Source organism: Lonchura striata, chromosome 12, assembly GCF_050655825.1.
Source record: "Lonchura striata isolate lonStrDom1 chromosome 12, ASM5065582v1, whole genome shotgun sequence".
Lineage (NCBI taxonomy): Eukaryota > Metazoa > Chordata > Aves > Passeriformes > Estrildidae > Lonchura > Lonchura striata.
Genome location: NC_140714.1, coordinates 5,509,884 through 5,626,604, shown reverse-complemented (window position 1 = coordinate 5,626,604; position 116,721 = coordinate 5,509,884). Strand labels below are relative to the sequence as shown.

The window sequence follows — 116,721 nt, the reverse complement described above, 5'->3', positions numbered from 1 at the left end:
TCCATCCTTCTGCCCTGAGGCAAAAATCAACTCTCCTTAAGCCATCCCTGACAGATGCTCACCTAACTCTAAAAAGCATGATTTCACAGCCCATCTTTGGCTTACCTCAACTTCCCTTGCCACAGCCAAAGCTCCTCGGTGCTTGTCCTGTCCCTGCTGAACTTGGGGAGATTTTTTCTCCTTGCAGAGGAAAACTTTCACTTTGAAACAGACCTCAAGATTGGTGCCAAGCTTTCCCAGGTTTTTCACTCCTCTCATTTATTCCAAATATGTCTGTCTGCAGTCTTGAAAGCTCAGCCCTGTTCCAGAGCCCAGCACCTCAGACAAGTCAAACACTCCCCAGTCCATTTCTGCTCCTGCTTTAATTCCTGCCCCACAGGAGTGAGTGGAGTTTTAAGGAATTTAGAGATTGTAGAGGAGCTAAGATTTTAGTTAGAAATAAGCCTTACTAGAGTTAATTAAAATAAGTGAATAGGCCTTGATGAAGTTAAGAGTTAGTAGTTAACTAATAATTGATTGCTTGTCAGCACAATGTTTAGTTAGATGGGTTTATAATGAAGAATACACAAACTGACAAATAGCTTTTAGGAACATAAGACCACTGTGGGCCTCCTCTGTTCTGAAACCAATTGAAGACAAGGAATGGGAGTTCTACCAAGAGTTCATTTGTCATATTTGCATTGAAAAGGTCAGAAGAAGAGGTCAGAAGGAGGAAGATTTCATTTACTTCCTCATTTTGGGACCCCTCCCCATGAAAGGGAACACCGACCCATTTTGAGGAACAAACCAAACACACTGAATAGCTTTTGAAATGATCAGCATACGAAGTGAGGGGTGGGATGTACCAAAATGATGAATATGTATTTGTATTTTGTGTATTCAATACTTGTACACATAAAAGGGCTCTGCAATCACTTGGAAGACACGGCGTGGATTTGGGAGCTATCCCACACACAATAAACACACACTTTCTAACTTTAAACTGCTAGAGAGTTTTTGTCTGTCACAGCAGTTCTGTGCCCATCCCAGCAGTTCTGCCCCATGCAGGCAGGCACAGCTCTGACAATCAGGACAGCAAGTGCTCCTTAAGGACACCACTGCACAACTTCCAGCTGTTCCACTTTCACTAGCAGAATTTAAAGGTATCTTGTTAAAGATGGAACACAATGTCAGCGTTAACAGGTTCCTCCTGTTTTGCCTTCCAAAGTGCCCCGTCCTACAGAGTTTTGTTAATACAGGTTGAAATTTTTAGATTTAAAGGCTAATTAAAAACCACTTAAAGCTTTCACAGAAGGGATTAGCTGGAACTTACCCACTGCTTATGCTGCTGTTTGGTTTGTGTGGGGAAAATACAACTAAAAACACTTTCCCAGGGAGACCAAACCCAAATTTGCATGATTCCACACAGAGAGAAATGAGCCATACAAATAAAACAAACCAGTCCACAGCACCACAGTGAAGCTCTGGTTACAGCCAGTGCACAGTGCCTGTGAAATACCAAACCTTCAAATTTACCAAACCAGAACTTAGGGAAATTTCCATTTTACATCTGAAAAATTAAAATGATACTGTTCCATTCTGTATGTGGCTTAAGAGGAATAAAACTTGTATGTACTGTCATTGGCCTACATACAAGAAAATATATATAAAGCCAAAATGATAAAAACATTTTATAAAGACATTTTTAGATAAAAGGCAAATATGTTGGAGTATAAGAGTATCACCCAATTGAAACTAAATTTCAATGCATTTGATTTCACCCACTGTCACAAAATGCTGAATGGAAGAGTACAGGCAAATTAAACATTTTTCTATTTTATAGAAAAGACAAAGTCAATAAACATGTTCATTTTTACATTTATTTGACAAAATGGTATACACAGTATTAATCTTTGCACAGTGGATGGTTTTGAGACCAGAATTAGGGACACAGTGTGTGTGACAACATTGCACAAACAGTTCTTCCACAGAATCTTCACTTTCCAGTATTAAAATATACAAAATAGAGTCTGACTCTTATTTATTGTGGTGAGGTAAACATTTCTTCCTTCAGATCAGTGTGGCTTTTATGCACCTTCAAGAAAGCTGCTAAGGATACCCTTCTCCTTCATTCTGTCAATAGCTACAGACCTAGAGGCATATTTATTGCTGTTCTAATGGTCACACATTTTTATCATGAGCAATATGTAGAGAAAGGAATGGAGAAGAAAAAACCTGCAGGAATTGATGATAGCAACCCATCTGCACTATTTGTGTCAGGAGCCAAAGATTGGTGCAGATTATTCATTTTGAATGTAACAGTTTTAATGGAAATGTCAAGAAAAATTTATTTACATTTTTCTAAGCAGAACATGGTATTGATTAGAGCTGCTCAAAAAAAAAAAAAATCACAATTAGGAATTTATTTCACAAATTTTTATATTTCTGCCCATTTACAAGTCCAGATCATAATATCCCCTCATTTGTTCACTGTTCAAATTTATTGATGATTTTCAGCACATAATTCCTGGGCAGAGTGAAATTTGCACAAAGTTCTTTAGTTACACAAGATCTTCACTATTGCCTTCTGTTCCCTGAATGAATGATTTGTGTAACTAACAGCTTGAATTTTGACTGCTAAAAAGAGTATATAATCAAAATTAATCTTGGTCAATATCTGAGTACTGAAACTTAGGGTTTTTTTTCTTATACATACTTTTATTGATGCCTGAGAAGTCAAATACTTTCAAAATGGAGAAGTTAATTTGTGTTTTATTCCAAATAAATTAGAAATGGTTGTTGGAAGTTAAATCAGCTGAAGAATTCTCCATGCTCCTGAGAGAAAACTGCTTCAGCTTCTCATCTTTAAAACCTCACAGCAGTGACATTCTCACAGAAGAGGATATTTTTAAAAGTTAGCAGCCATTTCCTTAGTGGCAGAAACCTCCTCCTGGAGCCCCCTGGATGGCATTGCTACACCTGGAAGTACAGAAGGGTGTTTCCAAAAACTAGAAAATAAATGAATCACATTTCAATGGTTTATAGGCATGGCAAGAGTGGGAGTTCCTTTCATTACCAACTACTCAGTCCCTTTTCCTATTGTGAGGTATCCATTGGCATCAGCAAAAGAGAATCATCTTAAGGCAAAACCAGTGACGTCCAAAAAAAAGAAAATAAACATCATTCATTTGAATAAAAATAGGATTGTAAGCACAGCTTTTTACATTATTGCAAAAGTCCGTAAAAAATATAAACCCACTGTTAGTTTGCTGACTCTTTACAATATAAAAACACAAATGAAAATATTGTGAAATAGGTGACCTAAAAGTGTTTACTAAAAGAACAATTCTCTTGACAGAAGTCAATTTTTGAGACAGAATTTCTCACTGTGAGTTTAACAGTGACAATTTTGAAAGGAGAGACCAAATTACAGTTGTGACTAACAAAATCACCAAAATTAGACAAAGACATACAAACTTTTGAAGATTTTAGCTGCAAAATTTCTGAAGCCCAACTTGCAAACTATGGCCTGGGTTGGTCAGGTATCTCCAGTTAATTCCCCCAAGCCTGATCTCTGCTTAGGAGAACTCCATTCATCCTCTGGAACAACAGCAGGAATGATGCAGAAGTACTTTCCATGAGAATGACATTCAAGGAGTTATTTTTTGGCCACACTTGCCACTGCCTTCTTTGCTGCATCCTCAAGGTCATTGGCAGATGTGATGGGGAGTCCACTTTCACTCAGAATCCGCTGAGCTTCGTGGACATTGGTTCCTAAAAAAACACAAAACACTGACTAGAATTAGTAATTAATACTAATGAATAAAAGAACATCTCCTAGCATGTCTCTGAAAAATCAGGTAATGCCTCAAACTGCACATCATTTCAGTTCAGCAACAGCTGAAATGAGTGCCTGAGACTGAGCTGAGCAAAAGGAGCTCTTAATTCCAGTGACAATTGTGGCAGACAATGCAATCTGATGGTGGCACTTGTGTGCACAACAGGGGCTGGGTGAAGATTCCAGGGTCAGTGCAGCATCCCCTGGTCAGAGCCAGCAGGCACATCCAGCAGGATGGGTAATGGGATCATGTGCCAGGCTCTTTTTAAGGCATTTATTAGCCACAGTCAGCTACAGCTAACCAGCGAGTCAACAAGAACTAAAATTCACCTGTGATAACTGAAGGCTGGCAAATGAGCTGTTGAAAGGCAAAGATTCGGATAATCCTGAATATTTAACCAGGTTTAAGCTGCTCATGAATATGTTTTTGCATTTTTACTAAAAACAGGGAATACAAAGGTCTCTGAAGTAATTCAGCATGACACCAATTCCTCCTCTGCTGCTGTGCTAAATTATTATAATCACAGAAACATTTAGGTTGGAAAAGACCCTTAAGATCTTCAAGTATGACTGGAAACCCAGCACTGCCAAGTCCACCAATAAACCATGTCCCTGAGTGCTATGTCTACCCTACCTCAAGTAGAAAATATGATTACACAGCACAAGGGCTCCAGTTTGTATGGAAAAAGCTCAATTTCAGTCAATAGACTAATGCAAAGGAAAGGAAAAAAATCTGAAGCTGCAAAAGATATTTCAGGAAAATACATTTTCCCCACTTTCCTTGTCTAAAAGGCAAGAGCATCACCTTCCCATTTACTCTGTCTCATTCTTTTTGGAAAACTAACAGAAAATCTGAATTCTCCAGAGCTTTCTGCAGCAAATCCAAGTGACACTTTTGGTCACTGCTATGCTCTGCACCACAGAACCTGGAGTCAGATATCCTGCTGAGGAAGCAGAATCCACACTTTGGGGTCACACACCAGTCACAAGCACAAGAACCCTGAGCTGATCTCTTTAGAAGCATTTCTATCCTCCTCCTCCTCCTCCATGTCATGTTCCTTGATCATTTGCCATGCCAAAATGCTTAATTACTTTGTAATTCCTAGACCCAGCAAAATGAATTTTAATTATATTTGGAGCTATACACTAATTATACCCTTAATTATTAACCAAGCAAGAAGCATACTATTTACTGTGCAACTTCCAGAATGCTCATTTTAGAGGATGACTTTTCAATTTTTTTTTTTTTTTTAATCAGACTTCATAAACCATCTGAAATGGTACCACAGAAGCAGAGCATTTCAAAAGCCTGTTTCATCAGCGTGCTCGAGTCAGGATTGCCACTCTTGGAGTTGAAAGGGGACCAAAGGCATCCTTGTCACAGCACTTTGTGATGGGAGAGGCAGGAGCAGGAAGAGGAATGTGGGACCCATCTGCTCCCTCTGCAGAACAGGTCGTGCTTCCCATCCCCGTGCAGGGGACACGCTGCAGGGTTTGTGTGGCAAGGTCAAAGGCATCTGAAATCTTTGACAGAAGGGGGATTTGGTTGCTTAGTAACACCCAGAACTGTACAGAACTTTTTCTACAGAAAAAAAAACCAAAAACAAACCAATATTGTGGGCAAAAAAAGGAGCATATTTGATTTTTGTGCAAGTATCCTATATAATATAATGTGGAGGCTGCTACTTGTCAGCCCAGCACTGCACAGGGGAGGCAGGAGCCATTCCCAAGGTTCTGTTTTCTTTGGAGTCCCTCACATTTGTACAATGATACCCAACATGCCTTAAAGGTTTTGTCTTTTATTTAGATATAAGTGTGACACACATTTTAAATAGTCAAGAATGTACTAATCTCTCTAATAGGATTCTACAGGACAAAGTGTTATGAGGAGAAAAAAATGGGAAGAGGGAAATTTTCCTGGAAATTTTCCCACACGGAAAAGAATATTGTGGTGTTTGTGATAGCCATGTATTTAAAAGTAACTTTTGCTCTTCACTAAGTGGCCAATATTAATTCACTAACGGGTCAGAGAGGGAACAATGCATTGGATCTGTTCTGCACTGCATTGATTGCTCTCCACACCACTTGTCTAACATGCATTACAAAATCAATACAAAACACAGGTCCCTGAGAAGGGAGGGGGAGTTTATGCAGGGAAATGAAATGATGAAAGCTGAAAAAAAAGCCTCACTGCAGTCAAAAGTGTACAAATACATTTTCTATTTCATATATAAAACACTTTTATAGGCAGGCCATACAAATAAACACAATTTTCAGCAAGCACTTCCTTTGCTGTAATTCTCTTTTTTTTTTTTTTTTTTTTTTTTTTGTGATAGCCTTTTATCTCATTGTGATTAAGTATTTTAGCTATGTGGAGAATATGGAAATTATAATGATCCCTGCTAAAAGCAGAGGTAAAAGATTTAAAATTAAACATTCCAAAAGCACTGGAAACATTTAGGAATCTACAAAGAATACCATCTTGTTGCAACAGATGTTAAAATAAACAAATAAAGAATCCCACTATGCCAGCATTAACCTCCTGCCACTGGATGGTGTCAGAGAACTGTAAACAGAATCCCAGGCTATCAGAATAACCTGCCCTTCACCTACCCTGCAGCCAACTTAGAAAAGGTGAAAATTCACAGGGCTGGAGGCTGTGGGGCTTTTGTTGTTGCTAGGTTTTATTGTTTGGGGGTTTTGGTGTGGTTTTTTTTTTTTTTTTTTGGTTTTGTTTTTTGTTTTTTTTAACTGGATTCTATGAAGAGAATGGCTTTCTAATTAGAAGCTTTTGTCTTCTGACATATATTACTGTCAACAACACTCCATAAAAAACCTGGAAAGATGCAATTTTATGGGCATGTACCTTCAGGCTTTGTAATCTAAACATCCTCCTGTGAAAACCTGGCTGCTGGAACAGCCTCTCAGTCTGTGTAAATGCAACCTCACATTTACACTTCTGTGGACTTGAAATCTCTGCTACCAGTAGCAAAGCAAACGTATTTAACTCATTACCGAAAGAATCCTAATAATAAATATTCTGCCTAAGCATGTCTCTACCAGTGGTAAGGCCACACCAGCACACCCTGTGAGAGGCTGAATGAAGATCAAACAAATAAAAACACACCCAGTCACACTCCACATGCAGGATTTGGATGAAGTTCCCTTTTCACCTGGCCTGCCATAAACCCATCAGGAGCAGGATAAATGGTCACTGCTTAATGCTGATGCTTAGAGAGGATGCAGGATTCTGCATTTCATAATGCCATTGCTGACTTTTCAGGTAAATAAGCTATAAGGGGATAAGACACAGTTATATACATTTGCTATGTGCTAACAAAGAGATGAATAATATAAAAATACTCTGATTGACCCAAAACATTTTGCTATGACAAAAAAAAGTCACCAAATGCAGAATGTCAGTTATTATTAGTGACATGAGCAGGTTGTGCCTGTGTTAGAATCCCTGGCAAGGTCCAGCTTTGCCTGCTGCACTGCTGAGTGCACTGAGCCAAATCTGCCCCAGCAGGGATCCAGCAATGCTCTCCTGTCTTCCCACAGCCTGGAAACTCGTGGCCTCTCATGTCCCAGAGACAGCTCTTGGAGAATCAGGTCTGAAGTTCATCCCTAGTTAACCTTCAACATTGGATTTGAGGTTTGGCCGGTGCCAAGCTCTAATTAGTGACCTTTAGGTACAGGTCACTAATTAGAGTTTTGGTGGCTTGCACATCTCACACCTGTTGGCTCTGCAGTCAAGAATAAACCAACTTCTACTACCTACCTGTAAAAGACAATTAAAGTATTCTGCCCACTCCATTTTCCCTTTCCTAACTTAAACTTTCCCCAAAGAATATTTTAATCTCTCCCTCTGCCTCATGTTTACATCCTAACAGGGAAGGGCACATTTGAATTTGTGCTGAATGTTTAAACCCAAGATGTCTGAATAGGCTGATCTGAATGAAGTTGTGTGACTTTGCAACATCCCATTCTTCTCTCTTGACAGGCAATTTGGGATACTAAAAATCAAAAAATCAGGCACACATACTAAACTATACCTGCAAACAAGATACACAAGCTGGAGCAAAATTTCAATTGTGTGTAAAAGATTTCTGAAGATACTAGAATGTTTCAGATCTGAAGAACACACAAGATCACTGATCACATGAATGAAAAATATAAAAAAATTGCATTCAGACATGTGAATAAAAAGCAACTTGTTTCTATCTGAATTTTCACATATTAAGTAGTTATGATTCCTCCCAGTCCTTCTTGCCCTATGACGAGAGAAGGAGAGAATTCATTTTTTGAAAGAGAGAGGATGTAAAATTTCCAGCATAGGAAGCAGATATCTAACTCACAATTCTGTTTTATTCTTCCCTCTTTTCATCTAACTATGAGCTACATAAATGAGAAGTGAAGCTTGGCTTCCCTTCAGCACTCCTAGTCAGTTTTCACAAAACTTAAGTGAAGTGTATTATATTTTAAAAGGGAAAAAATCCTGCATAAACCCAGCAGCAGTTACTTTTCTATCTGTAGAAGATGAAATCTGGAATATGTGGTTTCTCCATTTGTCCATGAGCTTTTTAAACAATAATCCTGTGTCTCAGCTGGTGAGTTCTTTACTGATAAGGCAAGCAAACATATGTAATTATAAAGTTACCATTTTCAAAGAGCAGAGTAATCCTTTCTTTATCCACTGGTAAAACGGCTTGTAATTATTATACAACTGAGAACAAAGATTTGTCCACAGAATCCTACTAAATCAAGACAGATTTGACTGATTAAAACTCTAGTCATCAAGACACTTGTAGCACAGTGCATGTGGGCAAAGAGTCTTTTAAGTGCAGGTCACAAATCTGTTAGATTTATGGGAATAATCACAAACCTTATGCTGGGAAAATGTTAAAAATGGAAACCCAAAAGAGTGCTTGCTCCTTTTCCTCCTTTTGAACTGTAAAATGTAATCAGTGATGTTTTAAAAAGTCTTGGGTAGTCTTATTACTTCCACAGTATTCATAATTAATTCAAAATCCTTATAAGTTTAAATAACCTGGTGTGAGTTCAAAGAACAATGAAGATGATTAAGGATCCAGAGGGACTGATTTCTGAGGAAAGATTAAAAGGACCAAACACACATGTATTGCTTGGTTACGTGATTAAGGAGGCAGAGAAAACAGCAGTGACTTGCTAACAGTTCCAAAATACAACATCTGAAGGTTATAAACATCATAGCTCTTTGTTTAGGATGAACATGATGAATGAGAGGAGGAATTAAAAAAACTTTTGAGGTAAAGATAAAAGTGGGAGTTGGCTGTATTATACTGGGAGAGAGCTTCCTAAAGAAAATGTGGTGCTGCCATTTCCAGAGTCAGCAAGCAGTCTAGGAGAAACATTATCACAGCTGTAATAAAGAGGGAGTAGTGCTGGGAAGATGGTAACCCAATGATGTTTGCATCTCAGCCTGTATTTGACACTCTGAAAATTCAGCTTTGATCCCTGTGGGTCGAGCAGTAAATGACTCAAAGGCCACAGGCACAAGAGGAACTGGCACCTCTGCAGGGCTTTCACTCTTACTTCTGTACAGTCATGGAATTACCAAAATTACAGGAGAAAGGCCAAGCAAACACAGTGGCAGACCCAGCAGACTGCAGTTTAAAATGACCAAGTTGCTCTTCTCGTTTCTTTTATAACAGTTTCAAATATCACAACAGAAACATCTTGCTCATAGGAAAAACTAATGGTTTTTGCAATATCTTCATTTAAAAAGCAGCACTTAAAACAGTTGAGAAGTCTCACAGATCTGACAGATAAACTTTTTCCCAGCTGTGGAAGACAGGAAAAGTTTTTTTGCTATGACAAAAAGTGAAACAACATTGCCTAGAGCTGATAAACAATGAGATTTTATATAATGAAACTTTCCTGCTTCTAAGCAACATCCATCAGTCTCTCCTTCATCCATATTAAACTTTTTACTCAGTCTCTTAAGGTGTTGACTGGTGCTGCGCCATGCAAAGAAAATTTTCACCATTTATTTCTAAAATCCATCTTAGGGTATTTAAACTTCCCTGCACTCACCACAGCAGAATCCCTGCCAGCACGTGCAGTGCAGCATGAGGATGAGGGAGGGGAAGGCTCTGCTTTCTCCTGAAACTCAAAAGGAGCATCCCTCTGCCCAAAGGGCTCCATGGGCACTCTGCACCCTCAGGAATCCTGGTGAGGGTAATTTTTGAGAAGTAAAAAGCCTGATGTACTCAGAACATGCTTTCCTCTCCCTTCTAGCACAGTGTGAAAACCACCTCAGTATTGCATCTCAGGTGCATAAGGGGATGCATTTCCTCCTTTCATCACCAATGCAGAGTGACAGGACATTTTATGCTCTTTACACACACACAAACATGAATATGGAGGGTTTGGAGTACGAGCCCTTAAAACTCACCCAAAAATCCCTTTGTTTTCCAAACCTACTAGGCCAGGAAGAAATATTTTCAGCTTACCAGGGTTGTGTGCTGATTGCAATCAAGGCACTTCTCACTCAGTGGCAGAAGGTTCTCCCTCCTCCAGGCACTTCTCAGAAATTACAGACAGAACTCCACACTCACTGCTATTAAAGTCTGTAACTACCAAAGAGTGCTTGTCCTCCCCTCTCTATAGCTTTTTTGTTTCTTGTGAAACAATGCTGGATGCACTAAAGAAAAAAATAATCCTTACCATTACCAAATCTTCTGGTTTTTATTGGATTTTAGCTGAACTGAGGAACATGTTACAGTACTTTCTGTCTCAAAAATACTGTTTCTAACATCTTTTAATTGACACAGGTGTAAATTTAAAACAACTATATTTTGCTGCAGGTTTAGCAATAATGGAATTGCTTTCAGTAAAAAAAAGTGAAAAAGAAGTACATTCCAGTAAACACAAACTTGCATCAAAATAATTCCTATTTGCATTGCAAATCTTACAAGCAAACTCATAATGCTTCCATTGCAAACTTTCATTGCTTCCAGTATCATCAGAGTCCATAAATGCAGAAATATGAGATTATTGGCTTCAGGTTGTGCTATGGCTGAAGAATTGGACATGTTCTTATTGTGCAATATGTTCAGGAGAAGAAGAAATTCTGAGTGAATTACTGAGAACCTGGGGGATGATTTTGTCTGAATCCAGCAGAACTCACCTTCCAGTCTGACCACCAGAGGTACTTTCAGCTCGAGCTCTTGGCAGGCTTTGGTGATACCATTGGCTATGATGGCACAGTTCACAATCCCACCAAATATGTTTACAAGGATTGCTTCAACCTGTAGGAAAGAAACCAAGGAGGAATTGAGTGGGGGAATGGTTATGTTTTGACTTTGTTTTTAAAATAAAGATCCAAACCAGGATACCAATTCCTCTCTGTCAGGCAGATTCTGATTTATGGAAGGTACAAGCTTCACCTCTGCACTCACAGAACTTGAGCCTCAGTCTATTGCTGCTCCAGTGCACAGCAGTGATTAATTGTCTTGGTCTAAACTGGCATAGTAATTAATGTCATAATTAAAGTATTTCCAAAAAAAAAAAAAAACGGGGGGGGAATTTCTACCTATAAAAATACCTTATACAACCTATAGTTTGATTGTTTTAAAAGTGTATTGAGTAATCATCAGAGGTTGGAGCTCAGAACACACAGGGCATGAATGGGTGATGTACATGCAATGAAATATTCATGTGGACACTTCACAAAACAATCTGGATCTTCACTTTATCACAAACACGACAGAGGAAAAGGTAATAAACTTGCCCTGACTTGATAAAGAGGAGTAAAAATCCCTTCTAATTAACAAGGAGAGGCATGTAATGAAGAGCATTCATTACAACAGGTTAACTGATAACCTCAAAAAACTGCAATTCATCAGTTTCTGGAAAGTGCAATTTCTCCACCCGATTCACAATTAAATTTCCCTTCACAACATACAAGACATCAATACATAAAATACATTAATATGGTTTCTTTCCACTTGGTAAGGCAGCAGAATATCAACCCAAGCCCATACTGCAGTCTCCCAACCATGCTGGGGACACCATAGGGGTGCAACCCTGCTGCTCCTCATCCCACCCTGGGGAATTCCACCCCACAACATTTGGGGTGCTGTACAAGAAGCTTCACTGGGTGTCACAAACGAGCTTTTCCAGAATTGTGTTGACTCAGAACCCGAGAGGCTAAAGAAGGGATTAGGTGTGAAGGAATGAAATATCACTGCATTGCACTGGTGCAGGATGTCAGCTGCAATTATGCTCAACTCACTGCACCCCAGGAAGGGATTCACTGCCCTGCTCCAGGTAGCCAGGCTCATACCAGCACCAGGAAAACTCCCTGAGGCCACCCACGTTTATAGCTCTGCACAATCAGGTTTTACATCTCTCCACTGACAGAATGTGACAATTCACTCCTGTGATGTGCACTCACACAGCTCAGCACTGGCAGTAACACTGCCACCCACAGTGCAAAAGGAAAACAAAACACCTCAACAAATGCTTTACTTCCCATAAGACAGGGACACCTTTCACCAGACCAGGTTGCTCAAAAGATGATCCAGTGCATTTTGAGTTCATGGAGCCTCTGTGTGGCTCATGGCATGGCTTCCTCATCCCAGGCAGAGCACAGGCACCAGAAGGAAATTTATAACCCAGTCAAACAAGAACACACAATTTAGTTGATTTTATAACTCTTCCTTATATTCACATTAAATGCATGCATTTAGCAGTTAAGGGTTTTCTGGATTTTCAGTTGGTGATGCCATTGCAGTTTTTTATTTCACCTTTGTGTTACAAAATCCTTAACTCTGTAGAAGCTACCAAGACTAAAACCATAGAAGACCCCTTCTCTGCCTTGTACCATTGCTTGTGCACACACAAACATTCCTGGTGTTAGGAGATAAAACCTAAGAGGGAAAACAGAGCCCTTTCCACTCTTATCCCATTAACCCTTGTGGCAGAGACCTCTCAATGCCAAACACTTTGGTGTTAAAACATCCTGGTGATGGATTCTAGCAGTGGCACACACCACAAAAAGCTCTCCACCCTTTCTAGTACATCCTCCTAATTCAGGGACATTGCAGCAGACATGTGACAGATCAACTTAACCAAGTGTGTTTACATTATTAGAGATAAGGAGGAGGATTTTATGCCCGCTACAGATATTTTAATTCCTAGCACAGACTTTTTCATTTAGGGATCTGCTTTTCAGCTTTCAAGCTGAATTCTAATCATGTCTTCTAATCCATTGGCAGCAAAAGGGAAAAAAAAAAATGAAGGAGGAAATTAGATGCAGCTTGGATAATTGATGTTTGTGTGCTTGGCTTTAATAAAAATACACTGTTAAATTAGAGAGGAGTCTAAAAGGATTCAATCAATAAGAAACTGAATCAGGTAGGGAATTCGATCTTGGGTTTTATTGTAATCTTCCAAATAAGCCAGAAGATCAGTTCAAATGATGCTGAGATTCACTTCAACTCTGCTGAAATCTGTGAACATTGTTTATACATGCTTCTGTAGCCTGATAGATCCTGCATTTCCAGCTGAAAGAACTTTAGCATTCAGACACGGTGGATGGATGAAGAGGTTTTCAGTGTTTCATGTGCACAGAGAATGCACTGTCTCTGTATTACTTAAATCTGTGAGAAAAATAAACCTCCTGTAGCATATCAGAGCCATTATATATCCACATGCTCAGCATCTAATGCCTATGGACTATCAGACATATCAAGGAGAGGGCAAACTGCCTGCATACAAGACAGGTCACTAAACAGCATTATTATTCTAATAACCATTTTTACCTACCAGAATGCCTTATAAATTTTTTTTTTGCATTTCAGCAACATTGCTAAGGAAACAAAAGATAGTAGCATATCCATGGGTCAAGCCTTTTTAATGCAGCAAAACAACTGACAGATGTGAAATCCCCAAAAAAATGTACTTACAACTGATTATGGATTCCTCTGGAGAAATAAGGGAATCCACAATGGCACGGAAATATCACCACCAGTGTTGGTAAAACCCCACAGTCTCCCAGGCCTCAGCACCAATGCTGGGAAGCCAAAGGAATGGAAACTGTCTTCATGTTAGATTTGGTGTTAAATCTTTGCAAATATTGGAATAGGCAGTAATCCCACAGCTCCTAAGTGCTGTATGAACAGCTATGCAGACTCAGAGAGTATTTTCTCTATATATGAAAATACATATATTTATAGATAGTTATATCTATGTAAAATCCATGCCACTTTATTACTAAAACTAATAGTTTTAATTTTCAGCCACTTTTTGGTAGAGTCAGCCTTGACAAAGCCTGCAATTCTGCTTTGAAGGTTTGGCACCAACAAAAGCCCTACACAGCAAATAAATATAATTGTGTACTAACCAAAGTAATGGTGTTAGGAGATTACAGCTAGAATTGTATTGGATCACCAACACCATCCACAAGGCTACCAGGTTCCACAAAACTAAGAGCATTTGAGGTAGGGCAGAAGCAGCTTCAGCATAGCTGGCTGCTTTCTAAAATCAGATGGAGTGTGTGTGCATTTACTTTATTCTCTTCGCATTATGATTTTCTCTAAAAATGCTCCCAGCCTTAACATAATGCAGGCTGAGATGTGATCATCACACACTTAGTGGAGGCAGCACCATAAAGGATTCCACCTTTCCACAGCCCATCTATAAATCCATACTGGGGACCTCTGGCTGTGTGCTGACCTTCTGAGCCTCACCAACCACTCCAGCCCTGCATGCAAGAACAGAGAGGACAAAAGCTTCACACTTGGCTGTTGTTCCTATTTCCCACTCCTGCTGTCACCACAGAACAACTACACCAGGTGTAGGATTACAGAGTGCTGCAGCACCAACAGGTCCTTCCTACAAGGCAAACTGAGTCTCACATAAAGCAGACATCCAGTCACGGATGCAGTTTGACTTCAATGAGGTTTCATCAGCACAGGGAGATGACCCAAATATAGGCAGCCCCATAAAGAAGCTGTCCTGCTTTCCCTCTCCCACCCAGCTCATAAACATCCTGTGCCTAATTTCTGCTCATGTATTTGAGAACCTTTCTCACAATCCTCCCCACATTATCTCATCTGATGACATCAAAGACCTGCACAGTTTCCAGGTATTCACAGTGTCCAATGCATGCACTGAGACGTTGTACACATCTCTTCACACAGATGCATGAACATTCAGAGAGTGAACTACAAATATTATAAAATATTATATTTATCAATATAATCTCTGACCTTGCTGGAAATTGTGACTTTGAAGTTCAATCCATGTATTTTAGATGAAAACAAGCTATTCAGGAACTGTCAGTAAAACTGTCAGTAAAATTACATCTGCAGCACATTAAAAACTGCACTAGCAAAGAATGTGCTCATGGTTTGTCTGTTGAAGTCCATAAAAAACCACCTTTAATTTCAAACAAACTCAATTAATTTATTGACCCCCCCCTAACTCTTTCATCAGCTGGAAGTGTACTCAGTATGAAGCAGATTGTATTAGTCAAGTTTCCTTCTCCAGGATGCCACAGGACACATCTTGTGGGACACAGCAGGCTTGCATGGTACAGCTGGCAAACATAGTCCTGCTTTGGAGGCTCCCAGCATTTTCTGAGGTTAAAACATGCATCATGTATCCCAGTCCTTCTGGTCAGCAGAGTCATGTTTTGTGTCTACAAAAGCACATTCTTTTACCATATGAAGTCATGAAATTTTCAGGAAATGAGTAAGAAAAGCAAGCTGGCAGCTCACTGCCAGGCATCTGTTCCTTCCCTCACCCCTTCAACAGAACGAACAGCAGTGGAAGGATGATAGATCACTCAAACATGGCCCAGGCTGGGGGATGCTCACATTGCTGGATGCTGGGACATGAGCAATGAAGATCCAGATGTATTCCCAGCCCAGGGAGGGAGAGTAAAGGTGCTGTCACCTACAGCTGCACCCAGACACCCAAACATCCAGAAACCTGACAATCACCATCACATAAAACTTTTCTGTTCAATCCATTCTGATTTTCAGAGATGTTTTACACCTCAAATCCCAGGGAATCCCAGTTAAAAGAAGGGTATTCCCTTTTAAGATGTAAATAGCAATATTAAGAAAAAAAAAACAAACCACTGGGTAAAATGGGATACATAGTTCTTCACTCTGAGTCTAATGTAGTGCATTTAATCCTTTCTACTAGTCCACTGGCATTTAATATTCATTCATTCATTGTTTACCAAATTTGTTTCAATGTGAAAGAAGCAGATTATATCCAATTCTCAATACAAAGTAATAAAATGCCCATACTTGCGTCTTCACTCTTTATCCTTCTGCTCCAACAGATAAGTCAGATGCAAACATTTTTATATATCTCTGTATTATTACAGCTTGGACCACAGGTCAAATGTAACTTTTTCTTATTTGGTTTTGAAATATTACTCTAATCCTCTATCTTTTTTATATCAGAGAACATTTATAGTTCATTTGAAAATAAAGATTAAGCTTTCTGTATCTGAGCAGTATGAAAGATTCACAAACACAGAAACATTTGCTTAAAACACCCACTAGAGGACAGTGCAATTCAATGTGGAAAAGGGATATAAAAATCTCTTTGGAGAGGAGAACAGGGTTATTTTTTCTACTTAAAGCCAAACGATACAATTTAACTTTATAAAAATTATGCAGAATATCATTCTGCCTCACTGGGATGGAACTTTGAAAGTCTGAAAGTGAGAAGTTTTGAGAGGTTGAATCAACAAACAACAAAGTAGGAAAGCTTGCAGTCAGGTGAAGAAATACTGATACAATCCAATTTTGAATGTCTTGCACTATTCTAAAACAGGTCAAGGTTTAAAATTCACTGGCAATGCAACCTCTTTCCCTGAAAGAAAGGAACTCTGATGAACCTTCAAAACACAGTTCAGATTTTTCTGCCTAGGTCACCCCAACTGCTAGGTAGGAAAAGCAGATTAAGGATTTTCCCCAAAGCTAATTTTTGGTCTGTATTCAAGAAGTTCCTGAGCAATGCAGATCTCACTGAGAACAAATACCTGGTTCTGGCAGGTGAGAGGACAGGCACTGGAGGGAAGCCTTTTTGAAATGCATCTCCTTAAGTGCCATGCTAAGAGTCCCGAAAACCACATTTTTGCAAAGTCAAAGCTTTGTAGGTCCAGTTTCTGGTGTGCTGAACAGCCACCTACAATTTTGAGTCCTTCCTGCTTATAGCAAGCTCAGGACCTAGAACAGGACAGGAATTTATTGGCATTTGCTGGTTTGAAAACAATTCAGGAACAATCCTCTGCTAACGGAGCAGATGCCAGGGTGTGCCCCTTCCTTGGGGTATGAAAACCAGGCAGGCCAGGAGGGGTCTGCAGCAGGGAGAGCTCTGGTGCTCTCAAATACCAAAGATACCCCTCAGAATGGACCACCAGGAACATCCCTGCTGTGGGATTTTGTCTTAATTCTCTGTAGCACTGGAACAAAAATAAAAATTAAGGGATCAGAGCTCATTAATGGAATGAGATGAAACGATGACTGGCAAATTACATATCAGAATATCACAGTGGAAACAGTCCCCAGAGACTCTCCTTCATTCCTTTGCCCAGCTCCAAGTAGTGCATTTTTGGGAACAGAAATATTCCAATTCCATACACACAGCCTCCTTCAAAATCTCATGGCAGGCAGCAATGTGATCTCAGGAACCTCCATTTCAATGCATTTCAGTGAGAAGTCTCATGCCAAGCCTGTTTTGGGAAGGTCTCCTCCTCTGCAGGACACACACTCTGCCCCCCCTGAGCCCTGGCACAAACACATCCAGCACAATAATCCACCATTCCTTTGCTCTGGGATCAACCTGAGATGTATTTGGGAAGCTGTGAACCATCCCCTGCTCCTGTGCCTGTGTCCCACCTGGCCAGGCCTCAGCCAGGTCCTGCCAGAAGCCACATCTTCCCCAAATTAACACAGAGCAGAGTTAATTAATCCCACTTCATGGTCCAGGCAGAGCAGGAGAGTGCCTGCAGCCATACAGGCATGTTCTTTCACTGATAGGAAGCACAACCAACTCCTAATATAATCCTTATTTAGGATAATAAGGGAAAAGAAAAAAGAGAAGGCAAATAAAAGGTTGAGACCACAAAGTACCATTCTGAAGTGTACTTGAAAATAAGAGCCTTTAGTACTGTTTTGGGTACATAATGCAGCAGGTAGTTGATAGAAAAATTGTAATTTTGGTGCAAATATGGCAGGACAACTTTTCTACCAGATCATGAGTATTTGAAATAAATTTGCTCTGACTCTCTTTTAAATATCTGAGCTTCAATATGAAGAACTGTGGCAGGCACGTTCTTCTCTCTCTCAGGATTTTTTATAGAGGAGCACAGAGGAAAGACAGAGAAAACAATTTCTATTTCTGCTCCTTGTTTTTCCCATGTGGAATGTGTTTGGAGGATTGTTTACCTGGGGTGAGTGCTTGGTTGGATTCTGGTGAGGATTGTTTGAGCTGGTGGCCAATCCAACCCACCTGGGGCTGGACTCTGGAGAGAGGGTCTCGAGTTGAGTTAGAGAAAGTAATATGTAGTTTTAGTATCTTCCTTTATATAGTATATTAATGTATTTTAGCATAGTTACAATAAAGAAGTCATTCAGCCTTCTGAATTGAGTCAGACACCAGCATTTCCTCCCATGGGGTTCACCTGCATTTACAACAATGAACCCCTGGAAGAGCAGAGCAGACTTCAGAACAATCCAGGGAAGACAACTGGTATTGTTGTCCTCTATGTATTTTAAGACTGAAAAACAACACATCATCAGTTCTTCTGTGTCAGATGAGAGCACAGTATTTCAGATTGCCTTTAAATTCCATTTTGTGCACCCAGAACTAAGGGCAGTTGCATGTTTGGGCCTGGTTTGGGGCATATTAATCCAGCAGAGCCAAGAAGCACCCACAGCACCCCTCTTCAGGCACCAGCAGTGCACACTGGTCATTAAATACCCAGGGAATTCCTATTGACTGCTCCATATTAGCATGGTGAGTTACACACACCCTCCAAACCCACTCATCCAAGGCACTTTATACAGCAGCATGACTGCAAGCAGCTCCTCCACAACAGCAAAGTCTATAAAAATTGATCCAATATTTGCTGAATTTTGCCTCTGCACTTCAGATTAATTTCTCAGAGGCGCATCATACACTTTCTCTAATGTTTTTACTGTCTGAAGTTTCAATTAGATTTTTGCTAAGCAATAATCAGCTTTCTGAAAAATAATGCAGCAGTGGCATCATTCTTGAATAGCAACGTGTCCCTGTTACTCCAACAAAATGTTCTGGAGTGTTTCTGTGCACAGTTTCATCATCCTTTGTGGTGTGTTGAAAGGCAAAAAGGTCAGACAAGTTTAAATCATTTGAAGTAACTGCAATCTTCCTCAAAAGAGGCAGAACCTGCAGAGTGGATATATGGATATATATGATGGATATATGGATATCATGGATATATGATGAAATGGAGCTGGTGCAGGATCCACAGTGTGGGCTGCTGCCAAATGAGCTGTTCCAAGAGTAAGTCACACTGGATGGTGTGTTGTGGTGTGTGGCAGCACCTGGAAATTACCAAAGCCAATGCTGTTAAATGGCACAATCACAAATATCCACAACAAGGCCTGACTAAACAGAAATGCTAATTTGATGACTTTCTGTACAGGACTTTCTGTTTAATTTGACAGCCAGTTAAAAATGTATGTATTATCAAGGTATGCCTTGTCTCCTCCTTCTGGCTTGACTTTTTCCTAAGTTGTGCTGGAATGTTCCTTGCTCCAAACAGAGAGATACTTCATAATTCAGGCAAGGAAAAAATCAAAACCAAACCACCAAAAACCAAAGCCCCACTAAGATCTGAAATCTTGATGTGAGTAATATTTGAGGTCCACTAGTGAAATTTATTTCCTGAAACAGAAAGTCACCAGAACCTATCTTTATTTCCTCTTTAGAAATAGCCTCAGAAATCAAAATACTATGTTTATTTAGAATACCAAAGTACTAAATAAAAGTGCCCATCACAAGGGAAAAGAGAGATGAAGAACAGTTATCCTTGTGCTCTAGAAAGACTTGGGATCTTTCTTTTTGTCACCTGAGAAACATCCCTGACTTCTACTCCCCATGCAGAAGAGAATGAAATTCTACAGAAGCTACTATCTAGGTCAGGCTGTATTTCTTAGTGAGACAATGGAAACTTTTAAAAAGGAATTCTGTACTTCAAGAAGCTTAATTAAAGTACAAAAATGCACTGTCATGGGTAATGAACTGCATATATGCATCTGAAATCTCCAAATAATTAAAACACGTTCTTTTACGGTAGCATTGTAGTCATCAAAAATGTGAATTGCTGTCCTCATTAGGTTCCAAATTACTACCACATTAAAATCAGCTCACTTTTAACATGTAGTAAACCAAAACAGAACTAGTAAAATGCAGAAAGGTACTTGGAAGAATGATAAAGACACTGGACAAGCTTTGTATTCAGAATATTCTAAAAAAACCCCACAACTTTCCATCTTAGCAAAGGAAACAGAAGGAGGATTCAGAGCCAGGCCTGAAACTAGCAAGGGAAAAAGTGAACCAGGCTCAAACATTTGGTACCTGCCTCCAGGTAGTTTTATTTCTTAGTCCTTAATTCTTGAAATGAGACAGTGAAAATACAAAAGGGGTCCTTTCACTGTTATTTTCAGATACAGCATACAGCCATAGTTAGAAATGCTGCCACAGGATATTGCTTATGTCAAAAGCTTATATGAGTTGAGAATATATAGCACAAATTCCTGGAAAGAAAACAACCAAAGACTTGTAAATACAAGAGTATCAAAGATCATTAGGAAGCATCCTCAGACACTTGTCCCCTTCTTGTGCTCCTCTTTACCTGCCTCTGGCTGCTGCTGGAGAAAAGAGATCAGATGAAGACAGGTACAAATCTTACTCAATGCAGTTGCATTCTTTCAGTAAAGCAGAGCTTACATTTCTTTAATATATCTATGCAACCCTTTTCTAAATTAAATCACAAAATAGTTGGTGTCTGAGTCATATGTTCCTTTATCAGCATCACTGATTACAAAACTGTCTGATCTCGGCAGTTACCACATAGCATCAATCAGGAACGTGGCACTGGACAAGTGATTTGTGATTTTGATTACCTCTCCTTTTATTTTACTACAATTAACTCCTTGCTCTTTCCTATCCTTTTGAGGATCAGATCCCAATCAGAAAATGGGAACAGAAATTAATGCCTATGATCTTGTCCACATGTAGAAGCTTAAGAAGAGCTTATGTGTCGTCTTCCTCTTGCTTCATCCAGCCTCTGGTGCCTCTGGTGCTCAATCAGAGGGGGAAGAGCTTGTTCCTGGGACATATACCAAGTTCCAGATTGAACAAAGCCCAAGCAGAATTAGGAAATTCTCCTTCCACCTTGCTAAACTCAGCCTGCAGCATGCCCTGACCACCCAGCAGCTCGTGCTTTTCCCAGAGGTCACCAGCAGGACTTGCTGCCACCTCAACATCAGTGAGAATTTTTGTTCCAGAAATGCCTCTTCCAAAGGCTGGCATTATATATTAAAGACATTCAGCTCTGGACAGGACTGCTGAAAGACAGAGAATGATCTTTATCTTCCACAAGGTTTATATAAAGGAATTTAAACAAAACAAAACAAAAAAAGTGCCAGTTTAAAAATTAATGATCAGTATTAACATCCCCACTAAGATGCTAAAGATGCTAAGCTAAGAACTATATTATTGCAAAATGGGATGACTCAGGAGTTGGCAAAGGGGTTATACATAGTTTTTTTGACTGTCTTTCAATTTGCAAAATCATAAAATGCAACTTAACATTTTTTTCCTGATAGCAAAGGGGGAAAGATTGGCCTGAATCGTTGACAAGTAAAAATCAGTGATGTCACTTCAGTCTTCCTAATAATTTAACCTACCATCTTCATCTTTACTAAACTTCTTTCACCTATTTTCTATATTAAGAGGGGAATCACCTTCAGAGAATTAATTATTCGATAATAATCTCCCAACCATTTTCACAAGTTTATCAAAGCATCTTGTAATAAAACCAGAACTGAATGTTTTAGCCACAAACCCAAAGTGATATAATCAGCAAATCAGAACTGTGAAAGAAGTTATAGAGCTACATTAAGAAACAGATGGAGTGAGCCTAAAACAATCACAGATAAGCCAGCATAAAAAAACTTAACTTTAGATTAATCAAGGTTGAGATGCTCAAGGCAACCATGGGGAGTCAAGCACATTAAAATTAACAGGAGATGCATGTAAATCACAGGCTGCTTCTTATATCTCACCCCAGTTCTGTACAGAACAACACATGGAATTGTAGGTGTCCCTGTTAACAACATTCCCTTGCTTTACAAGTGATTTTACAGCATGGTCAAGGAAAATATCTATCTCAAAAAATGGCTCTCCCAGACTTGTTAAGAGCTTATGAGGATTTAAAACTCCCACATTAAATTGCAAAAAAATGTCAGAACAAGCCTCAAATGTACACTCTCATAACACTTGAAACTAAGCATGATGAAAACAAACAAATAGCCAGCACATACTCAGTTATACAACCAACCACATTTCACACAGCCAAAAGCTGTCACTTGGCTTCAGCAGCACTTCTTCTAAATTCAGATTTTCTGCTGGGTATTGGCATCTTCAACACAGTTCCTTGGTGTAGGATTCCAAAGGTATAAAGAGGCAACTCACAAATAAAAATTAATTCAGAACCTTAATACAGTGCAAAATTCAATGGCAATATTTAATGCTAAGCACACAAGTCCAGCAGTGTCTCATACCTTTTAATCTCAAAATCAGATGAGCAAGTACATCCAAAGCAGCTTACTTATTCAACAATTTGAGGGCATAAAAGTAAAGTTGCACATTTATATCTTCACATGGTGACTTTTTTTTTTTTTAATTTCCTCCTCAACTAAGAAACAGACCTTGTTTTCCAATACACACAGTAGCAAGACAAACTCATGATCTGGGCTAAACTGTATAAAAGTAGAAGTGAATTAAAAGTCCATATTTCAAAATAAAACAATGGAAATGGTTATAAGCAAGGAAATTATTGCAGACAGAAACAGTTTAATGCATGCATTGCATGCACTTTTTGTTAATTACTTTTTAAGTACTTACGCACAGTAGTGGCTAAAGAGGAATTATATAAAAGGGAGATTACATAAAAACATTTCCAAGTGGGTGTTTCATGCTGAGCCAGAGTCTGTAATAACAGTGTTGATTAACCAGGACAGCCTTGGCTTCCCTTCCAAGGCCTTTAATGACCCACCATAATCTCATTCGTAGAATGGCTTGGGTTGGAAGGGAACTTGGAGGGCATCTCATTCCAACCCCTCTGCCATGGGCAGGGACACCTGCCACTGTCCCAGGGTGCTCCAAGCCCTGTCCAGCCCAGCCTTGGACACTTCCAAGGATCCAGGAGCAGCCACAGCTCTGGGCACCTGTGCCAGGGTCTTGCCACCCTCCTGGGAACAAGTTATTTCTTATATCTGATCTCAAAGCACCATCTCTCAGTTTAAAGCCATTCCCCTGTGTCCTGTCCCTCCACCCCTTGTCCCCAGGCCCTCTCCAGCCCTCCTGGAGCCCCTTTGGGCACTGGAAGGTGCTCTAAGATCTCCCTGAAGCCTCCTCCTCTCCAGGTTGAACAACCCCAGCTCTCTCAGTGTGTGTTCATAGCAGGGGTGCTCCAGCTCTCAGATCCTCTTTGTGGACCTCCTCTGGACTTTCCCACCTTTTCTTTTTTCAAGCACCAACAGCATAAATTCCTGCCTAGATTCTGTCTGGCCAGGTGATGACTGAACTGCTTCGCTACAAGTCCCTGTTCAGATGTCTTTTTTTGCATGGAACACAACACAAATGCATTTGTGTGAGACATCAGCCCAAAGAGTTCTACCATACTTTGGGGAACCAACACATAGTCAAGGAACTTGAACTGAAAAAGCATTTCCTGAATTTGTTATTTGATTTGATAAAGCCATCTCCCAATGAAGTGTGGACACACTACAAACCTCAAGCTGAGCACTCTTCAAAGCCAAGATACCCTGCAGCACTCTCACAGCTCTCACCTCAGTGACACCTTTGAGTGTTTACACAGAGCAAACAAAAGGACTCTGGTTTACTTCTGCCTAATTAAAATGTTTTAAAAGAATTTAATTATAAAATGCCAAACTACACAAATGCAAAGATCTTTCCTACAGAGAATTAGTGATGAATTGAATGATTTTTTTTTTTAATCAAACTGTTGGCAAGCGATGTGGGTTTCCTGTTTGTAAACAACCATATGAATGCTAAACATATTTATTCACAACTTGACACGAAATGCAGCTCTGTAATTAATCATTTCCCCATCTAATTCAGAAAAAATAAATGCCCAAACTTGTACCCCTCTTATTATGAAATAGTCAGCTACACACAAATGAATAATTATCAGAATTATCAACTATCTACAGATGTGCAGCTCTTTTCAGCCCAGACAATGGCATTCCCCTGATGCAAACTGCTAATCCCATACACATTCTCTTATTCTTTGTTTAAAGTGAGAAAATCTCCTTAGTTATTAAATTCGCTCAATCATGGGCTATTAAAGCTATTGTTTCAGGTTATCTATTAATTGCAGGCTCCCCTGTCTATATTCACTGCTAAGATGCCACCCTCCTTATAAATTGAAAAATGCCTGCCTGAGTGGGTAAAATGTTAAAGGCCATGGGTTAAGGCTAATTCTGAAAAACAAGGTAAGTCTTAAGCTGTGAAAAGTTGTCACTGGAATTAACTGCTTGAAATCCTGTCTTATTTTGAGAGGCTGATTTTCAGATATTAAAAAAACACTCAGTAGAACTTATTTAATTTCAGGCTTAAATAATTTGCAAAAATATTTTTTTTCTATAGCAACATGATGTTTAGATCTGAAAGGCTGTATGACCTGACTTTATTCTTCTCAAATGCCAACAATTAGCAGTCAATATGAAGACAGAGGAAACCATCTTGCTCATGGGAAAAGACTAAATTCTTTATGGGAATATTATATAAATCCAAAAGAGATCAGAAATAGATCATAAATGCTGCTTGAATACGGTTCTGAATGTAATGGCAGCATTTGTATGCTTTTCTCTCCACTTAATAGGAAAAATAAATGTACAAGACCCTTACAAGTTTGATACATTTAAATAGAATAAAAGTAATATGCAGTTCTAGTGACCAAGTGACATCTTTGACAGACAGAAAAAGTTCTGGTAAAATAAACAAACAAAAATCTACAACACACACAGTGCAGGACATGGAAGATGTGCCAAGACCCAGACTAGAACAGCATGATGCCACCTACTTCTAAAAGATCTTCTGCATCATAGTGAGCCTTGAACTAACACACCACATTTCTTACAGACTGAATGTGAGATTGCTCCAGAAATTTTAAACAGTAACTTAAGAATCAATTATTTTGTTTAGATACCTGTAAGTCATGGACAGTGTTGCCTTGGTGTGATGGGAAGAGAAGTGGGAAAGGCAGGGAAACAATTTAACTTTATAATCCATGAAGTCAACAAGAATGATTCTTGAATAACAACAGATAATGAAACATTCATTATCAAAGTTTCACTTTGTTGTTTGTCTTCAGTGCCTGCAGCTGACAGATACACTCATTTATAATCCTCTGCCAGTTGCAAACTGGCAAACGCTTTTGAATTAGTCCCTTGACTTGAGCCTCCAAATTTAATTGTTTCCACAAACAACTGGGCAATGTTTCAAGACTTTGCTTCAAGACACCCAAAAAAGTCCTATATTGTACCTAACAGGAAAACCAACGAGCTGTTCCTTGGCATTTCCTGGCTGGTTCTGTTCAGAATTAAACACCACCTGGATGAAAAATTTAAGAGGTAGCAAAAATAATGTATCAAGAAAATCTCTTTTCTCTAAAAATTTCTGACTAGTTCCAATTTTGATCCAAATTAGAAGCATATCTAAACCTCTAAGGACTTTCATTAAGTGATCCAAAAAAAAAATTTGTGCGTGTTTAAATCTGCTCTACTGTATGTACTTCACCAGAAACACTTTAAACAGAGTGAAAACTGCTGTTCATATCAATGAAGAAAAATGCTGTCCTCAGTTTTGGTACAAAACTAAGAGTGAAACACTACTGAAACTGCATAAAGAAAAATTTATACCTAAACAGAAAAAAAAAAAAAATCAATGAATTAAAGCCAAGGTAGATGGTACAGTGATTACTGCATTGCTCCTTTCATTTGGGACTATCCTGATCATATGGGATTAAATAGATTGTTCACAAAATCCTCTATGAGGACATGATCAAAGCTATCTCAGAAACACAATGATTACCAGTCACAACTCCAGGCAACACACTGCTGCAGACAAAATTGATGTAAATCAGAAATGAGAAGCACTGGAAAAATATGACATTTCCTTGTTGAAGCAGTCAGTACACCTCTCATAAATACTCAAATACTTTATAGTCATTATTTCTTGGTTTTTTTTCAACCAGGTTACAAACCCCAAATATTTGATTAACAATATGTCAAAGAGGCCTCGGAATTCAGAATTAAAGAATGAACTGTGTCAGCAAATTATGGCCACTCCTGCATTATGACTGAAATGCAGACGCATTTGTAAAGGTGCCTTTGCTGGAGGTTGCCAAAGGAGTAACTCAATGTGGAAGAAAGATCTTTGCCAGAGATTAAGGACAAGACAAGCTGGATTTGTAAAGCAAAGTGCAAAATTAAAAGAGTCAGCTTTCACTTTGGCAGATAGAGTCCAGTGAATATCTAAAAGTTTAATTTAAAAAATGTCAAAGTTCTCTAGAAAGGTGAGGGGTGATACAACCAGTGGTCTGAAGAAAGCAAATTAACTGATTATAGTTGCTGGAAAACAGAAGGAACAACAATAGAGCAATATTGAAATTATCTGATTTACCAGTTCCTGCACTTTCACCTCTGAATTAATTCCTCTGCTCAACGAGAGCAGTGCGATTAATGTACATGGGAGTGGTTTACTTATCCTGCCAAAAAACAAAAACCTGCTCAAAGCTCAGATGATCAAGTTTGGATAACAAAGCACCAAAATACACATGCAAAATTCTTCATTTTTCTGTAGGTTTACAAATATTCAGTTCAGCAGAGATTAGAACAGATCTCATGCAGAACCTCATTGCAATGGATTGAAAGGTAAGCAGGTGTGGTACTTGACAGAGCCAACAACATAAATATAATTGTATTTGAATAATCCTTATCCAATGAATATATTCACTCATTCACATAAAGAGAACATGCTTTTATAGTCACCAGTATCAAAAGTACAGAAATACATTAAACAATTTAAAATAAGCCATTGCTATTAAATTATAATCTTACATCCATCTTTACAAACATATTTAACCACTCCAAGCATATGGGTTTTATAATTGAAAAGTCAACACAACATTTTAGTAAATTTAAAAAAAAAATCAAGAAATCTGAATAAGGTGTTTTATTTTTGGTTTGTAATTGCCTCTTCAGGGGTTTCTTTAACCCTTCCCTTGTAATTAGCCATCTGTTAAAGGTTATCATCAGAGATGGAATAACAAGTTGAGATGACAATTCTGATCCAAACTGGCCATATTTTTGCTCATTTCCTCTGTTTATTGATTCTGCATTCTTTTCCTTCACGGATGGGCACTTGAAGTACAGCAAACTCATGGCATTGGTGTTTCAAAGGAGGCTTAGCCAGCATCACCCTTTAATGCAAATTGCCAAGGCAAGCCCAAGGACATGGATATGTGGATTCTTGGTCTAAATACTTCCACCTCAAGCTGGCCATTGGTTTGTGCACTAACTCACAAAGAGCCCTCATTCAATGCCATGACCTCAGTTATTTTCTGGCCTGGACTTCAAGTTTCCATAGGATCTCCCTTCCTGCAAAACAACTATGGTTCAGTGAATCACCATCATAGCCAGCCTCTGTTATTACCTGCTAGGCTTTGATTACCAGAACTTCAGCAAATCCAATATCCCTGATTTTCTCTTATGGCTGCAGCTGTGAAAATGACTTCTGGAGAACACTAGAACTAGCAGAAAATGCCAAAGTGGTTCTACACTGAGAGCTTGCTGCTCTCCCTCTCACATAAAATTCACACACAAGTTACTAAGCTACTTCTGAAATAATTGTCCACTCTTTAGGCTTTGAAATCAAAACCCAGCAAGTCCTTCTTGTGTCTGCCCAAAGCCTTCCACCCCACCCAGCACTGAGGAATTACAACCCTACCTTATGCCCCACATTTTTTATTTGACAAATTAACTCCACACCCATGTAATGGCACAGCTGTGAATGCTCACAGTTAATAATGCTTCATGTGAGAAACCAACTGGAATTCTTTCAAACATTTTACAGCCAAACAAACAAGATTTACTTATTGTTCAATCACAAACCATACAACTCCTCAGTCAGGATCTACATTTAGCTACAGCCATTGATAGGCAGGACAAACTGTTTTAAAGCACAGAATAATGCAATAGCTCAGCCTGTAAATTGCTGAATGTGGATGTCACCAGGATATTTGGGTTTTTACTTCACTCACTGGTTATTTTCAGGCTTTCCCATATATGGCAAGCATTTTTAAGCATTCCTCTAAAAGCATGTTGGTCCATTCAAAATAAAAGCAAAAAAACCTTGCATGGACACTGTTCAACACTGCACACAGCTGCAAATGGTAAAGACTTAAATGTGTACAAACCCTCAAAGAAACAAAACTCATTGTATTGATTCCTGGATAGCTATTTTGGTTTCCCAATTATGAAAAAGCTACAGGTAGCAGTTTTCAGTGTAATGTGATGCTGCAGTTGTCGCCTGTTTCTCATTAATTTTTCATTCCTACAAGAAAAAGTCTTTCCTGGGAGCACTAAGTGTCAGTGCAAGTCTGTTTCATTCACTTTTCAACACCAGACACGTATTTATTCCTAAGTTTTCAATTCCATTGCATAGCTTGCTATGCAACTTGCACACATCAACCCCAGCAGCAGACAGCTTTTCACCAAAAACTTGTAACTTGACATATACCTTGTCTTGCCTTAGGCTTAAATTGATTAATTCATCTTTCACTTGAGGTAAAGTCTCCCATTTAAAATGTTTTAGTAGGAAAAGGCAGATTTTACAAACTGAACCAGAAAAAGGGACTTTCAGCATCTTTGTCACACTTCCAAATTTGATGTTATGCACAGCTGTTAAGGAAGCCTTTACCTTAATTTTGCTGTTGCTATCTACAAGAAGTTTCTGCTTTCCAGATTCTCCTTCCTGTGCAAAATATGAGGACTACAAAGCCATAGTTTCAGTCTTTTCTCCTCTTAGAATTCAAATTAAGTCTCACATTTTCAGATTTTTGGCAAGAAAATGGAGTCAGAGGAACTACTCAGAATATCAAAAACTCACTTAAGAAACTCATTCTATTACACCACTGAGTGGAACACCACAGAATAACTTTTGACAGGAGACAGCTAATACTTCAGAAGGGAACAACATACTACAGTAGGTTAACTATGGAAAAGCTTCCAGGAATACATGTGCTATCTGCCTGAACTAATAATGAAAATTGAGAATTTCTTCTAAAAAAAGACGTGTTAATTCAATCACAGAACTCTGACCTCAAGGCAGGAATTTTTGTTTGTTTGTGGGAAGTTAGACTAGATGATCTTAAAGGTCTTTCTTAATCTTCCAATCTGTCTCAAGGAGCATATAGGAGATTTGGGGTTGTATAACTTCCATGTACAACATTTTTGCATATTACTGACATGAATTTGTTTTAACTCTAGAGTAACAGGGCAGTTAATCATCAAAATATCCATCAGCTGTTGCCTTTACAGCTCATTTTGATGGCAGGACACAAAATAAGAGCAGGGGAGTTCAACCTGGACATGAAATTAAGGATATATTGAAAGCTGTGCTGAATGGAGCAAAGAGAGGAAGAAATGCCCAAATGTTTTGCTCATGAATTTGCTCAGTTTTGCAACTCTAGCAAAAATAAAGATGAGCTGATTTTCATCTGAAATTTCCCCTTTAATAGCAGAAACTCTCCTCATGTGCAGGATTTGGGACAAAATCAGTGCACTTGGGAGGTTGCTGGAAAGAGCCACTTCCAGGTTAGACTGCAAATGTGCATCCACTCTTCCAGGTGTCACTGTTCTCTGTCCTGCAGCTGAAGGCAAGGAACTGTGAACAGCAGCCAGCTTGATTTTCACTTCTATTTGAGGCACACAGGCCACTTTGAGCCCTTTTCATCCACAGAGAAAAACTGACTTGCAGCAAATGAAATGCTACATCAAGTTATTCTGTTATTCACTGCTGAGAATAACACTGCTGAGCACTTAAATCAAGGAAAGATCCATCCTTTGGCAGGGAAACAAGACACAGGCATGCACCTACCATGTACCTGAGCAGGGGAAGGGGCTTCAGAACAAAGGGTTTTAATGGAAGCCACAACACCTCCTTTAAACAGGAGAACAATGGTAGAAGCTCCATTACATGGCCAGTTCCCTGACCACGCAGCTGTACACACCTTACAGCCACATTTCTACAACTGTATTTATCCTGATGTTATGAATTTGGCAGTTGAATTAGTGAATAAAAGCAACCTCAGCAGTGAAAATTCAAAACTGTTATCAATCCTGTAGACTAATAATATTAGTGACTGTCCACCTACAATGACACACGATAGGAGAGCTACTAAACCATCCAAAACATATATTTTAGAAGTCTGTATAATCCTTTCTCTCTCCCCCTCCTCAAATATTTATTTTCCTAGCAATAATGACCTCAGTATTCAAGGCAGCCTTTGAAGATTAATGACAAGTGGAGGTTAATGGTCCTCAGCTATTCTTCAAACCATCAACTCCTCCCAGCCAGTCATTAATCCACAAGAAATGCCTTAATGCTTCACTTATTACTGCTTAAGCATCAAGCCTGTAAATTTCCAGGGCATTAAATCTCCAAAAGTAACCTTTTTCTCTTCACAGACTTCTATTTCAACAAAGCAGGCAGATGAGATGAAAGTGACTTCATTTTACAGGGATTCTCCTCAACTTTACCAAAGAATAGCATTTATTTGTGTTTATTTGCACCTATTTGTTTTGGGCACTAATAAATAACATCTCCTATCCTGTCAAAATATGGGTACCAAACCTTCTTCAGCCAGCATGTCTTTGCCACCTCTATAAACAGGAATTCTCCCTCAGCCCAGCCCAGCAGGAGACCACAATGAAGGATGTGGCATTGCACAACTCAGGTCATACAATTTGGTTACTAACACAAAAAAACCCCACTTTTTCCCTGCCTCTGGCTGTTGGGTAATTTGGGAGAGTATTGCCACCTCCAGAGAAATTTTCCTTTCCATTCTTTACGCATTTAACTGCATAAGGAAAGGGAGAGTTCTACTGTAGGATGAGGATGGAGAGACCTTGATTCAGCCCAGGTTTCTATTCTATATTTCAACATAACCAATCACAACAAAAGCCTTCCAAGAGCCTGTTAAACTCAACATTCCCCTGTATATTATTTTGTACACTGAAGTGGTACAGCATGTAAAAATCAAGGAATCACAGAATGCTTTGGGTTGGGGGAACTTGAAAGCTCAGCTAGTGCCACCTCCTGCCATGGCAGGGACACCTTCCACTATCCCAGGCTGCTCCAAGCCCTGTCCAACCCAGCCTTGGACACTTCCAGGGATCCAGGGACAGCCACAGCTTCTCTGGGCACCCTCACAACCATCACAACTCATCATCTTTCCTCCACACCATTTATTAGTCTTTTAAAATGTCAGGACAAATTATTTGCTTTATTGTTCCTGGATGCCAACAGAATAAGCCATCAAAAATGGAAAAAAAAAATCAAGTCTTTCTTTAAACAGTGATATCATCAATCACACAATCTATATCCATTCAGAGTCAATTATACAAAAGTATCTAATGTAGACACATTTGATCTAAGCAGCCCATCAATCATCTAAAGGATAGCCTTTCTTCACCCTTTCTTTTATTCTTTTAAATGGACATCAATTCTTTCCTCATTGTAATGCTCTAGCTAATAAGATGTGTTTTACAAAGTGTTCACAACTCTGATGTTCACAAGAAAATGAAAACTCTTCGTAGGATTCAGTGTCATATGACAAACACAGCAAGATTTCATTATTCCTCAATCATTTTCTTTGAGGAAAACACCACAACACAACAGTCAGAAAAATGTTGACACTAAATTTAGAAAAAGACTAGACATCATATCAGACTATTATCATGCTCATTTATATTGGCACTCAACAAGCATTAGTTGTTAAGGCAGCAGGGCTGGCTGTCAAATGTGAGCAAATTGACAAGCTATTAGAATGCCAACTGGAGGGATTCAATTAGAATATTTACTCCAGCACCAGCAAAGCCTTGCTTTTAAGATAAGGCAGAAATGTGGTGTGTGTTGACCAGGAAATAAAGGTAGAAAATTAATAGGCGTAGACAGAAATGTATCACTTTCTTTCTGCTATAAAAGCTACAAAAAAGAGATCAACTTGAAAATATTAACTCTAGAAAAGGTAATATCCAACACAAATCAAAGCAAAACAGTGGACAAGCCTTTGTCATGGCTCTGTCCCAGGGACTGACAAGCTCTGATCTCCTCCAAGCCACTTTGGGATCCCAAACTTGGGATCAGCCTTGGACACTGATGCTTTGACACTGACTTTTCCCCCAAGTACTGAATACATTTCAAGAAGAGCTGGGGAGTTTTTAACAATCTTTTAAGACAAAACAACTCAAAATCCACAAACTCAACCTGACAAAACCTCACCCAGATACAACTTCCCAGAATATTCTGAGTTGTAAGGGACCCACGTGGATCATCGAGTCCAACTCAAGTGAATGGATTGAACCCCTGAAATGGGCACTACATAACCCCATTTCCATTTCCTTACTAATCTTTGCAGGGGTTGGACAGATGTGCTTGGCTGCTATTTCCTACCAGGGAGGTGGATTTGTGTCCATGTTCAGAAGGACCACTGCAAACCAGGGCACAGGGGCTGAAAGGATAATCCATAAATGAGGACTGGAAAGATGTTGGGAATACAAATTCCCACATGGGAAAGGATGAAGACTCAGAAGAAGAGGGAGGAACCATTCAAGTGACTCCTGCAGAAGTTTGGGTGTACCGAGAGAAGACATTTGAAGCCAGATCCTGTTTCCAGATGCACATCTGGAATTATACCACAGCCTATGGAAACAGCATTTACCACCTGCCATCTTCTGTGCATCACTAATTCAACTCCAAAAAATACCTGCAAGCAGTTCCAAGTTACTCACTTGACAGACCATTAAATATCTTTCCTTTTTCTGCCTACTTATTTTAAACCTTTCCAGAGAGATGGCTTGTACTTTATTTCAACTATGAAGTGATTTTTGGCAGGACTCTGCAAACAGAAACTCAGACTGAGTCAGGGAAGAACCTACTCAGCAGACTCCTTGCCTCATCAGGAAGGGCACACACTGAGCTAATTTCAGGATCAAAGTCTCACACTATAGCTCCTGCTGATAGGATTTTTTTTTTTTTTTTTTTTGGATGATCTTCACTTCTCTTTGTTTTTAAAAATGATTAGCTCCATTCCTACTAAGATTAAATAATTATAGTTCCTCCTTCATGTTTACACCTTTTATACACTTCAAAATGCTCAGCATGTCCCTCCTCCCAGGGAGTATAATTTTTTTACCACTTCCCTATAACCCTTTCACCTCCTGCCTCCAGTATTTTTGATATTTTCTTTGATTTATTCAGACACAGAAGTTTGACAGAGGAACAAAATGAAGAAATTTATGCCAGGTCCAATTTATCAAAATCTACACAAGAATGATTTCAAAAGACAGGAAATAAAAGTTTTCCCTTTTCACATATTTACAAGATGCAATTAAAATTTAAGAAATCCTTTAAAAAATATTAAAAAGGAAAATAAGAGAGAACACTTTTATTGTAGCTCAGGATCAGAAAGGTACACTAGAGCTTTAAAAACTCTGGACTACCAGCAAGATAAGAGAAGTTTCCTTGAAACTGTTATGATAAAAATGTGTATGAAGCATGCATGGAAAACTGGTATGTGTGATAGGGAAAAAAAAGGGAATAAAAATTAATAGATGGTGTGGGAGCCTCTAAAGGTTGCTGTGAGCTTGAAGTGACAACATCTCTAATGGGTGCCAGAGACAGGAATGTCCTACATGGATTTTTCCCCCATGAGTGACAATAATCATAAAGATAGAGCATCTGCACCAGCACATTCTATTTCCTGCCATTTATTTGATTTTGGCTTTTTGATGTTGGTCTTTGGAGGAAATCAGTTTCTGTGGAAACAACTCTGTCACTGATGCAGGAGGTGAAAAGTCGTGTCAGTGAAAAGTTAACCAACTGATGCACCATTTTGAAATCTGAAGGGTGGCTGGGTAAAAAAAAAACCAACCTAAACTGTGCTGAAATGTGTGTTCCATCTGTGGCTGCAGCAACTCCCCAGTGGACAATCAGTGCTCAATCACTGCATTGCACCAACAGTGGAGAAACCTGCTCCCTTCACTCTGCAGGCAGCCAGCAGCTGAGGAAGAGCAGTAACTCAAACATGTCCAACTCCAGCAGAATTCAGACATTTCATAGACAGTCCCAAGGGAAGGATTCTGTCTCAGCATCCCACCTTATGCAAGAGAGGAATCCTGCCTTCAGCAAGTTCTTTGCCTTGATCCTAATTCTCAAAACACAGATCATCCCCATCTCACCTATTCCTGATGGTTTTTCTGAACTGAATGAAACCACTCCAGTTTGTCTTGAAAGCTGACACAGCTCCTCCTGTCTCCCTAGAATGATTTTCCAAGAAGTGCTGCTACAGAGCTGTTGTGACCGTAGGAACTGTGTTGTGTGAGAATGAATTACAGAATGGGCTGGAAGGAACCTTAAAACTCATCTCATTCCACCTCCTGACACAGGCAGAGGCACCTTCCACTATCCCAGGTCACTCCAAGACCCATCCAAACTGGCCTTGGACACTTGGCTTTAGTGTGCACCCATGAACACTGCTTCAGGCTTTGTGCATGTGCATAACTGCATTAGGTGCATTACCCAGGAAAAAAACCCAGTTCAATTCACACTGCACAGAAAAGAACTAAATAGGTATTAAGGATCTAATATGATTTTAGTAGATTAATGCAAACCAGCACTAACACTCCAGTAGCTGGATATTTATAAATAATAGAAATATTTCGCCGAGGAGAGAATCAGACCTCGACTGCTCGTGGAAATAGAACTTTTTCTCTCCCTATGGCAGTTTTGAAATTTCACCTCCAACTCTGAAAATAGGAATTTCAAAATTATTCTCAGTTAAATCCATAGAAGAACTGACCTTCAATATCTGTAATGTTCAAAAGGAAAGACACTTGCAATTCTGATTGACAGATCCATTGCAAACACAGTCTCAGCAGCTCCAGTGTGAGTGTTGAGAAATGCAACCTGGGCATCTACAGCTTGCTCATTCCAACTTATTGAAGCAGCTTTTCCTTGTCAGGGGAATTGCACAATTCAAGACTCAGCCCTACAGATAACAGCAATCAGGAAACCACACTCATGTATGAAGTGATCTTAAGCATTGGAGTGACAAAATAAATCAAATCTTCCTATAAAACTCAACCTCAATAAGAAAGTGCCAGCTTTCAATTAAAATCTTGAATTATCCTTTGTATTTACTACCTGGAGAATCCGTAAGCAATTTAAATAAAATACTTATACTGCAAAAGCCCCTTACACTTCAAAATAAACTTCAAGCTGCAAGTTAGGGAAACCTCAACTCAATGGCTATTCAAATGTTGTTGCAAAAGACAAATTTATTTTGTTCATTCTGGAGAACAGCTTTCTACCACAGAAACTTTTCCTGGGACAGACATTCCTTGGATCTTTCCAGCCTGAGATTCCACAGCTGGAATCCTTGACATCCCAGCCCCCTCACAGACCATGCAGCACTAACACAAACCAAAGCACACAAATGTCACAGCCCCAGTCCTGTGCCCCTCAGAGAACAGAAATGAACCCAAATCAGAAAAAAAATCCAAGTTTCCTTAAGAGCTAGGGATTAAGAAAGAAATTTGATATTATTGATATTGCCTGCATTTATTTTAAGAAGTACTCAGAAATACTTAGAAAGTTGTCTTAAAACTTTTCCAGAAGTAGAAAATACTGCTACAACTTTAAGTGCTTTTGCCTCCAATCCTTCCAAACCCTCTGCTAAAATGTGAGATAATGCCTCAGTGGGTTACCAAGTTAAACCCCCTCATTCAGGGCTGAAAAGCCTTTGAATACATGAGCAAGATCAAAGCAGGTAAGCTCAATAAACTGTGTAGTCCCTGTTTAGGGACTCGAGGAGCATCACTTCCCCAGCATGTTGGAAGTAATTTTCTCTGGTGACATGCTATGTTTTGTCTTACTGAACATTTAACCTCTAGCTCTGGACAGCACACATTTGGCACCAGCACATTTCCTTAGGGAACACCAGAGTGGTTACTTCAAGTGACAGTTTTCTAATTATTCTGTCAAGCATCAATCTGTGAAGTTCCCAGTTCCTCAGTGCCCTGATTGACAGGGCAATCAGCACTTTACTTAAAGCCTCTAGAGCTGCTCTGGCCTGCCAAATGCTTTAAAAAAACCCACAAAAAACAACCCAAACAACCCCTCCTTCCCAGTGTGAAAATGGAGTGGGATATTTGACTTCCAAAACAAATCCCCACTTTCTACAAATACAATTCCCCAAAGTAACCAAAAATTTGCATTAGCATAAAAAATGCACTTCCAGAGAAGGAAGAGCTGACCAAAATAGTATTTTCTTTTCTATTACAATAATTCATTTGTGGCATTTTATTGTGGACCAAATCAGCTGATGAAAGTACATCAAAAACAGAGAAGGAAGTGAGACAGCACAATCATTTTCACTGAAGTTTTTATTCTCTTAAGAAAGGGAAAAGAGTCCCACCCCTGAACACTTTCAGCTTGATTCCAAGTTCCCCTGATTTCTGATAAACATCATTTTCCTCTGCTGAGGGTGGAATTGTGACTCTGGGGCCTTACAGCACTTCTGACTGAAGAATAAGTGACAAAATGAGGGACTTGGTGAGTGATCAACAATTATCCCTGTACCAAGTTCAGGGCATAGTAAAAGCTTTTTAATAGCCATGACCATATTTTCCTAAATAACACAAAAGTACTTCATGTTCTTTATCCAGTGTGTAATTAATTCAACACCAGGGCTGAGATTTTGACCAAGAATTTGGCATTAGAATTACACAAGGTTTGATTTATATGCCAGGATGCTGCACCTGAGAATTCAATAGTGGAGTTGCTCTTGGCTTGCTGGGACAGTCTTGTGTTGGTGTTGCTCAACTTCACACAAAGAGAAGCTCTCTCTCTGTACAGAACTGCAGCACCAATACCAATAATAATAATAATAGTTTCTCCTGAAATCCAGCCTGTGCCAGATTTTCTCATTTGGTTTGAAATGGTAAATTATGAATAATGGAAGTTTTGTGGCCAGCTTTTCATGGTGTGTGCTCTGAAGTGCTGTGTGGTAAAATACACTGAAGTCAGAAAGACAGAAAAATAAATGAAATACCAAATCAGGCTTCAAACAGAGGGTAGAAGAGGGCAGCACATTTATCCCTAATAAAAGTGAGCTGCAGAAAATTTCTTTTTAGATTTAATCTTTTTTTTAAGGACCTTAAATTTGAAAACATATTCACACAAATTTATTGTTTTTATTTCCTTGGATTTGAAAGAAAAATTCCAATAGATCTTGAGAGAAGGGAATGACAGAGCTGAGCTGAGCAAGTGGCAGAAGGAAGTTCTTTGATGAAAAGCCTCACGCTGCAGTGGTCAGTAAGGTGGAAGCTCTCCCACTGATCAGGGGCAAGGCTGAACCCATCTGCTTTTCTTGTGGAAGTTCAACAGATGTTCAGCATTATTAAGAGAGTTAAAGGAATGTTGCTGATATGTAGACACCATCCTTGCTCTAATTGTTTTTATATTTCAGTACAATTACTTCCACAGTTTGTATGACTAAGTGAAAACAAAAATGTATTTGAGATTCCCTCAAAGTAATACACACAAAATTCCCAGAACAACTGTGCAGACACCCATGGAAGTTTGGATTAAAGGCAAATCCTTCACAATTCAGAGAGCACATACTCAATCAATGGTTGAAGAGGAAAACCTCCAGGGAGCAGCAGGAACTAAACAATTCTGATGAGGTTTCTGTGACTTTTCAGCAAACAGTAATTTGCTCCTTTATATTTCTTCAATGAGAAGTCGAACGTTGCAGTCGCAAACCTTTAAATCAAATGATTTGCTGGGCATCAGGCATTCAACTTTCAACACCTCCTATAAAATATTGATCTGCACATTCATTCATTTCTATTCAATAACTAATTCTTCTTTTTTTGCCTGTTACAGGCCCATAAGAGTACTCTGGGAGGTTGACTTAATCAAGATTTAGTTAAGAAAAAAGAAATCCTCAGCGTTTTCAAGTTTTAATCTTATCTAGATTAAAACTTGCACCACATAACCATGTATATAATCTATTTTCTTAATGAGATGTTTTTCCTCTTTTCCCGTGTTATCACTATTAATTCCAAGTAAGTGCCATTTACAGTTTATACAAAAGTTCCTGCTTTAATCACAGGATTGGCATCACTGTCACAGGACAGAGTTTTATGCACTCCTTTGCTGAACAACCTTCTCTGCCTGAAGGTGCAGATGTCATTCCCTTTTCTGGTGAAGAGAATACTGACTTCCATGGTCAGCTCACCGGTCAGGCACCCAGAAATCCAATTTTCTGGCACTGATAGTAGCATTGTTTCCTGCACTGAGGCACTGCAGAGTTATTTGGGGGAGGATGGCAGAGGATGGAGGGAGCCAGAACAGCTCCAGCTCCTCTGCCCTGAGCAGATTTTTTGCAGCAAGGGAGGCTCCTTCTCCCCCACATTCCCAGGGAATGAACATCTGGTGCTCTGCAGCTCTTTGGTTACTCAGGCTTACCCTTAAATAATTAGAAATGGTATCTAAAGTAGAGCAACAGCCAGTACTGCATACAAAATAGGCTGTGGAAATGTGCACACAAGTTGTGTCAGAGCAACAGTTGGGTAGAGATCTGCAGATTTATTCACTTTCACCATAGCAGGCTGCGTGTAAAAATTCAAATGGAAGCTCTTTTTCCTCTACTTATTTGATGAGTAAAATATGTATGCAAATGAAAAAGAATACGACAGCCATAGCAGAAGATTCAAGGCGAAAATGGTTTTGTAAAAGTGGTCAAATGTCTTCTAAATTCATTTGGAATAGCTGCAGTGGTACAATAGCTGCTCTATCCCAGCCAGAAAGAAGAAATTATATGGCTATTTGAAACAAGTAAGGCTACCTTATTCCTAATCAGCTCTAATTGCTTGGGAGAAAAAAACCTTTAAAATGTTTGGCACTTTTCTGCTGAAAAATAAATCCCTACTTTATTCTTTAACTCTGTTTAGCCTCTGTTGTAGCTCACCCTTCACAAGGCATCACCTACACACACCCCAGACGCAAACATCAACAAATTGGCCACTGGCAGGTGGAAATGGAAGAACTTCTGCTTCTTGCAGATTGCTATCAGAAGGAGGAGCACCAAAAGAAATAAAATTTCACTTTTCACACCACTCTAAAGAGAACACCTGACTTTAGAGACTGCTGAGTGTGACACATACAAAAAATGCAACACCTTTTGAGAAACAGGACTAAGTTTATCTTCCTGTGACTGGGTAGCTTTTTATTAGAAGATGAAACTAAACCTGGAGTAGAAGGACTAAGAGCTACTCATTTGTGGTAGACGTGGACTTGATTTGCCAACTACTTAAGCACATGTTAAGCTTTAAAAGTGAATAGACTCATTTATTTCAGCTTTATCAATCCACTCGGAATAATAGATAATAAAATATTAAGACTTGAAACAGGTTTGAATTCTTGTTGAATTTGAGCATGACTGTGAAGCTGTGAAATAATTCAATCCTACCTGAAGCAAAATAGAGATTCAAGAGAACTAGCTCTAGTCCTCTTTAATTAAGCTGTATTTCAAACAATTTTTGTTTTTTCCAAAACTTTTCCATCACCCTATGATACCCTTTAAAAAAAAAAGAAAATTATCTTTACTCTAAAAATCTTACCAATATCAGGCCCTTCTGTCATTAAAAGATAATTTTATGATGAGAAAATGCTTTTTAATTTTGTCACGGTTACCATTTTTTCCTCAAACTGAGTCTTATCAATAAGAAAAATATGAAGTCCTATCTACCAGTGCTCCATCCATCCAGGGTGCTTCTACAATGATAAGTAAAACCAGTTGTTATTTATTTCACTCTCACAAGAGTGTGCCTAACCCAGCCAAATGGCTGAAAGCACCTACCTGAGATACACATTTCATCATCTGGGCCAGTTTGTCAGGAACAGATGGAGGCAAGGTGATTAAATTTCTTCATTTTGATTGAAAGAACAAACACATTCCTAGACTGCCATAACACCCACTTAAAAATAATGAGAATTAAAATGCGATTTTCTCTACAGAAGAGTTTAAGTAAGGACACTTACAACTTTACTTTTAATATACTATTTCCTACCCGTATTATCAGATTATTTTCTTTCATTCTCCTGTATGTGTGCTAGATGGATGATCTAAAAGTAGATTCATAATAAATTACTCATCTCACCAAGATTAATTACCAAATTGACTTTCCCAAAATATCTTCCCTTTTTATCCTCGCTAATTGTGAAATGAGTCGTATAAATTTCCAAAATTTAATCAATTTGGAAATCCCAGTGAAGGATTAAACCCTTTTCTGATGCATTTCACATGGCATTTCCTTTTACTGGGCAATGCCAGGAGGTGCAGGTTCTATTGCACACCCTGGATGTGCCATCAGGCCCTGGGCAGTCAGAGGTGCTGGGCAGGGGCTCAGGATGGAGATTTACTGCAGGATGCATCCCTCCCATCTGGGGCCCTGCTTTGGAGTCAGATGGTGACACCAGGCTGTGACACCACAAGAAACAGGTCCCATAACCATCACCATGCCCTTCCCAAACACCTCCCACCACAGGCTCAGCCATCCCAGCTCAGCAGTGGAGAGCTCACAAAAGTCCACATTCTCCAATCTCCAGCCCTAAAAGCAAAGCCAATAACAAAATCCTCTCTCACTTTGATCACTAATCCAGCACACCTCCAACCAAGCAGGAAAATGCAAGAAGCCTTGCCCACAGAGCAGCTCAGGAGGGCAATACCATTTCTGCTCCAAGAAAAATGGGAATGCCTGCTCTTCTTTCCCTGCTTTAGAAGGGACAACACTAACACAACACACAAACACTTCAAGTTCCATCCAAACCTACCAGCTCACTTTGTGTCATGGTTCTTCCACTAATCTGCCAGCATTTACCATCTATGAAAACATTCCTGCCACAAAGAAAGCAATTACAAAATCACTGCAAGTCTTCCCCTTGCTTAGGAATTTTATTTTCATATCCAGTTTTTAGGATTCATTATAGCCTACTATAAAATGCCAAAAGGCATTCAACTTGTCAGTGCCCATGAATAATGACAGATTCATGTTAAAGTATATTTACATATCAATTACTTAAGACTCAATACTACACATGCTCTTGAAAAATATTTTACTTTTGGTTATAAATCAAGACAATTCAATTATGCATTTTAAATGCATAATTGTCCTCTCATTTTCATAAATATTGTTAATATGCTATCAGTCTGTAAAAGTGTCTTAGTGAAATGAAAGAATGACTTTTCAATATTTTAAGTGTTTTAAAAGACGAATAGTCATTTCATATTAATTCTGCAAAACTGCAAAGGCACATTAGAAAATAGTCCTTTCTGTAGTTCTATTAGTCTGTATTTTCTCACCAATGCAGAGCTAAGTAAAAATGCAGAGAAATTCCTAAATTGCTCTTATAAACTCAAAACCTACCGTACCTTTAAAAGAACCATGACCTGCTCCATTTTCTGAAGACAAAATGCTTTACAAATTTCTGAGACAAAAAAACACAATATGCCTTTGTGAACTTTACCCAGCCTTTCAAGATATTTCTGTGCCCTATTTTCTACCTCCACAAACTGTCATTTTATGAGAATAATCTTAAACTTCCAGAGTCAAGACATTATTGCTCTTGCAAAATTACCAATCAGAGCTTTATGTTTATGTTTCCTCTCTGAAACACAGAAAAGAAGCTCCAGTCCTTTCACTGGCTCCAAGGTAGGATCAACTCCCCCTGAATTTTCCTGGATAATTGCTTGTTTAGCTAGTCTTTAAAACCTTGTGGTGCTGGATAGTGTATAAATTCCTAAAATAAACTGCTGTAGGACTCAGCTACCTTTTTTGGCTGCAGTATTTTCAGAACAGCTTCCCCATACAGCCACATATCTTTGCTGCTCTTAACCCTTATTTCCTGCCTGAGGCAGCCACTGACCTGCAGCACCAGACAGATTGCTCAGGTCAGCTGAAGGCTCCTTCACATTTCTGTGTCTGATTCCTCCTCCAACCCTTGAATCATTTGTATATTTGAAATCAGAGAAAAAGTTATCTCTAGCTATCTGTTTACTCCCCCTCAAGACAGAAAGGCCCCTGTATTGTGCTAATAGGAGGTAATACTAAGATTATGTAGCAAGATCCAGGTTCCAAAAACTATGTGGAATTTTTCAGTTATTGATTAGACAACATCCTACAGAAATGTCAAAATTTCTAGCAAAAAATACAACAGGTTTGTTTATTACTATTTTCTTTTTAAAACTTTAATCTTGCAGTTCTACAGAACCAGTGCTGAGCACTAAACTGCCAGGAGGAGAGGGCTCTGTAATAAGCAGTGAGGAACAGTGATAACTTTTATGATTTTCATAGCACTTAACTCCTTTAACAAATTATTGAATTTTTGATCAGTGTTTGTAGGTGGCAAATGAGTATTATAACCCACAGTTCACATCAAGGGGAAAACCTATCAATCAGAGCCATGACTTCCAAAAGTGTTCACTCAATTCAGGTGTGAGCATTTTGCTGGAGCAGCGAGGGCCATGCAGAGTGCAAACACTGCACTGGTGTCAGAGCTCAAAATGTCCCTCAGACATTTTTGGATGTTCCAGGCCCAGGTCAGAAGCATTTGAGACCCTGGCAGGCAGCTGGAAGCAGCTGTGATTTTGGATTTGAACCATGGAACGATTTAGCAACCTTGCAGGAAGAACAAGAAGTCACAAAAGTTTAGATATTAGAGTAGAAGTAGTCACAAAGTAGAGGGAAGAATTTTTGAGTGCTGTACAGGAGGGTTTTGGTTTTGTACATGGGAGTCAGAGGTTTTAAGATGGATTTGGGATCTGGGCCTGTCCTGTCCTCCCTCTTTCTTCTTCCTTACCTCCATGTTCTTGGTGATGTTGGCACTCACATATTGGTTTAGAGTAGAAAAGCACCATTTAATATAGGTAATAGGTATTGGGGAAAAACTGTAAACATGTAACACATAATGTACCATATAAAAGATAGAAAAGCACCATTTAATATAGGTAACAGGCATTGGGGAAAACTGTAACCATGTAACACGTAATGTACCATATAAAAGACAGCAGCAGCCCTGGGTGGGAGAGAAGAAGCAGTCGGGGTCAGAGAGGATGTCAGGGTGTGTGTGTGCCTCTGCCTGAGCTGTGAGCAAACCACAGCAGCCCAAGGAGAAAATCTTTTAGATTACTTGCAATAAACTACCTTGAGACTGACTTTTCCACCACATGGGCCACCCCTGACCTAGGGGTGAGCTCTGGCACACTGGCAGTCAGCACCTGTGCAGCAATGCAGCAGTGCAGCAGTGCAGTGCAGTGCAGCACACAGGTATTGTGCACTCAATACTCAAGCCAGAGTATGATGCTTCAGCCTCTTGTGTGAATTACAGAAACACACAATGTGTAAAGAATTTCCAGGCTGTGTAAAGAAGAACTGGCTAATGAAGTGTGTAAAGGGTGCATGAGAAAGAAAAGGATTCCTAATGAGTCTGTAAGAACAGGGTTCCTCTGCATTATCTGAAATGACACCAAATCTGACAATTTAAACAAATTAAGTGCTAACACTCTATTTTATGTCTGCAACTGAATCTTATTTACATTTCCCTTTTTACTCCAAAATTATATGCACAGACATAGGCTGCATGTGTGATAGCCAAGGTTAGCTCTTCCTACTGATTTATTGGTTTGCAGTATTGTAACACTGAGAAATCCCCTGCTGACAATCACTTAAATGCAGTGGACTGTCCACAGCCATCCCATGCTCTAATAATGAGGAAGTTCCCTATTCCTATTCCCAAAAATGTGGCATTTGGAATTCTTGTATTTTTAAAGCTTTTCCCCTTGAGCAGGTCATTGTTCAAAGCTGCAGAGTGAGAGCAAACAGTCCAGAACCACACAAATATAGTTACTACACCCCATTCTGCCTGAATGATTTGAGATGTTTTGAATGGTCTGAACTGAACCAGCTCACTCAATTTTAAATTAATTACCCAAAATAAAGATCATATGCATTATACATGGCAACTTTATTTTTATTTCTGAAATCTAAGAAAAGATTATCCCAAATTTTTCCTTTTAGTATAATGTTACCCCTTCTATTGCCACATAACAGACTGCAAATGTTTAAGAAAGCTAATACTAAAAATCCCTGAAGCCAAAAGGATAAGCTGGCGATAAAAATATCTTGTATAATAAGGATGTTTAAACTGCATTATTTTCATACCAAACACAGCTGGAAAAGAAGTGAATTGCTAAGTTATGCTTTAGTGATACCCTCTTTTAGAGTTCTGGTCACTCTCTCAGATGCCTGGAAAACAAAAGCCCCAAAACCTTTGCTTGACACACAACAGTGAAACACATCAGCGCCAGTTATGTGGTGGGCACAGAGATGCATCTGAACATGAACAGGCAGGAAGGTGACAGGAATGATTGTCCATTCCATGTAATTATGACAACAATCTGAATTTGGACTAGATAATTGCTTAAGAAAAAAAAAATAAAGTCTTGTGTAGGTTTGATATTAATTATTCCCTGGATATGAGCTAACAGATGTCAATATGGAATATTTTTTCATGAGAAAAGTTTGTCTTTCTGTCAATAGTATTTTGCCTAAATAACAAGCCAACAGTTGTTAACATCAATTGATTTGGTGAGTCTTTTGTCGTATCATCAATGACAGGCTTCAAAAGAGATTTTCAAAGGAACTTTAGTGGCAAAAGGAGAAAAATAACAACAAACCATGTTAGCCTTTAACTGTCTGTGTTTCAGTGACACTTTATAATAGAAGTCCACTGCTAAGATCAGGGCTAGAGTGTGCTGATGGTAAAACAAACCTGCTTATAGCTAAGTTGGTTTTTGGATGAGTTTGTGAGGCCAGGTTCTGGTAGGAGGGGATAAAAGGTGGCTTCTGTGAGCAGCTGCCAGGAGCTTCCTCTGTTCTTGATGGAGCCACCAGCTCTGAGATGGAGCCTGAGCCCTTCAGGGACAGTGGCATCACCTCTGGGACAACAAGTTGAGAAGGGCACAGAAAACTGCAAAACAGCAGCTGGAGAGAGGAGTGAGAACAGGAGAGGAGCAGCCTTGCAGACAGCAGGGTCAGTGAAGCAGGAGGGGCAGAACTGCCCCAGGTGCCAGGGCCAAAATTCCCCTGCAGCCCATGGAGATCCATGAAGGAGCAGGTATTTTTTCAGCTTTAGCCTTTCCAAAAAGCTTTGTTGAATCCTACAAACAGTCATCATATGGTAAGCAGGTCTTCAGCATGAACAAAAACAAGCACCTGTGGAGCTTGGAAAGAATGTGAGTGTGCTCATGGATGAGGACTGTGGGGGTGCCTGAAGCAGGAATTCACACCCAGAACCTCAGAAATACCAAAGGCAACAACCACTTCTGTGTCACTGTGGGACAAAGGGGGATAAATGAAGCTCCTGCAGCGTCTCCCAGCAGCTTGAACTGCCAGAACTGAGCCACCTTTCCCTTTCCTGCTAATATCTAAAAACAGGGAAGACTGTACATTTCCTGCCAGAGCAGATGCACAGCACAAACTTATAGAAACAAGAAGGCAGGAAGAAGGGAAAGAAAAGAATAAAGAAAGAAAAAAACAATTGGAATTTAGACAGTGAATAGAAAGGAATTCAGAGCCATTGCAATGATCTGTCTAACCCAGGAAGTATTAGATATGGCAGACAGCAAACAAAACCAGCAGAGTGTAAAAAGGGTCGCTGGCTCCAGGGACAGCATTTCCATCCAAAAGCCAGTGGATCACCTTTTGCAACAAAAACCCTCACTTCTTTTTTTTCCTCCAAGAATTATAGACACTGACAGCTGACAGGTTAAACCATCAGCAAACCAGCCCAGATCTTCAATTTTTCGTAAAAACAATATCCTTAGCTTCATTGAATCAAATCATGGCATACCTTGATTTGTTTATTTTCTTTGTCATGGGGAGAGGAGGGGTTGTGTGTTTTTTTGGTTTGTTTGGGGTTGTTTTTGGTTTTGTGTTTTTTTTTTTTTTTTTTTTTTGCTTTAATACAAATAGACATTTTAAAGACAACTAAAGAGGGAGAAAGAGATCTTTTTCAGAGTGCAGTTGAACCTTTCCTTCTGGAAGATTTAATCTTCTGCAATATCGTAACTCTGCCAGCACAACTAAAAAACAGCAATTCTCCATATTACAACCCTGAAAACATTTTTTTTTTTGTTTATTTCTTTAGTCTCCAGATATTTGGATATTTACAAAAATTAACTGAATCTCAAGTTCCCAAGAACAAATTTTTATCTTATCAAACCAGGTGGGAATCAAGTTAAAGGCCACAGGGAAATGACTGACCAGATACAACCTGTGAGTGCTGCATTAGCCACAAAGACTCTTGGGACTGAAACCTTACCATTAGTTAAGAAAAGAGAGAATTCATTCAATATTCTGATTATATATTAGTGAGCTAATGGACATGGTGTATCAGGAGAGGAAATAACAGACATTTGCTATGTTTTCTGAACAGAATGAAATAAAGCATGAAATGTTTTGCCTTCTGCATTTTCAGCCAGTCAATGCCAGGACTGGCACAGCCCCAGCATAAATGCCTAATCCAGGTCCTTTCCATGCTCCCTTTTGCTTTCTCTCAGTAGCAGAGCTTCTGCTGTATGCAGTTGGAAATAAGCAGTAACATATAAGCAGAATGTGGAATAGAAGGATAGAACTACACGTCAAATGTTGGGCACGCAGATGTTCTATAGCTGAGAGCTACTAGAATGCCTTTTTGTTTTAAAATTGTTTAAACTCAGTAAGCTTCATCACCAAAATGAATACCTGCTGTTTGTGCTGCAGCAGACAGTACAAACTCCTCAGCACAGTGATAATCACCAGCTAAGTTGTGTATCTGAGACCTTTCTGCACCTGCTTCTCTACCACTAACACGAGTTTCAAAACTAAATTACATCTCAGGCACACCCAGACCATCACACACTGCAGAGCAACTCAAACAACTCAAACAACAAACACTAGAGGCATCAAGGTACCAGGTACTTAAAAAATATGCAGGGAAAGTTGCAACTGCAAAGAGCTTATGGTATGAAGTTGGCCTGTGCTTATTTTGTACTGTAAATTTTCTTCCTAATTTTGCCTTGGAATTTTGCTGCCAACAACAATTTGAAAAGCCACAGCATTTTGTCACTTGCTGCTGCTGCACAGAGCACACAATTAGAGCACTGTAATTGTCACAGGAAGGTGGCATTTAGGAGCCAGTATCACATCACAATGAACATGAGGAAAATGACTGGAATCACAGCAAACATGAGATAAAGGGGATGAAGCCAGATCCACAAAAAGAAGCGAAATGTTGAAATAGGGACTGTGATGCTTAGGTGCAGGAGATGGGAAAGATGATCAAAGCCCTCTGACAGATTTCCATTAGTAAAAATATCAACAGCAAGGAAGCTCTGGCTGCACACAAAAGCAGAGCTCCATGTTGGCAGGATGGGCAGCTGGCACTGCTCCAAAGCCCACGCCTGATCAATATTCTCTCAGCAGATTCTCCAGTTCTGCCTGCAGAGGGGACCAGTGACCTCAACACACATCTCCAGAAATAACTTCTACTCAGTACACACAGACTAATGTCTTCTCTTGTTGAAAAAATAAAAGAGCAACTGCAGCTCCATCTGCAAAAGGAAGTGTCAGAATGTTCTAGGCTATGATTCCAGCCTGGGAATGTTAATTAAATACACCTTATGCTGCAGTACAGAGTCAGATATTTTAGAAACCTTGAGTTTAAAAGAGTACAAATCACCCCTTCAAATTAGCTATTTGCTTAATTTTCCCATTTTTCCCTCAGTCTACTGTGGTACTACACTATTAGGAATGATATTTTAAGCATCTAAGTCTCACAAATTCCTTTTTAGAGTGAGATGCTCTGAGTTCAGCACTGCATTGGCACACCTGCACTTCTGTGTCGAACTGCCTGGAGAAAGTTCCCACTCACAACTCACCAGCAAACCTGAGCATGGATCAGGAGCTGAAAAGTCTGTCCAGTGGTTGATATTGAATTAATTTTCCTCCCAGATCAGCCCTTTAGGAGCTCCCCCTCAGTGTTCTCCCCATGATCTGGGTTTTTCTGTGCACTGTTCATGGTCCCACTCAGCCCTATTACTGCACAGGGAAGCTCCCAGTCCAAACCCAACATTTTTACCTTTGGATCAGCAGTCAGCAGTTTGAATGCTTGATAGACTTGTGCTTCTTTCACACCTCCACCCAGATCCAAGAAGTTGGCTGGCTTTCCACCATTCAGGGATATTATATCACATGTTGCCATTGCAAGCCCAGCTCCATTGACTGCAATTGCAAACATCAAAGTGCTTATAATTCACATAGATAAGATTTGTGAAAAGGCTTCAAATGTATCAGCACAACCCCAGAACGTGGCTCAAAATGTTATACAACTATTTCTAAATATTAGTGGCTATTCAAGGATATCCAGTGCAACAAAGAATTCAAAATCTGCTGCAAACACACCAACATTTAGGGTTTTTTTTTAGATGTGCACCTTCCTTTAAGCATGTATGAGCACTGGAACAGTAATTGTGGCAATGAAGAACCTTCTGATTGTATTAAAAATAAAGAGATGTAAAGACTTCTGGGAATAGTGATGTGAGGGACAAATTGACTCTTTAAGCTCCCCTCCCATCACTCTGATAGCAGTGGATGCTTTGTATTACTGCACCACAGGCAACTCAGTTTTGGGGACAGACCTCAGATGTTCCTGAAATATCTTATTTCAGATTTGCACTAGTCTAGAAACATTTCCATAGATAGGAAGATCTAAACTGGGAAAAGTGATGAGAATTATGTGTCCTCTTTATGTTGCTCCTATTGAACAAATGCTCTTGTGTCACCCAGAATAAAGACCACTAAAAAATAACATAATGTTGGCAATTATTATCTGGGTTTTGTGATCTTTTGGCTGTTTTTTTAAAATTGAGATTGAAGTCTCACTGTCACTTACTGAATCAACTGCAACACATTATCAGAATCTTCTAGATTTGTGTTTGGAACACTCATCTCAGACAATATAGATGCTGGACATTTTCTCACCAAGCCAAAAAAAAAAACCAAAAACCTAATTCAATTAGATTAATAATAAAATGTTGTATTGGCTAAAAGAATTTGTACAAAATGAAAATTATTTAGAGCACAGCTGACTTTTCTACTTATCTCTTTTAAACAGCTGAGTAATTTCTGTTCTACAGAAACTTCAGGAAGATAAAAAACCTGCCATTTCTGAGCAGATTCTTTAGCAGCTTTCCTTAATATTCAGTTGTAACTAGGAATGTCACATTTACACAAACATACTTTTCAAGTGCCTTTTAAGTAACACACTTATTTTTTAAAATTAATGATTATGTTCTGATTACTTTTCTTGTTTTGTTTTAATTACTGGAAAGACAAATTACATGAGGTTAAAAACTCAGAAATTGAAACCTCTTAGCCTTCTCTGACACCACTGCTTGTGTGCTGTAACCATCAGCACAGTTTCCACACAATTTTAGTTTCATTCCTGCAAGAACTTGTGGAAGAACAGACAAAACTGCAGAAATACTCAGTAAAACAGACTGAAATTCTGTGAAGGGTGACCTGAATGTCAGATGTAAACAATGTCTATACACTGAACAAGCATAAATTTGTTTTCAAATGTCTTTTGGATGTATTTGTTCTTACCAAAGCAAGCAATGTTTCCATCCAGTCCTATATATTTTAAATCATATTTGGCAGCTTCATTCTCTATGGGCTCATTTTCAGACTTGTCATCCATGGCAAATATTTCTTTTTGCCTGAATTCTGCGTTGTCATCGAAGTTTATCTTGGCATCAAAGCAAACGACTGGAGGAGAAAATAAAAAAACATCCAGGCATTGAGAGTTTAGTCTGCCAGAGCTTCTGGAATATTGCAGCTCCTCCAGCAGCAAGGGGTAGGCTGCTTTGGGAATTTAGAAATTACAGGAGCAGCTGAAGTTCTAGCATTGAGTCCAGCAGAAAAAGAACAGGATTTCCATAAATCCTCTACTGAGAAAAGCACAGCAAGATCTCCACAGCACACAGGAAAATCTTCTGTGCTTGCCACAAATAAAGTTCCTGTATGTCATTGTTAGAATCTGAAATGTTAGGAAGCCCCAGCACTTTGGGCCTTAGAATTAAACACAAGATTTGCCCTGAGACTTTGGAAAAAAATTTCTAAATTTAGGTGATAGAAGTGAGAATGTGGATTTATCGTTTAAAGTAAAAACACATTAAGAAGAAGAAAGTTTAGAGTTTTAGAGTTTAACATGCAGAAAAAATAGTAGTTACAAAAGGAAACAAGAAGTTTAGAATACAGTACTATAATTTTGTTTATCATAACATGATTAACTAAGAAAACTTACACTGCAACATGACTTCATAAAATGAAATATTTAAGGATTAGGTCAAAAATATAAATATCTTTGTTGACGGCATTTTATTAGTTAATAAGTTCTTAAAAGTAAGTAGAAGTCTTGTAGCCTTCTGAACTATACTGTAAAGATGTGAAATGAACTTACCCTTCCTACCTATATAAAAGATACGAAAAATAAATTACATAATTTAAAAAAGTTCAGAAGTCCTGTCTTGAATTCCATCAAAATTCCTCACATGTTATAAGGGTAGTTTATGTGATTTGGACAGCTGGGCTGCAGCAATGACACAGGAGAATTTACCTTCCATATTTTGAAAGAATAACATATGTAACAGGTAACACCAACCCAAAGCCATGTGTGGTAACATGTAGTCATTCAGAGTTGAGCAACACAAAATGATTTCCTTAGCCATATTTTGAATTTCTGATGTTATTAACTATACACACATTATTTCATTAAAGAGCTTAAAAAACCAGAAACCAAATATGTTAAATATGACCAAAATATCACCTTTAAATAAAGAAAATTAGGAAAGTAAATACAAATCTTTTCATCAATATCAACATCCACTATGGTTATAAAAACAAATCAAGAAGTTGCTAAATCTGACTACATTAAATAAAAGATACAAAGCATTGGCTAGCAGCTCCAATATTCACATAAACACAGCAGCAACAGAAATCCTGTAGAGTGTTATTTGCCTATTTTCTGACTCATTATTTCTATGGGTTTGCATAGGCAAATGCCTCATTAGATTAAAATGTTCTAAGTAAATGTAAGACTATATATTTAATATATTACTATGCAAGTAATTTCCCTTGTACTATGTTCAGATTATAATTACTGACTTAAGCATAATTGATTTCTCAAGGCAAACCAATCAAATTTAAGTGCCTTTAAATGCTGTGTCCACAAAAATCTAATAGTTTTTCTATCTGCTGGTGTTTTTTTATTCACATTGCCACTGGGACATGTCCATGGTACCTGTGCATGTGTTCATGAGCATTGCAATGACAATGAAAAGGACAATTTTAGTCTGGTAGAAATGTAACTCTGTTCAATATACAGTTTCTCAACTTAGGAAAAAATAGCTAAAGAAACAGCAAATAAAGCATTTACACAAGTAGGACAGTCTCAACTGTATATCTTGATTTGCATTGGGTTTTCTTGGTTTGGGTTTTTGATGTCGATTTAAAAAAAAATTAATATTTAACTAGTAACTGATAACAGATTAAATTAAAGCTATCAACTTTCACTTCAGTGACTGCAGTTTCAGAAAATTGTTCATGAGTGTGTATAAAAAAATTTCTTGGAAGAGTCCAGATCTTACCTGGTCAATCATCATGTGGGAATGTGCCAAAAAGTAGAAATATCTGCAGCTCCTAACATGCTTCTAAGGCACTAGATCTGCTTCAATTTTTTTTTTTTTTAAACAATGAAATAAGACAATTTTTCTTCTTCAAGCTTTCAGGTGCTTAAATTGCTAAACCCAGTCAAAGCTAGAGTACAACTGCAGTTTCAGACCTCTGTTTACCTTACACACAAACATCCTCCATGTCACTTGAATAGAAACTCATTTGTACAGAACATTCATCTTTAACAAAGGCCATGCTGTACAAAGTAGAAGCAAAATAATTTATTAATATTTATCAAACCGTTTTCACTATCAAAAGCACATTGTTAAATGTATAGATTATACAAATGGCTTTTTCTCCCAAACAAATATCAAAGAATGCTCCAACACTTATATTAATGAAGTACTTTTGTTGTTTTTGTTAGTGGTGTAGGATTTTTGTCATCTGCCAATTCAACAGTTTACACAGAGAGCAAACAAAACAAAAACAAACAACCAAAAAAAAAGGAAAGTTTCATGCTTCTGACCCATTAGTGCTAACAAATAATTTGCTAGGATATTAAACAAACAAATACATACAACCTGATGGAAATCCACACAAGTGATAAACACAAAACACAGCAAGAAGTAAATCCATCTTATCCATTACTTTGACAAGAATCATGGGCTTCATACAGAGACTTATATTTTATCATTAGGAAGAACTGCATTAAGCTACTCAAATGTTCTTCCATTTGTTTTATCTTTATTCTTCTTTAAAGACATTTCAGATGGAGAAACTGCTAGCAAAAAAGGAATAAGCACAGGAAGTCTCCTGTGCATTCCTGTGAGCAAGAAGACTTTCACAGCTTGAAACCCACTCTGTTTCTGCTCCTCAGCTTCCTGGATGCAAACCACATGGGGAAAAACCTTGGAGAAAACAGCACAAAATCTCCTACCATCCCTCAGATTAAGCCCTTCTCACTAAACATGCACAGCCATTCCAGGAGAGCTAACTTGGTAACTTATCCAAATCTTCATTTCCACAGAGCCTGTTGCTATAGGACATGTGAAAGCACGATGTGAGTCGCTGTTATTGCAAGGTGGAAAAGAGGAAGTTTATTTTCTGACTCCAGCATTTATACTTTTCCAAAGGTGACAGTGGATTGGAGGGTGAATGTGCCACCTCTCCAATGACATTGGACAAACTACTAGTACATCAAGTTTCTCTGCCTCTATGGAGGAATGCAAAACAATAGATTGTTTACAGAAAGTTGTGTGAGAAAGTCTCGACAAGAATGTAAACTCAAAAGGTTTTAGAAAATCCTAAGAATCAGGGCAACAAGAGCCACCTCGCAGAACTCCAGCAAGGATGGAAGGTGAGTCCCACCATGGCGCTTTCCGATCTTTAAGGGCCACATTTTATTTCCGCTCATTAATTTTTGTCCTTTCCCTCATGTGTCTCCTCTTGCACACCAGTTTCTCCTCTTGTAGCCACCAAATGAGCCTTCAGCACCTCAGTGAAATGGAACAATGAGGAGGTAACTGTGATTCCCCCTGGTCAGCCCTACCATATTTCAATATCCCACAGGCACTTTTAATTCCTCCCCTCTTCACCTTTGTCCAAGTTATTTGGACAAAAATGGCAAAAGGAAGGAAAGGTTTCAGCTGGAATACCAGCTGTTATAATGAGGTGAAAGCTAATTCAGCTCCTCAGTTTTACCCTACACCCCCTCAGCTCTGTAGTCATGGTGCAGGAAGATCAATGACCCTTTTTCTTCCCAAGTGTCTGCTGGAGCTGAAATTTTCCTGTGCTCTAGTAGACTGCAGAGTCATGCACTTCAAAATTGAAATTACCCATATGAATGCAAACATTAAAAAAAAAGTTTCTTTCCACACAATCTCAGTAATTCTATCAGCATTAACACACACATACAAACAAACAACAACAACAACAACAACAACAAAAAACCCACAAAACAAAATCAAGAAAACCCCAACTTTGTCCATGAGCAGAAGAGCAGAAAATGTTGCTGTCTCTCACCAAGCAGAACATGTAGAAGCCAATACTTCCAGTATTTGGATGAAACAACAAGATATTGAAATATAAAATCTGCCAAGGGAATATTTATGAATATTGTTTAAATTACATTACAAAATGAAATTAAGGCAAAGCTGCCGCTAGATCCTTCTATGCAATTTAATTTATAGTTTGCATAAATAAAGAATTATAATGCATGTTTCCTTCATTTTCTTACCTTGCCCTTCTGGAGTTTCACCAAAAGGATTGACTTCAACCTGGGTGGCATCAATTTTCAAGAAAAGATTATATAGCTTCTTAATTTGATCTGCTGCCTAAATGTGATCAAATGATTTACAATTACCACACAGAAAAATAAAAGTTCATGTTTTCAAGGCAAAGTTTGACCATTATCGATTATTTTTAAAGTATTACATTGCTCAGTAATTCTAGATAATTACTGCTTTTATTTCTGTTTTCTTAACCATAGTCATATAGTCTCTTACACTGTTGTAATGAAGCATTATGATACTGTGTGAGATGTAGTAAATGTGCATTTCAAGACTACACAAACTGGAGGTTTTCTATAAAATAGGCAGAGCAATCACTATGACAAGTTTAATTTGGGAAGTGACTGAAGGCACGAGCATAATGAAGTGTTCTCTGGTACACCAAGATCTGAGTTGCATTCACATTAATCAGTCTAAAGTCAGAAACCACAAAGTCATTTGTGCACTCTGGTAACTTCAGCAAAAAAATCTATTTCTCCTTCCTACATCAGTCTGAATTTTTTTTTTTAAGAACTTACATCTGAAGCATGCTTGTTTACTCATTCCAAGATACTCCTGCCTTTTCCCTTTTACTCCTCACCATCTATCTCCATGCCTGATTCCGTGGCTGAAAATATCACCACTGACTACTAATTTCCAAGTCTTTTGTTCTTTTAATATTTTTCCACTAATAGAACTACTTAAAAATGGCAACATGAACATGTATTTAAAAATCCCTTTGGTTCATTACACACTGTGAACCTATTAGCTGAAATAAGTTTGCAGATGAAGTGCACTAATAAAGAACCACTCATTTTTTTCCCTCTCATTACTGATCAGCTAACTGAAGTACACAACCCAAAAATACTTCTGACCTCTCCTAATAAGTGAAATGAATTAGAATAAAGAAGTATAAGTCAGCTTTCTCCTATAAGATCAGTCATGCAAAAGAAAACATTACAAGTGGAAAGACTCAACCCCAATCCCAATTTTGCCCAGAGAGGTTGTGGAGTCCTCATTCCTAGAAGTGTTCAAGGCTAGGCTGGATGGGGCTTTGAGTGACCTGACCTAGTGGAAGATCAGGGCAGGGTGCTTGAAACTGGATGTTCTTTAAGGTCCCATCCAACCTAAACTGCTCTGTGATTCTGTGATAAGATCCTTTAAAGAGTCATAGTTGGGAGGCAGCACAAATTCCTTAGGAAGCCTGCCCTCCTCAAGAGTTATCAGTTAAAGCATTCTCAGTGGGTTTGACTTTAAAAAAAACCCCATAAATTATAAATGTGCAGCAGCTTCCTTGGCACAAACCCTCAGGCTGCCAACCCACCCCAAAAGAGCACAGGAGGAGGCAGCCCCACCACGAGCCCCCCATTGACTCTGGGCCACCTGGAAAGCTGCTGTTGGCACAGTCCTCTGCTGGAACTGCACCAGAACACCAGAATCACTTCACTTTTATTAAGGGCTGCTCCATCTTTCAGCACCTCTCTGAATCAGGCAGCTTAATGTCAACGCTTCCCTTTCTCAGGGTCTGGAAGAACTGAGCCTCTTCAAGCAGAAAATCCCAGCCTAGAACTAAAGAATGTATAAGTAAATGCCAGGATTTGTCTGGATAAAAACTATGTCCCTGTGCTTCAGTAAATTCCTTTTAGTTGATTGCATGAGGGAAGAAATGCACTCCTGCAGCATTATTAAAATGTGTTGTTTAAAAGTCCATACATATTTGCTGTTAATTATTAAGTACCAGAACTCTTCAAGGGTTGAAAGGTTCTACATAATCATTCCTCCTCATTATATATACAGCTAAATCTTCAAATGTGTGTTAATCAACTTAATCATTATGCATTTGTTAATTGCATGTTAGGATAGAAAAGAATTACAATTGCTGAATTAAAAATAAAGGAGTTCTACAAAAATGAGTTTCATACTACAGAAAAAAAAAACAGGCCAGCTTAAATGAGCTCTCTTCTGTCCAAAATTATACACATGGGCAAATATATATATTCAAAATATATATGTACAGAAAAGAGATACTGAAAATACAACATGCTGGCAGCCTTTTGTTTTTGAATTGAAGAATAAAAATTTTTTTTAAAGTTTCAATCACAAAGCCAGATACACTTTTATTTCTTATCTCTTATCCTAAGAGCCAATTTTCAAAACCAGTTCTACCCATGCCATTCACAGAGCTTCAGTAGAATTCCAGTGAACACAAAGGAATCCCACATGGTGGAACAGCATGTTGCCATCAATTGCTTCAAAGAAAAGGAACTCTCACTTTAAAACTAGAAGGAGCTTATTCAAAGTGCTAAATCCTAATGACAATTACATAGTGCAATTTAGTATTTAGAATGTCAAAATGATCCCGATTTAATGGACACTTGGCCTTTCCAAGTGGCCTTTCCTCTTGGAAAACATTTAACACAGAGCTGGGCTAAAAAGTCAGGGAGTGGAGTCAAGTTACCTGCTGCTGCAAAGGTCCTTGGAATCCCAAATTTTTTGCCATCTGCAATGCCTGATGATCCTTTATGCCTTCAAAAATATCTATTTCCTCCTGCAACAGTAACATGTGTAAATATAACTAAATATTCCATCAGAATGGAGGTTTATAGCTTCAAAAGGAGAACACTTAGTGTACATGTGCAAATTAGTAATTAAAGCCTGGCTGTTTGCCAAGGCTCCCCGAGACTGAGGCCACAGCAGCTGCCTATAGGGGATGTTATAATTACCACACTGCCTATGAAACAGTCCTTCCAAAAAATACGTAATTCTTCAGGGTGGCACACTGACAAGACAATGTGACACCAGTTTTCACTTTTAATTACTGTACAGATGGCATTGACGAATATTTAGTCTGTAAATTTTTATGACATATTCTGGAATATTTTCAAGGCAATGAGTGTCACTGCCCAGTGACACTGTGAAGTTTATATGATTTTTAAGTGCACATTAAATATTTTTACAATTTTTTGAATAATTATACTTGATTGTATCAATTATTTTCTCAGCTGAATAGCTTGTCTACTCATTATCTTGCCACAGTAACTTAAAAAATACTTCAGTGTAGTCATCATTAAGAAAGTAATTACAACAGTTGCATTTCAGATGCAAAAGTCTTGCAGGTACAAAAAAATAATTAACAACTCTGCCAATTAGAGAAAACAGCCACAGAAACAATAAGTATATTGGCACCAGTCCACCTGTGAAAAAGCGGTGTACCTTCCTGAAAGTGAAACTCACTCATAAAACATTTCAGATATGAAGTTTAACATATCACATAACAGTCAGATTTAAGATCTTTTTCTAATTGAAAAATTCTAGTAAAATCGGATGTTAAATATGCTTCATTTACTAGATGATAGGTATGATCCTGTATTTGATGAAACACTATTTTTATGGTTCTTCCTGTCTCCTTTTTACATGGAAGAAGAAAAAATTGAAGGAGATAGGGGGAAAATATTATTTTGGATAACTGACAAGGAAAATTGTTATTGTAGAACATTTTTCCAATACCTTAAAGATAAGTTCTGGGCTAGTTACTGCAACTTCTTCTATGTCCACACCACCCTGTGGACTGCCAACCATGACGGGTCCATTGCAGGCTCTGTCCATCAGAATTGCAAAGTATGTTTCTCTGGAAATATCCAGTGCTTCTGCAACCATCACCTAAAAATGGATAGAGGCAAGGAAAGAAAGCATCAGTTGTTCTGACCAGTCCTGCTTTGCCTTAAAAAGGAGCAGTTTGATACTTGCTATCCTGAAAAGAAACATTGGTTTCACTGCTTTCACCAAACTACTAGAACCCTGTGACCTTTTTCCCAAGGAATGCTCTCTCCTTAAGTAAGAGCCTCCTCTAATGCTGCTCTTCTCACCAGGGCCTGCAGTGAGCAATGTAAGCCAGGAACACCTCAGTGCTGGGGTTTTTCCTGCTGCAGACCTCTATATTGCCTTTTTATCCCAATATTTTGGGATAATTCTTGATTATTAGGACAGTAATTCTTGTTCCCAGAAAGACTTGAGCCCCAAAGGACACAGACAGAAGGACTGGCACGTTGGTTTTTGGATGCATCTCACCAGCACTGCTGCTCCTCAGGCTTAATTTCTCTCCCTTATTCTGACCAAAGGCCACCCAACCCTTATAATCTCTGCACTGAATTCCTGTCCTGCCCAAGTATCTCCTAAAAAATGGGTTTGCAGGTAATTCTGCCATCCAGCTTTTTAGTTTCAATTTAGAGAGTCGAGCAGATGTGTGTCCTTCAAATACTGGCACAATCTAGAAACACAGATATGTGCTTTTCAATTTATTACTATAAGTTACAGAGCTGTTTTGTACCAGTATCTGACAGACACCACAGCACAAAACAGAAAGATGATTCAAATCCCACGTTTGGAATGTACAAGCACCACATTAAAAGTGTCAGAAATTGGCCCATATAAAGTCTTTGCTACAATTTTTCCCTCTTCCAAAACAAGACAAGGTCCTTTCCACTTTAGTATTACAATAGCTGTACCTTCCTCCTCACTTAAACTGTCTCTTTTTGCAGTAGTTTAACAGCAGCTATCAAAGCAAATTCAGAGACTGAGTAGTTTGACATTTGCAAAGGACTCACAAAATTGTTTTGTTATAAGAATAGTAAATTTTCTAAAGCATTCTTAATTTTTGGAAAAAATTCTGCACATGATCATTAATAATTGTTGCCTCTGATCATAACAGATGTCATAATCAAAGTTGCAAAGACTGTGGTTCTGCTCTGCACTGCAGTTTTGCTTTTCAATCTGAAAGTGAAGCAGCCACCTCTGTAATTTAACAAGCATTACATTCTTCCTTAGGAGAGCTACTATTTCCCATCTTTCAAGGGAAGTAGTAGAAATCAGGAATATCACTTCCAAAATATCAATATAATTAAGCAGGATTAAGTGGCAACATCTTTCTAACACAGTCTTTTTCTGAAGTGACATTTTTGAACAATGACTGCAGACAATGATCATCACTGAATATACCACAAGGAGAAATTCATTCTCTCATTCAGCAGATCCAAGAGGCATTTTTTACCTGCAGCCTTGAAACTCTGCCTACCTGGCACAAGGTGCTCCATCCTACGAATATTCCTGGGGTTTTCATAGTTCAAGGACTATAAACAAGAAAGATGCACTATACTTTCACCCAAGTCACATTTTTGACAGTCTATTCCAGAGTACATAAAGAAGGATGTAGGGACTTCCAGCCAGGCAGTAGGTATTAGAGAAGAGGGGGGAAAAATATAAGAAACAAGGAATAAAATAAAGCCATCAGTGCTCAGAATTGAAGGAAAGATGAAATTTCTTTAGGGTCTTTTTGACTTGGAAGGAATTTGCTTTATAGTAATTTTGTTTCCTTCTACTTTTACCTCACTTTATTCACACAACATAGGGGGATGTAAAGGAATAGTTCAAATAAGAGACTGCTCAAGAGGAAATTAAAGGAAGCAGGGTGAAGGAGAGAACCAGGAATGCAGAAAACTACTGTACTACTTAAAAGCATCTGCCTATTTTAGTCTACTACAGAGGGATCTAAAAGACAACTCCAGAGACATAGCTTGGCTACCTGACAAGATTTGTCAAATTAACAAGCAAGGGTAGGGAAAGCATCCTGAATTCGCTACTATTTTTACCTGCATCCATGTTTTCACCTTCTTCATCAATGTATCTGAAAAATGTGAGTCAGTTGCTTTAGACATAATTCAGATAAAACCAACTGGTCCTACTGGATCTGGTCAGGGCTGTTCAGACAGCTTCCCTAGAGATCAGGGTCAGGGCCAGACTTAGGATGGGAATACACTCAACAGGTTTTGAGGAATACATTTGCAGGCACAGCAGGTGGAACTAACATTATTAAATCAGGTATCTTTAACTGAGACTTCCAGCTGGAGTGATTGTCCTCACTATTGCTAATTAACAATGTCAACATCATCAGATACTTCTCTGTCTTAATTCACAAAACTACTTAGAGTTTACTTTGCAGTTGGCAACCTCAGAGCAAAAATTGACAGATTGTGAAATATCTCTAATTTCTCCCTACAAAATAACTTTCCTTCACCACCCTCCCCGTTTGATACAGAGCAAAGCCAGGGAAATTGGTGTTCCAGGCCTTTAAATATCATTTAAGTCTACCTATCACTCACATGACAGAACTAATGCAAACACACTGATGAACAGTTAAGAATAGTGAAATTGAATCTACAGACTGTTGACTCTTCTCACATTTCTGTTTTGCTTTTGATAAAGAATATGACATATTATCTGTTTACCATATCATATTTATATTTAAAATGTCCTGGGGAAAAATCAGTTTTCATTAAAACTTCTTGACAACTTCAAGCTTTCTTTTTCTGTAACAAATTGTTACCTAAAAGTTTAAGTCACACATCGAATGTCATGAGGGTAACTGTAACAGCTTTTCTTAAACAGAATCAAATATGCAAAATGTTCATTCTTTTATTGCTTGGAGAGAAAAAAACATAGGTAGTGATTTCTCAGGTTGTCATGATAAGAGAAGTCTGTCATCACAGATAGCCAGGCTCTCCAAATTCCAAATGCCATGAGAGGATTTTATGTAAACTCACAAAACAGGTTCCAAGTTATGAGGGAACTGAAGAGAATGCTATTAATTTGAGAAGCACCAATCTGAACAGGCACAAGCACACTTTAAATTCTATAGCAGGTGCACAAGCTGAGAAAGAAAGCTGAAACTATAATTTTCTGTTTCATAATTATTCTAATTGTAGAAAATTTCTACCTTTTATACCTTCCTTACAAATAGATGGAAGGTGACTTCCACTCCCTGACTTGACATTAGCTCATTGATTGCCTCACAGAAAGTGACATAATAAATACTTTCCTTCTGAAGAATGCTTATTACTTTTTTTTTAAATAGGAGTATTTTAAACCACTCAAATTTTCCAGAACACTGAAAAGTTTAAAAAGCACAAATCCTTTTTTTTTTCTTCCTAAAATGCAATCTTCCTTAAGTACATGTAGAACACAAACTCTCCCATACATGCAGAGAGAAAGCATGTGCCTTGAAATAGAAAAAAAAATGCCAGTGATTTGTTCTCACTTTCCCCATTGCCCTTAGCAAGCCCAGAGATTCTGCCTGGCATTTTCAGTGCATTAAATTCCCACTGCATTAAATGATATCTCATACTTAGCTAAATTTATACATTTAATAATATCACTGTAGTTTGCCCCTTGATTAAAATGTCAGTATTTGATTTTTTTTCAGTCCTGACACCACAAGCCTGAGTGCCTCAGCTCCTCTAACTACCTTTAAAATTCCAACGTGAGTTAACTTTGTAAATGAGAAATTCTTTAAAAACAGCCATAATTCTGCTGGGAAATAGTTTTTTGATGAAGTAGTGCATAATTTTAAACATGCTTCCTTCACTTTCTAATAAGCATAACATTGGGCAAACTGCTACAAAATGAATTAATTTAAGGAGGGTATATGCTCTCACCATTAATTACTAAGAATCAAGAACTTAATATCAAAAAATATAAAACATACTAATTAAAAGCCAACATACTTTTAAAAGCCAACTCTGTAATCAGGATGAAAGTTTATGATTTCCTATAATTTTGCAAATTATCAGTTTCTCCCAGTGAAAAGCATCACGGCGGTTTATCATGGATCAGCATTAAAATATCAGTTTCCCTGTAACTCTATAGCAAAGGAAAAATACCCAGCCAGTTTCGAGGCTGTGCACAATCCTGTACCACCAAAATAAATATCTGAAGTTCATTAGTGCAAACTTCACCTTAAACTTCACCTCTTCCCCAGCTGCTTAGTCCTGCCCACTGTTCATTCACACAAACAACATGTGGAAGGGGAGAAAGGAGCCACAAGTTAAATATTCTATGGCTATATGGCACAAAAGTCATCCTAATATGAATCCACGTCAAAAAAACCCCAACACCCATACTCTTCTTTCACTTCTATAAATTTCAAAGAAAATTAGAAGTTTCTGTTTCAGAACTGAATCTGTCTAAGATGAACAGGCTTGCACTCTGACAAAAAAGTAGAATTTCTGTATGGATGTATTCGAGGCAGGCCAACTAGGGCAAAAGAATAAAAACAAAGAACTTATGAAGGAAAGCTGCTTTTACAATACTAATTTTCCCAAGCAGAGTGCTTCAGAAAATGGAATATTATGCTTAATATGGAAAAGGTATATCCTGTCTTATATCCTTAGTATTATCAGGATCTCTGACAGACATGCCTTAATGGTAACACTGAGTCTCCTATTTTAATATATAGTATTTCCTCTTAAGAACAGCTCTGAGGAGTGATGGTAATCTGCTCTCCTTGCTCCCCAAGAGAAGAACTGCCTGAACACCTTCCTCCACCCTCATTAGACAGGATCTTTCCAGACAGGTGTTCCTTCCCCTTCTATGCTAATACACCAAGCTGTTCACAGGATATTAAATGTGAACTGCAGCTCCTTCAGCTGATGCCAAATTATTTCCTGGCATCACAAAGAGTGTGGCTCTTGACTACTTACCTGTATGAGGATTCTTGCTCAGTAAAACAAAGAAAGAGATAAAAGCAGATACAGCAGATAGGCAATTGCCAGGATTTCCTGACTCGCAGAATTTTACTAAATTGAAGGAGAATCTTGCTGAATCTTTGCTTCTTTCATTTGTTCACAGAGCAAATAATTGATGCTGAAATAAATCTTGATGCCTTGCAGAAAGCACCATCATTGGAAAATGAACTCCCATGTTCATCTGGTACCTCAACCACTACCATGAACACGTATTTTAGGCTGTATCTGCCACAAGTAGAAAGAATCTTCTGTTGAGACACTTTTTTTCAATTGAGAAAAAAATCTCATGCAAACCTTTCAATACTTAAAGGGGGCATACAATAAAGATGGGGACAAACTTTTCAATAGGCCTGTTGCAATAAGTCAAGGTGGTTCTAAACTAAAGAAGACAGATTTTAATTACATATAAGAAAGAATTTTTTTTACAATGAGGGTGGTGAGGCACTGGCACACCTTGGCCAGAGCAGTGGTGGATGCCCCATCCCTGGAAAGATTCAAGGCCAGGTTGGATGGAGCTCTGAACAGCCTGGTGTGGTTGAAGATGCCCCTGCTCATTGCAGGGGGTTGGACTGAAGGAATTTTAAAGACTCCTTTCAACTCAAAGCATTCTGTGATTCATCTGTCACTCTGTTAAGACTTGTCCAAACCTGAGGGTGACTGAAGTACAGATAATATTATTACTAGAGGGAACCATTCTGTAAGCAGAATGTCAATAAGCATGTACAGCTAATGCTAGAGTGCAGTTGTATCACTATTTAGTACGTGTTTGATGGAAGAAAAGCCTATGACAAAGGATTCCTTTCAATATATATTGAGGAATCAATTTATTTTTTCATCGGCTGGTATGCCAAAATTGATGAACAAAATATATACACAAACTGAAGAAGTAACATTTTCTTTTTTTTTTTTTAATCAATTTGATGTACTCAATCGGGAATTGGAGAAGGATTGAAAAAAAATCTATGTTGTACATCCCAGCTTATTAATGCAAAATTGCAGCTGAACATTGTTTTCAACTTTCAAGAAGGCAAATTCTTACCTTTTTAACTGTCACACCATCCTTTGGAGTTTGCTTGGTTGACAGATTGTACCCAATCATCTGTTTAGCAAGCTGTTCAACAGTCTTAGGGCTACAAACAAGAGAAAAATGTTAGTTTACTGAAAAATACTAAAAGAAACAGTCCATAGCTATTGTAAACAGCCTAAATATTACACAAGGAACAATTTATTTCTAGTTTTTTCAATCAGAAGTACTTACTCTTTAGTTAGATGAACTCCTCCTTTCAATCCACTACTGAAAATACCTTTCCCTCTTCCTCCAGCTAGAATCTGTGCCTTCAGAACAATTTCCTTTGCCTCTGTAAAAGAAAAACACATTGCAATTCTGTGGTTTGTCAGTTATTGAGCTTGTTAGTATGAGATCAAAAAGCATTTCCAGATTGGACTCTTAAACCAACAAGAAGTTGTTTATAACTAGTGAGCAATAAAACAAGAGTAAAGTCATCACTTCCATAAAGCAACCTTGTCAAAAAAGAATTGCTCAAGGAAGTTAAGGGACACACAGCTTACCAGATGGATAAATAAGGCATTGTGAAGATCAGAACCATGGTCTGCACAACAAACCACACAACCAGCCCAGCTCTGTGGCTCACACACTGCCACGGTTTTTAAACATAAATCAAATCATATTTTGTCTTGAATGCACAACAAGAGAATGCTCATCAAGGGAAATAAATTCCATTCCTTGCTCTGAACACGTGGAAGGAAATGCATGGATGTGGTTCTTAAAGAAGAAATCCCAATGTCCAAAGGGCAGGTGAGTGAAATTAAGGCAAGGGCAGGAGCTGTGAAATGAAAACATTTCACCTGCCTGTGAGGCATCACCTGGATCTTTGGCAATTTGAGTTTATCAGTCTCAGTAACACCAAAGGGCAGCAAGACAGTGACAAAAGCAATTGCACCATGTCCCACATTCTAAACAAAAGCAATCCTGACATCCTTGCAGAGAGAGGGAAAAGGGAAAGAAAACAACCAACCCAACCAAACCAAACAATCACTGATCATCTCTGTAGCTCTGGATCACAGCAAATTCCTGAACCATTAACCCCTCCCAGGTGCCTTTAAAATGTTTATTAACACCAACTATTGCTACTTTGCACATTTATCATAATAGTGCTGGCTGCTTTGCAAAGTCTGAGATCCTAATATTAACATATCACTAAGTGTGCCTAGAAAAAGTTCATTGTTACCCTCTCTTGCAGTCTGGAAATCTCGGATTTCAGTATTGTTTAAATTAGGTCACACCTTGGACACTAATATTTTATCTAAGCATAAAGAAAACGTGAGAATTTGATGTTAAATTGACAATTTTACAGTTTAATTGGCACAGAGGGCACAGATACTTTCAGTCAAACACACACACAGGCTTTCTAGGCTGTTAAAACATTTTACAGATTATTAAATGTAAGTGTCAAGATGCAGCAATTTTTGGTGCAGGCAAGCTCTGACACAGCATCATTTCAAAGTGCCTATATAATAAATACCAGCAACTAGAAAAAAAAGTTAAACCTTAGAATAGGATAAATATTATGAAACAAGCATTCTATTTAACACAGCAGTAGTAGTAGTAGTTACTATTACTATTTATATTATTATTAATAATTATGTTTAACACAGATAGTGTACTAAGAAATGCTTAATTTCTAAGGTTTTTGAGACTAAAATCTCTCCACATGCTTATCCATTCAGTAACATTTGACATATATCACTCTGAACTTTAAAAGAAGTCTCCTTGAAAATATTTCATGCATTGCAATATATTCATGTTCTGGGCTCTCTATTACTCATGCCACTGCAGGGCAGATAACAAGGAAATTTAAATGCAACAAAAATTTTTATCTCAAATGTTTCCTAAGCACACAAATTAAGATGAATTAAAACTATAAATCACTTTTCAACCTGCACAAGCAAACTCTAAAAATCACAGTAGCTACTGTGGCAAAGAATTTAATATGGTATTGTTAATAGATGCTGTAAGCATTTAATTAAATCAATTTTAGCTTCCAAACATCCTGACAATGTGAGCTTTGATTGTCAGTGATGGGTGGTATCAGTTCTGGGAGTGATCATCACCCTCATTCCCAACCACCACGTTCCATGAGCACCAATTATCTCCACTGGGCTCCAAGAAATGAAGTTAGAGAAAGGAATTAATGTGTACATTTTGATAATCCACCAGAGGACTATCAAGGCAATGGAGTAACTTCAGAAAAACAACTATCAAACCCATAAACAAACAGACATGAAAGTGAGCACAGCCACGTGCAGATTAGACCTGAAGAACTAATCAGTGCAGCAGGTTCTTCATGCCCTGCAGGAAACCAACAGGAAGCAATTTAATTCCATCATTATTTGCCCAAACTCTTTAAAATGAAATAAACCACCCAGATCTCATTTTACAGTAACTAGGCTTGATCATGCAGTACTTACCATGTTGATTCACTACTTAATGTCACCATCTTATTTAAAGAGTTGATTTCTAGAAATGCTCACACAAAGTTTTGTTTGTTCCTGCCTGAATTCCCAAATTATGTTAAGAAAGACTATACCGAAACAAAAATGTGGGATTAGCTAGAATATTTGAAGTAATTCACCTTCACCTGCAGGTTTACGATAAAAAAAAATAGAAGAGGTACCTAAAGTCAGTATTAAACTCATTCAAACCAGAAAGGTGTAACTAATTTCTATTAATACCCTTCCAAACTGTTCTAGTAACACAGGAAAAAAAATGTTTAAGCAGAATAATGCACATAAACACACATAAAGGACTTGAAGAAAACCTATCACAAACAACATGCCTTTACACCACCATAAAGTACAGTACAACCTTTTCAACAATATTAAGGCTTCAACCAACTTCTGTGTATGGCCATTGACTGACCAGCCTTGTGTAAACTAAACCACAAAAACTCCAAAGAAAACCAAATAACAAACCAGCCTGCTTCCTAAGTGTACATATGTGGATTTTTAGTCACAGATTTTTTTTTTTTTATCATTAGAAACAATATAAAAACCCGACAGCTTTGAAGTGTCACTAATTTAGCAACAAATAGCTGCAAACTGCTCCATGCAGATTAATGACGCATTGCTGGCAACAGCATGTGTTCTTCACTAATTATAACCTGAATACATTAATATCTCAGACTCTCAAATTTGCCTTTTTTACATTAATCTGTGGAAAAGGAGAGAGGTGCAGGTGTGGTGTTAGAGATGGGTTTAAGGGCTGGACCTGGCAGGATTGGGTTAAATGGCTGGACTTGGTGATCTTAACATCATTTCCAAGCAAAGTGATTCCATGATTTCTGAAGAATCCAGCTGATCCCTAAGCCAAATGCCAATAAATAAGCAAGATCTTGACTCCTCAGAATACTCAGAATTCAACATTTCAGAGCTGGGTCTGGCTCTGTGTATCTAAAAAACTTTAACCACAGGGAAAAAAAGCCTTAAGTACTTATTTTTCTGTAATAAATTCAGATGTTTCAGCGGGGCAGAATAGAACACTGAGGGACAAAGAGCCTCTACATGGCATCCAACAAAACCTCTCCTTCCCTCAGCCAGCACTGTGAATACAAACAGCAGTGATACTCCTTGCAATTGGAATAAGCTCAGTGCTGTAATGAAAGCCTATTTAAAATCAATAAAATCAGTCCTGCTTTTGGGAGCTATGATTACTCTGGTCCACTGGTACTGCTTGCAGCAAAAATGAACAGCTTGTTCTCAGCCCACTGCTGTGTATATTTAACTACTGAATTCTTGATCATGAAACAATATACTGAGAAGCAGAGTTCTGCTGGTTATATGCTATGCTAATTTATTACCTGTGAACAACTTTCCATTATTATTGATACGACTGTGTGGCTGCAAATTAGGCATGTTAACAATTACATTAAAATGTGCTGTAGCTTATCAAAAATAAGCTGCTGTAAAGAACACAAGATGTATGGCTGCATGGGAACAGGTCTCACACGCTCCCCTGTACATGAACAAAAGGCTTTCTACCAGAGTGAACTCAGGACTACTTTGACAAGACCTCCCACACTACAGAATTAGAGCTTGGGACAAAGGGAGGAGGTCTCACATGAATTCCTAATCAAATTTCTGTCTCACCATGAGATTTCAGTGGTCTGGCTTTTCTATGTGCAGGGGCTCTGTATAAATTAATTACTGCCTGCGCCTCCTTTAAAAATGCAGAACCCATTCCACCATTACATCAGTGTATTTTTACCCCAGTGAAAAGCAGCTGAGCACAGAAGGGGTCACTGCAAACCCCTGACTCCAATGGAAGCACTGCAGCAGCAGCAAAGTGTCCCTGGAGCGTGCCCTGACCTCTCTGGGAATGAGCTTAGCACACTTTGCAGGGCAGGTGAGAGCAGCCCAAGGTCACGGCAGCTGCACAATGCAGAGTCAGGAGAATCTTGAGTTCTGCAGCATTCTACTAACAAGCTACAACATGGCTAACTATCTTCCTATACAAGGTCTTTTAAGGCTAAACTATCCAATTAAGAAATGACACCTAAATTATTTGCACTTTTAACCCAGTAACTAATCCCTTTAAGCCCGCAATGCAGACTTTTCTGTCCAATTACAAAATACTACCCAAACCCATGAAAAAGGTGAAGAACAACCAGCCACCAGCCTAAAACCTCCCACATATATTGCTATATTCTAAAACCTTATATTCTAAGTTTTCCACCCTGTGATACTACACACTTCTAATCAAACCATAATCCCAGTGCTATCAATCAAGTTTGGAAGACTCCACAGCTTCAGGGCAGATATAGCATTTTCTTGTGGGTCTGTGCACTTCAGCAGAGAAATTTTAAAATTCTCAGCATCCAGGATGCCAACATGGACGTGCAAATCCAGGTTTTACAGAAGGCATGTCTCCTCACTGACCAAACTCTGAGTGTATCAGCACACAGGAGCAGCTGGGATGCCAGGATGCACAGGAGGAGCCCAGCCCACTGCAGCCAGGCAGAGTCACTGGTTTCAAGAGATTTGCTGGTTACCTTTCTCTAGGTAAAATAATTCAGTTGTGCCTGATGAACAGAACTTGTGGAGTGCTTCCTCCTCCCCAGGAATCTGCAACCAGCTCCAAACTCTCCAGCTCTACAAAGAGGCAGAGGGCAACCTAAAGATGTATTTATTTACCTGGCAAAACTGCTCTGAGGGACACAAATCACTGCTCTGTTTGGACATGTGCAACTTCAAGCTTTGCTTTCACCATCCAGACTTTAATCCACATATCTTTCATGGTTGTCTGGAATATTACTCCATGAAGGACTGGTTGGGAATCTCACTGGATGACCGATTCCACCTCCCAAGTATTTCTGCTTAACATTGTTTTCCTAAAGACAGAACTAAATTCAGTGCTTCCTTTCCCAAAGCAACTGGTTTTTCCCCACTCTGCTTTAAAGTTTTGCTTTCATAACATGAGATTTGAGGAAAACAAGGCAGACATTACAGATATTTTCTGACAGCAATTATTCTTTATTTTGGATAACACAAGAACTATAAAGATACCAACAAACCCCAGAACACCTACATGCCATTCCTACGTTTTTCCTCACCAATGTTGATGCAAACCCACAAATGCTCAGATGCCCTGTAAGGGTTCTAAATAACCTCTCCCAAATTGCATCTCTGCAGCTCAGAGCCTTTCTTCCAAAACCAAGGGTTCCCCTTACAAACTTTAAAAGGGTCCATTTGGATTGGTTTTGTGTTTTACTATTCACATCTAGCTGATCCAGCAGTAGGGAAATCTACTTTTTGGGGTCTCATCTATCCTGTTTTATTACTGTTGTTTCTTTCTTGTTTTAATGGTAACCCTACCACCTGAGTTTCCAACTTCCCTTTGGGCAGGACTGGCTATAATTAATTTTCTAAATTTCAGCCACTCTCTTACACTGCTCAGGTGATTATTACCTTTTAGTGACATCCAGGCCAGAGACATTCTGTAGATTACTCCAGCAAGGAAAAAAGGCAGAATAACAGTAATGAGAAAGAAAATAGCAAACATAATACAATAATAGAAAAATTGTAGGCAAGTTTAGTTTCCACATTGAACACTGGATATTAAAGTTGATATAACAACTTTTCACATTTGCGTCCCTTTACACCAACTTGGTCTGAAATCTGAGGCAGCTTTTCCCAAGTATTGCTGTCATTCCCACTGCTGCCCATCTTCTGAGAGCTGCAGGGCTGCAGCATCCAAGGCAACTCCCAGGCTCTGCCAAGTGAGCAGATTGAGATGAAAAAGAAGCTGTCCACAAGGTACCTCCCACATTTACAAAACTGTTGTTGTGCTTAAAGGCCTTTTGAATTAAGATAAACAATTATTCCCCCCCCCCTTTAATTTTAATTTAAACTCTCTTCCCCTGTTATTTTCATCCTTCTGCTCCGTAACACCAAAAAGAATTATGTTCTTACAAGCCTACTTTCTACAACCTTTGGTTTGCAAACTAGTTTAGAATTAAAGTTAAATAAATCATCCTTTTTATAATTCCATACTTTTGAATATATTGTATATTTATTGCTAGATTATAAGCCTCATTAAAATCTATAATGATAAATTAGTCAGTCTCTTGATTCTGTCACTACTATTATTAATTGCTCTCATAGCCATTACTACACACTTCACCAGTGATAAAAATTTTAAGGCTAGATAAAATCAGCTAAGCTAAAGCTCACTCTCAATATTGCAGTCTTAAACCTTCTCAGAGTAAAAGTAATCAAGCATTCACACATCCTACATGGAAGTTAAACCTGATAAATTACTTATACAGCAAATGGAGCCTCACTAGATCCAGCAGCATGGAATAATGCATAGAAAAATATGCACATTAAGGCAGGGATCCAAAATAAACAGTTCTCATATTGAAACTGTTCCTTGTATGTGCTCGATTCAAACTCCATGGGATATCTTACTTCTGATATTTTTCAGCCTTTAACAGCTTCTTTTTTCAACCTAACTTCTCATTATTTTTTACATAAATTTCCCGTGCAATAGACAAAGGGCTTAGAAAAATGGCTATTTTCACATTTGCTTACAAACTTGAGAGCAGACGTGGTTTGAAACTCAATCAGGAAAGGAACAAGTTTGTTCTTTTGGGGAAGAGCACTGAAGTTCACTGACAAGAGAGAAAAAGCTCCTTCTGCCAGCTCTAAAGCAACATCCATTCTATGGGCAAAACACAGAAAGGTAATTTCTGTAACCTGCAGTCACCCTGGCATCCTGCAGCATATAAATAGTAAATACTGAACAAAAATAGAAAAATCCATGCAAAGGGATCCGGGGTTCTTTCATCATTATACCCAACAGGTCCATTCTTGCTACTTTTAGACTTCAAAATATCCTTTATATGATGCCCAAGCCAATATTATTTTTCTCCTCTTCATATTATTTCATTTTAAGAGGCTGCAAAAGCAAACAAAGAAAACTTTTCTTTCTGTATTAGTCACAATCCCTGTGATCTGACAATACCACCATGGAAGCTTCTCAGGATACTCTGTTAAGCACTGAGAAACCAGAGGATGAAAAATCACCTGCTTTAGTAGACCTGCTTTCTTTGTAAATACATGAATAAATCACAGGACTTGATTTCTAAAATTGTCATTCAAAAATTTGTCAGTTTTAACAGATTCTTATCAAGACATTTCTCTCTATCCTTCCCATTTCCCTAAATTACAAAAAAAATACAAAAAAAAATACAAAAAAAAAAATTACCTTTTAAAGCTTACAAGGATTTGAAGTTTTCCTTGACAAAATAACATGCAAACCTTTCCCTCCCCACCACCCCCAGTAAAATATATTTTAAAGTTAGCAGACTCAAGCAGATCAACTGTGCCCTAAATTCTTGACTGAATACCATAACACAATTTGTTTTAATACAGTTCAGGGAACAGGCTCTATGCAATCTGTAGTGTTGAAGTCAAGCAGCCATTAGGAACAAGCACTGTTCTCACCCCTTGCTGCAACAATACACACACCTGCTTTCCTGGAACATGTTCAAAATTTCATTCTTTCTGATTATATGTAAGGCAAAAAAAGACACAAAGCCTTCTCTGACTGATTCTAATTCTTTTATCCATTATTGAACTGCAGAGATGATTTTGAAAAAATTTACGTAGTATAGAATACATAAAAACCAAGGCACATATATTAGCTTTTTTTCACAATTCACTTTCAGTCATAAAGGAGTTGTTGTAGTTAGAGATTGTCTCAAAAACTGAGCATGAAATAAAAAACCTAAGCAAGACACCAGGGAGTTCACATGGTAAAAAAGCAATTTAATATGAATTGTTAATAGGAATTATAGAATCACAAATGGTTTGGCTTGGAAAGGACCTTAAAGCCCATCTTGTTCCACCCGTGCCATGGCAGGGACACCTTCCAGCATCCCAGGGTGCTCCAAGCTCCATCCAACCTGGGCTTGGACACTGCCAGGGATGGGGCAGCCACTTGTTCCAGTGCATCACCTCCCTGATGGTAAGGGATTCTTTCCTGATACAAAATCTAAACTTTCTCTCTTTCATATCTGAAAATATGCAGAGAGTAAAGACAACTGCAATGTTACCACCACTACCTAATAAGTGTTAACAAATCCATACTGTGACAGGTGAACCCTGCTCAAGTAGAGACTTGACACAGTCTTTCCACACAGCCCTGCTATGCCCAGCAGGATCCTTAAAAATAAGCATTAAAATGGAAGGCAAAGTTTTAAGAAATATAGAGGACATCACACAATGGAGGCTGGGCAACCAACAGCCTCCGTAAGTGTGAGGAGCAGACCACAGGCTCAAAGGGAGAAATCTCAGTGGGCATCAACTTTAGACCCAGTTTCTGCAAGGATGCCAATACTAGGCCAGGACTAAATTCCTTCAAAGGATTTCATCATCTTTTGCTGCCTTGTAAAAGCTGGGACAAAGTGACCTGACAGGTGCTCATGTGCATGCACTGCTCCACTTCAAGGCACCTCACTTTACTCACCACCACAGTGGTCATTTCTCCTCTTTAACAATTTACAGATGCCTTCATAACAGGTAGTTATCTGCTTAATTCTAAGCACACGCTGATGCCAGCTTGGCATTTGGGTGCCTGCATAAATATTTCCCTCAGTGAAGCTTTGACACTTTTCATGAAGAACTTCTTAATGAAGCTCCAAACCTAAATCTCTTCTACAGTTTGCATTTTTACCCAAAGCAATGAAAATACTGAACAGCTCTCAGCTGAAAATTTACATTTTTAGCAAAATTAACATTTCTCTCCCAGAGACAGTTCTTGTTATACAATTCTACTGTAGCTCTTAGCCTTGTGTCCCTCAGCTTTTGTTTCATTGTGTAGGGCTGTGTTAGATACCATACATTTTGCTGTTTAGACCATAAATAAATCAATCCACATCCAAAACCAGAAACATGCAAAAGGATAGCAAATCTGGCAGTACTTTGATCTGAGCCAAGCCCAGTAGGATTGAAATGTTCTCCAGTAGCCTGACTCATTATCCAACTCATTCAGTGGAATTAAGTACAAAGTTTTGAATATATTGCTGAAATAATTTATTGAGCCTCTGAAGAGAATCATGCTAGACTGGTCATTATCTGGGAAACATCTGGATGGGAAAATGATCACATTGAAGAATTTATGTCTGCCTCAGTAGTGCTAAAGACAGAAAGTTGAAAAATATTACTTTGGAGCTGTTCTTCTACATATGCCCTTAACTCCTTGCCTTCATTTAGAAGCAAGACACTGATTTGCCACCCCCTGCCAAAACTAACCCAAAATACCTGACTTTCCCCTCCTCACAACCAATGTCCACCACCAGCACCTTCCCAGCCTTCTTCACTACTTACAGACAGAAATCACATACTTAAAAGAGGCAATTTTTAAGACCCCAGTATTGACCACTGAGATGTAGCCTCATTTACTGAAGTGTTTTCTATTTGAAGAAGAAAATGAGACCCCACAATGAAAATAAACACTATCTCAATTTAAAGAGAGACTTTTTTTCCAGCACAGCTTCTAACAGACACCTGATACCAGGTGTAAAAGCCAGAGATGCTGGGCAGAGGGATTTCACAAATGTGACATTCAGGTTCTTCTTCAGATAAAAGTGGGATTAAAATGATGAACAGGTATGGCTCTGGCCATCTGGAGTAGCAATGAATTTTACCCAGAGTGAAAAGAAAATCCAGGAAGAAGGAACAGAGTCAGTTCTAATGTTTCCTTCTTGTCAAGTGCAGGTTAACTAAGTGGAGACTCTGGGCAAAAGCTCATTCATTTCCAGAGCTCCAGATCTAGAAAACAGAATTATCCAAGTATGAACCACATCAAGAAAACTCACCACATAAAGGTTTAAAGAATGCAGGAGACAATGAAATAAAAAATTAATTGAGAGGTATCTATTTAAAACATAGAAACACTGCAACCAGAACAGCCACCATATTTACTCCTGAAGATATTTTGCTGCACAGTTTGCTTAAAAACCTTCTAGGGATTCCTGTTGTTAGATTTCATGGTATCTAGCTTTTAATTGGATTGAAAAAAATCCTACTACATTAAGCAGTATTAAAAGAAATATTTTAGTCCTCTGGTAATTTGTAAATATTAATTGCTGTAGAGAGATGAAGTTCCAGTTATGGTAAGCACCTGTGTTTATAACTTAATGTCATTTAAGACCAGTAATCACTGAGCCCAGGTAATAAGGGATGCATTATCATCCTCCTCCTGTTTTTGTTTACTCATCACATATGTGAAATGGAAGCAATTGCCAAAATAATCTAATGCTGGGAAAAGGTTAAGAGTAGACCTATTAAAAGAATCTTTAAAATCTAATTCAATATTTCAGACTTAATTACTCCAAAAAAGGCCATCTCACTGATCAATGATACACTGGTAAATTTAGATTCAATGCTGAAAACTGTTTAGAACATAATTTCAAATCTGTATTGCCTGAACAAAGTTCTTTTTACAGCTTTATGAAATTACCCAACCTATACAATTCCTTCTCACACATACAGCCAAGACATTCAACATAAACCCATCCAGAACACATCCCTAACAGTGCATCCCTGACAATATTAATCAGCCCTCAAGAAAAATAAAATTTATTTTGGTTATTTTTTCTAGATTTCTTTTTTGTTCTGTGATTTATTTTTTTTTTTAGTATCACATCATCTGCAGACACTTTTCAAAAATGCTGAAGAAAAGCAATTCAGGGAATGTACCAGATAAGAAGGAGAAAAAAAGCTATGTGCTTTTCATAGCTTGGTAATTTTTATAGATGTTCATCTTGTGATGTATTTTTTCCCATACCATTGTATTAAGAGCCTTCAATTTTGGATGTTTGGTGCAAGCAAGATAATGCAAACTTTACAGTTTAAACTCTCAAAACTTGCTGCCTATTAGGACAGGTTAAGAGAGAAAAGAAATTAGGTTTAATGTGTTCCCATTATTTATTGAATGTTAAGCCATAAAAAAATGTGCAGAACTTTGAACAACTTAGTTGGGTGGACCAGACAAGTTTCTACTTGAAAGATGAAAATAAAAACTGAGACGAGATTTTTATCCTGAGGTAAGCCTTTAATTCATAAACAACCCAGAAGAAAATATTAATTATTTTGAACACATAGTAAAGCAACTGTGAAAATACATGTTATATCCTTGATTTTCACCAGTAGCTTGTTAGCTGAGCCATCCATGACCATGCCCAGTACCAACATATGCAGATCCTTGGCTCAGCCTCTCTCTGCCACTTCATTTTCTCAGTGGTTTTATAAGGATTTGCTTTTTATTATATGCAGCTACAACATGATCTGTATGAGGACACTGGACAAGCTGTTAGCTCCATTAACTTAATAATAGATTTCTGAGTGTGATTTCCTATTAATTTCATTTTCCTCATTCCATGAGAAGCCAAAATTACAGACAGCCATATGGTACTTCATAAACAACAATTAAAAGTTATTTTCTAATTTTTAGGCACTAAAAAAAGCCCATAAAATTACATATGGTTGGAATGATATAAAGGAAATTATGTTTTGGAATGTCTGCATATGTCCAGAATGCTCCAAACACTTCCTCAGCCTTTTTCCCATTCACACACTTCTGGTCCATGCCAGCCACTGGATGTTACAATTAATCACAGTGCATGCCTCAAAGATGACAATTAAGATTTTTCTTCTAGAAGTGGAACTCCACAACAACAGCTTGTATGAACTGTGTAGCACAACTTGTGCTGTGATTCTGATACTCTTCACCTTTACTCACTCCATGAATTTGCCAACAGGATGGCTCCTGCCCAGCCAGAAGTACCTGGAAGAGCTCTGCCAGTCAGAGAAATGAAATCCATGGGTTGGAGACTGGACTGGGAGCCTGTCAGCTCATTACAGGCTCCCAGTAATGTAAATTATCTTGCCATTTACAGGGAGTAAGAATTCCCAGTACCTAACACAGAAGCTAAAAACCAGCCTACTTCAAATCATCACAAGCTGCTCCTCTAAATGACTCCAGAACAGCCACCTCCTTCTTCCCTGCCCTTTGTTATATCTTGTGTATGTGCTGATTGGAGAACAATTTGGTTTGAGAGTCCCACCTGAGTACCTGAAGTTACATAAACTCTTAAAGTGTCTTACAGTAAAATGGAAATAAAAAACTACCTGCATCATGGGAATGGTCTTTTTACTAAAACATCTGTAATGGGAGAAATTTCCTTCAAAGCACCTGGGATAACTCTGGGATAAATGCTTTTACTGCTGTCCACTACTGGAAGTCAGCCTAATGAGCAGTTTTTGACACACACACACACACATATATATATATATATATAGTATATTTGTTCCTACATATGAACAATTTCTTTTAATTCACACACATATTAGTTAGTGCAATCTACTTCAGAGGCGAGTCAATTCAGACAATCCTCTGCTTCCATTTTCTTTCCTTGGTATTTCACACTGGCATTCCCTTTAGATTTTCTAGAACCTGCAGCACAGCCTACACAACTCAAGCCAAGCTAGAACATGACACACAGTGGCAGAAAAGTTTTGGTGGTACCCTGGTGCACAGCAGGTCTCCACAGATGTTCCCTCAGCAGAAGGGAGCATCCAACTCTTTGCCAGGATCCAGCACCTCAAAGATAATCACATTCATTTGTGTATTTTGCCTTCCAGAATTACTTAGAAAAGTTCTGAACTAAAATACCACTTTTTTTTTTGCCAGAGAAGACAGATACAGTCTGAAAGAAGAAAACAATTTCCTAAGTAACCATGGTTAAGTGCACATTGTCCTTCATTAACAGGGAATAGATGTAAGTATTTCCTGAAGATCTCTTTTTAAGTGGCCTGTAACTAATTATCTGATTATGTTTCATATTTCAAGCTGTAGCTATCCAATAAAACCATGGGAAAGTGTCCATCATACAAGGTAATTTTAAGATTTGAATTTATGAACCAATTCACCCTGGGATATACAGGATATACATCTTTGCACCATTTCTCCAAGAGTTATGCTGTAATTAGTTATCTGGCTGGGGACAGAGGGAAGAGTATTTAAATTCAATGATGCTGCCTTACAGGGCAAAGCCAGGATCAGAAACATTCTTTTTGGTTGCTAGTGCAGTCCCAAGTGAAAAAGAGTAAGAAAATACCAGTGGTTGAGTTTTAACAATTCCACAGCAAAAATAAAAAATGGTTCTTCCTTAAAAAACTCAAATGTTAATTAATAGAAGGTTAAAGTGACATTATAAACCTTATTGATGTTTTAACTTTTAACAAATACTGAAGACCAGCATTTTGCCTTCACAGAACAGTGCTAGTGAAGTTGTCCATCTTGGTGTAGAGTCATTTATCCCAGAGAGACAAGGGTATTGCAGTAATTATCAACCAGACTCATAGTTTTCTTATTTTTCCCCCTAAGACAGATCAGCACATGTCCTAAACAGACCTACATGAATCTAAACCATTCCTTATTTCCTTCTTGTGCACTTCTTTAAAACAACCAATTTTTGTTTCTTTGTGTGTACAAATTCCTTTGTTTTACAAGGAAAGGCTTTTTCAAATTCATCACAAAAGTAGCTGTTGCGATATTAATAGATTTTTCTTCAAAGTAAATCAGATTTAAAGCCTCTGGACTAGAGTTTTAAAGCCAAGTATTCTGGATATATGAGAAATGAAATCTGATAATGCACGTAATAATTTTCTTTTGCTTTATTACCACTGATCTGAAACTGAACATCTACAATCACATCTTCTCTTTCAATTAACTAACACTGAAGTGATTTTCTGACATACCTCAGTTGGTTTCTGCAGAACCAAGTCTGAATTTGTTAAAGGAATTTTGAAGCAGCAGCAACTGAGAGTAGGTCCTACTCACCTGCAGCCTGTAGAAAGGTTGAAATAGGAACAATTTCCTGTATTTTCAGCACAGGAAACATTAGGAGGCATTTAAGCAAAACCCCAGCACATTACAGAACAATGGCCTGAATAAAATGAAATTCTCCACCCTCCAGGGCAGCCTGTGAGGAACTCCCAGGGCCAAGCCAGAAGACAAAACAAGGCAGAAAGGTCCCCCAGCACTGTCACTGTGCCTGTAACCCAAAAAACAGAACTGTAGGGGGACAGGGACCTGGCAGCACGAGAGGAACATCAGGAATGTTGGTGTGAAATCCAGGAATTTCCCCCAGGACTGGGCTGTCCCACAGCTGTGTCCAGAGCAGCTCTGGAGGGAAGCTCCAGCCAGCAGTGCAGGAGAGACATTGATGGAGAGAACAAGACATCCAAGGAAGGTTCTGACCTTGGCCACCCCGCTCAGAGCCCCATGTGCTCCATGCAATAAGTTTTTCAAAAAGCTCTCGGCTGCCCCAGACCAGTGAAAGAAGAAGCAGGACAACAAATAAAAGTGAAAATGAAGAGTGCATTGCTTTCAGCAGAGAGCTACAGCCAGCCTCTGCTCTCCTGTCTAAGAAGTGAAGTGATAAAGCACCACAATGACACTTCATGGCACTGCAGACTGAGCAGGTGGAGCTGCCAGTTTGCTGTTGACATCTCCCAGGAACTCTCTTGTTACACAATTAATTATTGAATAGACAAAGAAAGAAAAATTTTGCAAATGAGCACAGTTACAAAATCAGGCACATTTCATTACTATCATAATAATTTTCCTGCATGGCTTCTTACCAGTCACCTAATACAGAGCAGTTTGTCCTCACTAATTAAAATTTAACTCCACAATAAATAAGCTGCAAGCAGTTTGAAGTGCCTCAAAAACTACACACATCAAAAACACAGACCTATTTTTATTGATTATGAAATATTGACATCAGCCTTACAAAGCTATTAGACAGACACACAAATTTAAGGCCTTAAATCAATGGATTTGCTTTCAGAACTTTCTTTGGGCACACCTGATGAGAATGGGGAGGTCTTGGAGCTAATCAGTGCTCGAGGAAAAAAAATCATAGGCCTAAATTTTTTAAATCACTGGTCATTTGTGCCAATCATCTGGAGGCACTGTCTAAAGGTTCTGCTTTTCAAGTGCAGAGTGCTTTTCCTTGCAAACACTCCCAAAAGTCCCAGAGCTGCCAGCTACAGTTGCTGCTTTTGAAACTTGGGACTATCTGTATTTGAAATAAGCATTCTGTACGTAGTTATCTGCATCCCTACCATGCCAAGACATGCCAAACACCGAGTCCCAAATGTAAATGCATTCTGCCTGCATGGGTAAAGACCCAACACACTGATGCACAAGACACAGACAAAAATATTTTCCTGCAAAGGGTGTGCCTTGAGTCATATGCACCTGTTTATTTTGTACTTATAATATCTGTTGAATTAACATTTAATATGGTTAAAAAATTGTCACCCGCACAATAATTCTCTCAAAGAAGTGAAAATACATTAAAATCAAATACTTTTTATAACTATTTCAACTTTTTAAATTTATGCAAAAGATAATTAATACACTTCATAAAAGCTATTCAAGCTGTTTTTCAGTTTGTGTGTTTTAAAGAGTTTTCACACTCCTCCTTTCTGTTTTTCCTGCTGACACTTTAATCTCCTCTTGTAAATATGAGCTTATAACAATAAATCATGTTTTATTTATTAAAGATATAAACAGGAATCAATACAAAGCAGGAAAACCAATCTCCATAAAGTTTCCCTCTCCACTGACTGAAATTAGTTTTCATATGAAGATTTAAATATGCATCCAGTTGGCATTTAAGCAAGATTGAAGATATTTTCTCTCTTGCATTACATAACATGCTAAAAAAAAAAAAAGAAAAAAGTACTGGCTTTGGCCAGTTCTAGTGAAGTTAAATCAATGACAATTCTTTAAAACCTAAGTATTCTGCAATGAGGAACCTGACACATCTGAGAACTGTTGCCTAAATTAGCACCAAAGAACTCCACAAATTGTAATGTAAAGCAGGGGTTTTTTACTTTTATATTCAGGTCACTTTTAGTCACAGCTCTGTTGGTTTGGAGATACAAAAAAAACCCACCCTTGATTCTTCTGTAAATATATTCTGCTTGGAAAAATGCCTGTATGAAGCACACCAGGGAACAGGAGTGCAAGCAGCCCACATCACCTTGCCCTTTGTTTGGATTGTCAGTTTTTCCTTTTGATCTTTCTTTGCAGTTGAGGAACCAAAAATTGATTTTCCCAGCTGAACTAAGGTAGAAAAAGGACAATGTTTTATTTAAGATCCTTCATGCCTGCACATAAGCCTATTTCTTTCTTTATATACAAAAGAAACTGTCTTTTTGTTCTTGTAGAAAAATATTTCCAAGTGGGGAACGGTCTCAGTGCACTGACTTTGGATTCATAACAAAAAAGGGGGGGAAGGTGTTTAAAAAACCAAATACTGGCCTCCTGCAGAGAAGCCCACACATCTCAGGAACCTTCCAGGGGTACAGAAGATGAGCTGCAGGGAAGCAGGTCACACTTGTTAGGTGTCTGCAGAAACCTAGGCCGCGAGCAATTTTACACTTGTAACATTTCTTTATTTCTAAAACCTTGTTTACAGGCAAAGAGAAAGCACAATTTACATATTTAGACACATAGAAAGCCAAGAATACATTGTAAATATACCCATGAGTTCAACAGTGTAGTTGCTATTTTTTTTTAATTCCAGATTTACTTGTTACAGAACAGGAATAAATGCTTATATGCAGGGGAAAAACATCTATAATAATGCAGTTTAAATTGTTACACAACTATTTTCTAATTGCTACCTCTTTTACTGGTGTTATGCTCATCCTTCCACTGCATGTCTGGGTCCAAAGGTGGACATTTTCATTCTGGTCCAGGGCTGTTCTTCCTTGGAGTTCTTTGTTGGGAGGAATACTTGTTCTGATGGCTCTTTCTTCTTCACTCTTTTAAAATGGGCTCTTTCTTTCCACTGGTCCATGCTCCCCGGAGTTTATTGTATACAGTGAGTAGTAGGGACATCAGATACCAGAGACACATTTTAACCCACTGTTAGCCCAAAATTATGGAATTTACTAATTAATTTGTTGGATTGTTGTCACAACTTGTATTACAGAATAATGTATTGATATTGGCAGAAAGCACCATTCCCTAACACCAGGTATTACTGGTACTCCTGGACCACAAAATTCCTGAGTTATTTGCACAAATTCTTATTAAGTCCTTGAAGAAATCTGAGCTTACAAACTGCTGGCCTGCTCTTGAGCCTCACAGGAAAGCTGAGGACACACAAATGTGTGCCACTGAGTAGCACAAGAACCTCCTGTCAGTTCCAGGTTTCCCAGTGCTTCCCTTGACTACTCCAGTCTTTTTAATCTCGTTTTTCCTGTGCACTTGCACACAGCTTTGCCCAAGTGTTTCATTAGAATCAATTCAGCACCTGACTTGTCACACAGGGCAGTTCAGAGCAGTTTTCTGGATAGCACAGTAAATTCTGTGTAATTATGACCCAATGGACTGCAGTGAGGCCAACCACTGCTAAGCTGAAACCCCAGGAATGCAATTTGTAATTCTCCTTAAGACGTATGATCAGCTTTTAGAGCTTGGAAAGAGCAGGGAGGGTACATAAGACAACCAAATTCTAGTATCCAACAGGGCACTCTGCAGTTAGTTGTTGCCCTGCTTAATTAGAAGCCTCCCTGCCTTTCTTTCCCAGTCCTTCGAGGGAATACAAACATTCTACCCCCCCAGTTCTGACAGCCTGGCATTTGTCTCTCAAGCTTCAATCACCACCTCAGCAGCAAAGATATAACTACATACATTAAACTTCAAGTTTTACAGGTTTCATAACATTAAATTAGCCTAGAAAAATGAATATAAAAGCAAGAGAGAGCTTTTGGTTTGGCAATCAGCATTTGCAGGAAAGGATGTATCTCAAAGTGATGTGGAACCACCAGAGCTGTTTCATTTAGGCTTCCTGCAAGTGGAGCTCTGTGGGGATTTTGAAGGCAGATATTATGCTTGGAAATTGAACTCTACATATTTTAATGAAATTGCACAGTCTAAACACCACAATGAGTGAGCAGTCATATCAAACAGTGGAATCTGGAGCCTTCCCAATTACTCACATATAAACGGAACTTTTCTGGGTTAAAATGGAGAATTGGAATAAACACCGCCTTTGTTTGCAAAGGAAGAGAATGTGCAGCTGATTTCAGTGCCTTGAACCTGTGTTGAACCTATCAAGGGACTGACACAACAGGTGAGTGAGTATATCTCAAATGGCCACACTCTGCATGCACTGTGCTGTTCAGCACCTCCTCAGCTTCAGACAAGAAGGACCACAGATCTCATTTGTGCCAAACTTGTCAGCACATCTGTCCACCACATCTGTACACCAGTTCTACAACCCTGAGTGTGGGGGTTCAGCCAGTCTGCCATTGAAATGACAAGTATGTGACCTAGGCACCATCCCAATGGCCCCTCCTATGAATCCTCAAAAACAGATGCTCCGTGTCATCCGTGAAGCACTGATTAATATTTCATTAACTCAAGGTCAGCAAGCTGCTCTGCCACGTCAGAAAGCCCACTTCTCAGCTTCTGCAGAGTCATGGAATCGTGTCTGCCTGGCTTACAAATCAGATGAGGTAACAGCTGAAAATAAACCTCCTCCTCTCTGTGCTGCTGAAAACAGCTCCAGATTTCATTGAAATGTCAGATATACAACAGGCCAATCTTTCTTTAAAGGCAGCACTTTTGCATGATGTTTCGTTCATGCTTCTGCCATTTCTTACATTCCAACCTTCTCACTTCACAATCAGGTTCAGAACTGGTGTCTAAGGCAGTAAAAATCACATTTGTATAAATTATGGTCACAGTTTACTCTCAGAAAGCCTCCTGCAGTACAACGTACTTAATAGTATGCAAAAGAAGAAGGCTCCAAATAGCTGAAACAACTCATAGAGACAAAAGAACATATAATTAACATTGCCCTACCTGCTGTTAACTGCACTAATTGCATCCTTTCTGCACAACTGACATTGAGACCTCTTCAGTGATATGCAACTGAACCTTGGCCCTTAAAAGTCTCCCTCTAGTATTTAATTTGACTGGTTTATTTTGTTTCTTCAGCAGCAGAAAGACTTCTGAAGGAATGCTTACTCCAGTCTGTGGAAGTCCAGACCTCTCACTATTTACAGGACACTAAACATCAGAAACTGAGTGTAAAAACCAGCCATAAATCAGAACCCATAAATCAAAATTGTGAAAAGAATCATGAAGCTGCATAAGCTCAACAACACAGGAGTCTCGTCTTGTAAACCAACAACATAAAATATGAAAATACATTAATTTTTTTCATCTTAAAATTGTAAAATAACTTTTCCATACAAACATCTTTAAGCACCTAACTTGGCTTCTTATGGATCAAAAAAACAACTGAATAAATACTATTTATATATGCATATATATGTATATTCCTTCAAATAGGAATGTCACTCAGAACATAAAATAAGCAAGTTATTAATAGTATACATGAATCATCATATTTAAATGGCAGATTACTTTATGGCATGAGACATAAGCATGTATTTAATGGGGGGGGAAGATTTCATAAGAATAGTTTTTCCTAAGATAGTCATATTTGCAGTACTCAGCTTCAAGTCTCTCATTCCACTTTTCTTCCAAAATATCCAAGCAAAAGGCCAGATTTGGAAAGGCCAGTAGGAAAATCAAGCACACTGAACACCTAATGAGCTAAACCCAAAACCTGGGTACAAGATTTATCTGTGGGAACAAGAACAAGAGGGGTTTTGGTTGTGCAGGCATGGCATCAGGACTGTTATGAATAATCTTCAGTGGGGACAAAGCACAACACACCAAGATCAGGAAAGCCACTGCTAAACTGTACAGGTGAATAACTGGAGGAATTGAGGGGTCAAAGACTTGGCAGGAGGAGAGGGAAGTGCAGAGCAGCAGTGGTGAATCTTCCCAGTGACTTTATATTGTTAACTGTTCATACAGCAAACTCTTCTTGGTTGCCTTTGTCTTCTCTTTCTCTAAAACCCCCAGGGCTGCTCTTAAGTATTTAGAACAATAAATAAATTTAAGATTTATAGCCTGAAGTTTAGCCATATTCATCTTACTCAGGTGTGCAGTCCAACTAAGCCCAGGGGAGGTGCAAGAAAAATGTTCCCCTTCATAATGATGCACTAAACAAAAGCTGACTTTAACTGTAGGACCAGGGAAAGTATGCCACACAGAGGTAAAATTGTCAACTTCAGATTTTTCTTAATAAAACAAGAAATACTTAATATAAGAGCATGGCTAACTTCTGGAACTGCCCTGAACATGATTCTGACTAAATGGTTTTTTGTGGTGACATTCTCAAGTGTTAGAGCATCATTTAAAATATACTGTGATGCAGAGAGTAAGATAATATCTCCCAGCTGAATCCAGCAGGGTTACAAAGACATATTTTGTATTCATAAATGTGTTGAAATATTTTACTTTTCTTGAACTGCAAATATTTGAAGAAATGTAGATAAACTTATTTTAAATTCACAGCACTTTCTCAAATATGAAGTAGCAGATTAACAAAATGTCAGAACATCCTTAGCTTCAAAAACTGCTCTACCATTTTAGGTAGAGATTATCTACCAAAAAAATAATAATCACAGCCTCTTATGATCTTACTTCTCAACTGCTGATACATTCAACTTGTAAATTACTCCCATCTTTGAAGATAAAACAAGCTCTTGCAAGTCATCCTAACCTTTGCAAAATACCAGTTAATATTACCTCATTGACTGGAAGGAGGAAATAGGGGATGGGAATCATGGTATGGAGGCTGGACGCCGGGTGTTCTCTGAGCTTCACAAGAGCAGAAAAGTCAGTTGTGAGACATTCCTGGCTTGGTTCCAAACTATGTGCTTTCACAGCAAATGTACAAGCTAATATCCTCACTTGTCAATCCAGCCCATCCTAAACCACCACTTGGTGCATAAAGACAAAAAGTGTAATAAATTTAACAGAAACAATTGACATTTTTTTTTCCCAAAAAGCAATTTTCCCAAATAAATTATATATAGCAAGCAGATAACCAAGAATAGTCTCTTCCTGCTGTACCCTGTGTCACTTGGGGGACAACTACAGGAGATCAGGGAAATCATGACAATATCAATTATAAACTATCCTATCTTAGGACTGCAATCATTCCCTCTTAGATTTTATTCAACATGATTCTGCTACTAGTCCTTCTACTGAAAAGCTTAAATGAAAAACAGGCATAAGCATCAATTTTGTATTTGAGACCCCCTATGCATGGGATTATCCACTGGGACTGATCACACAGAAGATGCAACACCACACAGCACAGAGTAACAAACAAGGAAAAGAAGAAAGACAGCCAGAGAAGACTGAAACTTGCTTTCAGTAATCAGGCCCTGAACATTAAGAAGCTGATGGGCATCTAGAGAGTGCAGAAGGAGTGATTTCTCTCCTTTACACAGCTGCTAGTACTACAGAGAAAACATTTTTGTTTAGTATTTTGTACCTTTTACACAAAGTGTGTCTAATGGTTCTGATTTTATGCATAAAAAAATGAAAATTTCATGCAGCTGCTTCTCAATTACGCATCTGGTTATTGTTCTGCAGCTGCAAAACTACCTTGAAGAACCATAAAATATGGTGTGACAAGAGTGGAATAAATACCAGCAGTCATCTTGTACCCTCCTTGTAAAACTTTGCATTTTTTTACCACCTGATAAAATTCCTGAATCAAGAACTATAACTTCTGTTGTCTCCTTTTATGAACAAAAAGCCAGTAGTGTACTTAACACAACTGAAATTTCCAAAAGCCCACACTCTGTGGCACACATTATGTTTTGAATTCAGTACCCCATTTCTAGAATATTTTTGACTTTGTGTTTTACTTTCAAGCAGCTATTTTGGTAATTTGATCAGAAATCCAACACAGAGAACAATAAGTCAGCTCAACATTAGTGTCAAACATCTGAAATGAGATTTTGATTTGTTGGCCCCCAAGCCATTACTCATATTACTATAAATCTATTGAATATGAAGACATTTGGTGACAAAGTTGGTTATAAAATATCCAACTAGTGTAAGCAGTCTCAAGCTTGCATTTACTGACTCACACTCAGCATGTAATTCTCTAACAAAGGGAATAGATAAGAAAAACAAAACCATTCTTTTTTCATAACAGTGCATTTCAAAATAACTATTTCTGTAATTCCTCTGGAGGCAGAGGGTCCTGCGAAGTATTTTCATTTCTAAAACATTAAAAAAACCACAATTTTTAAGTTAACTTGAAACAAAAAAGGTTCAACTCTAAACAAAACAATACCCAGTGGTGAGCTTTGACAAAATCTATTATTAACTTTCTTTGGAAAATAATAAAACTCCCAGTTAGAGAAGCTGGAAGTTTCTCTATCTGTTTTTTTCTGGCACACGGGATGCAACACATGTGGCTATAGTAAAATGCAGGGAACCCCGGATGAGGGAAGAAATGATGGTGTCTGGCTCCAGATCAGAAGCCTGAAGGACAGCTTTATTAAAACTATACTGTACTATATTAATATACTATTTAAAGAGATACTATACTATTCTACATACTTACTTCTTACTTACCTGTCGATTAACTAACAAACTCGTGACTCTGTGCTGAGAGTCTAAGCCACAGCTGGATCCCATTGGTCACTGACCCCAAACAACTTCACCAGAATCCAACCCAGCCATCACTGCAGGTGAACAATCTCCACACCACATTCCACATGGGCAAAACAAAGGAGCAGATATAAAGATTGTTTTCTCTTCTCTCTGTGCTTCTCCTGAGAGACAGAATGATGTCTCTCTGTGCAGAGAATGTGAATGTCACATGTAGCCATTACCAACAAATGCATGTGTGGTTCCACAGCTGCCTGGTTCCCAGAGAAAAGACAGAAGTGCCAAGGCTTTATATGGAAAAACACTGGTGGAATGAGACAAGCAGGAAAGCAAAGGCAGAAAGCCTCACAGGGTGTACCAAGGATGTTGCACTGCTTAAACTCTGCTGCACATAAAAGTTCTGCATTCTCTGCCCCCTCTGTGAAGCAGTTTGTCAGCATGAGACACAAAGGGAGGAGGGAAGCAAAGGGAGGGAGCACAAGATGGATTACAAGATTCAAACCCAACCAAGCCACACACACAGAGGAGAAAACAGCACAACTTGAAGGTTCCTATCCAAGGGGAAGGTCCTGTAGCACCAACATTCACTGAGTGTGAAACCCTCAAATGAAATATTAATTCCACCTTGACTGTGCCTTGTGCAGTTCCACTTCCAAGACAGATTAAGCTAAAGCCCCAAAAAGCAATGTGTGAGGAAATGAAGAATGTCCATGAAAATAACTATCATGCAGAGGTGCTTTACTCCTGGTTTGTTCTGTAGCTGTATCACAGCAAATTCCCCAGGACCTTCTACCAAACTCCCTAGCACAGCACATTAGGTGAACAAATCACTGTAACACCTTTCTCAGCTCCTCTGATTTTCCAGGACTGATCTTTTTCATCCAGTAGATGAGGTAAATTAATTGGGTCACTGACACATTAATTACCAAGCCTCCTACAAAGGATTACTTTAACTGCAGCAAACAACATGTTGCCTTCATAATTTTTACTCTACTTCATTGTTTTAATCATTTTCAGACACAAGTGAGAATCTTAAAGTTATTTGCACAACTCTGACATAAATCATTGCAACATATACAAACGTAGGAAAAAAACTATTATTTGTATTATTTGACAATATTTAAATATCATTTAAATGATGGTTAGCAATCAGTATTTGCTTTTTGATCATACACAGAAACATTACCTTCTATGATTGCCAAGTCAAGCAAATGTGGGTCTGAGCAAAGCACTTCAACAAGCAAAAAACCATTATGCACTCAAATGGCTTTTAGCAGTACACAACTGCTAAACATGTGCTCCAACTATGCTAAATAGGGTAACAACTGACTGTTTAGCACAAAAAAAAAAGAAAAAAAAGAGCATTTTCTCAATCAGAAGTCATAAGGTAGGAGAAGGGCTGAGAAGAAAAGAGCAAATGAGCACAGGGAAGAGAAGGCTCTGAGAAATAACAAGGAACTGATTAAGGGACAAAAAGAGAGTAAAACCACAGATATTGACAAATTTTGTGGAGCTTTGAATTTATACATTCAAAGGATGCCTATGAAGACTGCAAATAATGGAGTATTTAGTATTTTCTATCATTGAGAAGTGGCTGGAAAATGCAGATTTACTCTAATTTTAGATTTTATCCCTCTGACAAGGCAAAATCCATTCAGTAGAAGAAAGAAATACTTAAGCTCAGTAACACAGAACGTGGTCCAAGGCAGCTCATCCACCACCAGTTTTCTATTAAATTTAAAAAATTGTTTTCTAAATACTTACCCATCTGAGTTATAATATGATCCGATAACTTACATATAATAACTTACAGCATTATTTTGCCTGAAAAGAACAGTTTCAGAAGCTATAATTTAAGTCTAAGGAACTTTAATAAAAGCTGTCAGAGAAAATAAGAGGACTTGTGGGAGAGCCGTTCCTTACCAGCAAGCAAAGTTCTGTGTACAGTTCCCTGGAATGCTATTGCAGCAACACATGATTTTTCAACATATGCATAAAAGGATAACCTGAGTGGTTTTAAATAATAGTTAGTTATAACCACGAAGTACATGAGGGTTTTTGAGAAATAACTCATTATGCACAGGTGAAAAATTATTACTTCACAGTGAAGCATTGAATGGAAAGAGATATGGAAATCATAGAAATGCTGAAAGAAGCAATTCTGCAACCTATCCTGATGGACAGAAACAGAGAGGAAATTAAATCACCTAAGCAACCACATGATGACAGTAAAAAAGATCAGCTAAGTAGCCAAGTTTTTCAAATAAAATTTTATATAGAGGGCCACTCTGTACAGGATACTCACAGAAAAGCTCTTGCTGGTATAACAAAAAAGGACCTGAATTCACATTTCAAATATCCTTAGAAACATCAGGTTCAAGGATGTTTTTAATTTTCCCAGCATAAAAGCTTAAATGAAATCCAGACTACATTATCGCCAACAAATTCTTCATGATCTACACAAAAAGGACACTACCAGCCTAAAGGTCAATTTTTGATCCCTTCTAAACGTAAATTGCTTTCAAGTGGTTTCCAGAACTAGTACTAAAGAGGTGAATTTTCAGATAAGGGATCTAAAACAGCATCTAAAAATGCAGCCTTCCCTTTAAATTAAAAAGCCATGGGAAGAAAAAAACTTCAGGAGCTGAGATAGGAAGGAGACTGGTGCTCACATGACCAAGAACACTTTCAATATTCTAAAAAATGGTGAAGAATAGGTGACAGGTAAATGACCTCATGAAAAGATGCTTCAATAAACCTTTTCTGTTCTTTATAAAATACATGTTTACCTCTCCAGCCTGATAGAAAAAGCACACCTTCAGTCCAAAGCCGAATTTTATGAGTTCCCTCATGCATAAGCAATAGAAATAGGACATGCAGAGACTATATTTTGTTTTATTATTTTTTTTAAGAAGAGTGAATAAAAACCTTGCACTCAATTGAACTGCATTTATTTGTCATAGAGTGTGAACAGTGCACCTGACTGATTCCTAAATGCAATGAAACACTCTAAGTGGCACGAGGCAGCATCCTATTGCTTTTGTTAAAATTCAGAAAAAGAAACACATGCCAAGTTCCCAGCATTGATTTAGGACTGTCAGCAGTGCCAGCACCTCTGCTGATGCACAGAGCCAAATGACAGTGCCCAGCAGCCCCCTCCAGATTAATGCCAGCCCCTCTCAGCTCTGCCCACCTCCTAGCTGGAAATGATGGGTCCCTTAACAGCTTCTCCATCAGGCAGAGTACAAAGAGCAGAACACGAGACTCAAGGGCTTCTGCTGGAGGAGCCCAGGGCAAACCATGCCCTGAAATGATGCACAGTGCACAGATTTTCCTTTCACAAATGATGCACAGGATTACTTCCTTAGGTATTGATGCTGTAGTACAAGGAAAAGAAACAGCAAGTAAGGAAATGCCTTCTCTGGCTAAACAAGCCCTAAATTAAGTGAGAATTAGATCAGAAGACTTGTGAGTTAATTCAAGAACAGCCACCTGAGCTTATATTTCAGACAAAAACTTGGCTCTTGAGCATTTTTTTTTTCTATTAAATAGTTGCACTGGAATTGTAAGAATTTGTTTACAAATTAAGTTTCTTCAGAGAGCAGATCAAGCAACACCATACTGTGCAGCAAAACGGGACATCTTTCTTTTCTCTCTTGAAAACCAAGAATTTTAACAAACCAGAAAACTATTGTGACTGAATTTCTCGGCACTCTATATATATATTGCCTTCTCTACAAAGGTTACACTGGGAAATTGCTTAGCACATAGAAGGCAATGAATTCCTTGGGGCTTAATTCTGTATTCTTTATTGTGTACAACTTCTTTTGAAGTCAATATTAATGATGTCATATTAATTTTTCTTACATCTGCCATTCTTATCTTAGAAGGGGAAAAAAACCCCAACACTTTAGTTCCATTAAAAATTCCTTGCAGACTGTCTTTTGTGCAGTTGGTAAGTTTTGAAAGCATCTAAGAAAAATTAACATTCAGTGTATATATTAATAAAAATAGAGAGAAACAGAGGAAATGAACAAAGTGTAACAAAACTGCTGATACTGGATAAAGGCAAACCCTTTCAAGAAGACATGCTTTAACACCTTCCTGACAAGTGAAGACAGCAGCAAAAAATCATCTCATCTCTTTCCATTGCATCAACAGGAAATCCAACAATAGCAGAACTGGTGAGCACAGGCCCTGCAGCAGTAAAGACAGCTCTGCCAAGCACAAAACAGTTGGTGAAATTGTGAAATTAAATTGTGAATTGCATACTTTATGCAGACTTCCATGACAGAAATTCCTATCCCCTTACCTGTACCCCTTTATCACACACACAGACTCATATGAGTGATGTAATGCTTTAAGATTATAAAGGAAAATTATTGTTTCTCCTGTAGTCCTGAGGGCTATAGAAAGAATTTCTTTTCAGAAGAAAAATACTGAAACTTTGACTTTCAAGTTTTGAGAACTTTATCCTGTTTTAAAATATGTTGACAAGCACCTTTTCTTGTTTGAAGAAGCCAAAGTGAAGGACAGCTGCAATGTGGCATGCAGCACCTAAAACATGAGATTTTTGAGCAGGACTTGGCAGGAGAGGTTGGCCTCTCCCCATATTTTACTGCAGAATGCTTGTCTAGCAACACCATCCCCAAACTGCCTTCGCTGGTTATTTTATTTTGTAATATTTCATGCCTCCTGTATGCTGAAGTTTCCTGTTTTCCCATATATTTTTACTTTGTGTGGTTGCATATTCAGTTGCAAATTGTGCAGATAACCCTGAGTTACAGAGCCAATATTAATCTGAGGGCTCACAAAGAACATAAATCTGGAAAAATCTTGGAACAACAATGACCACAGCAGTAAAAGTGATGTTCTTGATTCTTAGTTTTCAAAGTGCATGTTAGAAGTACAAGGACAGCACAGCACCAGAATGATAACAAGGATGTTGTTAATTATTAAGTGGATCAATGGAGTGTCAGTCATTCCAACATGAAATAGATTCCACACTATAAACCACAATTCCTTCATGCTCAGTAGTACACCATGGCTGAAAACAACTACACCAGATGAAGAAAGGTATCACTAACTTCCACTTTCTGAAGTGCTAGCAAGACCACACAATTAAAATAAAATTTACCTGATAAAGCTGCATGAGCAAACATTTTTTGGTTCTGGATTTTACTTTTGGTTATTTAAACACAGTTTGTTTGTTGGATTTTAATAGATGGATATTTCTGTGATTTGAAAAGCAAGCAAGCTACAGAGGTTATTTAAAATAAACTTAGCATCATAAAACAGAGGAGGTTCACTGCTTTAATGGAGTAATTTATATCTCCAAGTAGGCATAGACATCAAGAACAGCAATAGTTATTGGACAGGCCAATCCATTTATGAGTTCAATCACGAAGAGGAGAGTTTAAGTGCTGTAAGACTGATGATAAACCTGCCACAGCTTCAGTTAGCATTCCTTGATTTTCTCAGATATCAGATATGAGGAAACACTCCAATTTCTTCTGCTTTGCTTTATGTCCGACTGTGCCATTTTGTACTGCTAAATGACCATAATACTTGCATTTAATTTTTTGTTTTAGGTATATTTTCAAATATACTGATTGTCATAAGAAGGTTTTGATCACTGAAAAATACATCACCTTAATGAAGTTCTAGAGATTGAACAAGCCATTATGCTAATGCAACTCAGCTACTTGAGCTCTGATGAGATCTTGGATATGAGTAAGTTGTGTTAATTTACCTTCCAGTGTGCAAAATTGAAATGCATTTAACTAAGTGGCCTGTGCATTATGTAAAGCATAAACCAAAAAACCTTCCTGTTCCTACACAATTAGACTACAATAATGTCTGGCCTCTGGCATTTTGATATTTGATATATTAACAAAAGCTGAATGAAAAGAGGAAAATTGTACAACTTTAAAAAGTAGAAAAATTATTTCAGTTAGAACAGATTGACAAAGTACTTTAACACTTTCTTTTTAGAGAGAAAAGTTATTACATAAATTCATTTCTGATCCACATTATCATCTTTTATTCACCACATCGGAATGAGGATGTTGTCAGAGAAACAAAATAAAGCTCCAGAAGCAGGGTCTTCTCTTTGAGCCACTGTCACATCCTTTTGTGATGGTAACTCAACTCACCTTTTCTATTTCTTCATTTGGACACACACATTAACAAACATCTGAGGATCCTTTAAAATGGAGAGGCTACAACCTTTTCCTTCCTTTACTTTTAAAAGAGGGAATTTTTCTTTTAAAACAGCTTTTTACACAAGTTCATTTATTTCAGATCCTTAAGTTATATCAAGTATACCCACAAAATTTCCTCCACAACTATTCATGACATTCTGAATTATTATGATGTTAATTAAAGAATTCATGTTACATGCTGCATGCAAAACATTTGGGAAATAAAGTTCTAAGTATTGCCACTATAAACTTGTTCATATATAAAATTAAGACTACATTTATAGTCTGGATGAAATATCAAAGCTTTTCAGTAAGTTTGAATTTAAAGACTGTTTAAACTTATTAGAAAACAATTTATTTTCTAGATTGCTACCCAGTGAAGCAGAGTCCTCCCATTATCAGTCAACTTACTCAGTCTCTCAGCAGCCTCCAGGGCATCATTTGCAGAATCAGCTACAAAGAATCTCTGAACTGTAACCCCATGGTCTGCCATTATTTTTTTGCTTTGGTACTCCTGCAGGTTGAGCCATCGTCTGGGGGTTAATTGAACAGTCTAGAAAAAACAAGAGGGGAAAATAACATAATGTTCATTAAGAAGAGTTCATGAGACAGCCCACTGAGCTCATCCACCTTATGGTTATCTCAAACCAGCAGTTAAACAACACCCAGAGAAGAGGTAAAATACTTATTGATTTACCTAAGTGCCTTTTCTTAACATTTGTGCATCCCAAGTGCTCTGAAAGCTACAGATATTTTTTAAAAGCTGCACAAGGTTCACTTGGCCAGACAAAATGTCTTGCATTTAATACCAAGGCAAATTTGGCTTGAACTCCAAAGTCTATTTATGTTTTCACGTTTTCCTCTGCTATAAAAGTAGTAACAGACTCTTACATTAAAATAAATTCAGTTTCATGTTAAATATCCTTATTAATATGACATTTCATCTAATCTCTGCCTATAAAATTATTTCCACTGATTCTCTGTGTTTCTTGAAGCACATCTGAAAGAAAAACAACTAACATGGAATTAGCATTATTCTGTAAGAAACTAAACACTAATACAAGTATTTTCAGAGTTCTGCTGTCTCTGGTTTGTTTGTTGTGCTTCTAAGCAGATTTTGTTGAGGACACCAGCACAGCCACACCAGCCATGCTAGGCCAACAACAGCTGGTTATAATAATTAAAATAATGAGAATAATTAGAATAATTCCCTCCTCATTCCCAACATGCCAGTTTAAACACCCCTGTGGGAATACAAACACATCTACACCCTGTGGGTACAAAGACACAGCAACCTTACACACACAAAGACACCACATTTGCTTGTCCTGGCAAGAAACCTTGAGGCACTACAGAAGTCACAAGATCTTTACTGAATGGTTTTAAGTGCAGACACATTCTCCACACAAGATAAATTGATTCACACAAAAGCAATAATTAAGGAGCTGGAGCTAACTCCTGGCAATGGTATAATGGCAAAGGTGGAGCTGGCTCCTGGCAATGGTATAATTCCATTTTGTGCCAGCCAAAGATGCTTTTCCCACACGGAGACACGAACTGCTGTCCCCCTGGCAGGCAGCCACAATCAGTTCTTGGTTTCTCCTGAAGTAAGGAACACAGCATGAAAGCCAGTGCTACGTATTTAGAAATGCTGGACAAAGAGGATTATTTACTATACTTTCATCTCTAACAGCATGATAAAAAAATTATCAACCTAATGCAACTTTATAGTGAAAACAAAAACCCTCTATGCTGAAGTCTCAATAACACATCCTCTCACAGTACTCAAGGTTTACAGGCTGAGCTGTCTCAAAAGCAAACTCCCATCTGTTCTATTCTCTTTGAAACACAGCACAAAAGATTAATGCATAAAGAAAACACAAACCCATCTTCTACAGTATATAGCTGCATGTTTTCTGTAGAAGTGACTCCCACTGAACTTAAATAGTTACAAATAGCTCAGGATGACATTTTAAATCCTTCTATGCATAACCTGATTAACATATTTTAGAGGAACAAAATGGCATTGTCAGTTTGCTCTATGGCTATCTCTAATTCTACACATCATACAGACACCTCACATGATTTATGTTCCCCCATGCTATTCACGGATGATATGTTATTACACTTATGCAATACTTCAAATGCAGGGTCAAAATTTAAAGTCCCTTTCATAATTGTTGACATTTAATTTGTTTTCCTATTATAAATTCTCTGCTAGGCTCTAACAATTATCACTTCAGGATCATTTCCACAGAGGGACTAACACTAGGGGCCAGGAGGGACCCTTTTAATTTATCTAAAAATTTCTACAGGTCAATAATAGAGCTAATAAAATTTTGGTCACTAGTTTTATAATTTAAGACCAAATCTTCAAAACATATTTTTTTCATAACTTAGAAAAATAAACCAGTTTCACATGTAAATATTACTAAGATGATCTAAATCAAATTAATAAGAAGGAAAATACTAAAAAAAATTCTTTCTGGGGAAGATTTTTGTGGCTGTTGCTTGATAGGAATTGCAGTAACCTCTGCTCCCAAACACCCTCTCAGCACCTCACAGGAGCTTTTGGGATACAACTGCTTTACAACTCAAAATGTCCCACTGATGAGATGCTAAAAATCTTATTACATATGCATAAAGTTCAGACATAGATAAGCACAGAGACACATCTACTCTTATAAAAACTGGACAATTAATATTAAGGTATTATGATAATATTTATTTCCTAAATTATGAACCAGACCTGTCAGAGGAACACAGAAAGGAAATAAAAGAATAATTCCTTTGAAAAGGGTCGAAACATTCCTAAGGGGGATGAGACAAAGGTCTGCTCAACAGCTGCTGGCACAGAAAAGCAAAGCCTACAAACTCCAGGTTAGTGAGCACACTTTTTCCCCCTGCTATGTCACTTAATTCTAAGAGAGACCATGTTACTGAGTGCCAGCTGAAGACTTTCAATCAAGTCTTTGCACAAAAGACAAACTCCTGGTTGTGAATGAACTGCTTGATAAAATTAATAAGTATCTGAAGTCTGTACCAGAAGCTCTGAAGAGCAAAGAACATGAAAAACTTGCTTTAAAGCACTTGCAGAGTACCCTCCATATGTCATGAGGACAGCAGGAAAACTAAAGCAGTTACAAGAGATGAAATAAAGCACAAGCTTTGAATCTGTAAAGGTGACTGTTCTTTCAAGACCATCTTGAAAAATCAAAACAGCTGTGGACATGCATTTTAGGGTGAAGACAAAAAAAAAAGTGCCATGAAATCTCAGGAACATGAGTAAACAGATGCTGCTTTGAACCAATATCCAGTCCAAGATGTTTTGTTTGCACTAAATCTGTATCTGGATTATACAAGAATCTTGAATCCTCACCCTCCAAATACATTTATACCAAGCATTCCCAAAAATTTCAGACGGGCTTCAAATGACCTAAATTCTTGGGCCTCATAAACTTTTTTGCATTCTGCAGATAAATCCACAAGTGACACTGACAGTAAGAGTGCTGATGCACAAAGGTACAGCTTCAAAACTCTAGGGAAAAGCCTAGAAAGGTTTGAGATAAAGTTATTTCCCATGGACAGTCTTCAGACAGCCTTAATCCAGCCCTTCCCCCTTAAAGTTGTTGGAAGGAGACTTTAACCTGGCACAGAACACAGCTCAGCCATCACATGCCTTTGTTTCACTCATTTTCCTGTTTTACAGCCCTTTCATTGCTTGCAGCAGCATCAAACAACACCCTTAGATTTGCCACTTCAGTTCCAGCTCTCCACAAAGACAGACTAAAGAATTAGATGGTAAATCAGCATCAGAAAAATAATCTCAGTGTGAAGGAGGGAATGGGGGGTGGCAGCTGAAAGAGAACCTACAGCACAGGAAAGCAGAGTCCAGTTTTTATTAATTTCTGTTAATTATTCTCATCACCTTCTATTCCCAGTTTATCCCTGCTTGAATATTTTTATCTCCTTGCCCTCCACTTTAGCCAGAAAACACCAGAGATGTCTCAGATCTTTCCATGAAGCTGTCCCAGCTGACACCCAGTATGTTGCACAAGTTCAAGGTCTGTGTTTCATCTTTACTGCCAGGTTGGGCTGGAGTACAAGGAGTAGATCCTGTCCCACCAGCCTGTGAAGAGGAGATTGGAAATTTTGTGTGGATTTTAGTAAACCCTGACTCCCTGTGTGACATCTCATCTTTCATCTTCATAAATTGACGGATAAAGAACCAGAAAATTTTGCACGGGTGGCATTTTTCTGTTATCCTTTCATATGGAAACTTTGTGTTTTGTATTGATGTACACATTGAAGATGCAGAGTGGATTTTATCTGAGATTCAGATATGCCTGGTAAATCAAAGGTGTTGTTTATTTTCAAACCACAAATAAGGTTTAAGAATAAATCAGTTTGTGAAACTAAGAAAACATTACTAGCAGCACACAGAAAATAAAATGTTGTTATTTAAAATAATAAAGCTTTAAAAAGGAATTAAATTCATTCTAATAAGATATTTCTTAAGATTAAATTTCTAATGAAAGTGCTTATCAAAGAGATTAGTATACTTAAATAAAGCTCTTTTACAACTGATAACATTTCCTGAGAGCCTGACAACAACATCAAAAATCCCAAAATTCAAGTAAGTGAAACAAAAGGCATCAGCTGAGCAGTAACATGAAGTGAGATGAAGGCAGAATTATTTATTCAAATACAACTTTCAAACCAGATTTTCTCCTGCTGGCCAGAATTATATGGCATTTTTGAAAAGCACAAAGTATTAGTTTGGTTTCACCTCTAATCTCCCTTCCCTTCTCCAAGATTTTTGTTAACAGTCAGAATCACAATAATGTCGACCAAAAATATATAGAGTGAGGAGGATTTAGAAAATTACTGTTACTGGGAATTGTGCATTTTGTTCTGAACAAGCTTTCTGTCCAAATTCCTTCTTTATACAAGCAGAGACCATATTTGGTCTCACAGCATGATTAAATGAGTGGCATACACATGAAGAAATCAAATATTTCTTTTTGATCATCTTAACAAGGTCAGGTGTTGCAGAATTGTATCTGTGGTTTATTGACTACTGCTAGAGAAAAAAAATGATTCTTCATATAACTTTCATAACCTCTTACTTATCACCATTTTGTTTGGTGGGTTTTTCTTTTACAAAATTCTTGAGGCCCTGCACAAATAATGTATTTGGATTTGCATTATTCTTCCACTGTTCCATTTGCCAATTCTTTAGCTGTCCCGTTACAATAAGAAAATGGTATTATTTAAATAACAAGGGCTAAAAAACTAACAACTCAGTTAAAGCAGAGTGGAATTAAAAGTACATATTCTAGCAGAAATTTGCTTCAATATAAACAAAAAAAGAAACAAACCAAAACCCAAAAAACCAAAACACCAAACTCTCCCCCAAAACCCCCAAAGAGATTTAGAAAACACTGCCATCACTGTTATATATGCAGCATTAACTATTCTGATGTAAAACATCTTTCAGATGACCCAGGAGGTATCTTTTGAGAGCTTGCTTTTGGAAAAAGAAAACACACACACATAAAACCAGAAGAAACTGTCTTAACACGTTCATCAAGAAGTTTGCAAGTTGCATGTTAACTACTTCAGCAAAATTCTGCTCAAAAAGAAATGTTCTATATAAGCACCAAACAGGAGCAGCATCAGTAACCCCAAACTTCATCAGATTATGTCACTGATTATTTCTTACCTGAACTTTTATGTTCAGGATAAGGTTTTCTCATTCTCTGGCCTCCCTGGTAAAACATCCAAGGCTGACTTTGGCAAATAGAATAAATAGAATAGAAAGAATCACTTAAGTCTGTTCTTTAAGAAGTATATGAAAAAGCTGTCAAAAGAAATAATTGAAAGGTTAAATCTGACAAACAACTGAAGATTCAAATTACAGCCTCTATTACAACTAAGGCCTCTCGGACTTAAAAAAATAAAATTTTAAAAAATTTAGTGCCATTAATTCCACATGGAACTACCTTGGCTAACCATCCACAACCAAATATTTCACCTTTCAAGTCCAGAATTCATGTGCAGACCATTTAGCTTAAAAAAGCCCCAAGTATAAATACTTATTTTCTCTTGGTAAGACTCTACTTTTGTAAAATGCCAAATGATTTTAGCTTGGGGAAGAGAATCCAGTGTTAAAGAAAACAAAACCACCACTAAGCAAATTTCTAGGATAATTGAACATCCCTTGACACACCTATGTAATTTGAGAAGCTCTACTGTTTTCATTAGCATAGCTTAATGCATTTTATTGCATGACTGCTAAAAGGAAGACACACTTTAACATCCAACATTCCCTTTTCATTTACAGTATTAATGCAAGCCAATATTATTATCACAAAACAAAGATGGACTTTTAAAAGCACCTGGCAATAAAGTCGGTCAAATAAATGCCCAATTCTTTCTTCCCCCTGCTGCTCCACTGAAGCCAAGCAGCTGTAACTGCTCATTGATCCTGTGCCAGTATAAAACAGCTCTAGCAACACAAATTTGCTCTGCATAAATGCAAATGATATGTCAAATATAGAAAGTATCAGGTTTTATAAACTTGGACATTATTGTAGTGGCTATATTGGAAATAAGTCAATGGGGAAGAAAGACCATGGTGTTTTTGAGGAAATTAGATGTATTCTGTATCCAAAATTTAGTGTATATGATCAAAAATAAATGTCTGTCACAAAAAAAAAAATCTATTTGCTTAGCCAACACATTCTACAGCATTCCAGTTTATTCAATTTGTGCACTCTGCCCTGTAATACAATTCCAAGCACATAGGAAGGAAAGCAGATACACAAAGATGACAGTAATGAAAGAGCAGACCATTCATCAATGTGAGGCATAAACCTTTATTATATTTATTGACATACAGTCTCTGTAATTGACAAAGATGTAGAAGTTTCTCTCAAAAAGAAACCATCAGAAATAAACTAAACTGAATACCCTCATATAAACCACTGCAGGAATAGACACATTTTATTAGGTCATGTATTTAAAATATACCACATAGGCAACTGAAAACAAACTAATGCACTTCTTTCAGTTCTCTGGCAGTGCCCGCGAAATGAGTAAGTTAACCCGAGAAGAAACAAAAATTTAGCAGAATGGTACCACACTAAACAGAAGTTTATTACAAATATAGTAATAAAATGCAAAAAATAGCTCTGTAGGAAAGCAAGTCTTTCAAGTAGAACATAAACTGGAAAGAGGTAAGGCTGATGGGCTTTAAGCTGCCCCAGGAGCCACACCACACATCCCCTCCTCTCCAGAGATGGCCAACGCTGCACATTACGGACAGAAAATGTCCTTCCCAACTAATGTCCTGTTGGCTGCCACCAACCAGCAATTTTCATCTTCCAAGGCAGGAGCCAGCATCCAGGTCATGCTGTTTAAAAGCCACAGAGGAAACTGTGTTCCATCCCCATCCCAAACTGCCTGCTTTAGCTGGGATGCCATATGGCAGCCAGGTCCCTTTGGTACCAGCAGAGTCCAGCAGCTTCATCCAACACTGAGCATTATGACCAAAGCCTCAATCTAGACCTCTGTGACATATTTATGAGGGATAAAATTGATTCTGTGAGCTAGTTTAGGAAGAAGTCTTGAATATTTCCCTGACAAAAAACAGTTTCCATGTTTTTGTTCACAGTGTTCAGGAATTGCTTATTTTTAGTCTGTATCAAGGCACCATAAGCAGACCAGACCTTAAACAAGAGCATTTGGTTTTAAAATCTACAGGTACACCTGAAGACCTTTTAACATCCCATTACTTATTCCTACAATTGGGAATTAGTTTTAACTGACTTCAAACCAACACACAAACTCAAGTTAACAGCTACAGGTCTTTGAGTTCCATGTTTATTCCTGAAAATACAGCTCACAAAATACCTTGAGCAGTAAAATACACAGAAAAAAAAATACCTATCACACTTCCCAGTTTTCTAAAGGCTAAGGCATTTTGATCAATAATCTGCAGGGTAATTTATTGTTTTATACCAGTAAACCATATACTCACTTTTGAGAACAAGTGAGATCTGTCCATGCAACACAGGTTTATGAAACCTAACTTCAAATAAAATAAAAAACACATGAAGTATGGCCCTACCTTTTTATTTAGTAAATATGGACTGCCTGTTCTGGTGGATAATTGCTACTATTCCTAACATCTATGACTCTTTGAAACAAGATGCCTGTGTTAAATAACTAAATGGTTCTCTTCATATACTCACAAAATACAGAAAAAAAGAAATGGGAGCTTGTTTATAAAAGGAGCTCACAGTTACTATAATTATTAGGATTGCTATTGTTAAATTGTATAAAAAATTGGACTCACACAGTTGAGAGGGTGGCCAAGAGCTTGGAAAGCATAAATTTTAAGTATTCCAAGTTTAACAACTTCAGAGGAGTGAAACAGGCCATCACCTCTCCTCACAAGCTCTCGTTCCTGAAAATGTGACTGCACTGCTGCAAACTAAGCCTGGGGACTACAGCATGAAACTACCTGCTCAAGAGCATTTCTCCTTCCAAAGCAATTACTCACATCCATTGCAAATCACTGTCCAGAACAACAACACTCCAGAAGAACTTCAGAAATCTAGTTTGAAACCATCACAGGATTGTTTTTTATTACTCTATGAGGTGTTTGTGCCACCATCTAGCTCTAGTTGATGCAATCAAAACAAGTGCTTAGTTAAATCTTGCCCTGAATACTTTCCCATAGTTAAGGACAAGCCAATTTCTCTTGTCACACACTGCAAGATTTTTTGTAAGACGAGCTGCTGCAAACCAGAGAGAGGAATCAGAATGCATCACAGCAGGAAAAAAAAGATGGTGACAAATATGAAAGAAACAAAGAGAAGAGCTTTGTTAAATTAGTAACATGTCAATTTTAGAGATGGAATCTATTTTAACTGAAAAGCTAAAGAAGGTATGTTTAGGGATCTCATCTTTTTTAGTTAGGAGAAACTACTTATCTCCCACCACCAGTCAGCACTGATTATTCTAACACAACCTAATAAAGCAAAGATTATCAACCACAGATTACCTACCTGTAGGTAACAAAGCACACTAAACTAATTGATGCCTGCTGACATCACTCATCTGTTGAAAAACAGGCAGTCACCAATTACTAACAGAACAATAATTTGTTAGTTTAATGAATATGCTAATTTACTGAGCTCTCATTAGACAGATACACAGGCAATATTGATGGGTTCCATAAGGCATTATAAAGTATGGCTGAATTATTTCAAAACAAATTAAAGCAGAAAATATTGTATACTGTTTAATGGAATAATTTTAAAAGCCTAGTAGCAAGTGAATCCTCTGGGTGAACCCTCTCAGAAGTGCATGGACCTAAACACCTACTACTATTGATGCCTTGTTGGGATTACCTAAAACTAGACAAAATTAAGAGAATAAAAAGCTCTTATATTTATTGAAGGGCCTTCAAGTATATTTCAGGTAGATGCAGCCTCTCCAGGGATCACACCCAAAAATGGATGATGGGTCATGGGTTTTCACACTTCTATAACTTTGGCCCATTTGCATATTGTGGGTCAATCCTCCAATTACAGCTTTAGGTAATGAAGTAATTTACCCCAAGTTTGCTTCCCCCCTAGCTGACTTTTGTTTCCATCTGTCAGGGCCTGAGACAGTGAGGTGTTCTGATTCCCAGACCTGCAGAGGAATTGCTTTGTCTGACCAAAATGGGAGAACATTTTCTAACACTCTATACGGAATTTAGAGTCATACACTAAAGAACTGCAGGATTACAAATACATGATAAACATAAAAGCTAAAATCCTAAGGCATGACTACACCTGGGAAAAGGTCCTAATAAATACGATAGCTTTTTATTTTCTTAATTTTGTCTGGTTTTAGGGAGTCCCAACAAGGCAGCAGTAGCAGTAGGTATGTAGGTCCCCCAGCAGGGACACTGGAGAACTTTGATTTTCCACACAACCACCCGCAGTATCTCTGTTACTAATAAATCCTAAGTAAAAGCTGGTTCATCTGCATTTAGTGCAATGCAACACAGCCCTGGAAACAAAAGCAGTGATTAAATTTTCAATTCATAGTTCATTTTGCTTGTGTTGGAGCTGCATCTAGTTTCTCTTTTTCTCGCTTAATAATTTTAAGTTCCTAAATTAAGAAGGAAATAAAAATTGGTTTTTCACTCAAGAAAGGAATCACTACAAGCCGTATCTGTCAATTTGTAATCATTTATTCATACACAATTTAAATGAGAAACAATATTAAATTCTCCTTCAAATTTCAGTTTTACCAAAGGAGTTTTATTTCAATAATACCACAAAAATGAACAGAAATTCCTATCAAATAAACACATATAAAATATACTCTACATGAAATGGCCATATAAGCCACATTTCTGCTTTTTAAGAAGAAAATACAAAGTTAGACACAAGGGACTGCAGCAGGGAACACTTTTAGGCAGAGTAGGAAGGTCTGACATTTTTTTGTAATACAACACAGTTCAAAGTAGCAAGATCCTGCAGAAACCAATTATAAAAAGAACAGTTTCAGCCTCAACCTGAACAGCCTACCCAGAATGTTAAAATTAACCTGGGAAAGTGAATGATTTAACTAAAGAAATAAGCCTACTGGATTTGACCCCAAAGTCAAGTCATGAATCAAACTCCCTCACTCTCCCCCGATTTGCTCACTGAAGTGGGAGAACCTTCCCAAAACTTGCTCACTAGCTGCACTGCCAACTTTCCAAGGTAATTGAATCTAAAAATATGTGGCTCTAGTAAAGTTTTTTCACATTAAAATGCTACCATTTCGGGGGGGTTTAAACATAACATTTCATTCACTATCCACTACCTCAAAATCAATTCATTAATAATATACAAAATATTAATGATGATTTACCTCTTCCACTTTTAAAACAATGTTTCCTTCCACTAAAAGATATATTAAACTGCAATGACATATTAATCGATATTTATTAGGAAACATATAATGATACTTCAACATCCCTCTTTATTTTTGACTCAGTGCTTTCTTTCCTTTCTCAATGGTGGAATCCTTTAGCTGGGAAAGAAGAACATCAGGAGTGTGTCCATCAGTTCTGAAGTGGCTGGATGCTGGGGATGCTTTCTTTGCTTAATTTATCTCTTTCCTTAAAGCACATGTAAATTTTTCCACACTAGCTCTAACAGCAAACAGCAGAATTTTGCTGTGCTTTACCAAATGTCACAGAAACAGAAGAGGATTTCAGAAGACAGCACCCATCTCTTTCACAATTCTGAAATTTAGATTACAAAACCATATAGATTGGATTAAAAAAACAGAACAGTATCTATTAATGAACCTTTCCCTTTAAACAAAACCATAGCAATATGCACATAAAACCCACAAATTTTAGAAACTTCTTGTGTATTTCACAGTATTACAGATTAAATGGTAAGGATAATAAATGTACTCAGGGTGGAAGTGGGACTGAAAATCCTGACTGCATTCTTAATTAAACATGACTCCCTTACCACTTCTCCTGAACCTTCCTGCTCACTGTCTACTGCAAGAAACACTTTTATCTCAACATTTTCTGAATGCCTGCCCTACTATGTTCTTTTGACTTGACCTTGTTCTCCTCCTTTTCCTTCCAGAATCAGCCTGATTGCAAACTGATTGATCCCAGCCTTCTCTCTGCCCTCTCCTGGACACGATGAGTGTGGTGTGATGTTCTTCCACTGCAGGGCTCAGTCAGGTCATTAGTTCCAGGAAACACAAATGAAACTTCACAATTCTCTTCAATGTGCCTTTATATCTTCCAATGTACCTATATATGTACAAACTCAGCTTTCTAATTTATCCTTCTGTTTACTTCTCATGCAAGGCAGCAGGCACAAGAATGAACTTGAAGCCAGTCCTTCACTCATTGCAGATTTAAAGTCTCCAGTAACGATTACACTTTATAGACTTATTTACAGCTTGCTTACACTCAGGGATTTTGACAGCTATTCTGTAAATACACTCTGCTACCCACTAAGCTCCATTGTAAACTACCAGGAACATGCACGGGGTCACACTTGAGCTCCTTCTGTCATTCTTATTCTCCTTATCTCACAAAACCAGAATCTAAGCCCACATCCTCATGCTCTACAAGGCAGAGATCCTAGCAGCCACCACCTGGATGATCCTTCTGGGTTTGTGAGGACTACAGTCCTCAAAAGTAAAAGAGGAGAGGGTGGGAAGACTGTTTTCTTGAATAGCAAGACTCTGACCTCTCTTCTCCACTTCCCACACTGTTCAGCAGCTGTTTCAGTCAGGCTGCTACAGACTGACCTCCAAATAAAGCAGAACATCACCAAATCCCTGACAACTGCAGCCTGCTGCCCACCCAAGGGAGTATTCAGGACTCGATTTATATGCAATCAGCAAAATAAAATTTCTGCAAATTAAATGACAGCGCCTTCGTGACACTGAGAAGTTCTGGGATGTATTTTGGTTAGTGTGGACAGGCTGCCTGAGCACACCTCAACCCATGAACCTTCACCTAAACAGTGCTAAACAGCAGCTTCCAAAAACCCTGAAACAGTGCAGGTTCCTTATTCTGTGGGATTATATGAAAACTGTCTGGGTCAAACAACATGCAGAAGGTCACATCACAAACAGGATGCCACAAAACAAAGCTGGCTGCCTAAATACCAAGCTCCCAGTGCACTCAAAGAGCCAAATGATGTCCTCTGTCCTTACTGCAGAAATTGTTGGCAAAATATTTTTCCCTGCATTTTTAAACCAAATTTCAGCCTAATAAAACAGTATTAAAAATTACTTATTGTATATCTACATGTGCCTGAAGAGCAAGCATGCCTAGAGAAGCTTTACACCTCTGGAATTGATTTTCAGACCCTTTGCTTGGCAAGAGAAGAACCTGAAATCCCAGATTCAGTTTCTGCTTTTGTCAATGTTCTCACCATCAGAAGTTCTGCTTTGCATTAGTAATTAATTTTAGTCAAATTATGTTCATTTTGCTTATTTTGTACTTCAAAGCTTTAAGAGAAGCATACTTTCCTGACCTAAAAAGTAAGGCTTTGAAGTATCCGATGAAAATAAACTCACTACCATACACAACTGCATAATCAGTTGCAGAAAATACTGTAACACATTCCCTGCCTTGGCAAATGAAAGAAGATTGCTGGTGATATGCACAACACATTCAAAAAGAGAAATAAGCCATCTTCTCCACATATTTTAAGTATCTTGAGGGGAAATTTTATATTTTTGTTCTGATCATTAAAAAGTGTTTAATTTCCTAATTTTTTAAGATTAAAATTATATTTTTATGCAACTATGATGAAATGTTGTAAATAGTAAACATAGCCAGGAAAAAATAATTCTAAAACTATTGTACTACCAAACATCAGACAAAGTAGCCACTGTCAAATTTTTATTTCCTGAATGCAAATTCAGCTTCCTAAACTGTTACAAAACTCAAAGCATAACTCAAAGATTAACAGAAACGTTTCTGCATTCATATCTCAAGTAATCATATCTATCAAAGAAGTGTTTCACGCCTACCATACCCTGGAAGAATGCTTTTTCAAGTGTTAGAAGTCACTGATATTTTAAGAAAAACACCGATAAATGCCAATTTAGACAGTTTGAGCTCCATTTTTCATCACAGAGAAGGAAATATGAAAAATAATCACAGTTTTTTTGTTCCAGTTCTTTAATATTGAAGTCAAATCATGATAATTTCCACGCTACCCAACTATGTCATCACAGAATACGACTTTGAGCACTAAGTAACATAACACTCCCAAGCAACAAAAATGCAAATGCCCATGGTAGTAAAATAAAGAAATACAGAAAAGTATCTACAGAAACAGTTTCACTGCATGCCTAAGTCATATCTGGTTTATTGAACCAGTCCAGAGTGGTCTATACCAACTTCTTTCCTGAAAGCAGTAAGAAAAGACTGGTACTCATTTTTTGTTTCAGTCTGAATTGAAACCCTTTATTGTTAATAAGTTTTGGTTTTAATTAGTCCATTTGACTTAGATTGACATGAAGCAAGCTCTAACAGACAAGAGGCAGAGAGGCTTCAGCTACTTGGGCACAGCTGGGGAGAAACCAGAAACTGCCCAGAATAATCAGTGGCAGTCAACCTTTAATAGGAAGCCAAACATTAAGAATATTTTTCCTTCCTTTGCAGGTAATTTCTTTATTAATATTTCTCCATTGTTTATACCTAATTATATAAATTCACTCTGTTGACATTCTCAAATCTCAAAGCAAGCTTAGGACACTACAAGAAGCATCATCTCTCATCATCCTCAAAGTCTTTGACTGATTTCTACATTTCTGACTGTATGAAGGAAGAGAATGGTAAATTTTAATCCGGTGAAACAGCACTTCCAAGCCCAAAGGATGATGGTATTACTCCACTGGTAAAGGAAATTGGGATTGTGTCCAGCCTTGCTTCTTGTGTCTTATTGCAGCCCATGCTGCAATACCCAGAAAAAGCATTAGAAATAAACAACAGCCACTGTTCTTCCCTCAGCTTCTCCCCAGAGGGAGCTGCCAGGGCCCTGACCAGTTCTGGTTCCCACATGTCAGGTCCAGCAGGGTCTCCTGTTGCCAGCTCCTCACACCTCTGCCTTTGGAAGTTATCAGAGCTCTCCAGAAACCTCCTGGATCTCTTGAGATGTGTTCCCAGCTGTGCTGTCACTCCAGCAGGACCTGGGGGGAATGAAGTCCTCCATGAGGACAGGGGCTGCTGACTGAGGCTTCCTCAGGGCTCTGCAGCTTCATCTGGTCCTTGCTGGTGCAGGTGCCTGCAGCAGAAATGCACAACAGCCCTGTCAGTATTGTTGGGGTGCCCACAAATCCTGACCCACGGGTTCTCAGCTGGGTCATCAACCCTCCCTAGGTGGAGCTCCAGCACTCCAGCTGCTCTTGGACTCACATTCAATCATCTCACATCATGTTTAAAGCAAGCTCTAAATATCTGCTCCTCTACTTCCAAAATTTATGGTGTTACTTTAGACTATTTTAATCTGAGCCATTTAACTGAAAAACAAATCTACGCTGAAACTCTGCATGAAAGAATTCAATTAAAGAGATTCACTGTTTCCAATGTGTTTGGAGTGACAGAATTGAAGACGATAGAAAATTTAAGGGAAAATACATTTTTATGCCATCTTCAAACCTTAGCAAGTACTATCTTGACAATAAAAAGGATATGGTTCCTTTCAATAAGCCTTTCATCTTTAATTATCATGAATAGCTCTATGTTTTACCTATACCCATCAGTATTATGTACAATTGGCAATAGAACTCCTCCAATAATTGGAATTTCCCTGACATTTTTATACCAATACTCTGTATGAACAACTTTTTTTTTTTTTTTTTTTTTTTTTTTTTTTTTTTTTTTTTTTTTACACAAGACAGTAACTGCTTTCTTGGCTGACATGAAATTAGCAGATGTCAAATTAAACTCTCCTTTTGTCCACAGATCCTTCAGAGAAAGATATCAAAAGATGAGGAAGTGTTCCAATAATAATCTGTGTCTGGTTTTTAATTTGCAGTTTCATATTTTTCAGTCAAAGGTCTTAGACAAGCAGGCAAACCTACCAAACATGATCAAAACGCTCACTTGATTTTTCACTCCTCCTGACAATTCTTACAAAACTTTTGCATCTCATGAAGAATTTAGGTGGACAAGAGTTAAGGTATCAAAGGTAATCTACAGTAGGAGTGATTCTCCTGACACAAATTGAGGCTGTTTCTTAGACTCCAACCCAACCCAGACCGTGATTCTACAATACACAAAATAAAGACAAACAGGGTAGGCAAAAATTGATCTGTCACCAAGTACTGCCCAGTGCAAGGTAAGTAAACACAAATGAATAATAATGTATCACAAAATACGTTTAAAAGTCTTTTCTTAAATGAAACAGTCTTTGAGTTAAATACCCCAACCCACATTCAAGCCCAATGGAGTTGTGAGTGCTTAGAGCTTTATAATTTTGTACTCAAAGCTTCTGAATGCTCAGATCATCACAGAATCAAAATAAAACTTAATTCAATTATGGGATACAGACTCTTACAGTTTAGGGAAATCCATGATCAATTAGAAAGAGACCAGAGAGAAGACAGGAAGAATAAAGCTAATGAGTAAATCTCCTCAAAGCAGCACCTTTTAAACAAAACAAAACTTGCATTTATTGAATATATTTGTGGTATCAGTATAAATTGTTGACTGAAGAATTAAAAAAGATGTTCCAACAAGTAAGTGGAAAAACAGCAAGTCTTTAAATTCCTTCACAGTTAACATTTAGCCACTAATTATACAAAAACATCACCATCAGCATAATATCACAAACAAACTACAAGACCAATCTAGGGTTTTAATTTTCATCACCACATTAAAGGATGGCTTCAGCTTGCCAGTTCAGAATCTGTTTTAAGTCTCACTCATACAACAAAGAATTTAGCACCGCAGCAAAACTCCACTAATAAGGAATTTTTCACAATAGTCAATCTGAACTCCTATTTGTTTCATATCCACTCCTGCTGTTATCTAGTTAAAATAAAATCAATAATCAGCTACTAATAATGGATCAATGGTTAATAAACAGTTCCAAAGCTACTGTCATATGCAGTTGGACAGGTAATAGGACTTCTCTGTCCTGTGTTTTATTGAAGTGCTATGAAAGAAAGAAGCTGAGTCACATATAGTTAGAAACTGCTTTTAGAGTATTAGAAGAGGAAATTTTCTGGAGAAAATCTCAGAGTACGTGCTCAAAGCTGTAGATAATAGTCACAGTCACAAATATGCACCAAAAAATTGGACTGCCCAAGGCAATACTACACTACACGTGTGGCCAACAATAAAAATTATCAGTTGAGGCTAAATCACTTTGGAAAGAGTGAGTCCCCAAAACAAGGAGGGAGACAACCTTATCTCTATACATGAAATGGGGACACTGCCCATTTTTGTGAAAAAGAACCTTGCAAACAAGAGAAAGGATAAAATAGCAGAGAAATTAACTACTTCTAAGAAACAACTATACCCCAACTGTGTCTAAACCTTCATCTCATTTCTCTGTATTCCCAAAAGAATCTCAGCAGCTTCACACATTTCAGATAAAATCCCTGCTGGCAGTCATCAGCCAGATAGACCAAATGAAAGGTGACTTAAAAAAAAAAAAAAGGAAAACTACCACATACACTGACATTTCCAGAGAAAAACAGGAGGAAACAATCACTCAGATAACTGTAAAGAAAACACAGTTTGTCTATTGACACTTTATCTAGTTCCTCAGGAGGCAGATCAATGAAAAAACCCACTTGTTTTTATATTAAAAAACTTCAACCAATCCTAAACATACCCAAGGAATGTAAGGAGTCCCTGGGCAAACTGGTTGGGAGTTTAGCTGGAGGATCAAGAAGAAGGATTTATTCAGAGCCAGGTTTAAGACCACAGGTGTGGCTAATTCTCCATCTCATGTCATATTCATGAAGGCTCTCTTTTCTTACCTAATTAGCCCTATCTCCTGATTATGCCTCCATGAAGTAAAAAGGAAGGTAAATCAATGCACCAAAATGCAGCTTTTCTACTTCAAGACAGAGCTGTAAGTATCTGTGTCAGAGCCAGATTGCTCCCAGGGTAGAAGTTCCACTAGTATAAAACTAACTGGGGAAAAAAGATGTAAAAAAAAAAAAAATCATCACAGTCTGAGGTTATATTTATGTTTTCATTTCCTTCTTTCATCTCAAAATAGGATGCAATAACCATGTGTTTAATGGAACTGCCGGGAAGGAGTGGGCCAAACATCTGCTCCACTTTGGCATTTCAGTTTTGTCTAGAGTTTGAAGAGGGCTTTCCTGTCATTTGGATGAGGTGCCTGTAGAAAAAGCTGTTTGGGAAAGTCTGTAGGCTCATGTATTTCCTGCCTCTAAATGTAAAACCTTGAAAATATAGCAAAACTGCCAACCAGGAAAAGCCAAATAGGGAAGCAGTCCAAAGAAAATTTCAAGAACAACAAAGAAAACTAAGAAAAAAAGAATTCAACATTGAAGTAGCTTCTAAAGCCACAAATTGAATTTTTTTTTTTCAGTAACATTTTGTGTCACATGAAAGATCAGCAACCACAGCTGATAATTTCCTAGAAAAGGCAGAACTTTCTATGTTCAACATTAATGAGGTTTTACAGATATACAAGTCTAGGAACTGAACGCATCTGCAGTGAGCAACCTTGCAGTTCCCTACTTGTAACATCTATAGGATCCATCAAATTTTATAACAGAAATCTTGCTTAATTTCATCTTCCCCTCCTTCCTTTTTTTTTTTTTTTTTTTTTTTTAATATTTTCAATGCATGTGGAATCTGGATGTGTTCTGGCAGGACTGAGGCCCATTTTGAAGGCTGGGACAGGGCTCATAATGCACCAACCAACTTGCTCACCCTATTAGAATACTGGAGAGTTACCTTAAGCACTCTTTTTTTTTTATGATTCTGATTTAATTGTTCCTCATTTATATTCATGGCTGAATTTCACTGCATCTGAAGCTATTTTGAAAACACAGCATTCTCCCAAAGGGCCCAATCCAACTCCCATTCAAATAAACAGCCTTCAATGGAGCCTATTTGTTGCCAGCCAACAAGATTGAATTCTGCTGCCGAGTGGTCCCAGGAGCGTTTGTCACAGCTCTTTACAAATATTGCTCCAGCAAGAGCAGGCCTGAATGCCCCTGTCCACAAGCACTGCACACAACTCAAACCTATCTTTTATCTTCTTAAAATGTTTGGTCAGATTTAAAACTCCAGCAGCACAAAGAATTGAATCTACCAAGAATATAAACAGCAAAAGGAGTAAAAAGTGTTTAACAGTTATAAAAAAGTAAAGGGAAAGCAGAGTGATAAAATAATTTCATATGATAGGATCAACTACCATTTACTCCACTCCTACAGTGATAGAATATATCCAAATTTCACTGCTACAGTTTTGAAATAATAAGAAATTTTGCAACAAAGTGTAGAAACACCACTCCAACAATAAGTCATAAGGGCTATGAGGAAAGATTCTAAATCTCACACAGGGTTACCAAAACAACAAAGTTGGAGACTGCTATTTCTTGATCACATTCACACCATATGGAAGACCCTCATCTGTGAAAGAAATGTTGTGATGGGCTTTGAGGACAGGTTTTGGTGTTTTGTGCTAAATAAAGTAACAGTGTAACTTCTCATCTGAACAAGAAAATGAAACGTACAAATGAGAAAAACCTTCAATGGAAGGGCTCTTACTCTCAGATCACTTATCCAATTTGGAGCACAGAAATCCAGACTCTGGCTGATCAAATAATTTGTAGCTTAAAGTCTGAGACAGTGGAAGATTAGGAGACTGTTTAGATAGGAATTCTATTATGCAACATTGCCAAATTGAAGACCTTTATATAGGAAAGTAGTTTGTTTGAAATTAAGAACTTGTTGTTATACAGTATTGATGTGGCTCTTGAAAATAGACTGCTTGGAAAACACAGATCTTGGAAGATGCTCTCAGCATCTGTCAAAGTTCAGAAACAACATAACAAAATGTGATTTATAATGCAAGCTCAACAGCTCTAGTTCAAAAATAATAATAAAAAAAAAGATGGCCACCTTGATATCCTAAGAATACTCTTGAGTATCTGAGCTGACACCCAGTTATTTCAGTGGGTAATTTACAGAGTGCCTCCATGCTTTGAGAGATGACAGCCATGAGCTCCTAATTTCCAACTATATATCACTGCAGCACTAGAGAGGGCTTGAAACCAAAAAAACCACCTCAATAAGAACACCTCCTAAGTTCACACCAAGATGACTCTTTGCTGCATACTCCAGCCTTTCCAAGCCCTACAAGAACAGGGATGTTACCTCCAAATTACTTATTGCGGGTTCGGACTCCTGCCTTGATGGCAGGAACACATCTTGGACCATACACTGCATATTCCCCAAACATTGTTGTGACTGACAGCATTGCCCATCCACACTAAAGAGATTAAATCTGTATATATACAGATAAATGTATGTATACAGATATCATTATGTGTGTATATCCACACATAACCAGTCTCCCTTTTTATGTGCAATGGACGAATGCTAAATCAACAAATCAATTGCATGGAGTTCTCAAATACTGTAGCCAGCATTCAAATAGGAAAGTTGGGCACAAAAGATTTCGGATTTACAACCTCTTTGAGGTTAAAAGCTAAACCACAGAGTCGCAGTTGTGCAAGGCAAGTTAAGCACCAGCAGCACCTGGACCTGCACCAGGAGCATTCCCAGCAGCTGCACCTGCGGACACACCTGGACACAAACACGCTTTGTTTGCTCCAGCGGCTTTGGCTTCGGGGAAAACATTGATGCTCAGAAGTGTGGACCAAAGGTTCTCATGCAGCTGCTCATGATGAAAAGGTTGGTTGCCAAAAGCACGAGGGCTGTGTAGAATGTGCGTATCTCATTTTACCTGGACAGGGCTGCTGTGGAGCTGAATAATGAACTGCTGCTACACATCAAGAGAGCCCCTGAGCCCTTCCAGGAGGCTCCTCTACTCTTTCCCACCGCTCTGGTGAGCTTCAGGACCACCGGGAATCCTGAGCTGGGATCGATTTCCCCAGCCAGGCATCTTCACCCCAGCGTGACCTCAGCCAGCCGCACTGAGCAAACCAAGGCGCTGCTGCCACCCGCAACGTGCTCAGACAACCGCTGCCACTCCGCGCACAGCCTCACCCAGCTCTGCTGCTGAAACAACTCCGAGTTCTGGCAGCTGAGCGGGGAGCCAGGCGCTCGGAGCCCTGAGGCGGGCAGGCGCCGGGGCCGCGCTCGGGCGCATCTCCAGCCGAGCAGCGCAGCCAGCGGCAGTGGGCAGGTCCCGCCCGCTGCCGGGCGCGGGGAGGCTGCGAGCGGAGCCGCGCCGGCCGCGGGGCTCGGCCGGGCGCAGGGGAAGCTGCCGGCAGCAGGGACGGCGGGGCTCGCTCGCTCACTCACCGGGAATCCGGCCCGCGGGCGGGCGGATCGCAGGGCCAGGTCCCGCAGCACGGCCCCCGCCCGCCCGGCCCAGGGCGCCGCCATCTTCGCGCTGTCCCCGCCCTGCCCCGGCGGAAGCCCCGGCGGGGGCGGAGAGGGGCCGGGCGCCGTGAGGCGAGCTACGCACGCCCCTCTCTCTGCGTAAAGGAGAATTTATTCAGCCAGATTAAAAATAAAAATAACTTTATTAGCGGTGAAATTCTGTCTAGCCAGCCGCACGGAAAGGACAGAGCCGAGCCCGGGATCGGTCCTGGGTGTGCAACAAGGAGTCAGCCTCAGCAGAGGTCTTCCCCTATGCCCACACACCTCCATCCTGGCACCAGCGGTTTTTATAGGGAAAATTCCGCCTGAGGCCAAGATTTCAGCAATCAGTCTTTTCTTCTATTCAGAATCCATAGGTTAATAAGATTTTATGGTGATGAGGAGAAAGAATTCAATGTCCGGAGTAGTTGAATTCTTGATGAGAGTTTACGGGAAGGCTGCATTCACATGGATTTCCATTCTGAGGATTTCCATGAAATCCATCTCGGACGATCAGCACCTGGAGCCCAGACATGGCCCATCTCCTGGCCGAGCTACATCTTTTTTACTTGTAAATCAGTCTCCAGTATACACCCAGTCTCACCTGCAAGGGGTGGGGGGAATAATAAAACGGGCATAATCTAACAAGTATCTAATATTACATATTTCATACAAGGGATGGCGTGAATTATATTTACTACGCATAACATCTCCCTGACAGGAAAGGCCGAGGGACTCGTGCCTTGTTGAGCCTCGAGAAGAGAGCACCGAGAGGAAACTTTCACATATATAATGTGTATGTGAAAAACGCCAATCGCTTGGTTTTAAAAATTTTAAAGGTTTAATAATAATAACATGGTTATAAAAATAGTAATATAATTAGAGTGATAAAATTTAGAGTTAGGGTAATTAATTACAAGACAATAAAAAGCAAAGGATTACGGAGGTCCGGATGCTCTCGGACGTCCGGATGCTCTCAGACACTTAAGAAAAGCATGCCCTGTGAACAAAGGAATAACCTAAAAGCCATAACCTGTTGTATATTCATATATCCTTCATGGTTACGCATACATTCTATTTAAAACAAGAACTGTGTCTGTTGTATGTCAACTGTTTCCTTTAATCCCCAAGGTGTCTTCGAATCTGAGCGAGGCCTGAAGAAATTAGCTTCTTCTGATAAGAAAACCATAAATTCCTTTTCTCTGGAATATTTAAGTGTTCCTCGAAGTGAGCATCTCATTCCTAAAAAAAAAACTCCCTTCACATACATAGTCTCTATTTTAACATTATGTTTTAACCTAAAACTATATTTAACACACTACTTAAGAGAATTAATACAGCATAACTTTCTAACATGACACATATAATATTCATTGTAAGATTTGCGAAAAACCAATCATAAAATATGTATTTTTCACATGTGTAACTGTGTAAAGGTTTCACTGGGCTCTGCTCGGTGGTGCGCAGCGACAGGACAAAGAGGCAGTGGATGGGAACTGATGCCCAGGAAGTTCTGCGAATTTCCTCGCTGTGCACTGACTGAACAGATTGCCCAGACAGGCTGTGGAGTCTGCCTCAGCCTTGCTGGGGATGCTCCAGCACTGTCGGCACACAATCCTGTGCCCGGTGCTCTGGGATGACTGCTTGGGCAGAGAGGTTGGAGCAGAGGAGCCACTGTGGTCCCTTCCAGCCTGACCCATTCATGGTCCCATGAAAGTGTGTGTCTTGTCTTGTAAGATAAGCATGTATTCTATTTGCCACCTGTTATTGGTTGGACATTTTTCTTATCTCTTCCAAGAACAATGTGTTCCTCGGGGAGATATCTTCTGTTAGTGAGCCATTGAATGACTCCCTGCATGAGTGGTAAAGTTACATCATCCCATTGTGAGATGCTCCACCCAGAGGGAGGAGCCAAGCATCTCTACCTGCATAAAATCAGCATTTTTTGGGACATCAGAGTAGCCCCTTCACTAGGTTCCCAGAGGAGCATCTTCTTCCTCACTAGATCCCCAGAAGAAGATCAGGCCCATCTACTCTATCACCAGACCTTCAGAAAAAACTACACCCTTCTATAGATCACCGTTTCAGCAGCATTTCATCTGGCACTCCAGGAGGAGCAGCCACCATTTAACTGGACTATTCCCAGCACCCTGACTCCTCAGGG

The 116,721-nt window shown here is 38.4% G+C and overlaps 1 protein-coding gene across 2 annotated transcripts; it reads right to left on the bottom strand.

Moving 5' to 3' along the window:
• Positions 1-1,841: 1,841 nt before the first annotated feature.
• SUCLG2 (succinate-CoA ligase GDP-forming subunit beta) lies at positions 1,842-114,606 on the bottom strand. Of its 2 annotated transcripts, XM_085590324.1 has the most exons (12): positions 114,498-114,606; positions 99,189-108,297; positions 93,875-94,016; positions 64,350-64,449; positions 64,131-64,221; positions 58,023-58,175; positions 56,974-57,063; positions 54,485-54,581; positions 50,182-50,343; positions 48,656-48,798; positions 10,989-11,109; positions 1,842-3,753 (listed from the first exon to the last, which is right to left on the bottom strand). In XM_085590324.1, the coding sequence occupies exons 3-12, from the start codon at positions 93,954-93,956 to the stop codon at positions 3,638-3,640; spliced, it is 1,155 nt and encodes a 384-aa protein (XP_085446450.1). In that variant the 5' UTR covers positions 93,957-94,016; positions 99,189-108,297; positions 114,498-114,606; the 3' UTR covers positions 1,842-3,637. The 2 variants fall into 2 exon arrangements, with proteins under 2 accessions (XP_085446450.1, XP_021406634.3); XM_021550959.3 differs by lacking the exon at positions 99,189-108,297.
• Positions 114,607-116,721: the final 2,115 nt, after the last annotated feature.

What these genes read in the sequence shown, in the direction of transcription:
- SUCLG2 (XM_021550959.3), bottom strand. Translation starts at nt 114,581, where the DNA reads ATGGCGGCGCCCTGGGCCGGGCGGGCGGGGGCCGTGCTGCGGGACCTG. An exon ending in TGGAAACATTGCTTGCTTTG is followed by an intron (nt 48,799 to 50,181) that starts GTAAGAACAAAT and finishes TTGCAATTGCAG; the next exon opens with TCAATGGAGCTGGGCTTGCA. An exon ending in TGCTGACTGCTGATCCAAAG is followed by an intron (nt 11,110 to 48,655) that starts GTAAAAATGTTG and finishes TCTTTCCTACAG; the next exon opens with GTTGAAGCAATCCTTGTAAA.